This window comes from Bos indicus x Bos taurus, chromosome 26 (genome assembly GCF_003369695.1).
Source record: "Bos indicus x Bos taurus breed Angus x Brahman F1 hybrid chromosome 26, Bos_hybrid_MaternalHap_v2.0, whole genome shotgun sequence".
Lineage (NCBI taxonomy): Eukaryota > Metazoa > Chordata > Mammalia > Artiodactyla > Bovidae > Bos > Bos indicus x Bos taurus.
Genome location: NC_040101.1, coordinates 7419081 through 7563259, shown reverse-complemented (window position 1 = coordinate 7563259; position 144179 = coordinate 7419081). Strand labels below are relative to the sequence as shown.

The 144179-nt window shown below is 45.9% G+C and overlaps 2 protein-coding genes across 3 annotated transcripts; one reads left to right on the top strand and one right to left on the bottom strand.

The window, feature by feature from the left end:
• The first annotated feature begins 24727 nt into the window (after positions 1–24727).
• On the top strand, positions 24728–94190 carry ZRANB1 (zinc finger RANBP2-type containing 1). 2 transcript variants are annotated; one of them, XM_027528539.1, is made up of 11 exons: positions 24728–24809; positions 46883–47060; positions 48345–49195; positions 71465–71652; positions 76429–76582; positions 78925–78996; positions 82133–82331; positions 87476–87596; positions 89353–89482; positions 89588–89817; positions 90977–94190. In XM_027528539.1, exons 2-11 carry the CDS (start codon positions 47017–47019, stop codon positions 91193–91195), a joined length of 2208 nt encoding a protein of 735 aa, XP_027384340.1. In that variant the 5' UTR covers positions 24728–24809; positions 46883–47016; the 3' UTR covers positions 91196–94190. The 2 variants fall into 2 exon arrangements, with proteins under 2 accessions (XP_027384340.1, XP_027384341.1); XM_027528540.1 differs by lacking the exon at positions 46883–47060 and having other exon boundaries at positions 24731–24809.
• A 224-nt stretch (positions 94191–94414) lies between these two features.
• Positions 94415–129995, bottom strand: CTBP2 (C-terminal binding protein 2). The gene is given in 10 exon segments (XM_027528538.1): positions 94415–95817; positions 97222–97339; positions 97858–97985; positions 98518–98648; positions 98795–99009; positions 102345–102551; positions 106339–106483; positions 106814–106968; positions 128313–128468; positions 128471–129995. Coding segments are annotated over 10 exon segments (2946 nt in total). The 5' UTR covers positions 129981–129995; the 3' UTR covers positions 94415–95636.
• Positions 129996–144179: the final 14184 nt, after the last annotated feature.

Here is a 144179-nt window from a genome sequence, read left to right as displayed (position 1 = left end):
GACCCCATGAATTGCAGCACGCCAGGCCTCCCTGTCCATCACCAACTCCCGGAGTTCACTCAAACTCACATCCATCGAGTCGGCGATGCCATCCAGCCATCTCATCCTCTGTCGTCCCCTTCTCCTCCTGCCCCCAATCCCTCCCAGCATCAGAGTCTTTTCCAATGAGTCAACTCTTCCCATGAGGTGGCCAAAGTACTGGAGTTTCAGCTTTATATGTATACACATATATAATCATGTAGGGAAAAGATAAATGTGAGTAAATATATATGTACACTTAATACACTTAAACGTACACACACATACACAACTTCAATAATGGTAAATTCAAATTACATATTTCTGGAAATTCTTTAAAATGTTATCTGTGATTAGCTCTCTTGGCTGGGGGCATATGGGTAATTTTAATTTTCTTCTTTATTCCTTTCTGTACTTTCGAGGTCTTCTGTCAAAAATAAACATTAGCTTTGTTTGATTTTCTCCCCCTAGAGAAGCTGGGGTACTCCTGGAGAAACCAAGGTTGAGTGGGATGCTCACCTGGACCCTGGACGGTAATCTTTTTTTTTTTTAGTATTTATTTATTTATTTGGCTGTGCTAGATCTCAGCTAGGGTATGTGGAATCTAGTTCGCTGACTGGATAGGACCCAGGCCCCCTGCATTGGGAATGTAGAGTCTTAGCCATTGGAAGACCAGGGAAGTCCCCTGGGCAGCAATCTGAAAGGCAGGATGGTGGGGAAATGTCACAGCAGAAAGCCAATCTTCCCAACTTGTCATCAGCTGGAAGAGCTAGCAAGAGACAATCAGAGCAAATCCAGAGAACCGGATTAAGGCCAAAGGTTGGGGCCCTGGGCAGACAAGAGGGAAGCTTTTTCGAGAAAGCCAGAGCCTCGTGTATGGACAGGACTGGAGCGAAGAGTGTGCCAGTACCTTGGGGACAAACTGCACAGTCACAGACACTTCAGAAAACAGTCACAGCAGTGGGCCACCTTCGCGATATACACCTCTGTCAGTCTCTCTCTCGGCACGCCAGTCTCCTCTGCCTGCCATTGTATACGGGGCCAGGTGCAATAGTCTTGGCAAATCCTTCTATGACCTCTGGACCCGCAATGGTGATAACAGAGGAGCCAGAGCCTTAAAGAGCCAACAGCCACAGCCTGGAGGAATCCAGGAAGCATGAGTTGAAAGACACCCAGTCATGGCAGAGAGTGCGAAGGCAGCACCAGTGGCTGCAGGGGAAAGGCAGGAGCCAACCAGGGCAGAGGACGAGAGACGATGTAGAGAAACTTCCAGCTGGCAGCTCGGGGTCAGACTGCCGAGGTTTCCCTCTGCCCCGTGGAGGACGGAGGACTGCTGCGCCCAGCCACGTGGGGCCCCGTGACCACCCCTCTGACCTCCCCCGTCCCCCCCCTCCTGACATCTGCAAGTCACAGTGTGGCCTCGTTTCTGCTGGACCCCACCGTGCTTTAGGAGACTGATGTAGGAGCAGTCAGGGTTTTCCAGACCCTGGAAGACAAATGTACCTTTTCTCTACACCTTTTGAAATCTTCTGTCTTAAGGGTCCAGGACATACCTCTGGGTCCGGACTTTGGTTCGTTGTCCACCCTGCAGGGGACTCTTGTCATGATGCATCTTCTCTACCACTGGTTAGTCCCTCCTGTGGGTTGACGTGAAGACCAAAGGCAGAGTCAGTTCCCTTTGGTCTCCTTTTTTCTAGAATTTGTTGTTGTTGCTTAGTCGCTATGTCGTGTCTGACTCTTTTGCACCCTCATGGACTGTTGCCCACCAGGCTTGCCTGTTTTTCAGGCAAGAAAATTGCAGTGGGTTGCCATTTCCTGCTCCAGGGGATCTTCCTAACCCACAGATTAAACCCACGTCTCCTCCCTTAGCTGGTGGATTCTTTACCACTAGGCCACCATGGAAGAAAACTGTCAAGTCGGTAATTTATCAAGCCTTTGTGACTTAAATTCTTAATCTTCATTCCTTTAGTGAATGAGCCTGTCACTGAAATGTTGCCGCCACTTCTTTTTCTTTAGGCCTCAGGCTCAGGGTTTAGAATCTCCAGATGCTGTCCTGTGCTGTGTAATATGGGTTGCCATGGAGCCAGAACTAGCTTGTAGATGCTGAAAGCCTGCAATTTCGCCGAGAGACAGGATGATCTGTTATGTGTAGATTTGAGTCACGTGTAGATTAAGCTGCTCGGTGACAAGAGTTGTGATTTGGTGGTTTGCATCAGCTTCAGCAGATCACCCTCTTGACTTTGTCAACTGAGTGAGTTACAATAAATTTGTGTGTGTGTGTGTGTGTGTGTATTTGTTTTTTTGACCATGGCGTGCAGCATGAGGGATCTTAGTTCCCCTATTGGGGATCGAAGCCACACCACTTGCAGTGGAAGTGTGAAGTCTTAACCACCGGACCGCCAGGGAAGTCCACAATCATTGAAACAGCTAAATAACTCATTTGGTAACAGGATACTGAATTTTAAGTTGATGGATGATGCCCTTTTCTGGCCTGGTCTTTCACTGTATTTACAAAGTCTGCTGCCACTGAGGAGTCAGCTGAGAAGTCCCTCTAGATTTGGGGCTGGTGACTGTCAGTCTTCAAGGAAGCGTTCCCACTTCCTTCTCCTCCTCCAGCTGCAGCTTCTTGACCCTGCCATCACGCCTGCTCAGCACACTCCCCTTCAGTCAGGGGGCATCTGGGTGCCTCAAGAAAGAAGCACTCGAGGACCAAATCCTGCTGCTCTGACCTTTCACCTCTAAGCCAACTGGACAACCACTTCTCATTGACATACTTGTTATGGACACTCTATGGGCACCCTCATGGCCCCTCCTCTGGCTTCTCTGGCCCCTTGGTAGTTTATTTGTCCTTTAATTGATGGTTTTTTCCCCATACATTTAACATTTTTATTTTCTAAAACCACTCAATCTTCTTTATGGTTTTCTTGCTTTGAAATCATACATAGAAAGGTCTTCCCATATCCAAGAATACTTAACATATTCAACTATTTTTTCTAGTTTTTTGCCCTGGTCAAGGGGGTGGAGCTAGATAGCCATATATTGATAGACAGCTGGGGCAGGGAAGGCTAAGGTTTATCCGTTGATGACAAGTTCAGAGCAGATAACAAATTGAAGTTAAGAAAACTTCCTGGGACACCAACCATTTGTCTTATAGGTGAAGACTGATGTCGTGATTGACTAGTAGGTCCTTTCCTTCCGCGATAGGGGACTTTCTCTGTGCCAGCTTCGCAGAGTGGTCAGGCCAGGAGTCTCCCCCGTGCACATGCGTGCTGACAGCCAGGAGCTGCGGGGCTTCCAGGAGGTCGGCTCTCAACGCCGCCCGGCAGCCCAGAGGCTGTTGGTTCTTTTCCTCCTTCCCGTATAAATGAGGAAAGAGAAATGAAGAGCAAGCAAACCTATGCACGTGTCGAGTGTGCGCATGTTGTGCATGCGTACTTACACACATAAGTGTGCAGGCTTTGCAGGTATATTAGTTTCCTTAAGCGTCGGAAACAAATGGCCACACTCTGAGTGGCTGGGCACAGCAGGCATGTCTTCTCTCACAGTCCTGGAGGCTGATAGAAACTAAGGCGCTGGCAGGACCATGCTTCCTGCAAGGAACGCAATAGGCAGATCCCTTCTCGCCTCTTCCTAGCTTTCAGAGGTTGCCGGGAGTCCTCGGTGTTCCTTGGCATGTAGACGTATCACTGCAGCCTCTGCCTCTGTTGTCACGTGGCCTTCCCTGTGTCGCCCCTGTCTTTGATGTGTCCTCTCTTCTCCTTGTAAGGATGCCAGGCATGTGGGCTTTAAGGCCATACTGAAGCAGGATGACCTCATTATAACTGATTGCATCTACAAAGATTTTATTTCCAAACAAGGTCACATTCTGAGTTTCCGGATGGACATGAATTTGGGGGACTCTTACCTTGCCTAGTACACAGGGCTAAGACAGATGTATCCTGAATTCAAAGACATTAAATGTGAAAAAAATGTGCATCATTTTTTAAAAAAAATTATTTTTAATTGGAGGATAATTGCTTTATAATGTTGTGTTGGCATCTGCTATACATGAATGTGAATCAACCATAGGTATACATATGTCCCCTCCTTTTGAACCTCCCCCCCGACCCCATCCCACTCCTTTATGTTGTCACAGAGCACAGAGTGGAAAAGACCCTGATGCTGGGAGGGATTGGGGGCAGGAGGAGAAGGGGACAACAGAGGATGAGATGGCTGGATGGCATCACTGACTCGATGGAGGCCTGGCGTGCTGCGATTCATGGGGTCGCAAAGAGTCAGACACAACTGAGTGACCGAACTGAGCTGAAAAGCTAACCAGATCTCTTTGCTTTCCGAATGTCCTAATCAGACAAAAAAAAAAAAACAATTAATCACAATGTTCTTTTGCACTTTCTTTTCTCTGCTCTCCCCACCAGCTGCTTACTGCTTAAAATCTAAGGAGTCTTCAATCTAATGAGTAATGATTCTTACCGAGTGAATGTAAGTAAGGGAACAGTTTAGGGGAATTACCTGTAGTGTGGAGGAATTAGAAAGCCATGTTCTATGTGGAGAAAAAATTCTCTTTTGTATTCTGGAAATTTTCTAGCACTTAACTGAAACTAAATATAGAGCGTTTTACTAAGTTTCATGCAGTGTCTCTTAAAATGTGAGAGTGCTTCATATTTTTTCCTTTTCTAGTTTTCAATCTCTGGTCCATTTATTTTCAGATTAAAACAAAGTTCTGAAAAGCCTTCCACAAAACACAAACCAAAGCAGCAAAGTGGAAAGGGGAATTGTTTTGATTAATGTTTGTAAATAACCTGGAAAAATGGTTGCTACTAGCATGACGTTTTTTCAATATGAAATATTACATTGAGACAAAATTTTATAGCTAGGAGTGAATTTAGCAAGACCACTGTCATTTTAAAGATCTCCCAGGTGGTTAATTACACATTTGCTATTTTTATTTACTGGGTATCAGGCACACATTTTTTTTTTTTAGAAAAAAAGTAAATTTATTTTTTTTTAAACTTATTATTTTGTACTGAGTATAGCCGATTAACAATGCTGTGATAGTTTCAGGTGAACAGCGAAGGGACTCAGCCGTATACACATATCTATCCACTCTCCCTCAAACTCTTCTCTAGTCCAGGCTGCAGCATAACATTGAGCAGAGTTCCCTGTGCTATACAGTAGTCCATTGTTGTTTATCCATTTTAAATATAGCAGTGAGGCACATATTTTTAAATAATGATGATAAAATGAATGTTGGAGGGAACCACTGTAGTGATACGAACCACCCCCTCCCTGCATGAAAGTGAAGTCGCTCAGTGTCTGACTCTTTGCTACCCCATGGACTGTAGCCTAGCAGGCTCTTCTGTCCATGGGATTCTCCAGGCAATAGTACTGGAGTGGATTGCCATTTCCTTCTCCAGGGGAATCTTCCCGACCCAGGGATTGAACCCAGGTCTCCCACATCGTAGACAGACGCTTTACCGTCTGAGCCACCAGGGAAGTCCTAAGAGGTTTGTAAGGACGATGCAGATCTCAGTCCTTAGTTTTTTTTATCCAGTAAGCTGATTAGTTAGTACAGATTCCATCTGACCTCAAAAATCTGCCAAGCACCAGAAGGCTGCCCCTTCAGCCTGCTGTTTCTGGTAAGGAACAGGGACGATTTCCTCAGGGAATGCGCTTGAAACATTACGTTTAAACTAACCAGACTCCAGAGAGCTCATAAAAGTACGCTTGCCTTTTTATCTGCCCTTCCTTGGTGACTCTCCATACCCAACACAAGCCTACTTCAGGTTTCTTCTTTGTTTTGTTTTTTAAGTTTCAGAGATAAAATATTTATGAGTGAAATAATATGATGCCTGGGATTTACTTCTCTACTTGCCATAAATGAAGTAGAGAAGCAGGTAGGGATAAAATTGAAACAAGACTGGCCATGAGTTGCTAACTGTTGATGCTGGAGGACAGATCCTGGAGCTCATGATCAGAATCCTATAGGGGAACATCCTTGTACCGACGTGGGAACTGCCCTCAGCTACCCCCGAGAGGAACTGCTGTGCTTACATACATTTACAATTTTACTGAACACTATCCAAGTGCTCTCCAAAGTGTCTGAACAAAATGACATTTCCGCCAGTCTCACCAAAACTTAAGAATTAACATTTTTTTAAAAAAGAGGTTACATCCTCTCTCTTTTTTTTTTAGAAGCTTGTCTCTTTCTTTTTAAAAATTTATTTATTTTTGGCTCTACTGGGTCTTCATTTTCTCACCAAAGTTTAAGAATTAACATTTTAAAAAAGAGACTACGTCCTCTTTTTTTCTTTATTTTTTAGGAACTTGATATCTTTCTTTTTAAAATTTTTAAAATTTATTTATTTTTGGCTGTACTGGGTCTTCATTTTCTCACCAAAGCTTAAGAATTAACATTTTTTAAAAGCGATTACATCCTCTTTTTTCTTTTTTTTGAAACTTGATATCTTTATTTTAAAAATTTATTTATTTTTGGCTCTGCTGGGTCTTCATTGCTGCTCAAAATTTTTCTCTAGTTGTGGCGAGCAGGGGCCACTCCCCAGTTGCAGTGCACGGGCTTTTCACTGGGGTGGCTTCTCTTGTTTCAGAGCACGGGCCCTCGGGTAGGTGGGCTCAGCAGTTGGGGCCCCCAGGCTCTGGAGCCCAGGCTCAGTAGCTGTGGCTCACAGGCTTAGTTGCTCCATGACATGTGGGATCTTCCCAGACCAGGGACTGACCCGTGTCTCCTGTATTGGCAGGCAGATTCTATACCACTGAGCCCCCAGGAAAGCTCCAAGAATTAACATTTTTATCAGTCTGATTTTTAAAAAGTGGTGTATCTCCTCTTTGTTTTCATTTTTATTATTCTCATCACTTAGTGCATATTTTTCGCATTTTCAGGCTCTTGGGGGTTTTTCCAGTAAATGATGCCTTTCCTCTTTCCGCTTCCCTCCAAGCAGTAATGTGCGGCAGTCTGCTTATGTCTGCTTATGAGAGACAATTGTTTCATTTTCTAGAATTTTGCCCGCTAGTTATCAAATATTGGTAGCTCAGAATTGGCCCTGGAGGGAATATTTATAGCCTGACAATCAGCAAACACTACAAATCAGGGCACCCGTCCCCAGAGAGCTGGTTACACTTAGCTGCATACTCCTGCCTCCAAGCATTTATATCCATACATAGCCTCATCAATTCTAAAGGAAATCAACCCTGACTATTCGTTGGAAGGACTGCTGCTGAAGCTGAAGTTCCAATACTTTGGCCACCTGATATGAAGAGCTGACTCACTGGAAAACACCCTGAGGCTGGGAAAGACTGAGGGCAGGAGGAGAAGGGGGTGACAGAGGATGAGATGGTGGGATGGCATCATCGACTCAATGGACATGAGTTTGAGCAAGCTCCGGGAGTTGGTGATGGACAGGGAAGCCTGGCGTGCTGCAGTCCATGGGGTCGCAAAGAGTCGGACACGACTGAGCGACTGGACAACAGCAACATAGACCAGTTCAAAAAGCATCGAGGTAAGCCTGAGGCTTGGACGGGCCCCTTGACCTGACACTGGGATGGGAAAGGGCTTAGTGGCTCTGTTTCCAGTGCTCAGCATCCCCTGGTGGACATTGGCGGGGTGGGGTGGGCAGTGCCTCCAGGGCGTCTGGGAGAACTCGGCACTCCTGTGGCAAGGCTAGGTGGACTTGGACTCAGGACACATGGACTCTCCTGGAGTAGAGGCTTTTCCTTGGCCAGTCTCACATCTGTGCCCAGTGTGGCCTGCTGTATCATTTGTGGGGCCCAGTGTAATATGAAAATATGGGGATCCTTGTTCAAAAGCCAAAAAAAAAAAAGCCTTTCTTTCTTCACCTGAGATTTCTTCATCAGTCATGGTGTTCTTTGCCTGTTATTTAATGTCATGTTCTCTGGGTCATGGGCTTGCCTCACAGCTCAGTTGGTAAAGAATCTGCCTGCCAACACAGGAGACCCTGGTTCAATTCCTGGGTCGTGCAGATCCACTGGAGAAGGGATAGGCTACCCACTCTAGTATTCTCAGGCTTCTCTGTGGTTCAGCTGGTAAAGAATCCGCCTGCAATGTGGGAGACCTGGGTTTGATCCCTGCATTGGGAAGATGCCCTGGAAAAGGGAACAGCTACCCACTCCAATATTCTGGCCTGGAGAATTCCATGGATTGTATAGTCCTTGGGGTTGCAAAGAGTTGGACACGACTGAGCAACTTTCACTTTTTCTCTGGGTCATGGGGTTATTTGTGGGGCGAATGCAATATCCCAGTGTTGCCAGGGCTCTTGCCTGGTGACTTGGCACACAGGGTGTGTGTGACCCACCTGCATGCCCATGCCCGGGACCCCTCCTGGAGTGAAGGCAGGTGTGGTCACAGCATCACAGCAGGGGAGTGGGCAGCTGAATGAATCCAGGCTCTGATTCCCTGATGCATACTCCACTGACCCATGAAACGTCACTTACAAAACATAAATTCAAAGATAAAATTAATAAGAAATAATTCAAGACAGCAAGCAGCCGCGGAACACTGGAGCCCCATTATGGGGCCTCCTGAGTGCGTGGCCTGGGGGATTGCCTTCGCTACACACCCTGAAGCTTGCTCTGGGACAAGACGCACAGGGTCACAAGGTCTCTGCAGCCGAAGCCTCCCTGGGCTGGAGCCATATGAACCCAGATGTCCTACCCACCCCAGGGGTTACAGTCCATTTACAATCCAGTCAGAGAGAAGCTTCGTTCTCACAGTCTTCCTTTTACAGCACATTGTATATTTATTGAGTAAATGCTGTGGGCCAGGCACTCCATTACATGTAAGGGTTGCTGGTGGTTTAGAGTCATGTCTGACTCTGGTGAACCCATGGATTGTAGCCCGCCGGGCTCCTCTGTCCATGGGATTTCCCAGGCAAGAATACAGGAGTGGGTTGCCATTTTCTTCTCCAGGGAATCTAATCCTAACCCAGGGATCGAACCCTCATCTCCTACACGGCAAGCGGATTCTGTACCGCTGAGCCACCAGGGACACCCACATGTAAGGGTTACAAACACAGAAAAAGATCCCTGCCCTCATGGAGCTTATATTCCGGCACAGGAAATAGGCAACTAATAAGATACATAAATTAAAAAAATATATATATATATATACATATGTATGTGGCTTGTTAGATAGTAGTAGGTGGTAAGAAGAGAAATTAAAGAGAGAGAGAGTGTGCCAGTGGAGGTGGCACTGACAGGGGGTGGGTGAGTTAGAATTTTAGAAGTTGAGGTTTGGGAGAGCGACATTTGAGCAGGTCACCTCGCTTGAGTTGGGGGAGAGAGAGACGAGGGACACACTTGTCGTTTATCCTGTATTCTCCTTGTAAATACTGCCTAAGGGCTGATCAAGGTCCTCAGGATTTGTGAGTACTGCGCTAACCATCTTTTCGGTCAAAATTTGTTCTACATAACATTCAATTCTGGTAAAAGTCATTTTAAAGATTGGAAATGTCATATTAAAAATATGCTGGTTAGAAACTTTTTTTTACCCTGTAATGTTTATGAATTCAGTTTTCTTTGAAGCAGATACTTCATTGATTGTCATATTTTTAGAGACTCAGGAAAGTTATCTTTGGCATCTCCCAAGGATGAAACACTTTCTGCAATGATCCTTTCCCCCCTTCATCCTTTTGGTTCCTCAATAGGGTTTCTTCTCACAAAAGCAAGGCAGAATGTTAAGCAATAAAAACATAAAGAAAATCCCCAAATAACAGTGGCTTATATAAGACAGATATATCTTTCCCATGAATAAAATGTCTGGGGAAAGCCAGATCATGCATAGCCTGTGCAATGGCTCCAGGCTGTATCATTGGGCTTCAGGCTCCCAACCTTCTGCTCTACCATCCTCAAAATCACCTAATGGTTCAGGATGGCCACAGGAGCTCCAGCCATCACATCCATACCCTAGGAAGGAAGATAGGTAAGCAGAATGACCCATTCCCTGCCTTTTAAAAAAATTTCCATAAAATCCCTCACAACCCACACACACGTAATGTGAACTGAAAGGACTGATGCTGAAGCTGAAGCTTCAATACTCTGGCCACCTGACTCACTGGAAAAAGACCCAGATCCTGGTAAAGGTTGAGGGCAGGAGGAGAAGAGAGTGACAGAGGATGAGATGGTTGAATGGCATCATCGACTCAATGGACATGAATCTGAGCAAATTCCAAGAGATGGTGAAGGACAGAGAAGCCTGGCAAGCTGCAGTCCATGAGGCTGCAAGGAGTCAGACACGACTGGGTGACTGAACAACAACCAAATACATAAATAACATTATTAGATTATGGGCTGGAACTTAGTCACATGGCCACAGCCTCCTATCATGGAGACTTGGAAAATCAGTAAAGGCATTGACCTGGGTAACAGTTTCAGTAGAAACTGACATTTTGTTCCTTGGGAGGGACAGAGGAATAGATGTTGGGGAGAGTTTCTAGTATGTTCTGCCATACTCACCAGCTTCATTTTCTTTTGAAGTTAATGATAGCTGTGAATCTCAGGAAAATAAATCAATACCCTAGGGTCTTGAAAAGCTACATTTTGAGGTGTTCTCATCCTAACTTTTAAAAAATCAAATGGACAACTCCAATGGAGAATTAGATTCTGTCATCTTTATTATTTTGGTGCGTTTATTTCAGTAGTCTTCCATTTCAGCTGCTTTGGAATTGCACAGGTGAGGAGCCAAATGAAAGATTTCACTGTTGTGCTTTATAGCAGAAAATAATTTTTTAAAACTTTCATTTGAGAATGGAAATAATAGTACTGGGTTGATTGTCAAGGTATCAGTTTAAGTTCTACACTCTGAAGAAAACATTTCCAAATGGACATCTTAAATTTTCTTTTTCTGTTGAAAATAATTGCCAGGAAAGAAAGCATCTTTCTATTGTTGACCCATGCCACAATGCAATATCAACTCAGGCAGTTTTTATAGAGTATGAGTGGCTTTCTGATGGAAAGCTAATGTGTTTTTGTTTAAAAAAAAAAAAGGAGGTCTATTTTCTGAGCTCTTGAGTGAGAGTACACCTTCCTCTTGAAGATTCATTTTCTTTCTTTCTAATAGTGACAGACATTGTCTGCCAGCACAGCAACACAAGAAAAACGTTATGCTCCAGTTCCAGTGACTCCAGGCCGCTGCAATTGTCAGTTTTTCCTTTGTGCATGGTGACCTAGGGATTAAACTGCTAATGTTTTATTCGAGACGGGTTTTCCTTTATAATTAGAGAAGCTTTCAGGAATATTGTGTTAACACAAAGCTACATGCCATTTGTGAATCTCTCTGCTTTATTAAAATATATTTATCTCTGTATTAGAGCTAGCTTAACATAATTTTTTCCTACTTAATAATATAAAAGGTTCCTTGTCTCTAATCCTGGTCTCAGTGATGGAAATCCTGCAGGCTCAAAACTGTACCATATGACGAAGCCATAAAGGAAGTCTCTCATATCCTCCAGCTGGATATAAGTGGAAATATAGTTAATTGTTTGACATATGAGGATGACTGGCATTAAATCTAGTCTAGAAATCTTCCCTTTTGTAATAAATCATTTCATTCCAAAGATATACTGTGAAAGAGATAACCTATCCATTCATGGACTTAAACTTCTTTCCTCTCACTTTAGGGAGTCTTTTCTTGATGATGCTTCATTATTTCACTGGAATGTTTCTGTACCACCACTGACATCCATCTTTTCTGAGTTCTACAGAATGGATTAGTATAATTCTTTCTTCTTGGCATACAAACATGCTGTTGTAGAAAAAGGAAAATTCAAGTTTTCTCAAAATACATTGTTGTTGGGTGGAATAGTCTTTGCTTTCAAAGGGATTCAAAATGGCAAATTTGTTGCTTCCATTTTTTTAAGTCCATTCTTTTATTTTGGTTATGCTGGAGTTTCTGTTGGCTGGAGAGCCTCCATTTGTCCCTGCAGAACTGTTCTCCCTGGTGCTGTGCCCCTGGGGCAGACTAACCTGTAGGGACTACTTCCACGGCTCCCTCGCCTTATGGTCACCCATTTGGTTTGGCCAATGGGAGGTCCTGGCAGAGACTGCAGGGAGACAGAGGGGTCAGGATATTTCCTCTGGCTTGTTCCCCAGCTCCTGCCAGGTGGCCCTCCCTACAATAACTCCTCTGTCTCCAGGATTTGGTAATGACTCCCCATTATTGCCAGCTCAGGGTTGTTTCACCATCCTTGTTGGTTTTCTTCTGCCCACACCTGTGTAAAGAATTGCAGTATTCCCCTTTGTGTGTGCTGTGTATTTCTGCCTGGGACACCAACATGCGAGTCTTCTTATGACAGCCTCTATTGGGAGACTGATTATTTTCCCTCTGACTTCTTTTTGGAAACGTTTTCATCATGAATAGAATTTCATGATGAAAGAGTCAGGACCTGTTAAGCTCTCCTTGCTGTTTTTCACTCCTAGAGTTGTAAGTTGTTTACATTCTCGGACAGTGTAAAAGAGGAAGGATTTGCCATCTGCAAGGTAGTTGTACAATTCACCCAGTTCTCAAGCCAGGCTGCTGACATCTTGCTAGAGCTTCTGGAGGCGTGGCAAGTAGTGGTCTTAGCAGTGTAGCCCAGGGTCAGATGAATGTGGTACTGAGTGTGCCCTAACCCTGGCAGCACCTTCTTTCCTGTACCCACCAGTGCTGCAGGGGGCATGGACTCCTGCTAACTGCCTGACCTGCGTGCTTCCCCACGCCATCAGCCTCCAGCGTGCTGACCCTAACACTTCAAGAGAACTCAGGCAAAGCTCTTAAAGTGCTCGGAAGCTGATGCTAATCATCTGTCCTAAAAGGTTGGGTGAGAAATTCACTTGTTTTGAGCACGTTTTTTTTCAGGTTCATCACGGAAGCCAAAGCCATCAGCTTTGGCTTCAAGCTGGTTACTTATGCTATTTTCCTTTTCCCCCATAATTGGGATGTGAAGTGAAAGTTGCTCAGTTGTGTCCAGCTCTTTGCGCACTCCTTGGACTACAGTCCATGGAATTCTCCAGGCCAGAATACTGGAGTGGGTAGTCTTTCCCTTCTCCAGCGGATCTTCCCAATGCAGGAATTGAACCAGGGTCTCCTGCATTGCAGGAAGATTCTTTACCAGCTGAGCTACCAGGGAAGCCTATAATGGGGATGGATTATGTGTGGTGAGGCCAGTAAGTTGTGATCTTCCAATAAATTCTGTTATCAAGGACTACTTCTGAAAAAACAAGTCTTAAGAGTAGAGAAGGCCTTGGTATTTAGGCTTACTCCAGACATCTTTTATAGAAACATCTGAAAGTTGTGTCTTTTCTTGGTCCCAGCTAGATAGATGGAAAAGGCTAGGTCACTGGGTTACAATATTGACATTGAGAGCCTGTGCTTTAATTCCAGAAAACTGAGTCCTGTAACTTCTTGTCCCTTGGTCTTCTCTTCAATCATTGGAGATAATACTTACTTGACAGAACTGATAAGAATACAATGAGACAGTGGATAGTAAAATGCTTTGAAAATTAGTGAATTCTAAAATCTCAAATTATTGTTGCTGACTAAAAAGTATAGTCTAAAACAGTGGTCTTTAACCTTTTGTGGGTGAGGAATGCCTTTAGAGAATTGATGAAAACTGCAGACCATATCTCCAGAAAAGTACAAAACATCAGAGGATTTTCTCTTGTAATTTCAAGGTATCTGTGGTTCCAAAGTCTGTCAAATCTTGGAAAAATTTCAGAAGATACATCTTATTTTCTTTTTAAAGACTGCTAAATGCAAAAGTTAATGTAAGTGTTAGATATGATTTTCATCAGCATTCATTTATAACACTTGACATTTAAAATTCTTCACAAGATATATAAATTACAAACTAAAAGAAAAAGAAACGAAAGAAAGTATCAGACTATTCTAAGTTCCTGTACAAAATTTACATGTGTTAGGTTATTGACGTAGAATAATGATGGTTGAAAAGATCCTGAAGTATAAAAATCAAGAAAGCTAATACATTCAATACATAGTTCTTGAGCACCTGTATGTACCAAGGGCTATTGGAAGTGCTCAGGATTCATTAGTACATACATTAGAATCAAATAGTCAAAATATATAAAATACAGAGATGATACCTTCTGTTCAAGCTCCAGATAATGTATGAATCCTGGCAGTCAATGAGTTCATTAATTACATAATTCATGCTTTACTCCTTATGTGGAACAACCAAATAATTTGATGTTGGCCATAAAACAACGTTTCTGTCTGATCAGCCCCCTCTTCACATTTCACCTGCATATTTTAAATTTATAGCTACTATAAATCTTCCACATTGTAGGTAATAAAATATTGTGAACATAATGGTTTCATCTCAGGTCTGAAGCTGCCACGAGGATTACTCTCTTTGATCCACAGTTTGAATTTACATACTGTTTTTGAAGCAAATGAAATCATTTGAATGAATCATCCTAATTAACTTGTGAAATACTTGAATGACATCATGAGTGCTTTCAAATATTTTGAAATATTTTTAGACTATGTGGTCTCTGAAATGATTGGAAGGAAAGGAATGAAAAGTATTGTGGCATTCCTAACTTTGTAGGTTATTTATCATTTTAGCGTTTGGCAAAATGGCAGAATATTTTCAATTCCATGATCATGATATAAGACATGTAGTAAAGGATTAGATTCTAGATCAGAATGCTTTTTGGCCTGTGTGTGAGAGTTTGTGTGTGTGTGTGTGTGTGTGTGTGTGTGTGTGTGTGTGATGGGGGTGGTGGACGTGTCAGTTTGTCAGCACAAAAATGGGAAGAAATTTGTTTATAGAAACAATAAATGGAGTAAATATCCCCTTTGATGTTGTTCACATGGGATGAGGCTTAAAGCATCTTTGAGGGTGACTGGGTATCAGATCTGCTTTTCACTTTTCAAGGGTTTCCTAACTGAGACACATCCTATCCCTTGCAGAGTCTCCTATCTTTCCCACCTTCTCCTGCCACTTTTTCTCTTTTTTACTTGCTCAGCTAATCATATCTACTTGCAAACACACCCTGTACTTCTCAATCCTCCTTTCCAAGGGAGCTGCATTGCTTGCTACCCTGTGCTCTGTATTGCAACCTTAGTAATCGGATTATTTTACATGACGTTAGTCTTTTTGTCCTGAGAAATAAACCAAACGCAACTCTCCACTAGTTAGATTAGGGTCTCAATCTCGTGTGTGTGTGTCATGGTCGCTTTGGAATAATTTTTCAAGTGCATAAGATAAATGAGATTATAAGGAGACCAATTATATTGAAATACAGGCCTCAAATATTTTAAAATCTGTAAATCTGAGCACACAATATTCATTTAAGTACTTTCAAAATAACACATTAGACAAGTTAGTGGCAGGTCTAGCAGCCACCATGATTTTTGTAGTCATGATGAGGATAAGCCATGTTTTGAGATAGCTACTGTAAAGGTCTGTCTAGTCAAGGTGCATCTAGTCAAGGTCCGTCTAGTGAAAGCTATGGTTTTTCCAGGAGTCATGGATGGATGTGAGACTTGCACTATAAAGAAAGCTGAGCACAGGTGAAATGATGTTTTTGAGCTGTGGTGTTGGAGGACTCTTGAGAGTCCCTGGGACTGCAAGAAGATCAAACCAGTCAATCCTAAAGGAAATCAGTCCTGAATATTCATTTGAAGGGCTGAGGTTGAAGCTGAAGGTCCATTGCTCTGGCCATCTGATGCCAAGAACTGACTCATTGGAAAAGACCCTGATGCTGGAAAAGATTGAAGGCAGGAGGAAAAGGGGACGACAGAGGATGAGATGGCTGGATGGCATCACCAATTTGACGGACATGAGTTTGAGCAAGCTCTGGGAGTTGGTGATGGACAGGGAAGCCTGGCGTGCTGCAGTCCATGGGGTCACAAAAAGTTGGACATGACCGAGCGACTGAACTGTATTGAATTGAACTGAATGACTGTAATGTGTTGTGATCTCTATTATTGGCAAAGTCACCAGGTCTGTTAGTACTTCTGTGGTTTGTTGACTATGTTGATAACTGATGTAAATGCTACATTTCAATTAAAGGTTAGTAGAAACAAAGATGTATTTTCTAAAAAAAAATTTATGATTTTTTAATCATTTATGATTATGCCAGGACAAGTCCCCTCTTATCTCAGTGCATCTTCAGTTAACTGCCAGAGAAATTTTACCCTATGTTTCTCAGACGAGGAAACTGGCACTCAGAGGCTGGCTAAGTGTCAGCTGTGTTCAGTTGCTCAGTCGTGTCCCACTCTTTGCAACCCTATGGACTGCCACACGTCAGGCTTCCCTGTCCTTCACCATCTCCCAGAGTCTGCTCAAACTCATGTCCATTGAGTCGATGATGCCATCCAACTACCTCATCCTCAGTCGCCACCTCCTCCTCCTGCCTTCAATCTTTCCACTTCAGGGTCTTTTCCAATGAGTTGGCTCTTCATATCAGGTGGCCAAAGTACTGGAGTTTCAGCTTTAGCATCGGTCCTTCCAATGAATATTCAAGGTTGACTTCCTTTAGGATTGACTGGTTTGATCTCCTTGCTGTCCAAGGGACTCTCCAGGTTGAGCAGAATTTAAACTCAGGTCTGCATGGCTCCAAAGTCCACGTTCTTTCAACCTCATATTGTTGCCTCTTACAAACCTTGTCTGGGTCCAGAGAATAACAGACGAAGTTGTTTCAGGTAGTCAATGTCTCCAGACTTCCTAAACAGACTCCATACAATTTCAACAATTCTCTTATAATTCAGTGTCTACTTTATAGGGATGTGTGCATGCCTGCTGAGTTGCTCACTCGTGTCCCACTCTGAGACCCCAAGGACTGTAACCCGCCAAGTTCCTCTGTCCATGGGATTCTCCAGGCAAGAACACCAGAGTGAGTTGCCATGCCCTCCTTCAGGGGATCTTCCTAACCCAGGGATCAAACTCGCATCTCTTGCAGCTCCTGCATTGGCAGGTGGATCCTTTACCACTAGCGCCACCTGGGAAGCCCACTTTATAGGGATATCTAGTAGCTGAAGTTTTATGACAATGTCTTAATCTAGATGTAGGGTGAACTTGTTACTGTGAGCATAAATTCCTACAGATCTGACCAGACTCATCCTAGCACAGGCCAGGATCTGGAAGAGTCAAGCAGGCTGTGTGCTGTCTCATGCCTTAACACCCATACTCTGTGGTTTCATGAGAGATTTTTCCCAGGCAGGTTTGCAGTTGGGTTGGCATCTGGGGCGGGGGTCACAGGGGGAGCATATATTCCACAAAGCAGTGGCATTTATGGCATGAGAATGGATCGGGCAACGTTATGATCTTACGTTTTCTACTGCAAAAGGGATTTTCCACTGAGGGATCACGTATAACAGGTACAGTAAGTAGAAGACATTTTGCAGTTTATAGAACTGACATTTTCTGCAATACAGCTGAGATTTTGTTCTTGTAACGATTGAAGTTTCTAACACTTCATTGGAGGGAAGCTCACCAATTTTGGACCACTTGCTTCAAAAGAGCACAGCATCCCCCCACAATCCTTGAACAAGTTGATCCTCTTGTCATCTCCTTCAACAAAGTGCCTTTCATGTCCCACATTTGGAAAGGCCCACCTCTAGTTGTCTCTGCTGTATTCCCCCTCACCCCCACCCCTGTTCTAGGCCTGACTCTGGGCAGATGAACCGTTTTGGAAAACGTGATTCCTTTTGCTTTTCTATTTCTCTCTCCTTGGTTTGCTTCCCCACAACCATTGTCCCAAAGTCCCTCTGTTCTCCTCCAGCTCCCAGCCCAGCCCTCAGCTGGTGACCTTCCCCAGGAGGAGAAAGGGTATGAAGTATGGCCATCCCCAGTTCTCCCATCCGAATTTCTCTGCAACTGTATATCTCACATCTTCCTTTTATCTTGTCTGTGGGAAGGAAATTGCTCCCTCCCCATCCCCTAGCTAAGAAACATCAGTCTGCTCTGGGTTATCTTCCTCCTGGATTTTCATCCTTCCCCTGCTTCCCACCCCACAATTCTGTCTCCTCTGCTTAAAAAGTGCTCAGATTTGCTCATTAAAAAAAAAAAAAATGTGTGGGACTTCCCTGGTGGTCCCGTGGTTGAGAATCTGCCTTGCAATGCAGGGGACATGGGTTTGATCCCGGGCTGGGCGACTAAGACCCAACATACGGTGGGGCAACTAGGCTTGAGCATCACAACTGCTGAGCCTGAGGGCCACAAGTAAGACGACTTGAGGCGGCCAGGAAACCAACGAAAGCAAAAGGGGACTTCCCTGTGGTCCGGTGGTTAGGACTCTGTGCTTCTGCTTCAGCGGGTGCCAGTTCGATCCCCGGTTAGGGAACTAAGATCCCATGTGCCATGTGGCGTGGCCAAAACAACAACGAAACAAAAAAAAAATGTAAAAGTTAACAAAACCTTTCCATCATTCTTGTTCCTCCCTGTGTCTGTTCTTTTATCCCCTGCCTTCCCCTCATTGCCAAACATCTTAGACTGGTGTATACTCGCTGCTTCAAGGCCCACACATGTCTGTAGCTTTTGAAATCTGGCTTCTGTCCCCACCATCCTACTGAGTATTGTTCTCTGGAAGGTCACTGAGGCTCTTGTTTGTCAAATCCAGTGACCTTTCCTCTGTTCTAACTCCTAAGTCTGCGGAATCTGGCTGTTTGTCTTCGTGTTCTTGAGGCTTGCCACCCCCGAGCTTCCAGAACAACTCTTCATCGCCTGTCTTTCTGACCCATCTTTTTCTCTTCCTTTGGGAGTTTCTCTCTTTCTTCCCTGCTCCTTTCGGCTTCAGTGGTAACTTCTGCACAGATAACTGCCTAATGTCTATCTCCAGGTCCTGTCTATCATGTTTTCAACATTTCCCCTGCGTTGCACATTTCCTTCTGAGCCTAGCATCTCAACACACCCGGTCCAGCGGTCACTATCACCTCTTATCTAGTTCCTCTCCTGAGTTTTATCCCTGACTTTCGATTCTTTCGTCTACTCCAGATTCAAAGGCTGGCAAATCTGGAACATTCTACGGTCACCCTATTTCATGGCTGCCCCCTCCTTTCCATTCCCACAGGTTTTAGGTCTTTGACTCTTTATTGGTTTCTCTGTCCTTGTTTTTGGTTCTACATTGGTTGGTCTCACAGGTATTCCGGGTTCACTTCTAAAAACTGGCACCTGCCTGCTCCAAACCTTTCCATGGCTTTCTACTAGTAAAGGAATTGAGTACAGAGCTATGGTTTCACATTCAAGACCTTCACAGCAATTCCTTCACTGGAAATTAAACAGAATTTTATCTTCTGTGGTGGTGGTTTAGTCACTAATTCCTGTCTGACTCTTGTGACACCATGGACTGTAGCCCACCAGGCTCCTCTGTCCATGGGATTTCCCAGGCAAGAATACTGGAGTGGATGGCCATTTCCTTCTCTAGGGGATCTTCCCAACCCAGGGATGGAACCCCAGTCTCCTGCATTGCAGGCAGATTCTTTACTGACTGAGCCACCAGGGAAGCCATATCTTCTGTAGATAGTTTGAAAAACACCTGAAATAAAACTCCAAACAAGCTAGTTGTCAGCAAAACTATAATGTCCCTCCCTACACTTTACTAAAAAGGTTCTAAGATAAAGAACTTTTTTTTTTTAAAAAAAAAGGATTTTTAAAATTCCCCAATGAAATAGTTCTCAGAAATATATGTAAAGAGAATGATAATTCAGTCTCTGTGCCAAACACTGTCTTTGTGACAGTGCTGTCTGCTGCCTTTGCTGACATCCTTTTTACTCGCATGTGGTGCAACGGGAAGGAGATTTGACTGGGGAATCAAGAGCTTTACCTTCTAATTTTAGACTTAGATGGTCTGGCTTTTGGTAAGTCACTTAAAACCTCTAGGCATTAGCTTCCACATCTGCACACGGTGGGGCTGGTACAATAGCAATATTTGTCTGCACATGATATTCACCTGGGAAGTACGTTTGACACATAGCCAGGGCAAGCTCTCCAGCTGGGGATGGCATCAGTAGCTCTGGGTGGTCCCCAGATATGCGTGTTCTGAAAAGATCCTCATGTGTAACTGGGGCTGAGAACCCTTGGCTTGGTATCAGATGCCTTTTCTGCTTCAACATAGAGTCATTTTTGGAGTTGCTCTTCCTCTCAATTACAAGATGATTTTTATTTGAATTTACTTAGCACATCTACCGCCTATCATAATTATGGTTATTTTTGTCTTGTCCTCGTTCCTATGCTGTAGTTTCCTCAAACACAGACCGCGTCTTACTCATCTTGGTGTGCTTGTTATTCCTCGGCACATGGACTTTGTTTGCTAAACTGTATTAACAGTTAATAAGCTTACTCAAACAATAGCCTTTTTCCTTAATAAAATGAATTACAACTCAAACTAAACAAAAACACCTGATCCTGTGGTTCTCGGGAACTTGTAGTGGAGATTCAGGCAGGGCAAGCTGGAGGTTCTCAGAGGCTCTGAAATATTTTCAAAGTGCAATGTTGGTGGAACCATGTGATCTTTCATAATACCGTGGTTTAATTTTAACTTCAATTGTGCTCAATATATGTTGGAGAATGTGTGTTAAGTTTCGTAGGAAAATGACTTGGAGTTTAAGCTCAATTTATTGATGAGTACTTGAGCAAAAATGTTGCTTCGGGAAGATGGTGGTTATTGAAAATCTCGAAATTACAGGAATGGTTTATATAACATACCAATGATTAGGTAAGAGGCAGTTGATGAGAAGCAGTTATATAAGGTATTTCTCTTCAGTGGCCATAGTGAAGCTGCACATGCAACCTTTGCATATTTCTGCAAAGAGAGACTGAGAATATCAGGCATAGTTTTACTAAATGAGGTTTCCATCCAAGTTTTAAAAATCCGATCAAACTCTGACTAATAAATTCTTTCTATTGAAGCTGAGAACTCCAATAGAAATGCTATTATTAAACACTTTGACAGTGCTATATTTCCCCAACTGGTAACTTTTAAAGAGGTTTACAACTTTTAAAGACTTGCTGTGTTTTAATGGTCCATTCAAATTCTTGAAATAAAATTTGAAGTATGAAAGTATAAGGTGAAGTCTCATTGAGAAAAGCAAATGAGGGAGATCTGGCTTTGATCCCTGGGTTGGGCAGATCCCCTGGAGAAGGGAAAGGCTACCCACTCCAGTATTCTGGTCTGGAGAATTCCATGGACTGTATAGTCCATGGGATTGTAAAGAGGTGGACACGACTGAGAGACTTTCACTTTTCCAGCCAGAAAAATATGATATACTCATGGGGTTTTAGTAAATGACTAAATGACTTAGGCTATTTGACTACATTTACAGTAAAAGAGGAAAAGCTATGACAAATCTAGACAGTGTATTACAAAAGCAGAGACATCACTTTGCCAATAAAGACCCGTAGCGTCAAAGCTATGGTTTTTCCAGTAGTCGTGTACGGATGAGAGAGTTGGACCATAAAGAAGGCTGAGCACCAAAGAATTGATGCTTTAGAACTGTGGTGCTGGAAAACACTCTTGAGAGTCCCTTGTACATCAAGGAGATCAAGCCAGTCAATCCTAAAGGAAATCAACTGTGAACGTTCATTGGAAGGACTGATACTGAAGCTGAATCTCCAATACTCTGGCCACCTGACAAGAAGAGCCTCCTCACTGGAAAAGACCCTTATGCTGGGAAAGATTGAGGTCGGGGGAGAAAGGGGCGACAGAGGATGAGATGGTTGGATGGCATCACCGACTCAATGGACATGAGTTTGAGCCAACTCCAGGAGAGTGAACGACAGGAAAGCCTGGTGTGCTGCAGTGGGTGGGGCTGCAGAGCCGGACACAACTTAGTGACTGAACAACAAGAGTAAAAAAAAAGAGAAAGAAAGACAGAAATATACAAAACATCACCATATAACATATTCTCTTCAGAACGTGGGGTCCTTACCACTTATAGAAAAGGCAGGCATTAGAAAATCAGGTTTCCCCCAAACTAGAGCTAGGAAGTAGTAGAAGAGAGCAAAAAGCAAATTCTCTAGGACTTTTTTTAAATTTTGAGACGTAACTGGCATATAACTCCATGCCTTCTCATCATGTATATATGTATGTATCTGAGTAATATACACTATAAATTTACACATACACAAATATAAATGGATAGCTGCCTGGAAGGCAGTGTGAAAAGAAAATATCTCCTGCCATGTTAATCAACAAGAACTATCACAGCCATCAGCATTTTCTGGCCTCCAAACCTCAATGAGGGATCCCAAAACTGAGATCCAGCAGACACTGCCACCCCCACGGTGATTGCTGAGGAGCTGGGGGGATACAAGAAGCAGCCACCTGCCACTCCCTAAGATGAACAAGGAAACAGGATTGGCCCCCAACAGCTGAGGTACACAAGAAAGGAATGAAGTCAGGGAGCCCAGGGGCTGGCATCTTCCTGTACATAGAACGCTGAATTCCTTAACCTGGTACTTGATCTTTGATGTTCAGACTGCCTGCTCCCTTTGTTGCAAACTTGTATATAGCCTGACTTCCTCCCTGCCTCCTTGGAGCAGTTTTTTCAGAGTTACTGAGAAGAAAAGTTATGACCCACCTAGACAGCATATTAAAAAGCAGAGACATTACTTTGCCAACAAAGGTCCGTCTAGTCAAAGCTATGGTTTTTCCAATAGTCGTGTATGGATGTGAGAGTTGAACCATAAAGAAAACTGAGTGTTGAAAAATTGATGCTTTTCAACTGTGCTGTTAGAGAAGACTCTTGAGAGTCCCTTGGACTGCAAGAACATCCAACCAGTCCATCCTAAAGGAAATCAGTCCTGAATATTCATTGGAAGGACTGATGCTGAAGCTGAAACTCCCATCTGATTCGAAGAGTTGACTCATTAGAAAAGACCCTGATGCTGGGAAATATTGAAGGCAGGAGGAGAAGGGGACGACAGAGGATGAGCTGGTTGGATGGCATCACTGACTCAATGGACATGAGTTTGAGGAAGCTCCGGGAGTTGGTGATGGACAGGGAAGCCTGGCGTGCTGCAGTCCCTGCGGCCGCAAAGAGTCCGACACGACTGAGCGACTGAATTGAACTGACCGAACTAAGACGATCTCTCCCAGGCTCGGAGTCCTAAACATTCCCACTAAATAAAACAACTCTCTCCTTTCAGGCATGACTACTTTTTTTTAGTCAGCAGCAGGAATAAAAATGGACGTGGTAAAAAGTAGCTACATAAAAATTAAATTACCTCAACCTAAACATTTAAGCTGGAGAAGGCAATGGCACCCCACTCCCGGAAAATCCCATGGACAGAGGAACCTGGTAGGCTGCAGACCATGGGGTCCTGAAGAGTCGGACACGACTGAGCGACTTCACTTTCACTTTTCCCTTTCATGCATTGGAGAAGGAAATGGCAACCCATTCCAGTCTTCTTGCCTGGAGAATCCCAGGGACGGGGGAGCCTGGTGGGCCGCCGTCTATAGGGTCGCACAGAGTCGGACACGACTGAAGCGACTTAGCAGCAGCAGCAAATATTTAAGCAGAGACATTACTTTGCCAACAAAGGTTCGTCTAGTCAAGGCTATGGTTTTTCCAGTAGTCATGTATGGATATGAGAGTTGGACTATAAAGAAAGCCGAGCGCCGAAGAATTGATGCTTTTGAACTGTGGTGCAAGGAGATCCAACCAGTCCATTCTGAAGGAGATCAGCCCTGGGATTTCTTTGGAAGGAATGATGCTAAAACTGAAACTCCAGTACTTTGGCCACCTCATGCGAAGAGTTGACTCATTGGAAAAGACTCTGATGCTGGGAGGGATTGGGGGCAGGAGGAGAAGGGGACGACAGAGGATGAAATGGCTGGATGGCATCACTGACTCGATGGACAGTTTGAGTGAGCTCCGGGAGTTGGTGATGGACAGGGAGGCCTGGAGTGCTGCGATTCATGGAGTCGCATAGAGTGGGACACGACTGAGCGACTCAACTGAACTGAACTGAAACATTTATATTCTTTAGTGTCTTATCAAGAATCTGAAACTGTGTTGAGAAAAAGTGATGCATAATTGTCACTAAGCAGTTCACTTGGTGAGACGTGGGGGTTGACTTAAGACTTCTGACGAGTCAGTAGCACAGAGGAGACACGAGGAGTTAAGCAGCCAAGAGAACGCCTCCTGGTCGCCCCGTCTGCGTCTCCGGAGCCCACACGGTCGCCTCTCTGCGTCCCCCTCAAGTCGCCGAGATTCCGCAGCCCCGGCCGCCGCAAAGTGGGCGGGGCTTCGGGGGCTGGCGCGCGCTGCTGCCTCACAATCGTGGCCGGCGCCTGCGTGACGTCAGCCCTCTACCGCCCGCCTCCCGCGCCTGGAAAGAGGCGGCCGCCCATTGGCTGCGCCGCTGGCGGCCTCGGGGCCAATGACAGGGCGACGAGCTGCGGGGTCCGGACTTGACGTTGTGCGGCTACCCTCGGGGTTTATTTGGCTCCGGGGCCTCTCACCGCCGCCATTAGGAGCCCGCTGCGTCCGAGGCAGCCTCCCCTCCTCGCTCCCCCCTCCCCTCGGCGTCCCCCCGCCTCCGCGCCTGCTCTCCGCCCCTCTGCCCCCGCCTCCGGCAGCGGGAGCCGCGCGCGGGTCCGCGGAGACCATGTCCTGACTGTGGGGAGAGGGCGGAGGCGGCAGCAGCGGGGCGGGCGGAGGCGCGGAGGGAGGCGGAGAGGGGCCGGGCTCGGCTCGTCGCCGCGGGCTGCTCGGGGGGGAGTCGCCGCCGCCGCCGCCGCCGCCGCCGCGGCTGCCGGGCGCCGAGCGTCGGACGGGGAGGAGGAGCAGGAGCTGGAGGAGGAGCTGCCGCCAGGTAACCGGGGCCCCCGGGGAGGGCGCCCTGCCTCAGGCCCCTGGCGGCCCCGCCGCGCGGCCTGGCCGGCCCCTCGCTCCCTCACGGCACCCTGGCCGCCGGGTCTCCCGGGCCGCCCCCTCTGTGTCTTCCCCCACCCCAACCCCGGGGGCAGCGTCGCCGGCGAGGAGAGGGGAGGGGAGCACGGGCTGGCCTCGCCGCGCTTCCATCTTGGGCTTTCCTAGTGAGGGGACAGGCCCGGGGCTGTGGGAGGGTGTGGGTCCGCCCGGCTTGTTTACGGACCATCGGTCCGCCGCGGCTGGACGCGCTGCCTGCCCTGCCGCCTCTCTTCCGCCAGATTACGTCCCCCCCCCCCCCCCATTCCCCCCACCCCAACTTCTTTTCCTGCCACCTACGGGCTGGTCTGCAATAGGGCCCTCAATACTTGGGTCCGTCGCCACAAGTTGGTACCGGTCCCCCCAAACTTGTATTTCAGCCCACCCCCCGGCGGCTTCCTCTCCGCCTCTCGCGGTGGCCTCCCGTTGTTTCCCTTTTTCTCAGAAAATAAAGGTGGGGGCCGACAGGGGTGGGCTGAGGGGCGGTGGGGGGCTGGTGAAGGGGAGAAGCTGACTAGTGGAAAGATTGTCTGGCCCTCTCGCTCGCAATAAACGATGGTTCCGTGCACACTTACCTTGTTATTCCCTTGGCTGTGGCTTGGTGTGTGGGGTCATTCCACAGACAAAAGGACCATAATGAATACTTGCATGTTAAGCTCGAGGGGCCAGCAATTGAGGTTCAGCCTGGAAGTTTGAGCCGACCCCATTTATCTTTGAGATAACCCCGGTGTTTGGAAATTCTTCTGGCAGAGAATTTGGTATTTCAGTCAATTGATTCCGTAACTCCGTAGACTTGTATCAGGTTAAACGCCGTCCCCTTCCACCCAAGTATTGTGGTCTGTGTGTTCCCTCTATGATCTGTTATGTTGTTGTCAATAAATTTAATGTACAAAAATGTCTTAGGAATCCAGTTGAAGAGAAATGTTTCGCTCTTAGAAACGTTATATAATGAGTGGTTTTTTCCTGAGGTCTCTTTTTTTAGTTGACTTTATCACTTGTGCGACCTCAAGGGTACCCATGTTTTGATCAAGCACGGATGACTCAGTGTTCAAACCATAAGCCAGGGGAAACCATGAGGAATTTTGATCTTGGCTTGTGCTAGGGGCCTTAGGAAAATCATCTAATCTACGTTTGTGAAAAATTAAGCTGGACCTCTCCTCCTGGTTATTAGTATTATTAATTCAATGAGGCAATTATAAAGAAATTTAGAACTCTGCTTCCCTGTTTGATTTTTAGCTCTTGACAAGATATGCAGTCACCTTCTTATGCTAAAATTTCATAACATTGTTTTTGTAAGGCTGTTAGTGGCACTGAGAGGACAGTAATGGCATATTTAAATCTTTGGGGAGGATCCTGTTTGAATGTCATGAGGGATTTTTATTTCTGTTGTTGTTTCAAGCCCTTTTATTAATGCTTGGGAGCATTGAGACACCCATTTATTTACTTTTGGAATGTGCTTGGGTTGGTATGATGAACTCTTTCACGGTAGTGTATTTTAAAGCTTGTGGCCTTGATTCAGTTCTGTGCGCTGATAAAGGTTTTGGCATATTACATTTAAAATCTGAGGCTTAGCATAGGTTTGGAACTCATGACCCAGGTGTAGGATATTTGCTGTAAATTGCCTCCTGTGTGTAATTGATACAGTGAGAGCTGTTGAGTATGCTTTTGTGCTTAGCTTGCTTTTATAATAGGTGGAAACTTTAAACAAATGGGGATTGCAAAAGTAGACCTCTGTAGCTTTTTGTTTAACTTGGGTCAGTGTCAGTATTTGTGCACTGCTGCTCACTTCCCTCCTTCCCCCCAAAGAAGCTCTTGTACCTGGACTTTTGAATATGTTTTTCTCCTGGTGATGTGTTTCACCTGGAGTATTTGTGCTTTACTAATGCTTTGAGTAAATAATATCTTGCACATGTTAACATTCACCTTCTCACATCACAACATAAAAACTTCCAGACACTCCCTGTTACATGCAAAGTAAAGTTTTAACTCCTCGGCGTGGTTTTCAGGTTTCTCTATAATCTGGCCCTGATCCATTCTTCAGTCTTAACTCTCATTTCTTCCCTTTGTGAATCTTGTAGTTCCAGCCAAACTAACTTGTTTGTTGTTCCTTTGAAGTCCCTCTTGGCCTTTCTTTGTGCTTTTCTTTCTGTTTGAAACCCTCTTCTTCTTGTGTTCATAGATATTCCCTTTATTCTGGCCTTGAGAAGCCTTCTTGACTACTTCAACCCCAAGAGGTCTATTCTCACCTCTGCAGTGTGAGACTGTTTTCCTCATCTTTTTTTTTTTCCCTCCTCCTCACAATATGCTGGCCTGGATTTCGATTTATCTTTTTATTTTACTTCCCAACTAGATTTTTAAGATCTTTGAGGACTGGGTATGAACCCTAAGCCCTACATCTGTGCACCATATATTACGCTCTGAAAATATGGATACATGGTCTGACAAAGTGTTTTTGGTTTTAGAGATGTTCTAGAATATGAAGTTTGTACTTCTCTAAGTATTGGAGTTGCTGGAACTTTGATATATGAGGCAAAATACTGGAAACTGTTGGTTCAGTCGTATCTGACTCTTTGCGACCCCATGGACTGCAGCATGCCAGGGAAATCTGGCGTGCTGCAATCCATTGGAAACTATGACAATCTCTAAAAAATTTTTTTTGCCAGTATGTTTGTATCTAAGTGGCTCAGTGGTTTTTTTTTTTTTTTTTTTAAATCTGCCTGCCAAGCAGGAGATGCAGGTTCGATCCCTGAGTTGGGACAATCCCCTGGAGAAGGAAATGGCAGCCCATGTCAGTATTCTTGCTTGGAGAATCCCATGGACAGAGGAGCCTGGTGGCAGGCTACAATCCATGGGGTCACACAAAGTTGGACACGGTGTAGAGACTAAGCAACATTATCAGCATAATTCTTTCTATAGAGGATGCTTAACATTTTGATAATGATCATTGTGTTATTCAAATAAAAGTAAGTACTACAGGTCCGTGGTTTATTTCATCTTTGAGTCTGGGTCGGTTACTTGGGTTTGAATTTGGCACCAGTGACATTAAGGGTTGGTCGTTTCATATTTGTATTGTTGTTGATGTTTAGTTGTAAGTCGTGTCCGACTTTTTGTGACCCCAGGGACTGTGGCCTCCCAGGACCCTCTGTCCATGAGATTTCCCAGGCAAGAATACTGGAGTGGATTGCTGTTTCCTTCTCCAGAGGATCTTCCCGATCCAGGGATTGAACCTGTGTCAGCTGCACTGCAGGCAGATTCTTCACCACTGAGCCACCAGGGAAGTGTACAGGTAGCATTTAGCATCCTGGGAGGGGAAGTTCATCTGTCATCTGTTTGCATCTTTAACCTCAGTTGTTGGCTGCGTGTGTCACTGGTCATGAGGCAGGTGAGGCTCAGGAGAATGTGATTCACTGCTGCCTGTCAACTGTTGGAAGAAAAACACAAACAAACTGGTCCATAGTAGTTTTGTTTACCAAGGATAATACGTGTAATTATGCGGTACACGGGTGGTTGCTGATGCAGTTGGAAAATAGGTGTGTATGTTCCTGTTGTGTTGTATGTGTGAGTGGGAGGCCTGACGGTTTGTGGATACAGAGTCTCCTAGCAGTAAATCATCTTGATTTATCCATTGCATCTATATGGAAACTTGTGCTCTTCCTCCAGTTCATCAAAATACCTTTTTCCCCCTTAAAATTGATTGGTTTTTAGAAACTAGTTTACATAAAAACTTTTTTTAAGCTTCGGAAACCTTTTTAGCATAATTGAAGCTAACATTAGTCTGTTAACTTTGCAGAAACACTAAACATTTTTACTTAGGCTACTTGCATTTGTAAAAGGGACTTTCATAGAATTACATCAGTAATTTCACCACTTGAGAAATCAGGATCAGTAAGCATTTTTTGCTGTCTGGTATTTTGGTTTGACAGGAGTCATTAGTTTGGATTTTAAAATGGAGGTTGGTTAGGTAAATTGAACATAAAATTAATAATTTTTCAGGTGCCTAATGAACTTTTTAGTAATGAAAACAAACACTGATTTCCTTTATTTTTATAGTTAATTTATTGAGGGCAGACTGCCCCACTCCCTCTCAAGTAACACAACGCAATTTTGGTTTTTTATTTTGTATTGTTTGGCAAGTCAGATTTTTATGTGGATTGAATTTACATAAGTAAAAACTATTCAAATGGATAAAAGCATTGTTGAAAATCAGTTGCACATCTCCAGGTGTTTCTTAATTTTAAGGAATATCAGCTTAGGGTATTCCCTGGTGGGCCAGAGGTTAAGACTTAGCTTTCCAGTGCGTGGGGTCCAGGATCGATCCCTAGTCAGGGAGCTAAGATCCTACATGCCTAGTGGCAAAAAAACGAAAACATAAAACAGGCAGTGTTGTAACAAATTCAATAAAGATGTCAACAATGGTCCAAATTTAAAAATATTAAACAGCTTAAATAAACTTAGTTCATATAACTAAGTTTAGTTCATATAATGTAAAATTCACCCTTTTAAAGTATTCATTTCATTAGTTTTTAGTGTATTCACAAAGTTATATAACCATCACCACTATTCAGAACATTTCTCTCACCCTCCAAAGAGACCCTGTACTTATTTGCAGTCATCTCCCTTTGCCCCAGTTCCTGGCAACTGGAAATCTACTTTCTATGTGGATTTGCCTGTTCTATGTAAATTGGTTGTTGTTCAGTCACTCAGTCATGTCCGACTCTTTGGAACCCCATGGACTGCAGCATGCCAGGTTTCCTTGTCAAAGAGTTTGCTCAGACTCATGTGCATTGAGTCGATGATGCCATCTGACCATCTCATCCACTCTTGTCCCCTTCTCTTCTTACCCTCAGTCTTTCCCAGCATCAGTCTTTCGCAACCAGTCGGTTGTATCAGGTGGCCGAAGTATTGGAATATCAGCATGAGTCCTTCCTTCCAGTGAATATTCAGGGTTGATTTCCTTTAGGATTGACTGATTTGATCTCCTTGATGTCCTCTCAAGAGTCTTCTCCAGCAGCACAGTTTGAAAGCATCAATCTTTGGTGCTCAGCCGTTTTATGGGCCAACTTTCACATCATAAATGACTACTGGAAAAACCATAGCTTTGACTATACGGACCTTTGTCTGCAAAGTGATGTCTCTGATTTTTAATACGTTGTCTAGGTTTGTCATGGCTTTTCTTCCAAGGAGCAAGGGTCTTCTAATTTGGTGGCTGAAGTCACTATCTGCAGTGATTTTAGAGCCCGAGAAAATAAAGTCTGTTACTGTTTTCCATTTTCTGCCCATTTATTTGCCATGAAGGAATCATACAATATGGTCGTCCCTCAGTATCCATGGGGGATTTGTTCCAGGATCCCCCTCGGATTTCAAAATCCAGGGGTACCCAGTTCCTTTATATGAAATAACCAAGTATTTAAGGTTTGCTTAGATCCATAGGTTTATGCACATCCTTCTGTACACTTTAAGTCATCTCTAGATTACTTATAAAGCTTAATACAATGCTATGTAAGTAGTTGTCAGTGTGTGTAAATTTCAAGTTTTGCTTTTTGGAACTTTCTGGGTATGACTTTTTGTGTCTGGCTTTGTTCACTTAGCTTGATGTTTTAATGTTTATCCATGTTGTAGCATATATTAGTACTTCATTCTTTTTATGGCTGCATAATGAATATTCCGTATATGGGTGTATATCACATTTTGTTCATATTTTTCTGTTCTTCGAGGGACATTTAGTTTTTTTCTATGTTTTGGCTTTTATGAAATATGCTGCTATGAACATTGTGTACAAGCTTTTGTGGGGATGTAAGTTTTCATTTTTCTTGGGTATATACCTAGGATTGGAATTGCTGGGTTATATGGTGTCTCAGTGCTTAACCTTTGAGGGATTTTGTGACTGTTCTCTTCCAGCAGTGTATTATGAGGATTCCATTTCTCTACATGCTCATTAACACTTGTTGTCTTTTTTATTATAGCCATCTGAGTAAAGTGGTGTCTCCTAGTTTTTACTTGCATTTCTCTAATGGCTGATGGTATTGAGTATGTTTTCACGTGCTTATTGGTCATTCGTGTAGCTTTAGAGAAATGTTTATTACAGTCCTTTGCCCATTTTTCAATTGGATTATTTGTCTTTTTATTGTTGGATTGTGAGAGTTTTTTATATATTCTGGGTAGAAGTCAGATGATTTGCAAGTGGTTTGCAAATACTTTCTCGTATTCCATAGGTTATCTCTTTACTTTTCTCTGCGTTCTTTGAAGCACAAAGATTTTGATTTTGATGTCCAGTTTATCTATTTTCTTTTGTCATTTATGCTTTTGGTGTTATCTCTTATGCCATTGTCTAATCCAAGGTCAAGAAGATTTGCATTTCTTCTACAGATTTTACAGTTTTTGCTCTTACATTTAGCTCTTTGATAATTTTGAGTTTTGTATGTAGTATGAGATAGAGATCCAACTTTACTCCTTTTGCAGATGGCTGCCTAGTAGTCCCAGCATCATTTGCTGAAATTCAGTTAGCTTTAGTAACATAATTATTCTCAACTAAAATTGATTATTGCAAGACAGCATTCCCTGGGTGTCTGAAGAAATTATCCTGACGTTGCAGATGGAGAAACGGAGTTGTACTGGGTTGCAGCAGTATCCTTGTGATTGGAATTCTGAGGGCAAGACATTTCTGTAACTTTTAACAAGTCACTTCTAAATCCTTTTCTGATTGGGGTGGGTAATTAACTTCATTTTTTGGTATTTAATGACGCTAAAGTTTGTTTTTAAATGTGGGAATGATAACAATTTGCAGAACTTTTGACTAATCTTTGTTTGAAATACTATCCTTTGATATCAGTAGAATAGTGAATTGCTTTTTGTTGACTAAATGATCAGTGAGCGGCTGTTTTATAGCAAGCTCTGTTTATAGAGACATAAAAATGAGTTTTTTTTTTTTTTTTACAGTTGATCATTCGAAACAAACCTTAATCCACTAAACAAAGTACTGTGAAGTGGTAAAGAAATGACTAATTTAGCACAAAATTATGGTTGGATCAAGAAGGGTTGTACAGGAGTGGAAACAGTTAAGCTAGGCTTTGAAGAAGGTTTCTAGGTGTGTGTGTGTGTATGTATATATATATACACATCTGTACACACACACACAAGCGGGATGGGAGAACATTGTTTGCAGAAGCAACCATATATAGTGAAGGGGTGGAGACGTGACAATTACATGTCACATATAAGGGCCAGCAGAGGGTATAGTGTGGCTTAAGCATGTGGTTGAGGTTGGAGTGTCGATCCTAACACCTGGATGTGAGTGCCTTACTCTTCTCCAGTCCCTACTCCTCATTTTCCCTTAGAGCTAGTATTGTCGAGGAGCTAGAACAGAGAAAGGAGAAATGATCCTCTCCAGTGTGGATCGTCTTTACAGGTAGGAAGAAGGAAGGGTTGCTTCTGTGTGGGAAGGGGATATGATGAGGCTATTTGTTGTATTAAGTTTAAAATCTGTATTTGCATTCTAGTATATAGAGAGAGCAAACAAGGAAAAAACAGAAGCAAACAACCAAATACCCAAACGAAACCCAGGTGGTGATAAGCGCTCTGCCAGCAATGTAATGAAAGTAGGATAATGTGGTGGAGAATGACATCAATATGGTGAGGGAAGATTTTTGAGGAGGTAATATTTAAATCTAGTTTTTGATGACAAGAGCTGGCCGTGTGAAAATCTAGGGGGAGAGAATTCTAGGCAGAGGAGATTGCTCCTGGAAAACTCTCACGGCGAGCCTGAGCTTGCTTGTAAAAGGAACAGAATGAAATCCGCTTTTATGTAAAGATTTGCAAGAAAGACTGGGGAAATTTTAATTTTATTCTGAGTGAGTAGGGTTTAAGACCTGTGTGGTAGCTTGGTTTAGGCTTCTAAGAGATGCATCTGGCTTCTATGCAAGGATGGTGGCCAGACTAGAAGCAACGATTAGTGGGGAGGTTATGTAGTACTCCATGTGAGAGTTGGTGGTGGCTTGGAGGAGGGGCATGATAGGGTAATCTGGAGAAAAACTCAGATTTGGGGACTTGTTTTGGAGGTAGTGCCAATGCCTCGTGGTAGCCAGACACACTGACTATACAGTCAGTCCATCTTATAGTCTAATAGCCACATGTCATTCTGGGAAAATGTTTTTGTAACTCTGGAAGGCTGTGGTGTATTAGTTGGGAAAAATAGAAGTCAGAATTTGGGCTTTACTTCCTGAAGTTTGGGCAAGTTCCTGAACCGTAGGCAAGTTCATATTACCTTTCCTGAAGCCACAGATTTATTGTCATTAAAATGAAGATACTTGTACCTCAGAGGGATTCTGTACCCGAGGGTTTGGAAAGTACCCAAGGGTTCTGAAGATGAAGTGAAATAATACAAATGTTCTGTGATCTGAAGCTTCATATGAAATCGAAGGTGTGTTATTTCAAACTGACATTTGTTCATATTATTTATAGGATGTAGATCTTGAGATTATTGGTACTAGCCCCCAAGCAACAGTTAGAACTGGACATGGAACAACAGACTGGTTCCAAATAGGAAAAGGAGTACATCAAGGCTGTATATTGTCACCCTGCTTATTTAACTTATATGCTGAGTACATCATGAGAAACGCTGGGCTGGATGAAGCACAAGCTGGAATCAAGATTTCCGGGAGAAATATCAATAACCTCAGATATGCAGATGACACCACCCTTATGGCAGAAAGTGAAGAGGAACTAAAGAGCCTCTTGATGAAAGTGAAGGTGGAGAGTGAAAAAGTTGGCTTAAAGCACAACATTCAGAAAATGAAGATTATGGCATCTGGTCCCATCACTTCATGGGAAATAGATGGGGAAACAGTGGAAACAGTGTCAGACTTTATTTTTGGGGGCTCCAAAATCACTGCGGATGGTGACTGCAGCCATGAAATTAAAAGACGCTTACTCCTTGGAAGGAAAGTTATGACCAACCTAGATAACACATTCAAAAGCAGGGACATTACTTTGCCGACAAAGGTTTGTCTAGTCAAGGCTATGGTTTTTCCTGTGGTCATGTACGGATGTGAGAGTTGGACTGTGAAGAAGGCTGAGAGCCGAAGAATTGATGCTTTTGAACTGTGGTGTTGGAGAAGACTTTTGAGAGTCCCTTGGACTGCAAGGAGATCCAACCAGTCCATTCTAAAGGAGATCAGCCCTGGGTGTTCTTTGGAAGGAATGATGCTAAAGCTGAAACTCCAGTACTTTGGCCACCTCGTGTGAAGAGTTGACTCATTGGAAAAGACTCTGATGCTGGAAGGGATTGGGGGCAGGAGGAGAAGGGGACAACAGAGGATGAGATGGCTGGATGGCATCACTGACTCGATGGACGTGAGTCTGGATGAACTCCGGGAGTTGATGATGGACAGGGAGGCCTGGCGTGCTGCGATTCATGGGGTTGCAAAGAGTCGGACACGACTGAGCGACTGAACTGAACTGAACTGAAAGACAGATAAGACATCATAATTTTTTCAGGTGAAGAGCCTTGGATCTCAAGGATTTGGCAAAATCCCGAGTCAGTAACAGGTGGAGAGGGACATGAACTCACATCTAAGAAATGCAGTGCATTCTTCTCTATATGAAATATCGAGAGATGAAACTCATCTTCCCAAAGTAAAGTACAGTACATTTTCCCTTAATAATGCTTTGGTGAAAGGCAGTAAATCACCGAAGGAAAATACTGTAGAATATTCTTTACGCACACATGTGTTTGTGTTTGTAAGGATCTTTTATGTTCTTTTTAAGACTTTTAACTTTAGTGGGGTGTTGACATTTTTAAAGTTGCTGAATAACAACACCAGATTTTTCTTTTTTGAACCGATTACTTATGTGAAGTATTAAAGTAGGAAGACAAGTTAAAATAATAAAATATTTGAGAGAAGTAATGAACTAAGACTTGGTGGTAGCGGTAGAAAGAACCTACAGTTCTTGAGAAATATTTGGAATGTAGGAGGCCACATTTGCTCTCATACAGAAGGACTGTGGTGTGCCTGTTACGTGGACTCCCAGGTGGCACGGTGGTGAAGACCCCGCTTGCCAGTGCAGGAGACAAGAGATGCAGGTTTGCTCCTGGATCAGGAAGACCCCCTGGAGGAGAAAATGGTAACCCACTCCAGTATTCTTGCCTGGAAAATCCCATGGACAGAGGAGCCTGGTGGGCTACAGTCCACGGGGTCACAAAGAGTAGGACACGACTGAGCACGCATGCACATGGATATATATAAATACAAATATGTTTTCCCACCAGAACTGTCTGAAAGTAAATTGCAGTCTTGATATCCGTTAATCTCTAAATATTTCAGTGTATATTTTATTAATAAAAAAAGGCGGGGGGGGGGGGCTTTCTCCTATGTAACCACAATAGAGGTATCAAAGTCAGGAAATTAACAATGTGATTAATTCTTAAGAATAAGATTCTATAAATCTTACTTAAATTTTGCCAGTTCTTTTAATGTTCTTTATAAACACAAAAGAAAATCTGAGATCATGTGTTTGTTTTTTATAAGCTCCTTTAATTGGAACAATAAAGTCCTTGTTTTTCATGATAAGTTTTTGAAGAATATAGGATTAGTAATTTTGTAGTAGGGCTTCCCAAGTGGCACTAGTGGTAAAGAACCCACCTGCCAATGCAGGAGACATAAGAGCTGCGGATATTTGATCCCTGGGTCAGGAAGATACCCTGGAGAAGGGCACGGTAATCCACTCCAGTATCCTTGCCTGGAGAATCCTGTGGACAGAGGAGCTTGACGGACTATAGTCCATAGGGTCACAAAGAATTGGATATGACTGAAGTGACTTAGCACACTCATGCAATTTTGTAGAAAGTCGCTTAATACGGCATTTCTGATGTTTTCTCATGATTGTAGTCAGAGGATGTACTTTTTGGCAAGAATACCACACAGTTTTGTTCTTAGAACAATATAACAAAAGGCAAATGATATTTTTCCTGGTGTGGTTAACTTTGATTATTTAGTTAAGGTGTCTGCTGGCTTGGTGACATAACCAGTTATGATTTTGGGGAAATACTTAGAGACTATTTAAATATCCTGTTAATACTCAAATTTTCATCTACTAGTTTTAATGTTCACTCGTGACCCATTTTTTTTTATTCTAGTGGGAAGATTGCCAAATGGTGAATTTTTAATCCAGTTAGTTCTTTTGTATTTCTTTGATTTCTGTTGTAAGGAAGAACTTTTCTTCTCCATTATTTATTTGTTAGTTTGGAGACCTAACGGAGTTTTCTTTTAGTCCGTACTTCAAAAATCTTTTCCTATTTTTATGTGGGTGCTTGAGTTGATTCACATTTAGCTAGTGGGAGCCCTTCATGTTAATTTCAGTGTCTTTTTAAAATTTAAAATGTTGGGTGTGAACATATTTCAGATTTCATTTTTCATTTATTTTTTTGGCACTTCTGTTTATTCATTTATCTTTGGCTGCGCTGGGTCTTGGGTGCTCTGTGAGGGCTGCTTTTGGGTTGCGGTGTGCCGGCGTCTCATTGTGCTGCTTCCCTTGCTGTGGATGGGTCTCTAGGGCTAGTGGACTCAGAGTGGTGGCGCATGGGCTTAGTTGCTCTGAGGCATGTGCGCTCTTCCCAGACTCGGGATCGAACCTGTGTCTCCTGCATTGCAAGGTGGACTCTTTAACCACAGGACCACCAGGGGAACCCAGATTTTATTTTTTAGAGCAGTTTTACTAATAAGTTCACACCAAAAGTTACGTAGTTTTAAAGACTTCCTGTCGTTCTGAGGACTGTTTTTTTTTTTTTTTTTAAGAAAATATTTCCTGGATATTAGTGACTAAAAACATTGTTAAGTAGATTTTTAAAAGTGTTTATTTTTTAGAGCAGTTTAGGTTCACTACAGAATTTAGCAGAAAATAAAGTTTTTATACTCCTCACGCTACACATGCATAACCTCTTTTACTGTCAGCATCCTGCACCTGAGTGGTGCATTTGTTATGTTGATGAGTCTACTATGATGCATATTTACCAGAGTACATAGCTTACATTGAGGTTCATTTTTGGTGTGTACATTTTATGGGTTTTGACAAATGTGTAATGACATGTATCCACCATTATAATGTCATACAGAATAGTTTCATTGCCCTAAAAATCCTCTGTGTTCTGTCTGTTCATCCCTCCCTCTCACCAACCCCTGATCTTTTTTTGTAATCTCCATAGTTTTGCCTTTTTCAGAATGTTACGTACTTGGAATCAAACCATTATAGCCATTTCAGACTGGCTTCTTTCACTTAGTAATATGCCTTTACGGTTCCTCCGTGTCTTTTCATGGCTTGTTAGTTCATTTTTCTTTAGTACTGTTTTCTTGTCTGGATGTACTACAGTTTATCCATTCACCTTCTTTACTTTGGTTGATTGCAAGTTTTGGCAGTTATGAATAAAGCTGCTATAAACATCCATGTGCAGGGTTTTGTATGGACCTATAATTTCAACTCCTTGGAGTAAATTCCAAGATGCACAATTGCTTGGTCATATGGTAAGAGAGCCTGCTCAATGGAAAAAGACCCTGATGCTGGGAAAGACTGAGGGCAGAAGAAGAAGGGGGTGACAAAGGACGAGATGATAAGATGGCATCATCACCTCAGTGGACATGAGTTTGAGCAAACTCTGGGAGATAGTGAAGGACAGGGGAGCATGGCTTGCTGTAGTCCATGGGGTTGCAAAAAGTTGGACATGTGACTTAGCAACTGAATAACAACAACGTGGCAAGAATAGGGGTTTCCCTGGTGGCTCAGTGGTAAATAACCCGTGTGCCAATGCAGAAAATGTGGGTTCACTCCCTGAGTCGGGAAGGTCCTCTGGAGAAGGATATGGCAACCCACTCCAGTATTCTTCCCTGGGAAATCCCATAGACAGAGCAATCTATTGGGTCACAAAGAGTCAGACACAACTTAGTGACTAAACAACGAGGAAACACTGGTGGTGGTTCAGTCGCTAAGTTGTGTCTGACCCTTGGGGCCCCATGGACTGTAGCCCACCAGCCTCATCTGTCCATGGGGTTTTCCAGGCAAAAATACTGGAGTGGGTTGACATTTCCTTCTCCAGGGGATCTTCCCAACCCAGGGATTGAACCCCCATCTCCTGCAATGGAGGTGGATTCTTTACCGACTGAGTTACAAGGGAAGAAATTGCCAGACTCTTCGCACCTTGGTTGTATCACTTTGCATTCCAGTCAGCAATGGATGAGAGTTCTTGTTGATCTGTATCCTTTCTAGCATTTGTTATTAGTGTTCTGGATTTTGGTCATTCTAAGAGCTGTGTGGTCATATCTCATTGCAGTCTTAATTTGCAGTTCTCTGCTGCTGCTAAGTCGCTTGTTGTGTCTGACTCTGTGCGACCCCATACTGATGAGGTATAATGTTGAATATTTTTTCTTATGCTTGTTTGTCATCTGTATATCTTCTTTGATGAAGTGTCTGTTCAGGTCTTTTCCCTTGTTTTAATTAGAGTGTTTTATTATTATTGAGTTTCAAGAGCTCTTTATAGTTTAGATAACAGTCTTTATCAGATATTTTTTCCCTATTTTTTGGCTTATCTTGTCATTTTCTTGACCATGTCTTCTGTAGAACAGAAATTTTCAATTTTAATAAATCCAGTTTATCAAGTATATCTTTCATGAATTGTGTCTTTGGGTTTTATCTGAAAAGTCATTGGCATAGTCAAGTTTATCTAGATTTCCTTTCATATTATCTTCTGGGAATTTTATAGCTCTGCATTTAGTGAAGAGGATCTACAAGCCTCATGATGAAGGTGAAAGGAGAGTGAAAAAGCTGGCTTAAAACTCAACATTCAAAAAACTAAGATCATGGCATCTGGTCCTGTCACTTCATGGCAAATAGATGGGGATAATGTGGAAAGTGTCAGATTTCATTTTCTTGGGCTCCAAAATCACTGCAGATGGTGACTGCAGCCTTGAAATTAAAAGACCCTTGCTCCTTGAAAGAATAGCTATGACAAACCTAAGCGGTGTATTAAAAAGCAGAGACATCACTTTGCCGACAAAAGGTCTATATAGTCAAAGCTATGGTTTTTCCAGTAGTCATGTATGGTTGTGAGAGTTGGACTATAAAGAAGGCTTAGCCCCGAAGAATTGATGCTTTCTAACTGTGGTGTTGAAGAAGACCCTTCAAAGTCCCTTTTGTACATCAAGGAGATCAAACCAGTCCATCCTAAAGGAAGTCAACCCTGAATATTCATGGGATGCACTGGTGCTGAAGCACCAGTACTTTGGCCCTCTGATAGGAGGAGCTGACTCATTGGAAAAGACCCTGATGCTGGGAAAGATTGAAGGCAGGAGGAGAAGGGGACAACAGAGGATGAGATGGTGGAATGGCATCACTGTCTCAGAGGACATGAGTTTGAGCAAACTCCAGGAGATACTGAACGACAGGGAAGCCTGGCATGCTGCATGGTTCATGGGGTTGCAAAGAGTCAGACACGACCGAGCAACTGAACAACAACAACAATTTAATGTTTGGTCTGTGATCCATTTTGAGGAAATTTTTGTGAGGGGTGTAAGGTCTGTGAGCCATTTTTGTTTTTGCATGTGGTTGTCCAGTGGTTTCAGCACAATTTTTTGAAAGGATTTTTTCTCCATTGTATTGCCTTTCCTTATTCAAGTCAAATATCAGTTGATTCTGTATGTGTGGATCAATTTCTGGGCTCTGTTCCATTTCATTGACCTGTTCTTTCACCGGTACCAGTGTTTTGATTACTGTAACTGTATGAAAGTGAAAGTCGCTCGGTCCTGTCCGACTCTTTGTGACCCCATGGATTGCAGCCTGCCAGGCTCCTCTGTCCATGGAATTATCTAGGCAAGAATAATGGGGTGGGTTGCTATTCCCTTCTCCAGGGGATCTTCCCAACCCAGACATCAAACCCAGGTCTCTTGCATTGCAGACGGATTCTTTACCATCTGAAACACCAGGGAAGCCCACTGTAACTGTATAGTAAGTCAAGAAGTCAGAATACTAAGTTCTCTGACTTTAATCCGTTTTTGGGGGTGCTAATATAAATGGTGATGTGTTTTAAATTTCAAATTCCATTTGTTTATTGCTGGTATATAGGAAAGCAGTTGACTTACTTAACCTTTATCCTGCAATCCTGTTATAGTCCTGTAGTAGCTGTAGTTTTGTTGATTCTTTTTTGGATTTTCTTCGTAGACAATCCTGTCATCTGTGAATATGAACAGTTTTATTTCTTATTTCCGAATCTGTATCCTTTTTCTTTTCTTTTCTTATTTTACAGTACTCGCAGGAATTTCCAGTTTGACATTGAAACGGAGTGGTGAGAGGGGATGACCTTGCCCTAATAGGGTATTAGCTGAAAAGTGTCTAGTTTTTCACCATCAAGTGTAAAGTTGATGTGCAGATTTATTGTACATGCTCTTTATTGCATTGAGAAGGTTCCCCTGAAATCTGCTGTTTGTTTTTTTTTTAAATCATGTTGGATTTTGTCAAATACTTTTTCTTCATGTATGTATGTGGTCATGTGATTTTTTTTTTTTCCTTTAGCCTGTTGATAGAATGTGTTATGTGTATTGATTTTTGAACATTGAACTAAGCTTGCATATCTGGAATAAACCCCATTTAGTTCTGATGTAGAATTCTTTTTATACATTGTTGGATTTGATTTGTTTCTATTTTGTTGAGAGTTTTTGCCTGGGTTCCTAAGAAATGTTGAAAAGATGGATTTTTGTCACTCCAATTTAAGTCTGTCTTGGTTTTCTGAAGTGTGATACTCATCTGCAAGTTTAGTGTGAGAGAAGCTGGTTCATATTGTGATATGTTTTCTCTCTCTAATGAACCATACCTGTGAGTTGTAAAAAGAAGAGAAGTTTTTCAAATGTTTTAGCATTGCATCTCAAACACATGCTCAGATGTTTTACTACTATTTTCAGCAATCATAAAATTCTTTAAAATTGCTAGTAAAATTACTCATTTTCTCTGTAGACTAGTAAACAGTTTGTAGAATATCACAGGACCCTGGACCAAGTTTTGAGTAACAGTCTTAACAATACACAACATACTGCCTCTTGATCCTTTTCTCGTCTTAACAATCTAGTCTTAGAATTAAAGGCTTGATTCTTAGTCTGCAATAGCATTTGTTACCTTCTTGATAGATTTTAAAACTTTTCATTGTGAAAAATTTCAAACAGACATACAGAGAGACTGGGAGAATGAATTCTCATGTAAATCCATCACCCAGTTAGCAACACATGTCCAGTCTTGTTTCATTTATATTCTTCTTGCTTCTCCCCAGTGGATTTAAAGCAAATTCAAGACATAATACTGTAAATAACTCAGCATGTGTCTCTTAAGAGAGAAGTACTCTTTTAGAAACATAGATACCATACTGTTAATCACACCTTAAAATTTTAATAACTTCTTAATATCAGTTCCATGTTTAATTTTTAGCACATATTTAAGTTTTAATATGGGCTCCTTTGGTGGCGCAGATGGTAAAGAATTCGCCTGCAATGCGGGAGACTTGGGTTCAATCCCTGAGTTGGGAAGATCCCCTGGAGGAAGGCATGGCAACCCACTCCAGTATTCTTGCCTGGAGAATCCCTAGGACAGAGGAGCCTGGCATGCTGCAGTCCATGGGGTTGTGAAGAGTCAGACATGACTGAGCAACTAAGTACAAGTTTTAATATACACAAACCCATAGGAATTTACTGATTGGATCTCCATGGAATCAGTTTGAGTCTCTATCTCCTACGATCCTATAAACTGCTAGTTACATCTCAAAACTCAGTTGCATTCAGGTTTGATGCATTATTTGGCACAAATAATTCATTGGTGGTATTATATATGAAATTATTGATATAACTTTGTTTTAGAAATAGGATTTTGATACTGTTTAGGTATATTAAGTGATCATTAACTTAATATTAAGTGCATATTTTAAAATTTGGGCTTGACTGTTGGAGTTTGTCACAGATGGAGCAGGGAAAAGTTAAAAAGTGTTTATTTGCAAAATGAATAAAGTGAATCTTTTTAAAGACTTGATCCCTGGGTTGGGAAGATCTCCTGGAGAAGTAAATGGCAACCCACACCAGTATTCTTCCCTGGAGAATCCCATGGACAGAGCACCCTGGTGAGCTACAGCCCATGGAGTCACAGAGTTGTACACGACTGAGCACACAGTATACCATTAAAGAGCATTGAGTAGAGTTCCCTGTGCTGTACAGTAGTGGGTCCTTATTAGCTATCTATTTTATATATAGTAGTGTGCGTATGTCTATCCCAGGCTCCCAATTTATCTGCCCCCCCTAAAGTGAGTCTTTGGAAAAGGCAATGGCACCCCACTCCAGTACTCTTGCCTGGGAAATCCCATGGACGGAGGAGCCTGGTAGGCTGCAGTCCTTGGTGTCACTAAGAGTCGGGGACGACTGAGCGAGTTCATTTTCATTAGAATCTCTGAGCCAAAGTTCTTGACAGTTTGGCTCTGCTGTGCTCACTCAGTCCTGTCTGACTCTTGGCAACCCCGTGGACTGTACCCTGCCGGGCTCCTCTGTCTATGGGGTTTTCCAGGCAAGAGTACTGGAGCAGGTTGCCATTTCCTACTCCATGGGATCTTCCTGACCCAAGGATGGAACCGAAGTCCCAGGCGTCTCCTGCATTGGCAGGTGGATTCTTTACTACTGGTGCACCTGGGAAGCTCTGATTGAAAACCGAGTGTAGGAAATGATATGGCACAGTGTTCCACAAATCAGTGTTTCAGAAACTAGAGCCAAGAAGACATACAGTAGGTGCCAAATGTGGATGGAAGTGTTGTGGTTGCTTGGAGTGTATATACTTGAAATGATTTGAAAAACTTTATGAGAGAGATGAGATTTGAACTGAGCTTTAAAGGATGGGTAGGATTTGCCAGAACTGAGTGTGTGTGTCTGTCGTGCTTGTTTTCCTCAGGTAATGTCTTCATGTGTATATTGTGGAGGGCTGGTAGTACATAGTGGGTCTGGGGTGTGTGCTGTGTTTGTGTGTTGGGAAGGAGCTGAGAGTTTGTGCTGTTAAAGAAGAGTTTCAGAACGAGGGCCTTGTTATTAGGATTATTTTGCTAACGGTGAGCTGGATGGATTTAGAAAGGGAAGGCGCTTAGGAGGCTATTAGAGTAGTTCTGACCTGAACTGAAAAAGGGTTGATGGCTGCTGAAATGGAAAGAAAACTGATTGTACAGAAACCACTGGAAAAATCTATGGGGTGAAGGCAGAATTCAAGATGAGTCTGAGTTACTGTGCTGGGTCCAGTAGTATTAGTGGTGTCCTTAATGGAAACTGGGGAGAGAAGTCAGGCTGGGGTTTGTTGTAGGCGGACGATAAGAGGTTGAGTGTGGAATGCGACAAGCTGTTGGAGTCCGGCAATGAGGTGAGATTTGTGGACAGACGGTCCACCATATCATGAAGCTTTAGGATCTTGCTCAAGACCAGTTGTTTTTTCTGTTGACTGTTATGAGGAAGACAGTGATGTAGAAAGATGCTGAGGGGAAAAGAGGAAATGACTGTGTGGAATTTGGAGCTCAGAAGTTAAACATAGTACTTTTTTAAAATATAAATTTTGCCATTCAGAATTAACTTGTGCTAATACTTTAATAGAACCTGAAAATTCAACATGCTTGGAGTATCCTTCTAGTTTTAGCTTTCATCTTTATTCCCCTAAAATGCTTTCTGAGCATTTGTAAATCTGCACAGGTTTATGTTAATTAACACCTACATTAACAATTTACATTAAAAATTAATATTTGTATTACTAAATATAGGCTTACTAATAAAGCTAATATAAAACTTATATCTTAGACCTTCCTTTGGATAACTGGTTGTCATTTGACACTAACTGGCAGTTAAGTTTCTGTCAGTTTATTTCTCAAGGAGTTTGTATTTGGTGAGGACCATTTCACTTCTCTAGTTCTCCTTGAGAGAGTTTTAGTAGGTAGTTGGGGGAATTTGTAGTGTATTTACAATTTTGAGTAGTTGACCTCAAAATAGATATGTTTCTTCGTAGTGTTTAGTAATGCTTCACAAGTATGGTCTGCTGCTGCTAAGTCGCTTCAGTCGTGTCCGACTCTGTGCGACCCCATAGACGGCAGCCCACCAGGCTCTCCTATCCCTGGGATTCTCCAGGCAAGAACATTGGAGTGGGTTGCCATTTCCTTCTCCAATGCATGAAAGTGAAAAGTGAAAGTGAAGTTGCTCAGTTGTATCCGACTCTTAGCGACCCCATGGACTGCAGCGCACCAGGCTCCTCCATCCATGGGATTTTCCAGGCAAGAGTACTTGTCTAATTCACTGCTAAGCATGACAGTATAAAAAATGTTTAGTTAGGAGCCCCTCCCTTTTGCTAGCCACTGACTCATGCATGATAATACTGAGTTTTATTAGTGTTTGAACTTGGAAGTATATCAAAAACAGTTGTGAATTTAATACTAGAAAATGGTTAATGTACTTGGAGACATTATTCAGTCTGCAGGTAGGGTTTGATGTATAGATTTGTGGACTCTTTGGTCCACAAGATGGGAACTGCTGGTATTGCATTTCAACCAAGGAATATTTAAGAATAGTAGTTGTGTCTCATGCCCCTTGAAGGGGCACTTATTGTATAGATTTTATTGTTACTTTGTGTACCAGTTAGCTGAAGTATGATTCACTGGATAGAATTTGGAAAGCTGTGTTTTATGCAAAAGTAGGCTTGTAAATTGGGTATTTGAGTACATGTTTACTTGAAAGATATTTAATAATGGTTTTATTTCAGTGTGCAGTATTAACTCTTAGAGCTGGTTGCTGTTAAAAATAATACCATGTTCTTTTTGGGATGTTTTGATTTTGGTAGAAAAAGTGTACTCAGTATTAATGTCATCTCAGTAATGCAAAATCACGTAGTTGAACTGATGTTATTTTTAGTCTTCCATTCCATTTACTGTTACCACAGGTGCAGATGATGTTCTCAGATAATTCTCTCCAGGATTTTAACTTTGTAAAAAAGTTTTGTAGTATTAAATTCACAACCGCTTTTAATTATATACTTCCAAGTTCAAATACTAATAAAACTATGAGTATTATGATGCATGGGTCAGTGGTTACCGAAAGGGAGGGGCTTATAAGTAAACATTTTTTATACTGTCATGTTTAATAGTGAACTAGACCGTACTTGTGAAGCATTACTGAACACTACAGAAGAAATATATCTATTTTGAGGTCAGTTACTCAAAATTGTAAATACACTACAAATTCCCCTGTAGTTAAAACTGAATTTTAACTTTCAGTTATGAAGAAACTATTCCTACAACATCTCAATAGAGTGTATACATATGTATCATTGTCTAATATAATGCACTTACCTCAGAATTCTTTTTCTTTTTTTTAACTTGAGCTTGGTTTTGGTATTCCTTAGTTAGCTGAATTTTGGGGAGGGGTAGGCTATGTACCGGGCTTCCTTGGTGGCTCACAAGGTAAAGAATCTGCCTGTAGTGCGAGAGACCTGGGTTCGATCCCTGGGTTGGGAAGATCCCCTGGAGGAGGGCATGGCAACCCACTCCAGTGTTCTTGCATGGAGAGTCCCATGGACAGAGGAGCCTGGCGGGCTACAGTCCATGAGGTCACACAGAGTTGGACACAACTGAGTGACTAAGCACACAGCACACACAGGCTATTTACTAGGCTCACATGATGATTTTTTATTTTTTAATGGCAGGGTCTTTTGTTTTCTGTGAGACATGGACATTTAAGTTATGCTGGCACAGTATTAATTCCATGAAGATTAGCTAAGGTAATGTAAGCCACAGACTGTTTAGTTGACACTATATCACAGTAATACTTATCAAAGCAGGCGTGAATTTTTGAATGTGAATGTTTTAAATATTGAGATTACGTATCCTTGGATATGTACATTATGTCATTTGTTCTCGTCATGTTAAGTTTCTGTTTGCTCATTTTAGTTTCCAGTAGCATGAGCAAGTAATTTATATTTCATTCCTGAGAAACCAAAGGAAGAAACTGCGTAATGAATATGAAAGTTGCCATTAAATCTCAGTTGTCCATTTTATGGATGCTTTTATGATTTTAGCCTTTGCCCTTCAACACACTTTTGGATTGCTGTCAGATTGTGTATATAATCAGTAGGTGCAAACTAAATTTAAAAATCTAAGTAAATAAATATAAATTACCTGGATTTGAGGAAAATAAAGCTGCTGAATGAGAAAAGGATTTCAAAGTTAAATATAAGTGCTGTGTGTGTGTGTGTGTGTGTGTGTGTGTGTGTGTGTATACTTGCTTTTTTCTATTAACTTGGTTTATACCATCTTTCCCTCTGCAATAATAATAAGTGATACAGGTAGGAATTGACTTATTAGTACTACCAACTTAAATTGTAAGTCAGTCAGTTGTGTCTGACTCTTTGCAACCCCATGGACTATATATAGTCCATGGAATGCTCCAGGCCAGAATACTGGAGTGGGTAGCCTCTCCCTTCTCCAGGGGAATCTTCCCAACTCAGGGATCGAACCCAGTTCTCCTGCATTGCAGGCGGATTCTTTACCAGCTGAACCACAAGGAAAGCCCAAGAACACTAGATTGGGTAGCCTATCCCTTCTCCGGGGAATCTTCCCGACCCAGGAATCGAACTGGGGTCTCCTGTATTGCAGGCAGATTCTTTATCAACTGAGCTATGAGGGAAGCCCTACTACCAACTTAAGATTACTGATAATAGTGCATACACACATGTGTGTTTAAAGTTTTAGGGGAAAAATATCTTTCCTGTACCTAATTTGACTGACCAACCCAATCAGCTGACTCTTTGCTATATTAAAATTCTAAAGATCGGAGTCCATTATTAAATGAGTAGGATTAGAATAGAGAATTTATAAAAATAAAGCCTTTTTTAAAAAATAAATACTTTTGGATAAAGTAGTAGGCTTCAAGTGAAATTCAGTTTTGGTCTCCTTTACAGGAATAGCTATTCACAATCCTGCAGAACCACTTACTACATTTTGCAGTATCTCCTGAGGAAGTCAGAATCTGAGCCACCATGACGACTGAGTCTTGTCTTTGTTCTGATTTATAAACTGTGCTTTCATTCTGACCATGTACAACAAGGTGGAGGTTATAGCATGGAAACTAAAATCTTAGTAAGTGTGATTTTTATTTTAGCTATTAAATAGTAGGCTCTCTTATAGTGAAATTGTCCTCTTAACAAAGTTTACGCTATTAAAAGGAGTGAGGACTTGGCAAGCAGGGATGTAATAATACACCTCTAAATGAAAGATTTTGCTTTCCAGGTTCAAAAGGAAAAATCCTTGAGAAAGAGAAGGAAAAATTTCTATTACTTTCCCTAGATTTCTTTCACTTTTCTGGTTTCACATAGGTAGCAGGATGATACACATTTAGTTGAGAAAGGGATTTGAGAAAAGGGAAAGGCTGGCTTTTGTGGCCAATGTCTAAATTCAAGCCATTAAAAAAAATCATTACATTTGCTGTGCAAGTATTTATAAATTGGTTGTAATTAAATAATAAAGTTTTCATAGTTTGTAGTGTTAGTAAGTCCAGTGTAGAATCCTAGGAACCTTTTAAATAGTTAATGTAATTGAGTGCATTTTAAATACTGAATATTTTGAGTATAAATATTCAAAATTATATTGGCGTGATTATGCTAGTGGTTATTGCAGGGATGTTTCGTCGATTGGTTGTCCTGAGAGTAGGTAATGTGCAGTTTTTACTTTTTGCACTCTAGACAGAGCAAGATTTTGAGGATATAGGCTATGGAACATTATCTAGTTTCACATCGTTACTTTGTTAATTGTAAGCATTACTCCTCAACATCTTTTCTACCTGTGCTTATTAAGAGCAGTGGGTAATGAGCACATTTAGGCTGCTTTTCTCCCTTAGGAAGAACGATAGAGTTGACTGTTTGATCTTCTGAATTCTTTAGTGAATCAAACATCGTGGTACTATGCCTCAATAGCATAATAGTCTGTTGCTCATAATTTAAGAATGTTATGTGTTTAAGATACATGGTTTGTGTTCTATCCCTTACCTTTGAATCTTTTAATTACTGGTTATTTTTCTAAATTGATGGTGATGACCTGGCTGAGATGAAACATTTCTGTGAGAGGCTTCCTGCTTTAACCTCCTTCCCTCTTAGAACAAACTTCCTTTTGCCTGTCTCTCTTGCATTCCTAAGTACATTTTCATTAAATCCCCAGGTCTAAGATTTTTCTTTGGGATCTACCTCCAGTGTCTCTCTGGAAATTAAAAAAAAAAAAAAAAAAGAAGATTTCAGTAAGAAATGTTACATGCATATCTTGAGAAATTGATATTTTATAAGTTGAAGGTTACTTTTATATTTTGGGCGTGTTTTCAGGGGTGAAATTATGTAGCTATTGTTTTAATAACCATGTCCTAATTATTTATAGCTTCCTGCCTGACATAACTCACTTCAAGAAGTGCACAATGTCAGAACGTGGAATTAAGTGGGCTTGTGAATACTGTACGTATGAAAACTGGCCGTCTGCGATCAAGTGTACCATGTGTCGTGCCCAGAGACCTAGTGGGACAATTATTACGGAAGACCCATTTAAAAGTGGTTCAAGTGATGTTGGTAGAGATTGGGATCCTTCCAGCACCGAAGGAGGAAGTAGTCCTTTGATCTGTCCAGACTCTAGTGCAAGACCAAGGGTTAAATCTTCATATAGCATGGAAAATGCCAATAAATGGTCATGCCACATGTGCACATATTTGAACTGGCCAAGAGCAATCAGATGCACTCAGTGCTTATCCCAGCGTAGGACCAGGAGTCCCACAGAATCTCCTCAATCCTCAGGATCTGGCTCAAGACCAGTTGCTTTTTCTGTTGATCCTTGTGAGGAGTACAATGATAGAAATAAACTGAACACAAGGACCCAGCATTGGACTTGTTCTATTTGCACATATGAAAACTGGGCCAAGGCTAAAAAATGTGTTGTTTGCGATCATCCCAGACCTAATAATATTGAAGCAATCGAGTTCGCAGAGACTGAAGAGGCTTCTTCAATAATTAATGAGCAAGACAGAGCTCGATGGAGAGGAAGCTGTAGCAGTGGCAACAGCCAGAGAAGATCGCCGCCGACTATGAAACGGGACTCGGAGGTGAAAATGGATTTCCAGAGGATTGAGCTGGCTGGTGCTGTTGGCAGCAAGGAGGAACTTGAAGTGGACTTCAAAAAACTAAAGCAAATTAAAAACAGGATGAAAAAGACTGACTGGCTGTTCCTCAATGCTTGTGTGGGTAAGTTTTTGTGTTTTTTGAATGGATTGGGAAAAGATATTAATGACATGAAGGATATAAGGAAGGTAACATTATTTAGCATTTAGTTCATTCAGCATGATAGTTACACTCCCAGTGTGCATGCATAAGAACTGAATTTGTGATCTTGTCGTTTCAATGGGTTGGGAAAAGATATTAAAAGTAACATGAAAGATATAAGGAAGGTCAGCATTATTTAGCGTTTAGTTAATTCAGCATGATAGCTACTACTCTCAGTATGCATGCATGAGAACCTCTGAAATTTGTGATCTTGTCTTAACATTGTCCTGTATTGCCTCCCATTTCATTGTGCATGTGTCTTTCCATCTTTAGAGAGAAAAATGTCAAGTTATAGCAGAGTTTTTTACATATCTGTAGTAAAATATATACCTGCAGTTTAAAACTGCTACTCTGCTTATTGTAACGAGATGTGACTGAGGAGTCCCAGCTGCAGCTTCGGAGTGTCTGTAAACAGTGTGAGCGTCTTGTGATGGTAGAAGCTTCAGTCAGAAGTTAAAAATACCACAAAAATGTGTGACTCCAAGAAGTTGAACAGAGATAATACTGACCTTGAAAACGCTGATGTTAATTTTTTATGAATGTCTTGTAGTGAATATTTGCAAACTTTGTGAAACTGATTTCATGTGGCCAGCTGATTCCGTAGTTCGAATATGATTTGTGTGTTTTGGTACTTTCCTAAGGAAATGCTGGATATTAGTCTCAGTTACTGGCTCAGAGCTGTTAAGGGACAGAGACATGTTGTGAGAGTAAGATTTTCTCCAGTTACTGATCTTGTGAGTTAATTATTTATGATGTAATTCACGAAAGCAGTTATTTGTATGCCCCCCACCGCTTTTGAGTAGATTAGCTATTTGAATTATATAAATCTAAATAATTTGGATTGGGTGCTTACTTTTTTTAAAATATAAATTTATTTATTTTAATTGGAGGTTAATTACTTTACAATATTGTATTGGTTTTGCCATACATCAACATGCATCCGCCACGGGTGTACACGTGTTCCCCATCCTGAACGCCCCTCCCACCTCCCTCCCCGAACCATCCCTCTGGGTCATCCCAGTTGGGTGCTTACTTTGACATTCAGCTTTGTAAAGAAAAATTTGAGTGACTACTAAAGTTAAATCTTGTGTGGAATAATAACTATGCCTTAAACATGGCTGTGGGGGGGGGGTGTGTGTGTGTGTGTGGTATGTGTGTGTATTTCCCAGTACCAATTAATTTTGTTTATCTTCCTGAATATAGCCCCAAGAATATGGAGTACATAACTTAGGAACCTACAAGTCCAAAGAGTAGATTTCAAGAAATCTGTTTTTTTGTTTTAGCTTTGTCCTGGCCCCCAAGAAAGCCCCAGCAGATGCGCCCTTCTGAACAAGACACAGAAACAGCGCTTAGTAACCGTTAGCTCCCATTCTCTCCTGCCCCGAGGACTAGGACGAGGACTAGCTGTCTTCAACCGTCTGTGCTGTCCCACTACAGCCCAGCGATTCTTTTTCTCTCCTCAAATTGAGGTGCCACATATGGTGTGAATGTTTTTTCTTTTTTTTAAAACCCGGAGATACAGAAGGGTTTTGTTTATTATGAATGTTTAAAAATTGAGGTCAAATTCATATAACATAAAACTCATCATTTTGAAAGTGAACAATTCGGTGGTATTTAGCACATCCACAGTGTTGTGCAACCATTACCTCCATCTAGTTCTGAAACATTTTCATCATCCTGGAAGAAACCCATTACCCATTTAAGCAGTTGTTCCACACCTCCAAGACCCTGGTAATCAGCAGTCTGCTTTCTGTTTCAGTGACTATTATTGTGAATATTCCATATAAATGGAATCTTATGTGATCTTTTGTATCTAGGTTTGATTGTCCTTTAATTACCCATCTGTCTTTTGGAACACTTAAGATTATTTTTGCAGGCAATAGTATAATATGTTAATATTAACTGTAAGGTGGTGTTATAGTATAGAAGGTAAGAAACTAGATTGCAGTGATTTTTTTTAACCTCTTTGGGGTTACTGTTTCTTCAAGTTAGTGGATCTAATGATAAGAACTGCTTTGAAATATTTTTTCCCCTTGACATGCACAAGTTAGACCTGTCAGTATATCTTTGTCTTTATGGCTGTTATTTCTTGCATTTCTGACTACTGTGTCTTCTTGATGTTTGTCTTTCTTTCCATATATTGAGTTTTTTTGGATAACCATCTTTTTGCCTCTTTGAATTCTTACAACTGAGCAAAGTCAAGTCCCCATTCCCACATACTCCAGAGTTTCTAGGTTCTTAGGGCTAAGAATTGATTGGTTCTTGGTACTGTGGATTCTCTTTCCTACCAGCAAGTATTTTTGAGTTTTCACTGTATAATACGGTTCTAAACGGTTGTATAAAAGACTTTGGTCCTGTCTTTGTTGGATAGTCTTACCCTGATTTGTAAATATCATTGAAATATGTTAACTTTTAGTTGTTTACCTTGTGTTGGGTTAGCAGAAGTCCACATGTATTGAAAATTAATCTTCTCCCTTTCTGTCTGCCTTATGCTTTCCAGATTTCATTAGATACAGTATATTATGGCTTACCGATTTAGACATTTAATAACGCCATCTTAATACTCGCTTTGGCAGCATATATATTAAAAAAAACCATCTCCAAAATATGTACACTAAGTATAAAGTGTATACTATGCATAAAATTTATCCTAAGTATAAAATATGAGACTTTCCCATTTGAAATTGAAATAAAAAATCTCAACCTCAGGCCAGCATTTTAAAATGGGAATGAAGGTTCAGTATTGAGAAAGCTAAAGCTGAAGTTTCCACAGTATTAAGAAAGTGTCTTTTATGTGACTGTTGGGTGTAAGTTTCACCTCAGTCATATTCTCTTGTGTGGTGAGGGGACGTTGGGGACAGCAGTGCCAAAGCCAGAAGAAAAGACATCTGGGAATGGGTGCCCGAATGGTAGCGGCAGAGGTGTGGTTTAAATAGCGCCTGTCTCTGGAATGTCTGCGGTTCAGTGCCAGGTTATTTTCTGGGAGCTCTGTTGATTCTAATCATGGTCTGCCTTTCCCCCTGGATAGATGATGGTGTCCCTGGAATTAAGACAGCGCCACCTAACATGTTATTTTAGTGCTGCTCTTCTACCGAATCAGGTGCCCTTTAGAAGAACAACAAGGGACCCCCAAGTTGATCCCTTGAAAAGACACAGGGTCAGATAAGAATCTCAGGTTAAATCTGTACGATAACTTCTTGTATGCCTGAACCCTAGACTCTCATATCCAGCTGCTGCCTCTGCAGCATTTTCCCTTGAATATGTAGTTATTTCAAACTCAGGCTAAATCTGAGCAAGCCTCTCAAATCTGTTCTCTCTCTCTCCCTTGTTGGTTTAGGACTTTGGACCCAGCAAGTTCATTTATATTTGCTGTGTCCAAAGCTTTGGTCATCCTAGGTTTTCTCCTTTTTCTATTTCGTTCTCACTGGCTCTGTCTTCAAAATATATCCAGAATCTGGCCACCTGTCATCACCCTGGTCCAAGCTGTGGTCCTCTCTTTGTTTGTATCCTTGTTTACAAATTGTTCTTGGAATAGGAGCTACTCCACTCAGTAGTAGCTACTCACTCCTCCAGTGATGCCCTGTGTTGCTCAAAGTAAAAGCCAATTTTTAGGCTCTTTCTGCTCTCTATCCCACACCTACTTCCCCCATTTTTAAACACATTCTCTCTCTCTCTCTCTCTCTGATTCCAGCAACTCTTGCACCCTTTCTTATCTGCAAATAAGCCTCAAGCCCTTTGCACTATTTCCTCTTCCTGGATTACTTTCTCTAGATTTGCAGGATTAGCGAGTGTACCTCCTGCAGGTATTTTCTCACATGTTATCTTCTCTGGGAGGCCTCCCTGACTGCTGCATCTGAAATTTCAGTCCTGTTCTGTGTACTTTTCCCCCAACTTTCATTTTCTTCACAACACTTGTTAACCTCCTAGTATACTTATTAGAAATCACCTCATTTGTCTTTCGTAAAACTTAAAACTTTTTTAGCAAATTTATTTTTAATTGGAGGATAATTGCTCTATAATCTTCTATTGGTCTCTGCTGTACAACACTGTGAATCAGCTATAAGTATACAAGAACTTAAGCTTTATGACGACCAGGAATTTTGTTTGTTTAGTTCACAGTTGTTTCCTAGTACCTTAAACAGTGCCTGATACATAACAGACATTGACATTTTTGTTAATCAGTGAATAAACTTTTGTGGAAACTGGGATCTGGACAACTAGACCTTTCAGAGACAAACCTTTTTGCTTCTCTCTTAAATTTCTCCACGTGGCTTTCTCCCTACCATTCTGTACTTCTCACCTTACAGACTGCCCTCAGCCAACTTGGCTTCTTGTCAGGTTAAGACAGAGCGAGTAGGTCCCCTGGATCTTCTTACAAGAGGTCTCAGTTTATCACTAGGTGGTCTATGGATATGGAAAAGTCTGAAATCAGATTTCTTCACATTTAATTTCTCCATCTTCATGATGAATATTTAAAGTTTTTTTTCTTGAAAAGTTTTTATTCAGTTGCCATTGGACGTGTTGCTTCCTGTTTTGCATTTTGCCTTAGGCAGCTGCGTATTTCTTACATTTAACTTGTCTAGTGACCCTGCTAATGAAGATGGAAAGGATTTGATATTGGAGGACAGTGAGAAAGAGTGCTGTTGAAGGCATAGGAGGAAAAGAATTGTGCTTGGCAATGGCATTAGAGATAACATATGCATTAATAACACCTCTGTTGCCCCCAAGCTTTGGGGTGACCTACAGTGTGTACTGGTGTACCCCTGTTGAGAATCAGACTTATGAGCTAACCCAGAATCTCATTATCATGGAGCATGTTGAAATGGAGTCACGAGGATTGTAATCTTATTATTGAGCAAAATTCTGATGTGTCTAAACATTGATGATTCTTAAAACATAGGAGATATGTTAGATTTAATTTTTTCTTACAAAGTGTCTGCAAACATTTTGTTGTATTTGATGGAATGTTTTTCCCTTTCTCATAACTTCTGTTGAAAAGTAATATTTGTGGCAGTTATATTCTGTATTTATGCTGATTATATTTTGGCCCCCTTACTATATACAGTGTTACATGCATCTGCCCACTCCAGAGTGTCAGATATTAACTGTAGACTGTAGAAATGTCTAAAACTTGTGTGTTGTTAAACATGTCAGAATGTATTGCTTTCATTAACACTTTTTTCATTTTAACAATAATTAGTGTATAAGCTTTTTGCATTTTAAAATGGTCTTTTCAATTTATTTTGGTACTGGTATTAAAAATCATGTGTATGATGGTTTTTCTCAAGGAAGTGAATTACTAAGGTTTTGTTAATGGTGTTTTCTTCCTCTTGTGTAAAGGGTTTCAGTTCCAACATGTGTCTGTATTGGGGCGCTTCCTCATGTCTCAACAGGTAATTCTCAAAACACCAGCAGGGTGCCTGAGAGTTCAACTCAATTCTGATACTGTCTACCTTGTGGGTTGAATCAAATCCTGTAGGTGAAGGAGTCAGTCCCAGAAGACCTCCCTCCACTTCAGATGCCAGAAGCCAGCCCCAAGCCCAGGTTGTTAACCTGTACTTCTGACTGCCTATAAATCAGAGGTTCCCATGACACTCCCATCCTCACGCACCTTGGGTTTGATAAATTTGTTAGAAAACCTCACATAACTCAGAGAAGCAGTTTACTTACTGGATCACTGGTTTATTATAAAAGGATATGATTAAAGGATACAGATGAACATCTAGATGGAAGAGCTGTGTAGAGAGTAAGGTTTGGGGAAGGGGCGTGGAGCTTCCGTGATGCTCTTTCCAAGTGTGCCTCTGTCCTTAAATCTCTGTGTGGTCACCAGTCTGGAGGCTCTCGAAACTGTCCTTTTGGGGTTTTACGGAGGCCTTATTACATAGACATGGTTAATTAAATCATTGGTCACTGGGAGTCTCCCACTTCTCTTCCCTCTCCCCTCTCTGGAGCTCAGGGTGCTGTAGTGGGTAGAGCTGAACGTCACAGTCCTCTAATCACATGGCTAGTTCCCCTGGCAGCCAGCCCCTACCTTGAGGTGGGATCCGAAAGTCAACTACCCTGATGTGTTTTCAGGAGCTGAGGAAAAGAGACCAAATATTATCTCACTGGTTTTATCACTCAGGAAGTTTAAGGGTTTGGGGAAGTTGTGAGCCAGGAACAGTGGATGAAGGTCAAATATATATATATATATATATATACATATATTTATATTTATATATATTTCAATTCAGTTGCCCAGTTGTGCCCACGCTCTGCGACCCCATGGACTGCAGCACGCCAGAATTTGCTGTCCTTCACCAGCTCCTGGAGCTTGCTCAAACTTGTGTCCATTGAGTCGGTGATACCATCCAATTGTTTCATTCTCTGTTGTCCCCTTCTCCTCCCGCCTTCAGTCTTTCCCAGCATCAGGGTCTTTTCCAAGGAGTCAGTTCTTCACATCAGGTGGCCAAAGTATTGGAGCTTCAGTATCAGTCCTTCTAATGAATATTCGGGGATGATTTCCTTTAGGATTGACTGGTTGGATCTCCTTGCAGTCCAAGGGACTCTCAAGAGTCCCTACTCCAATACCACAGCTCAAAGCATCAGTTCTTTGGCACTCAGCTTTCTTTGTGGTCCACCTGTCACATCCATACACAACTACTGGAAAAACCATAGCTTTGACTAGCAAAGTAATTTGACCTTTGTTGGCAAAGTAATGTCTCTGCTTTTTGATATGCTGTCTAGCTTTGTCATAGTTTTTCTCCCAAGGAGCAAGTGTCTTTTCATTTCATGGCTGCAGTCACCATCTGCCATGATTTTGGAGCTCCAAAAATAAAGTCTCTCATTGTTTCCATTGTTTCCCCATCTGTTTGCCATGAAGTGCTGGGAACGGATGCCATGATCTTAATTTTTTGAAGGTTGAGTTTTAAGCCAACTTTTTCACTATATCCTCTTCACTTTCATCAAGAGGCTCTTTAGTTCTTCTTCGTTTTCTGCCCTAAAGGTGGTGTCATCTGCATATCTGAGATTATTGATACTTCTCCCGGCAATCTTGATTCCAGCTTCATCCAGCCGGACATTTTGCACGATGTACTCTGAATATAAGTTAAATAAGCAGGGCGACAGTAGACAGCTTTGACATACTCCTTGCCCAATTTGGAGCCAGTCCATTGTTCCACGTGTGGTTCTAACTGTTGCTTCTTGACCTGCATACAGTTTGCTCAGAAAGCAGGTCAGGTGGTCTGGTATTCCCATCTCTTGAAGGATTTTCCACTTTGTTGTGATCTACACAGTTAAATCTATGGCGTAGTTAATAAAGCAGAAGTAGATGTTTTTCTGGAACTCTCTTGCTTTTTCTGTGATCCAGTGAATGTTGGTAGTTTGATCTCTGGTTCCTATGCCTTTTCTAAATCCAACTTGAACATCTGGAAATTCACGGTTCACGTATTGTTGAATCTTGGCTTGGAGAATTTTGAGCATTACTTTGCTAACGTGTGAGATGAGTGCAATTGTGCAGTAGTTTGAACATTATTTGGCATTGCCTTTCTTTGGGATTGGAATGAAAACTGACCTTTTCCAGTCCTGTGGCCACTGTTGAGTTTTCCAGATTGGCTGGCATATTGAGTGTAGCACTTTCACAGCATCATCTTTCAGGATTTGAAATAGCTCAACTGGAATTCCATCACCTCCACTAGCTTTGTTCATAGTGATGCTTCCTAAGGCCCACTTGACTTAGCATTCTTGGATGTCTGGCTCTAGGTGAATGATCACACCATTGTGATTGTCTGGGTCGTGACAATCTTTTTTGTATAGTTCTTCTGTGTATTCTTGCCACCTCTTCTTAGTATCTTCTACTTCTGTTAGGTCCATACCAGCTCTGTCCTTTATTATGCCCATCTTTGCATGAAATGTTCCTTGGTATCTCTAATTTTCTTGAAGAGATCTCTAGTCTTTCCCATTCTATTGTTTTCCTCTCTTTCTTTGCATTGATCAGTTAGGAAGACTTTCTTATCTCTTTGCTGTTCTTTGGAACTCTGCATTCAGATGGGTATATTTTCCCCATTATCCTTTGCCTTTAGCTTCTCTTCTCTTCCCAGCTATTTGTAAGGCCTCCTCAGACAGCCGTTTTGCCATTTTGCATTTCTTTTTTCTTGGAAATGGTATTGGTCCCTGCCTCATTTACAGTATCACAAACCTCTGTTCATAGTTCTTCAGGCCCTCTATCAGATCTAATCCCTTGAATCTATTTGTCACTTCCACTGTATAATCGTAACGGATTTGATTTAGGTCATACCTAATGGTCTAGTGATTTTCCCTAATTTCTTCAATTTAAGTCTGAATTTTGCATATATGTATGTATGTATGTATGTGGTCATCTGAAGATTTTTTTCCCTATAAATCACAGTGTTGCATCCAGAAATACCCGTTGCAGTGTGTAATTTTCTATAATGACTTTTTCAATTCCGAATTTTGAGATACAGTGTCTGGTCACATGAAAGGAGTGTTGCACAATAACCCAAACAAAATTAACTTCAATGGAAGAAAAAGTCATGTATTAGTTTTTGAGGGATGGTAGTGTTGTGCACTGGAATGATAGTAAAGGTGATTTATACTAAGAAAATTACAACATCAAAACAAAACAGAAAAGGAAATTCTTGACATAACAGACAGTGATTTTATGCATTTATTCATATGTCTTAGTGACTGTGACTTTGTAACTTTAGAGGTAATTCAGGGCGTATAAGTTATTGTAAACAAAAAAAACCAGAAACGTATGTTTTCTAGTTCAGTAAGTACTCCTTTAGCCTTAAAAATTATTAATTTACTCTGCTGAGGTATTTTATTGAATTGTCTGAAAACACAGAACATTAGGTATCTTGGAAAAATACAATATTAGTGATGAGTTAGTGTCCAGATTTGTATTTTTTGCTTGCCTGATACTTGACTGACTTGTAGGCACTTATCACCAGCTCTTTGGGTTTTCTCTGATGTACATGACTGATCTAAAAAGTTGGCAGGCAGAACAATATCCTCCAGCCCCGCAAAAGGCCTAAATCCTAGTCCCCAGAACCTATGAATACGCTGCTTTACTTGGCAAAATATGTAATTCAAGGGCCTTGAGATGGAGAGATTATCCCAGATGATCCTGGCAAGCCCAGTGTAATGTGGGTCCTTAATCAGTGAAGGATAGAGATAGGAGAATGAGCTGAGGCAGTGGAGCAGCAGAGGTTCCAAGTGGTGCAGGGCTCTTGGCTCAGGAATGCTGGCAGCTCTAGAAGATGGAGAAGGCACAGCTACCCCAGACTCTCCCTGTGGAGTGCACCCCGATTTTAGCCCAGTGAGACCCCTATGGAACTTCTGACCTCGCCTAAATTTTAAGATAAAAAATTTGTATTAAGTCACTAGTGAAATTCCCTCAGTTGTGTCTGACTCTTTGTGACTGCATGGATAGTCCATGGAGTCCTCCAGGCCAGAATATTGGAGTGGGTAGCCTTTCCCTTCTCCAGGGGATCTTCCCAAACCCAGGGATTGAACCTAGGTCTCCTGCATTGCATGCGGATTCTTTACCAGCTGAGCCACCAAGGAAGCCCTAAGTCACTAGATTTGTAGTAATTTGTTAGAAGCAGCAATAGGAAATTAATACAAATGACATTTTAAAAAATTACAGAGCATCTTAATTTGACAGTTTCAGGAAAAATTAATCTTCACTAGTTCAGTGTCAAAACAAGAGTCATTATTTTGTTATATAATGGGAGAAGTTGAGGCACAAAGAGGCTTACTGACTCGCCAGATGTGATATCACTACGTTGTTATCCTTTTCTAGACAAAGGTAGCATATAGGTGTGTTTGTAAGAAAAAATTCATCTGTACCCTTATATTTGTAGCATTAATGGCTACTGGATGTGTATGTGGTGTGTGTGTGTTGTGTGTGTTCTGTGATGGTGGAGGAGGCAGGGGCAGATTTCCCAAGCCAGTCCATTGTTCCACATCTGGTTCTAACTGTTGCTTCTTGACCTGCATACAGTTTGCCACAGTTTGTTGTGATCCACTCAAAGTCTTTGGTGTAGTCAATAAAGCAGAAGTAGATGTTTTTCTGGAACTGTCTTGCTTTTTCTATGATCCAACAGATGTTAGCAATTTGATCTCTGGCTCCTGTGCCTTTTCTAAATCCAGCTTGAACATCTGGAAGTTCTTGGTTCATGTACTGTTGAAGCCTGTCTTGGGGAATTTGGAGCATTACTTTGCTAGTATGCGGAATGAGTGCAGTTGTGCGGTAGTTTGAGCGTTCTTTGGCATTGCCTTTCTTTGGGATTGGAATGAAAACTGATCTTTCGAGTCCTGTGGGCATTGCTGAGTTTTCCATATTTGCTGGCATATTGAGTGCAGCACTTTCACAGCATCATCTTTCAGGATATGAAATAGCTCAACTGGAATTCCATCACCTCCACTAGCTTTGTTCATAGTGATGCTTCCTAAGACCCACTTGACTTCGCATTCTTGGATGTCTGGCTCTAGGTGAATGATCACACCATTGTGATTGTCTGGGTCGTGACAATCTTTTTTGTATAGTTCTTCTGTGTATTCTTGCCACCTCTTAATGTCTTCTGCTTCTGTTAGATCCATACCAGCTCTGACCTTTATTGTGCCCATCTTTGCATGAAATATTCCCTTGGTATCTCTAATTTTCTTGAAGAGATCTCTAGTCTTTGCCAGTCTATTGTTTTCCTCTATTTCTTCGCATTGTTCACTGAGATGGGCTTTCTTACCTCTTTGCTATTATTTGGAACTCTGCATTCAGATGGGTATATCTTTCCTTTTGTCCTTTGCCTTTAGCTTCTCTTCTTTGCTCAGCTATTTGTAAGGCCTCCTCAGACAGCCATTTTGCTTTTTGGCATTTCTTTTTCTTGTGGATGTCTACCTGGAAATAGCCTCAGATCCCACAGTTTAAGGGCTCAGTCCCACTAGATTGTCTCTCTTCTTTCCTGTCCCCTTCAGATGCCAGTACTAATCCAGCTTGCCACCTGTGTTTCTGACTGTAGACTATAAATCCTAGGTTCTGACAGTCCCCTCCTTGGGTTCAATTTGTCAGAATGGCTTACAGAATTTAGGAAAATAGTTTACTTACTAGGTTGCTGGTTTACTATTAAAAATACACGATTCAGGAATAGCCAGGTGGAGGAGATGCATGTGGCACGGAATGGGAAGGGATTCTCGCGGCACCTTCACAGGTTCATCAGCCTAGAAAGCTCTCCAAACCCAGCACTGGGGATTTTTATGGAGGCACGATGGATTAAATCATTGGACACTGGTGATTGTTTCAACCTTTAGCCCATCTCCCCCCAAGGAAGTGGTAGTGGGGTGGGGCTGAACATTCCAACCTTGGAATCTCTGGGTTGGTTCCCCTGGCAACCAGCCTCCATCTTTAGAGGCTTTCCTAAAAGTCACCTTATTAACATAAGCTCAGAGGTGTTTGAAAGGGCTTGCTATATAAGTAACAAAAGACTCCTATTTATTTCATCTTTATCATTCTGGAACTATTTAGGAACTGAGAACAAAACTAAGTACTGTAACAAAAGATGCCTTTATGGCTCTTAATAGGAAATTACACGGCTTTTAGGAGTTATATGCCAGGAATAGTAGATGAAGACCATATATTTCTTATTCACAGTGTGGTGGTGGTTTTTTTTTTTTTTCCTTCTTGATTTGGTTGAAAGAAATGCTGTTACTGGGACTTTTGAACGATGTTTGATGCCAATGAATATTAATGTTTTCAGTCTTTTTCGAGTCAGCTAAGTAAGTATGCCTAAGTGAAGTTTATTGCCGTATCCTAAGGTAATCTTATCACTTGCTAGTATTTCTCAGCAGTCCATAGCTAGGGCACATTATTTGAGCTTGATTTTTAGTATGAAGTATTTGTTCTGTTTGCTTTGCTATGTTTGCTTATACCTGATAAACTGCAGCTGTTTCCGTCTTTAGAATTTTTCCTGCCTTGTGGAATTGCTTAGTTTTAAGCTATGGTTATTCTGTAACTGCTGGACCATTTTATTTGCTTGTTGGTTTTATATTGATACCAAGCTGTCCTCCTGAAAGATGCTCTTATTTAGTGTCCCTTTTTCCTTAATACATTGCTTTACGTTTGAATGAATGTGGAGCCTGCAAAAAAGGTCTTCTTAGTCTTTGACATTCAAAACCATCACACCTTTTAAAAACATTAAAAAAAAATGGTTTGAGTTGCAATATTCCATTAAAAGCTTTTAATAGAATCCAGCATATATGCAGACTCCTGCAGCAGATCTTGGGCACTGCGTCCTTAAAAGGAAAGCAAAAGGAAAGCAGGCTGCTGCGACGCTGGCAGTGCCTTGTGTGTCCTTGGTTAACTCTGTGTGGTACTCTTCGTGTGAGATGTGCGTGCAGCTGTAAGGACGCTGGTGTCTTCACTTCATACACATTTTTGGTAGTGGATCTCCTTCCTGCCCTAGGTAGTTGATATTACAGGTAATGGAATTCTTTTTGGCACTGTGAAAGCAGTATTATCTTCAGCTAGTCTGTCTTGTTTTTCTTCAAGTTTCAAAGGATTTCCTCTTGTGCTTTTGGAACTCTTGTTTTAAAATCACATTTTAAGTCATGGTTTTTAAGTGAATCTTGGTAATTCTCCAAAATGTAAGATTGTAGTCTGGAGGTAATACACACTCATTTTAAGTGTTTCCCCTGGCCAGTTCAGTAAGGCTTTTCATAGTGCTTCCTGACACCTGGGATAAGAAAGAAGCTTCCAGGAATGAGTGTGTCAAGGCAGATGGATGACAATGGCAGAAATAGAGCCCTGGCAGGATTCTTCTGGTTGCCTTTAGTCCCTGAGACATAGTTCCTGGCTTTTAGAAATGATTGATTACACAGGGCTGCCAACTAATAATATGTCTCCTAATGCTGAGAAAGGGAATATGTCTAATGATTCTTGGTTGTATGGTACTGACATTCGAATATGCCTCACTGATTTAGTGAAGGCTTGCTTTCTTTAAAAACATTATATTAAATGAACACATTGAATTATGAAATCCAAAAGTAGCATTTAAATATTAAGTATGAAAAGATATATTTAGACTCCAGGGAACTTTACTGTTTACCATAAAATGTCTTTAAACATTTAATAAACTATGCACACGGTTATAAAAATCAAGCAGTTATAGAAGGAATTTATAAAAAAATAAGTTTCCTTTTCTTTTCTCCACCTTCAGTTCTTTGTGGAGATAACTTTCCCCCATCAGCCTTTCATTCTGAGAAATTTCAAAACCAATAGATAAGTTACAAATATAATACATTGAACACCAAATGCTTTTGAAATAGGTTTTCCAGTTGTTAGTACTTTGCCACATTTTGAGCTTTCTTTTTTTTTTTTTTGTCTCCGTCTCTCTGTAATAATTTTTCCTGAACAACTTGAGAGTTAGCTCCAGATGTCATGACATTTACCCCTAAATATTTCAGCATTGTATGTTTTAAGAACACATTTCTCCTGTATATTCACACAGTGTAATTATCCAGAAACTCTAACATATGAAGTCCATTTCATCTTCACTCTTAGTTTCACTAATAACTTCTGTTCCAGCTCCATTCAGTCAAGGTTATTTAGTTGTTTTATCTCCTGTAATCTAAACAGTGTCTCAGGTGGTTTTTATTTTTGTTTACTCATGTCATTACCATTTTCAGAGGCCAGACTATTTGTTTTACAGAATGAGCCTCAGTTGGATGTGATCAGGTGAATATAAACATTTGTCTTTGAAGGAGGAGGGAGGAACACTGCACAGGTGATTTTTGAAGCAAGACCTCTACCATCTCTGAATATTGTCCTTTTGTCATTTTTTTCCTTTAAAAAAATTGAATTGTGATGAAATATACATGACAAAATTTGCCATCTTAACTGTTTCTAAGTGTACGGTTCAATGGCTTTGGTACATTTACATTATTCTGTAACATAAATAACCATTATCTGTGTCCAGAACTTTCTCCACCTTGCAGAACTGCAACTCTGTATACAGTAAGTCCCCACTCCCTCTTTCCCTGCTCCTGGCAGCTGCCACTCTGCTGTCGCTGTGAATTTGACGACCCTGGGTGCCTCCTAGAAGTGGAGTCTTATGCTGTTTGTCCATTTGTGACTGGCTTATTTCATTTAGTGTAATGTCTTCAAGATTTATCCATGTTGTAACATGTGTCAGAATTTCCTTCCTTTTTTTTAAGTTGGAATAATTCCATTTCATTTATATGCCTCACTTTGTCTATTCATTTGTTGATGGACATAGCGGTATTTTCTTGTTTTATCAATCTTGACATTATATACTGACTTCCTTTATGAGTTTAATTCATTTTTAAATAATAAAAGCAGAGCATCCTCATTGTAGAATATGTCAGAGGGGAGAGATGTTATGAAGAAAATACAGTTTATGCTGTCTCTGTATAGAAGAAATCTTTCGTGTGTGTATTTTGCGCATCTTGAGTAGTCAGTTTTTAATATTTTTATGCAAATTAAATACATTCTTTTGTTGTTGAAGTTTACGTTTTGAAGTAATTAAAATATTTTCATCTTTAAAAAAATGTATGCTATGACTTTGAGTTGCCGTACTTTGTTAACCTAGCTCTTACTACTGGCCTTTGATTTATTTGGAAATTTTTTTATTCTCATAATGTTTTGAGGAATAAAATTGTCAGCATTTCTGATGCTTTTCTTAGGTTCCCAGAAATGGGATAATAGGATCAAATGATATAAATGTGTCAAAGGTATTTTATGCATATTAGTAATAGTAAATTGCTTCCTGGAAGGACTGGACTGGTTATATTCTCATCACTGTAAGAGACTGCTTGTATAGCTGTACCTTTGCTGATGTTTGTTATTAGAAGGAGCGAGCTATCTCATTTAGTCATTTGTATTATTTTCTGTGAATTGATTTATGTCTTTTGTCTATTTTTCTTTTGTGATTTTATGAAGTTGTATGAAGTCTTTGTGAATATAAATAATGTTTATATTACAGATATGTACTATGTTTGTTGAACATTTTCTTTACCTTTTTTTTGTGGGGGGAGGTACAGCATTTTGTCTTTCACCATCTTTTTTTTTTTTAAACTGAGGATTAAAATGTTTTTTCCAAGTAATTTCCATTTTGACTTATTAAATTCTCCTTTGATTTGGGTGGTTCTATCTTACATAAAATAGTTCTGCTTCATTTGTTTTGAGGCTCTTTATTTTGATTTTTGTTTTTAATATCAGTATTGCACTTCTGCTTAAACAATTATGGCTTTATTAGGTATCTTAAAATCTCAAAGGCAAATGTCCAACCTGTTCCACCCTCCCATTGCTTTTCAGACTTGTCTTAATTTTCACCTTTTCTTTGTCCATTCATGTACACATTCAGACGATCATTGAGTGTACTCCCAAGCACTCAGAAGTCAGGGCTCTCAGTAAGTTTGTGGTCTGGTCAGTGCAGTGTGATAATTTCAGGAGAGGAAACAGAGGAGGCTAGAGCAGTGTGTACCCTAATCTCATTGGGAGATTTGGAGAGGACTTTCAGGAAGAGATGACGTCTAAGCCAGAACCTTAGAAGAGGGGAAAGAGTGTTTCTGTCAGAGGGAATTGCTTTCGTTGAGACCCCAGAGGCTAGAGAGCACGGCCCATGCATTCAGTTCTAGTCTGCAGGTTGGAGTGTAGAATGGGAGCCGTGAGAGAGAGGGCTGCGGGGTAATGCTGGACCTTTCAAGGCCTTTAGTCTGGTTAAAGACTTTAGCTCCTAGTGTAAGGGCAGTGGTAGACATTTGGAAGGAGCTGCCTTCATCTCATGTGTGGTCGGGAAGCTCATTCCAGTCAGTGTCTAGAGACTAGATTGGGAAGGGCAGCACTGGAGCAGGCAGATCATATAGAAGGAAATTAAGGCAGTACAGATAAGAAAGGGTGCAGCCTCGACCTGAGGTCGAGACAGTGGTGGATGGAATAAGGGGGATATATTTGAGAGAGACTTTACAAAGGTAGGATGGATAAAACTGGAAAGAATTGATACTGGAGTTGAGGTGAGAATTAAGAAAGATACTCGGGTTTTTGGCTTGGACAGTTGGGTTGGCTATCGGTATCATTTTTCCGAGACATCGAAGACACGAAGTTCTGTTTTAGGCATACTATAGTGAAGATGTCTAATGAGTTGTTGGACATACGGGCTTGAAACTTTGGGGGAAAATGTACCGCTCAGTTTTATGTGGATTTTTCTGTGGATTGTTGTGGGGCCCTGAGTGTTTACTGAAGCTGTGGAACCTTCTCTTGCAGTAGCAAATGATAGCAACTTCCTTGTTTTGTGCTTCTTTCTGAGGCACAATATCTTTTCCAATATCTTTTTAATCTTTTATCTTTAATATCTTTTCCAATCTGATGATTCTCTTAATTCTATGAATATTTTGGCTAGAAGAAGAGTTATGTGGACATAATCTAAAAAGTATAAAGTTATGCCGTGAGAGGTTTTCTTTTTATCTGTCTGCCCCTTTTAAAATGCTTATGTACCCTCTAATTTTCTCACTTGTAAAAGAGAGTAGCTAGACTTAAGTCTCTTCACTTTCATGCATCGGAGAAGGAAATGGCAGCCCACTCCAGTGTTGTTGCCTGGAGAATCCCAGGGACGGGGGAGCCTGGTGGGCTGCCGTCTGTGGGGTCGGACACGACTGAAGCGACTTGGCAGCAGCAGCAGCAGCAGACTTAGTCTAATTCAGTTCCTCTTAGAAGGCTGATCTAAAATGGTATAACTTTAAACATCTAATGATTAGTTTTAAATTTGTCCAGGATAGCTTGACAGTAGAGCAGATGAAATTTTTTCTTGAAAAACTTTAATATCCCGTCAGTTGACTTTTTGACAACATTTTAAGTAACCATTCTAATTTGAACTCACATTCATCTTTAACCCATTAAAGTTGGTCCTCATCTCTGATCGCCTTCCCAAAATAACTTTGTGACATGTTCCTTTCTACCCTTCCATTGTGCTTTTAGCAGTAATTCTTCTTGCATGGCAAGATCTTCTTTCTTATGTAGGTGTCTGTCAGTTCAGGTAATTTTTTGGTGACTGTGGCGATTTATATATTTCCATGGCAGTTAACAGTCATCAGAGATGTAAGAGGGTAAGAGCTCGGAAGTGTAAACTGCATTTATCACCACTTGACGCGATTAATAATAGAACACTTAAAGGTGTTCCTTAGATTCTTATTTTGACTTCCCTATCATTTGAATTCATTTTTCTAAAGAGGATGTTGCTGGGAGTTCCCTGGTTAGTGGTTAGGATTCTCAGCCTTCACTGCTGTGGCCTGGGTTCAGTCCTTGGTTGGGAAATGGAGCCCACAGGCCACACGACGCAGACAGAAATAAATAGAGAGGATCTTTTCATAATGAAGTAAGTTTATTGAATGGATTGAATAGAAGCTCATCTTGATAAAGTGTAGACTCAATTAAGAATTTGTTTCCAATATATAATTTTCACATCTTGGTTTTTTGAAAAGGTATTGTTTATTTGCACTATTCTATAAATAGAAACGATAGATTTTGACTTGTTGCCATTGATTATTATGTGAAAAATGCATCTTAGAAGGTGATTTGTTTGGTCTCCTCAAACTGTTTTTGGGATTGCCATGAGCTTGCATGTACTTAAGATACACCTAAAAATATTGAGGTCATTTTATTTAAAAAACAGCTTCTATTTGAGTTACTGAGAGCGATGGCTGTGTCTGTCTTAAGTTCATCTTTGAACTGTAGCCAAATGGTTAGGAGTCTGAAGAACTGGGTGATCAAGTTTCCTTTTTAGTATGCAAAGACAGTTAAGGGAATTAGGCTCCGAGTAGAGGAAAACTGTCCAGACATTGTAGCCACCGACATCTGCATCTTTCTACTGACCAGAGTAAAGGGCATTCTGAACATTACCACTTAAAACTAACTTTTCTCTTTAAGGGCTCCTGAAATTGTGCCAGCTGACTCCAAGTCCACCCTGACCCCACAGCATAAAGCATGCTGTGATGTCACAGCTACCATAGAACTCCAGGGTAGTGTTGAGCTGGCCCATGTGGGCTCAGGTAAGTCCTGGCTTTTTTTTTACCATTTGGCATTCTTTTCAAAGTTAGTTACCATTATGATTTTATGTCAAAAGAAACAAGGCAAAACTTTGAAAACTGTGCCATATATGGGGGAAAAAATAAGTCTGTTTTCTAAATATCTATGAGCCAGCTCCATATTCTAACCAACGGAGTTCCATAGTAGCTGTGAAGTCCTCTGTGAGTTGTGACCTGTGACTTCAGAATATGTTAAATTCTACTCCTGGCCCACCTTACGGAACAGTATGAGTTTTTTTTTCTTCTTCTTCTTCTTTTTCACTTCACTTATTCTAAGGTCCCTATGTTTTTAAAAGTATTTTAGCTTTATCAGTAACTATGTACCACCACTTAGCTAGTTGTGTGTTTCAGTCAATTTTGAATGCGTAATGATATGGCCTGTTAGTTTTATAAAGCTTATCTTCTCAGAGTGCCTTCGGCTGTCTTTTTAATTGGTTTTCATAACATGGGCTTCCCTGGTGGCTCAGAAGGTAAAGAATCTGCTTGCAGTGCAGGAGACCTGGGTTCAGTCCCTGGGTTGGAAAGATCTCCTGGAGGAGGGAATGACTACCCACTCCAGTATTCTTGCCTGGAGAATTTTATGGAGAGAGAAGCCTGGTGGGCTACAGTCCATGATGTCGCAGAGTCAGACACGACTGAGTGACTAAGGCTTTGACTTTCACTTGGAGTAGGAGGGGACAGAGCGTGTAATATATGTTAAATTTTCAGACCAACATATTACAGAGAAGCTTCCGTTGACTGTTGGAGTTATTCTGAGATGTCAGTAACCTAGAAAGCTTGTATACGTTACCTATTTCTATTCTGCTGGAACTTTCCAATTTTTTCATGGTCTTTGTTGCATTAAGTGAGGTTTTACCACTTAGATTTATTTACTGTATTTTCCTACTTACCACTTCTTTTACTTTGTTCCTGCTTTCCTTTTATCCCCTAATGTTAAAAGGTGGTAAAAATGTTATGTGAAGGACTCAAAGACATTTTCTTAGTTGCTTTGCATATAATCTGATGCTTTTTTCTCCTTAAGAAAACATGTGTAGCTAAAACTTAAATTATCTCAGTATAGGCCAGATCCTTTAGACACCATGTTTACAATGAAAACCCATCTATGAAGAAACTGTAATCACTAGCTCCTCTTGAGCAGTGTGTAAGTGATATACAACAAACATTTGGGCAGTTCATTGACATTCTCGTGAAATTTGATTTGTAATAAATTTACTGATCTTTTGTAGCCCAGAATTCACCCACCAGTAACTGAAACTATGAGCTCTTAATTGTGGTTAATGAAAAGAATGGAATTATGTATTCCTAAAATATTAGAGAATGAAGTATTTTTCTTTTAAATGTTATTTTGTAGTTGAATCTGTAGTTGAATTTGTGTTTTTCCTGTTCTGGAAGGTTTGGAGATTTATTTTATGCTGTGAAGAATAGAGAACAAGATCTCTGTTGACCTTCATTTTCTGCCCTCCTGTGTATATTCCAGGCTAAGGGCAGCAGCATTTCCCATTTGCAGTTTAATGCGGAGCTTGTGGTCAGGGGAAGTAATTGTTTTTGAGATCTTGGATTAGGCCAAATAGAAATCAGTTTCTATGTACATATGTCCGCTTTATTGAGATGTAATTCACATACCATGCAGTTCATCATTTGAAGTCCTGTTTTTGGTAAAATACACTAAGTTTGAAGGCAGACTGTAAGTCACAATTCCAAAGCACAGCTGCTGAGTTTGCTGTGGTGTTTGGTCTGTACTCCTCCCCACCTATGACTGGCTAATTAGTTTCTAGTTACAGAAATCCTTCAGAAACATTAGAGAGGAAATGAATTCTTGAGCATGTATTTCTGAGGTGAGATCCTTCCAGACATCAGCTGTGTGATGAATTAAAATAGCGAAGACAGCAGTTTAGAAGATCTCTTCTCCAACCAAAAAGCATAGTTGGTTGGCATTTACTTTTAGATTACCTCATCTTTGGGAAACAAAAAAATATGTGTGCATATGTATACACACACTGTCTCTCATGCATATACATGTACTGTGTAGGTATTTCTCTTTTTTCAGGTAAATTGATCAGAACTTTTTGGTCCCTTTGTTGCTTCTGAAAGTGCTTAGAACATTTTTTATATCACACAAAATTTTATAGATGCATATAATTTTAGGTTGAAGCAAAAAACTGTGAAAGGTACAGCGATACTGCACCTAGGAGTAGTGAACAGCTTTGCTAGAGGCGAAGTGAAAAGTTGTTGCCTTCGTAAGGAAGTAGTGTATACCTGAAAAGAAATGGAACAGGGCATGTTTAGTTTAAAAAAAAAAGCATTAAATTATTCAAAATGTTATGAACACTACTAGATTATTCTCACCTGTTCATTAAAACAGGTAGATTTTAGATTTCTGTGTCTGACCTCCAGGCTTGGTCTTTTGAGAAGTCCACCTCCTTTTATCTCATGCCAGCTATATTACCTTTCAGCCCTGATGACGTCTCCAAGGCGCTGTGCCTCATAAGGTTTTGTTGAAGTCCTTTATGTATTGGAGTGGGGGCTACAGCTGTCCTTAGGTGTTTATGTTGAGGAATGTATTAACCTGTATTGCTGTGAAATAAAAATTTACCTAGGAAGGTGTTATCATTTGAAACCATGGGTTCTTAACCTGAAAAATGTTGTGTTTCAGGGGTTCGGGGTCATCTTTCTGGGCAGAGGATCTATTTTTGCAGAACGGATCTTTGATCCCAGAGTTGGAAAACTTTGAAGCTGGCTTTTTATGACTCACAACTATGCTGAAGGGCTGTTTTGAGTATAGGAATCATGCTTTTACATTTCTCACATTGCCTGGCATATTGCTCTGTGTGTCGTGGGCATTCAGTGAATGTGGGAATTATCATTTTAAAGCTTTGTTATTTTTAATAATGGGGGAGATTGTTGCATTGAACCAGTCTATTACACTTTAAGGAACAAGTCTTATTTATCTAATTCCTAATTCAAGATAGCAGTTTAAAATGCAAGTATACTAAGAAATATTTTTAGCTAGTAGTAGCATTTTATGTAACAAATTTTTCTTGAAGTAATTTAGGAAACAGTTATTTAGTCCTGCAGTCTTGGGGTGTGTGTATGTGTGTACCACTATTTGTGGTAAATGTGAAGCTAACCTGCACCTTCATTTTTTTGCCAAGGTTATTTGCTTATTACTCATAGATATACTGTACTTACTAAATAAGATTTCTGTTATTACCTGACATTAATTTGTGTTAAGAATAATAACATAGTTTAATGGCAACAGAAAGTTCTTTATGGATTTGGGAAAATTGGAAACTTGTTTTGTACCTCTACCCCCAACTGGTTTATCGCATTTTGTTTTAGCATATTTCTATTCAAAATTATCTAGCTCAAGTTTTACTGTATTAATAATTTAATAATTCTTAATGGGTATAAGGAAGACTTGACTGTGAGAAATTCTGAAATCAAAGTATTGCTAACTTTTACTTACATTAAACATTTATTTTAACTGCTCTTAATTGTCTCCCAGTTAACAGCAATGTGGAAGGAAGGCTCAGCATTTACTTTGATTCAACTTTAAAAATGCAGCATAGGGATACCCCTAGTAGTCCAGTGGTTAGGATTTGGTGCTTTTACTGCCATGGACCAGGGTTTGATCCCTGGAGGGGAACTAAGGTCCTGCAAAGCCACTCAGCACAGCCATAAAAGGGGAGGGGGGCAGAATAAAGGGCAGAACTTGGCCAACAGCAGCAGCAAGCACATCCTTGTCTCCTTGGTTTCTGCAGAACCAGGACCAGAAAACAGGGGCTTTAATGTCTTCACACTAGATGGTTGATCTTTGATCCTCTTAATATATTCTAATAATTTCTCTAAACTTTACCAGAGCATGGAGCCAGCACTAATGGGATGGTAAGTGCCCAGCTAGGCAGTTCTAGTTCTGGAAGGAAATGAAAGGGAAAGGAATACACTGTCATTTCCTTTGTATTCTCTAGGACATTTGAATGATGCCCTGGGATCCAGGAAGCACAGAGAATCAGAGTTTTGAGTGACTGCTACAGGTTTGTGCTTTTTGAAGAAAAATAGAATTAAACTTATTTTCTGTCCTCATGCTTGTTTTAGGTGTTGTAGAAGGTGATTTAGCTGCTATTGAAGCTTACAAATCGTCGGGAGGGGACATTGCCCGCCAGCTCACTGCAGATGAAGTTCGCTTGCTGAATCGCCCTTCTGCTTTCGATGTTGGCTATACTCTGGTACATCTGGCTATCCGTTTTCAGAGGCAGGATATGCTAGCAATATTGCTTACAGAGGTGAGTGTGGCATTCTGATTAAATATTCTTTTATATGAAGGAAATGTGTTCTTTAGTTTTCATTTTTGATGTTTTAATATTTCTCAGTTCTTAAATGTTTTAGATTTGATCAGTCCTCTTTTAAAAATGACATTTAAAATTAAGACACTTCAACAGAAGGGATATGTGTTTTTTAAAATAGGACATTTTGCCACAATGATTGAGTCATATGTTTGATTTTTAAAAAACCGAAATGCATTAGTCATTCATTCAGCTAACAAATATTTACCAAGTACCCACCATGTTGAAGGCACTGGGCATAAAGGGGTGCAATGGTGAAGACATTGGCTCCTGCTTCAGTGAATCTCCAGTTACAGTGATTCTGTATAGCGTGCAGTTTCATAGATGTAAGTGCCAGGTGCTGTGGGGAGTACTTGAGAAAGTGTTTTGTGGTACCTTCCTTACCTTCTTACCCGCAGCAGGTCATGTTTTAGCTGAGATCTGAAGGAGTAGGATGAGTTAGCTTCAAAATAGGTGGAGATGAGAACGGCATTGAGGAAGCTGTTCAGAGGCAGGGGTGGTGGTGTTTGTGGTGAATTCGGAGCTGGTGGGTAGCTCAGCGTGGTTGTATGGCGGATGGGAAGTGAGAGAGACAAGTAGGGGATGCAGTGTGAAGGATCTTCTGGCCAAAGAACTGGAAGATGATTCTGAGGGCAGTTAAAGGCTCTGAAAAGGATTAGGTGGAGGGACAGGGGAGTGAGAAGATCAGCGTGTTGGCTGCTGGACTTAGGGGCGAGCCTGGTTAGGACACTGTAGTGACGCTGGCAGAAATCCCGCTGGGACAGCCGTGGCAGTGGCTGGTCTGAGAGAGATGCTGAAGACGCCAGCAGAGTTAAGTTGATGGACTGGCTGTGGGGAGAAGTGGTGGTGGGGTCACAGTGGTGTCCGGGTTTCTAGATTAGATAACATGGTAGATGCTACAAGTAACAGAGGTTGGAGTGAATTAATTAGGATATGACTGTATCATCCAGGTAATTTTTTTTTTTTTTTTTAAGAAATAGGGTAAAAGTGCAGTGTTTGATTAGTTGTGGATTCAAATCCATTATGGTCAGTATACTCCTTCTGTGTATGCTTGTTTGCATATTTGAACTCTCCAGTATCTGGAAACATTTATGCACAAGGCATAAAGTGGGAGGAGTGGTTAAGAAATATGAATGTTAGGTAGAAGCATGATTGAGATGGCTTGCCATTGTTTTTAGTTTGCTAAGAGTCCAGTTAAACCAGGGGCAAGGTAGGGCTTGAGAAACAGTCATGCTAAAAGCACAGGGAAGGCTTACTGAAGACAGGGCTTCCCTGGCGGCTCAGATGGTGAAGAATCTGCCTTTAATGCAGGAGACCTGAGTTCGACCCCCAGGTTGGGAAGACTCCCTGGAGAAGGGAATGGCAACCCACTCCAGTATTCTCGCCTGGAGAATCCCATGGACAGAGGAGCCTGGCAGGCTACAGTCCGTGGGGTCGCAAATGGTCGGACACGACTTAGTGACTGACACACTACAGAGGATAAGGGAGAAGGGGACTGTTTGGAAGGCGGCTCTGTGATTGGAGAGACTGGTGTTCTGCAGCGTGGGACGGGGCAGTTCGAGGTGGTCTCTGTAGTGTCGTGAGGTCTGGCTGCACTTGTGTTGTGACACCCAGTTGTGTATCAGACAGGACGGCATGTGGAGTCATAGTTGCTGGTGGTGGCTGGAGACAAGAAGGAGCAGGCAGCTGTGAACCAAGATGCAAGTCTTTAGTGGTGTGCTTCCCAGGTGGCTCATTGGTAAAGAGTCCGCCTGCCAATGCAGGAAACGTGGATTTGAGCCCTGGGTCGGGAAGATCCCCTGGAGAAGGGAATGGCAACCCACTCCAGTATTCTTGCCTGAGGAATCCCATGGACAGAGGAGCCTGGTGGGCTACAGTCTATGGGGTCGCAAAGAATTGGACACAACTTAGCAAATAAGCAGCAGCAGCAGCAGGTTCCCCTCCGGCTGGTAGAGGTCTCTGAGAAGATTCTGGAGGGACTGGTGTAAGCCATCAGCCTCCTAAGAGCATTCTGAGGACTAACAGTGTGGAAGACAGTAGAACCTCAGTGTATTTATTTACAGCTGGGTAACAAATCCCCTCAAAACTTAGCAGCTTACAACAACAAACACTTGTTATCACAGTTTCTGAGAGTAAGGAATCCAGGAGTAGCTTAGCTGAATGATTTTGGCTCAAGGTCTCCTCTGAGGTTCCAGATTGCCAGGGCTACTGTTGTCAAGAGGCTCAACTGGGGCTAGAGGCTGTGGTTCTAAGTACACTCAACGTGGTGTTGGCAGGAGGCTTCAGATTCTTGTCCTTTGGGCCTGTCCGTAGGGCTGCGTGTCATGTGCTGGCTGGTCTCTCCTTGAGCAAGTGAGCCGAGAGAGTGTGAGGAAGAGAGAGGGAGAGAGAGAGTGAGTGAGTGAGGTGGAAACCACAGTGTCTTTTCTGTGTAGCCTAATGTAGGAAGTGATACTCCATCATTTCCGCCGTGTTCTGTGGTACACATGGACCAGCCCTGGCACACACCGTGGGGGAGGTGGAGAGGACGCTTGTTCTAGGGAAAGAACAGAATCGGTGGTGGAATTTCGTCTCTGTGGTGTGGGTACTCCACAGGACAGAATCGAAGGGGCCAGTAGGGAGACTGGGATGGGGAGAGCATGAGTCTGGGCTGAGGGCTGTGTCTGCAGACAGGGCACGGAGCCAGCCAGGGCCTTTGGGGATGAGAACAGGAGAGCGTTACATTTTGGGAATGTGTGTCTGGGGCTGGGGGCTTACTTAATTGGATTTTAAACCATGAGCCCTGCTTGTAGTCTGGTGGAATAAACGGACTGCTTTTCAAACTGTTGTTTTTAAATATATAAAATAGAAAATAGGTTTGCAAAGGAAATCAGTTACATTGAAATATGTAGTTGTCAGAATATTAAATTTGTGATGTATAAGAACATGCATTTTAAATGTAGGCAGGTAAAATGAAGGATTTAAATTTAATTGAACTTCCTGTTCTAGTTCATGGACCCTTCCCAAGTTCACGGGCCCTAATTAGCTAGTAGGCTAAGGAGCTGATGGAGAGTCATGAGGCTGAAGAGGCTAGGAGATAAGGGGCAGGCTTCAGGGGCAAGTGCTTAAGGATGGTGGCAGGAGGAGAGGTTTAGCAGTCAGTCACTAGCTCTAAGGTTTCTTTTGAGGTGTTCAGTGTTCAAAATCTCCCCAGGATTTTGCAAAGGGGCTGAGGGTTAACAGTTTTGAAAAAGCTATTTTTGAGTTTACTTTTGAGATCCATTTTAATGCTGTTACTTGAGAAATAGTTAGATTCTGAAAATATTTACTATTTTTCCACAGTTTGTTGCTTAGGTTGGCTCGTGGAGTTCAGGTGTGGTGACAACTTCACCGTCAGTGTTAATCCTGGCCAGTAATGTTTAGAACTGAATTTCATGCAGGTGTTTTCAGAAGGGGATGTCTGATGGTCGTCATGGGTATACAGGGTGTTTGAAACTGTTCACTTGCTGCTGCTGCTGCTAAGTCGCTTCAGTCGTGTCTGAATCTGCGACCCCATAGACAGAAGCCCACCAGGCTCCCCCATCCCTGGGATTCTCCAGGCAAGAACACTGGAGTGGGTTGCCATTTCCTTCTCCAATGCATGAAGGTGAAAAGTGAAAGGGAAGTCGCTCAGTCGTGTCCGACTCTTAGCGACCCCATGGACTGCAGCCTACCAGGCTCCTCCATCCATGGGATTTTCCAGGCAAGAGTACTGGAGTGGGGCGCCATTGCCTTTTCCATCACTTACCTCAGTAGTAAGTACAATTAAGTGTGTCCACGTACGTTATGTAGATGACAGTATCATAAAACTTTGTGTGTGGCTTTATTGGAAGATCTGCTGCTCCAAGCCCTGCTTGTTACTAGAAGTCTGTTCATGAAGGTTGCCCAGGTTAGTGGCTGCAGCTGTAGTGACAGAGTGGAGGGTCACAGCAGACTCATTTCCTCTCAAGTAGATGGATACTCACCTTGGGTTTCCGGATTATCTGTGTGTAGATTTCTTGAGCTCCACGGAGGAATACAACTTAAATGTAAGATAATGCCTTTTCATCCTTTGTTGTTGTTCATCATTTTAAAAGGACAGGAAAGTTCTTGCTCAGGTTTCATTCCTGTTGAGTTGTACTACTTCAGAGCTTTGTTGTCTGCTCTACACTTGGGGAAATCAGATGCTTTTTAAAAAATACAAAATTATAGGGACTTCCCTGGTGGTCCAGTGGTTAAGATGCTTCCCCTGCAAGCAGTGTGGGTTTGATCCCTGGTTGGAGAACTAAGATCCTGCTTCTACTTTCCTCTTTCTCTGTGAGCTGGAATTCCCTGCTTAAGAATGTTTTTATTAGGGGCCTGATGGTTATTCTTACTTTGCTTTCTGTACTCATTCCCTCTCCTGTAATGAACTTTTGTGAATAGCTCTGTCTTACATACATTTTTATATGCTTGTTTGTATATTTCCTTGGGATAAATACCACTAAAAAGTAGAATTACTGAGTTGAGAGGGTAAAGCATTTTTATCACTGTTTCCCAAGAAAGTTGTACTGATATATACTCATATACTGTTGAGGACATAACACCAATATCTCATATATTTAAAATAAAAACACCTTAAGTTACTGGAAAGTTTTGGTAATTTCTTTTTAATGCTGTTGATTTCTGCTTCCAGTGATGATAAATGAGATGTAGAAGAAAGTTTCTTTTGTATTTAAGGTGTCTCAACAAGCTGCAAAGTGTATTCCTGCAATGGTGTGTCCTGAACTGACAGAGCAGATCCGTCGTGAGATCGCTGCCTCTCTTCACCAGAGAAAGGGGGACTTTGCTTGCTATTTCCTAACTGACCTTGTAACATTTACATTGCCAGCAGGTAACTCCAAATCTCTTTGTGAAAACAAATTTCCACTTTGTTATATTCTTCCAGTGTCTGAATGAAAATGATTCTGTTAGAAAACAGATAGCCACTATTAGTAGATGGTAGCTATCTTATAGATACAACTTGACTGTCCTGTTTTACGGAAAGTAATCAGTATATAGGCCATTTATAAACTAATGCTATAGAGCTGAGAGGAAGACAGCAGCTGGTAATAACTGACTTTGTGGGCCTCAGATATTTTTCAGAATCTGTTTTATCCATTTCCTTTTCTCTTTATTTTAGAGTGTTATGAATCAGCTTTTTTCTTTTTCTTTTCACATGTGTTTATTATTTCTAAATTAGATAACTATTGGTTACTTGATATTAGGAGATAAGGTCAGAACATGGGTTTTTGATGGGTAGATACAAATTATTTGCATCATAGATACTGGTATTCTTTTGAAAGTGTCATTACTTCACTCATTATGTTAATTTCTACTGTATTTGTGAAGCAACTTTTTATTTTCCAGTTCCGTGACAAGTGAAATGTTTTCCAGGTTGTTTTTCTCAATTGACACTGAGTAAATGCACTGAACACCTAGAGTTTCTAAGTAAAACTTAAATTTTGGTTTTGAGTGTTCTGAGCTTTCTGTTTTAAGCTTATATTAAGATGTGAGCAGAGATATTTACAAAATGATAGGAAATTACAACAAGCGTTTTAAAATTGGACAAATTTCATTTCAAATGCACTCTCTATATATTTAAACTTATTACACTGAGTGATTAGATTTTATTTTGAATTGAAAATAGTTCTGTAGTTTAAAAAAACGTAGGGTAATCATGCTTTTTATTCTAGAGTACTCAATTAGTGAACCGAATAGAGCATAGAGAATTTCAGGAAGGTGAGAAGAACAGAAATTTGTGTGCCAAAAGGAATGGTTCATTGACTTCTATAAGAAGATTCTAAAGTCTGTAAAAACAGTTCTGAGCAGAGATTGAGCGTGGCTGGGGTGGGGCGGCAGAAAACAGACAAAATTTGTCTGTTGTTATTTTAACCTGAGTATCAGAGACCTCTGATGCTCTTCTGTTCTCCCCCCTCCCCCTTTTTATTTCAGCTATATTAAGTTGTCATTAACATAGAAAATTGTAAGATTTTAAGATACACATTGTGGTGATTTGGGGCTTCCTTGATAGCTCAGTTGGTAAAGAATCCACCTGCAATGCGGTTCCTGGTTGGGAAGATCTGCTGGAGAAGGGATAGGCTACCCACTCCAGTATTCTTGGGCTTCCCTTGTGGCTTAGCTGGTAAAGAATCAGCCTGCAATGCTGGAGACCTGGGTTTGATCCCTGGGTTGGGAAGATCCCCTGGATAAGGGATGACCTGCCCACTCCAGTATTCTGCCTAGAGAATTCCATGGTGATTTGATTCACACATAAATTGTGAAAGGATCCCCCCACCCCCACCCAGTCTAGTTAGTTAACACACTTATTACCTCACCTTGTATTTATCTATTTATATTATGGGTGAAAACATTTATGTTTTGTTCTCTCAGAGAATTTCAAGTGTACAATACAGTGTTACTGATTATCGTCACTATGCTTTACATTAAGTCCTCTCCTTCTTTATCTTAAGGCTTATAGTTTGTACTTTTGCCAGTTTCTCCCCATCTTTTTTTTTTAAGATCCGTGTATAAGTGATGGCAAGCAGTATTTGTTGTCTTCTGTCGAACTTATTTCACTTAGCATAACATCTCCAAGGCCCTTCTATACGTTGCAGACGGCACAATTCTGTCTTTCTCATGGCTTAGTAACCCATCTACTTTATATTTATTCACCCATTGGTTGTTTTCGTATGTTGGCTATTTTGAGTGACAGGGCAGCTAGCATGGGGATACAGGTTTGTCATTTCTGTTGTCTGTATACCCAGAAGTGAGATTGCTGGATCATATATGATAGTTTTATGTTTTTGAGGATCCTCCATAACGTTTTCCATAGTGGCTTCTCCAGTTTACATTCCCACCAGTGGTGCACACGGGTTCCCCTTTCTCTGCGTTCTTGGCAGTATTTGTTATCTCTTGTCTTTTTGATAATAGCTGATTATTATTACTGGTTCAGATGCTTTTCTTCTTACTATTTGTAGATAGGTCACTGTTTTGATAATGAAGTACAGAAAGGAAGTATTCTGCACCTCATATACACAACTCATGAGATAACATGCATGTTTTTTAAAAGACAGTACTTGACAGTCTTCCGTGGAAAGGGAGTTATTTTAGAGGAAGTTACTGTTAGATATTGGCATCAAATTTTTTAAGTTATAGGCATTTAAAGATCTTTTTAAATAAGGTTTTTCTTTGTAGATATTGAAGACTTGCCTCCAACAGTCCAAGAAAAATTATTTGATGAGGTGCTTGATAGAGATGTTCAAAAAGGTAAGCATGAAACTAATGAGTATAATTTAATTTTTAGTGATTTCAATAAACGTTTTGCTCTGCTTTGTAAGCTTTGGAGTAGTTTGGTGTATAGTCATCATATTTTATTTGTACTTTAAACTGAAAATGTATAAAGTCCTTAAGAACAGTATTGTATTGTGCTGTTAAAACAGCTCATTTACAGCTCATAACTGTGGTAGAGTGAATAAAGGTATAAAAGTTTTAAAATCTTGGTTTTGTGTTTCCTATTCTAGGATGAGTATTTTTTCATAATAAACATTTTAAGAAAATAAATTATAAAGAATTTAAAAATTAAATAAATTATTCTAGGGCCTCAAGATGTTTCCATTACTTAAAATATTTTATATTTCAGTTGATATTCAAGTTTATATTTCAATTGATCAAAATTTGTAGCTGTTAGTAGTATATTACATGTACATTTTTTAACACTTTAGAGAATAATTTCTTTCTTCCAAGGGCTTCCCTGGTGGCGCAGATGGTAAAGTGTCTGCCTGAAATGTGGGAATTCAATACCTGGGTCGGGAAGATCCCCTGGAGAAGGAAATGGCAACCCAGTCCAGTATTCTTGCCTGGAAAATCCCATGGACTGAGGAGCCTGGTAGGCTACAGTCCATGGGGTTGGAAAGAGTTGGACATGACTGAGTGACTTCACTTTCTTTCTTTCTTTCTTCCAAATAGAATATTTCTAAATTGCAGAAGAATGAAACTGAACATGTTACATTTATTTACTTACGTGCGTCTTTATTTATATTGAAGTATAGTTGATTTACAATATTGTTAATTTCTTCTGCTATATAGCGAAGTGATTCTATTATACTTCAACATATGTTCTTTTTTATATTCTTTTCCATTATGGTTTGTCACAAGATAATTGAATATAGTTCCCTATGCTATATAGTAGGATCTTGTTTATCTGTTCCATATATACTAGTTTCCATCTGCTAACCCCAAACTTCCACTCCATCCCCCCAGTCTTGGCCACCACAAGTCTGTTCTCTGTGTCTGTGAATCTTGTTTCCTGGAGAATTTCATTTATGTCATATTTTAGCTTCCACATTCTGCTACTGCTAAGTCGCTTCAGTCGTGTCTGACTCTGTGCGACCCCATAGACGGCAGCCCACCAGGCTCCCCCATCCCTGGGACTCTCCAGGCAAGAACACTGGAGTGGGTTGCCATTTCCTTCTCCAATGCATGAAAGTGAAAAGTGAAAGTGAAGTCGCTCAGTCGTGTCCGACTCTTAGCGACCCCATGGACTGCAGCCCACCAGGCTCCTCCGTCCATAGGATTCTCCAGGCAAGAGTACTGGAGTGGGGTGCCATTGCCTTCTCCATTCCACATTCTAAGTGATATCAAATGGTATTTGTCTTTACGACTTCACTTAGTATGATAATCTCTAGGCCATCCCTGTTGCTGCGAATGGCATTATCTCATTCTTTTTTCTGCCTGAGTAGTATTCCATTGTGTATGTGCACCACATGTTTTCATCTATTCATCTGTCAAGGGACATTTAGGTTGTTTCCATGTCTTGGTTATTATGAATAGTGTTGCTGTGAACATAGGAGGAGTGCTTGTTTATTTGAATTACGGTTTTGTCCAGGTATATGCCCAGGAGTGGGATTGCTGAATCATATGGGCAGCTCTATATTTTTAAATTTTTTCAAGAACCTCCATACTGTTTTCCATATTGGCTGCACCAGTAGTGCACGAGGTTGTTCTCTTTTCTCTACACCCTCTCCAGCATTTGTATTTGTATACTTTTAAATGATTATCAGTCTGACCAATGTGAGGTGGTATCTCATTGGTTTTGATTTGCATAATTCTAATAATTAGTGTTGTTAAGCATCTTTTCATGTGCCTTTTGGACATCTGTATGTCTTTGGAGAAATGCCTGGTTAGGTCTTTTTGCCCATTTTTTGGTTGGGTGGTTTTTCTGTGGTTATGTTACCTGAGAGCTGTTTGTATATTTTAGAAGTTAAGCCCGTTTTTGGTTGCATTGTTTGCAGATATTTTCTCCCTTCTGAACTTTGTCGTCTCTTTTTGTTTATGGTGTCCTTTGCTGTGCAAAAGCTTTTAAGTTTGATTAGGTCCCATTTGTTTATTTTGCTTTTTTCTATTGCCTTGGAAGACTGACCTAAGAAAATATTAGTGCAGTTTATGCCAGAGAATGTTTGCCTTTGTTCTTCTCTAGGAGTTTCATGATGTCATGTCATGTATTTAAATCTTTAAGTCATTTTGAGCATATTTTTATATTTGGTGTGAAGATGTGTTTTAACTTTATTGATTTACATGAAGCTGTCCAACACTGCTTGTTGAAGAGGCTTTTTTCCCATTATATATTCTTACCTCCTTTGTTGAAGATTAATTGACCATAGGTGTGTGAGTTTATTTCTGGGCTGTTTTGTTCCACTGAGCTGTGTGTCTTTTTTTGTCTTTTTTTGAATACCATGCTGTTTTGATTACTGTAGCTTTATAGTCTTATCTGAAGTTTGGGAGGGTTGGACCTCCAACTTTGTTCTTTGTTCAAAATTTTGTTTATTTTTTGGCTGTGCTGGGTCTTTGTGGCTGTGCGGGCTTTTCTCTAGTGGAGAGCAGAGGCTACTCTGTAGTTGTGGTGTGTGGACTTGTGGTGGTGGCTCTCGTGTTGTGGAGCATGGGCTCTGGTTGTGGCACCTGGGCTCAGGAGTTGTAGCTCCTGGGCTTCAGAGCACAGACACACTCAGTAGTTGTGGTGCACGGACTTAGTTGCTCCATGGCATGTGGGATCTTCCCAGATCAGGGATCGAACCCCTGTCTGCTGCATTGACAGGCAGATTCTTTACCACTGAGACACCAAGGAAGCCCTTGCTTTGTTCTTTTTTCTCAGGAGTGCCTTGGCAATTCTGGATCTTTTATGGTTCCATACAAATTTTAGGATTATTTATTCTAGTTCTGTGAAAGATGTCTTGGGTAATTTCATAGGAATTGCCTTAAATCTGTAGGTTGCTTTAGGTAGTGTGGCCATTTTAAGAATATTAATTCTTCGAGTCTTAAGAGCATGGGTTATCTTTCCATTTATTTGAATCATCTTCAGTTTCCTTTATTGATGTTTTATATGAATATGTTAAATTTCTCATAGAGTTAGAAGAAGAATCTCCAATTATAAACTGGTCATTGGAATTGGCTACACGTTTGGACAGTCGACTGTATGCACTTTGGAACCGGACTGCAGGAGACTGCTTACTGGATTCAGTACTACAAGCTACCTGGGGCATTTACGACAAGGACTCGGTGCTTCGGAAAGCCCTGCATGACAGCCTGCACGACTGTTCACATTGGTGAGCTGGCATCCTTCCCTTTGGAAGTCCAGGAGAGCACTAGCTGAAACCTATCCTTACAGTGGTTGGATGCTTTTTGTCTGTTGTTTCTTTTTATGGAAGCTGGGGGAGGGGGAAGCTTTGGTTTTAGACCTTGAGACACTTTGAACATCACAGTGGTTTTTATATGTTTTGCTAAGCTTTAAAACAAACATTTGAATTTGTGGTAGTGGTCTTATTAAATATAGGAAGGTCTTTGCTCATATATTAAAGTAGCTATTATTTCGTATTTTGTTCAAGTTTAAGATATTAATTATGTATTACACATTTTTCTTTCTGAGACAGATACTCATAAGACTACATTTTTGTAATTTTGCAAATTTTCAAATCCACAGAAAAGTTAAAATCAGTCTGGTGGACCCCAGCCTCTCCTTCATTGGCTTGATCAGTTGTTGATGGTTAACATTTTTCTGTATGTGCTCCATCTCTGTATATTAATGCAGAAACAATTTGTTTTAGACACCGTGATGCTTTCTCCTTCAGTGTTTTATCCTGTATCTTTTAAGAACAAGGATATTCTACTACCCAATCACATCCTCATTACCACATCTAAGAAAGTCAACATGGACTCAGTTATCTCATGGTTTAGTCATTTAGCCTTTGTCCAGTGGAGAGGACTTTGTGCCCTTTAGAGGAGGGAGACTGCTGTGGATTGATTTGGTATTGTGGGGAATACCGTTCCTTTTGCGGTGTGGACTCATCAGGCCAGGTAAGCCTGATGCCATTAAGTGTCCGTCCTGTCTCACCTCTCTGGATTGGGTGGCGTGCTCATCAGACAGCATCCTTGTGCTCTGGTTGTTTATGTGGGCCTGCCCACACCAAGAGGATGATAGTCATTTGGGGTATTGTGGTTTTATAGGTCTGCCTTGTAGGTTTGATTAATGTGTGTCTGCCCTGGAAAGATGGATCTGTTTTTTGGGTGTGCTCAGCCTGAAAGCTAGATCTGGATTTTGGTAAATCTACCATTTTGCAAGTCCTTTAAAACAGGCAACCCTAGAGTCTTTCCTCTGGTGGTAATATCCTGCCTTTGTTGTAAGGTTGAAAGTGTACTGTAAATTTCAGCAGTGGTAACTAATGTTAGGACTGAAATTCCAGTTTTGAGTCACTTGAAGTCTCAAAGTTTAATGTGAAAGCAGATGAGTGCCATACTCTGAGGTTTGGGCTTGATGGCTGGTAGAGTGGGGAAGACCTGGGCCTTAAGAGTACAGCCACGGTAAGTGCTGTTGCAGCAGATCTTTCAGGAATGGAGGCCTTAATTCTAAAAGGATATTTCAGCCAGCATATCAGCAGGCTTCTGAAAATAATGTCTCTCTTGGTACCACCTCTTCCATCCCTGCCATACAGGGTCTTCACCTGATGGTCTACAGTTAAGGTGGAGGAAGCTGCAAGGGTTATAGTGACCACACAGAGGTCTTTTTCAGTATCTTGAGGTGGAGATAGGATGGAGAAGGCTGTCAGATGGGGAGGGAGGACGTGTTGCCATAGATTCAGAGCTTCGGTGACGTGGGTCAAATATATTAACCTTACGGAATAAGCATTAAAATGGTGACTGTTTTGAGTTGTGACCAGTTTGTTGACTGGGGTCTTACGTATGGCTATTACTATTAGAAGGTAGAATGAGAAGGCCAGCATGTCACTTGTGCAGTCTTCTTTTAAATCAGTTTTTTTTTGGCTAGGATTTCCTTTGCTTATAAATCCAAATCAAGTGGGATGAGACATTCTCTTACATTGTATAAAATATCTAAATGAGAATGGAGAAAGTAATTTTATTTAAACCCCTCCCCCATCACTTCAAGATAGGCCATTTTTTTTGTTGTAGTAGCTGTGCTTTTCTGTTGAGTGCCTATGATTTGAACTGACTCAGGTGCTCAAGATGGAACATTGTACTTGGCTTTGATCGACATGTCAATCCAAATAGAGAGCCAAGTGAGAGTAATATAAATGGGAAAAATCAGTTATTTTAGAAATATGATTTGTAGCTTAGTATTGTGCCTCTCTATGTATCAAGTTTTACACTTAATGTATTGTTGCTATTATTTTAATAGACTAATATCTGTTAGGTCAATTAAAAGTAAAAAAGAAAAGGTTTTATCTTCAATTTATTTTTTGATGCAGATCAAGACCTTTATGTAGTTCAAAATTTCTGATCTGTGTTATTTTCCTTCTTTCTAAAGAACTTCTTTGAATATTTATGAAGCAGGTCTCTGGCAACAAATTGCCTCCGTTTTTGTCTGAAAAAGGATGTATTTCTATCTTAGTTGAAAAAAAAAGATTTATTTTTGACTGTCCTGGGTCTTTGTTGCTACACGCGGGCTTTCTCTAGTTGTGGCGAGAGGGGCCTCCTCTCGGCTGCAGCACAGGCGCTTCTCGTGGTGGCGGCTTCTCTCATTGTGGAGCACGGGCTCTGGGAGCAGGGCCCTCGGGTTGTGGCACGCGGCTCTGGAGCGCAGGCTCAGTACTTGTGGTGCACAGGCTTAGTTGCCCTGTGGCATGTGGGATCTTCCCCGACCAGGGATCAAACCTGTGTCTCCTGCATTGGCAGGTGGATTCTTATCCACTGTGTCACCAGAGAAGTCCTCTCATTTACTTTTGAAGGATAATTTCACAGGGTATAGAATTCTAGGTTGGTGGGGTTTTTTCCTCTCAATTTTAAAAAATATTTCACTTTGTTCTCTTCTTGCTTCTATGGATAGTTTCTGAGAAGTTGGTTATAATTCTTTTAGTTTTCTATAGGTAGGTGTTTTTTATACTCTGGCTTCTTTCAGGACTTTTTTCTTTAATTTTCTGTTGTTTTAATATGATATGCCTACATGTGGTTTTTCTGGCGATTTTCCTTCGTGGTTTTCTCTGAGCTTCCTGAACCTGTGGTGTGGTGTCTGACAGTCATTTGGTGCAATTCTCAGTCCTTACTGTTTGGAGCATTTCTTCCTGTTACTTTTTCCCCCTCTTTCCTGTCTGTAACGCTACATGTTGTACCTTTGGTAGTTGTCCCACAGTTATTCTTCTGTTTTTTTTGTCCGTGTTATCTTTTCTTTTTAGATTTGAAGTTTTGTATTGATGTATCTTTAAGAGGTTCTTTCTTTAGCCAAGCCCAGTCTGCTAATAAAGCTGTCAAAAATACTTTCATTTCTGTTAGTGCTTTTGCTCTCTGAAATTTCATTTTGGTTCTGTCTTAGGATTTCCATCTCTCTGTCTAAATTGCCCATCTGCTCTTGCATGCTGTCTTTTTCCATTAGGGAGCGCTTAACATATTTATTATAGTTATTTACAGTTTTTAAATTTATTTTATTTTTTTCATTCAAATACTTAGTACTTTTGTTGAAAAATATTTTCATAAAATAAAGGTTTGTTTCTGGACTCTTGGTTTTTCCTGTTGATCTCTATGTCTGTCTTTATGCCAGTGTTAGATTATCTTGATGATTATAGCTTTGTGGTAGGTTTTGAAATCAGGAATATTAAGTCTTCCAACTTTATCCTTCTTTTTTTTTTTTCCAACTTTATCCTTCTTTTCACTATTCCCTTTGGACTTCTAGGCAAATTTTAGGTTCTAGCTTCTGCAGAAAAGCCCTCTAGGATTTTGATAGAAATTGCACTGAACATGGAGATTAATTTCGGGAGTATTATCAGATAGAGTGTTAAGTCTTATCATCCTGAAATTGATTTTTGAATGTTAAGCCAAATTGTATCGCTATCTCACTTAGTCTCATGTTTGGATTTGTGTCCTTGACTGAGTCAGGTAGATGGACAGTTTAGGTCTTTGTGGTGGGTGTGATTTTTAAATATATTTTTGAACCTCTTTATTCTGCAGTCTTCTTTAGTTTTGAGTGTAGTCATCATTTGATTTCTGGCAAATTTAGCTGTCTAAATATTAAAATGATTTTAGGCACTAACCAAGAAATTTCTTACCACATACATCTTTCAGTTTGTAATAACTTTCTGTTTCACAGTAATTCTCCCAAACTGATATCAAAACAATATATTTTGTCATTTGTACATTAAAATATATTTCTGTATATCTTAGGTATTTTAAGAGGGATATCCATATTTTATTTTTAAACATTTGGCATTGAAACTTACATTCCTGAATTATAAAGAAAAAACCTGTGGTTACTGTAAATAGAAAAAAAGTTTTTTTTCTAATCAAGAGTTAAGCCTCTGTAACATTCTATTTTAAATCTAAAATAACATTAGTTTACTTTTTACAAAACCCTACATTAAGTTAAAGAAACGCGTGACACTAAGACATTTAATACCTTAACTTTTCAACAATAGCGAGGGAATGTTTTCTGATCTTTTTATTCTTTCACCTAGAATTCAAGTACATAGAAGTATTGGGGATTGATAGTTCATTACATGTGAGAGGATTGTAATGTTACAAACTGGTTAACTGTTTGTAATATGTTACTGGTTAATCTGTCTTCAGAGGCCTTTGCTGGTTTGTAAGATCACAGTTTTCAATGTAATTATATCTGGCTTTATTTAATTGTATACTTGATGTTATAAAGAAAAAGAATGTTTTGTTTTAGTAATTCAGTCTACCAGTGGCCTAGTTTGAGTTTTAATCTTCATAATTTATTAGGCTGAAGTATTTAGAGAGGTATTAAGCATGAAGAGGGGATTATTTTTATAGTTGGATTTTATTATCATGTGATACTTAAATAATTTTATGTAATGAAATCTCAAGGAAGTGATTTTGATATTCTCGTAAACACATGGGCTATTTCTAAATCTGTGACCAAGTAGTGGAAACTGTTCATTAATGGAGTAAAGTGTCTTTGATTTTATCCAAACTCTCAGATGATTTTGAGTGTTTTTCATTTGTAAACCAATAGTAGACAGTTGAAATCAGCTGTTCTTGTCATTAGTGTTTGAAGTTCTGATGAAAGTTTGGTGGGTGGTGAATCAGATTATGTCTGAAGATATGTTAAAATGTATCTGCTAGCAGAGTGGAGGCATTTTTAATTTGAAAAATTTACTTCAAGCCAGGTAAAATGAATTATTAAATCTCTGCATATGATGTGCTTAAAGACTACATTAAATAAATGATTAGACCATTAAATGAACTGTTTATAGAAAGGCTTCTTTTTTACTGTGTTGTTTTTTAGGTTTTATACACGTTGGAAAGATTGGGAGTCCTGGTATTCTCAGAGCTTTGGTTTACATTTTTCCTTGAGAGAAGAACAGTGGCAAGAAGACTGGGCATTTATACTGTCTCTTGCTAGTCAGGTAAGAATGCTTCCAGGCATGTTGCTTCTCTGAAAAAGTGAGGCCGCTGCTCTGCATGCCTTGGTTTGCAGTGAGACCACGTTGGGGCAGAGTGGTACAGAGGAGAGTCGAGGACTTGGCATCAGGTGGCTCAGGTTCCATTGACTGCTGATTGGCTCTGTGACCATAGGCCTCACTGCCGAACAGGGAGGGCAGTATGTTTTTATGTTAAGTGACTAGAAAACTGTCAGAATGAACGTTTTACTTGGTGATTCTAACCTCGTAAATATTTCCCCAGATAGCTCTTCAGTTATGTTGTCTTCACGGAGAGGTAGCTCTGGGGGATTGACATACACGCACTGCTACATATAAAATTGATAACTGAAGACCTACTGCATAGCACAGGGAACTCTGTAATGATCTGTATAGGAAAAGAATCTAAGAAAGAGTGGGTGTATGTCTATGTATAAATGATTTCACTTTACTGCAGAAACTAGCACAGCATTGTAAATAAACTATATTCAAATAAAAATTTTAAAAAAAATGGCAGCTTTATGCCTGCTTTACCCATCTGTGGGTTAGCTCCCGTTCTGTGTCCAAGATCACTCACTGATAATGGGCACTCCTGTGCTGATGGTGCGCTGTGAGGCCCCTGAGGCTAAAGTTGTGGTCTTCGTAGGGCTGCCTGGTTGATGCTGTGTCCACGTGAGGTAGGCCATGGAGAAGGTTCCGTGGACAGAAGTGATTGGAATGAACTTGTATAGATGTGTTGAGTTGTCTCTCAGACGTGCGCTAGTTTTGTGAAGTGTTGTTAATATACTTCGCTCATAGCTCAGGGAAGTATGAATGAGAATGGTAAAGAATCTGCCTGCAGTGCCGGAGACCCCAGTTCAATTCCTGGGTCGGGAAGATCCGCTGCAGAAGGGATAGGCTACTCACTCCAGTATTCTTGGGCTTCCCTGGTGGCTCAGCTGGTAAAGAATCCACCTGCAATGCGGGAGACCTGGGTTTGATCCCTGGGTTGGGAAGATGACCTGGAGAAGGGAAAGGCCTTACTCCAGTATTCTGGCCTGGAGAATTCCATGGACTATACAGTCCGTGGGGTCACAAAGAGTCGGACACGACTGAGCAACTTTCACTTCATTAATCTACTGAACTGTAAAATTCATGTATATGCACAACAAATCACTTCTTTCCTTTGCAGAAAGCACCATAATTCCTTAGTACAACATGAGGGAAGTCCCTTCTGTCATTGGGCCATTTGGGCGGGGTTCACCCTTTGGGCAGGGTCATGCACCTGCTGTAAAGGTGCTGTCAGAGTCGTTGCTGAGGGAAGGAGGCCAGTCGAGTGTTTCTGTGTTAGGTGATGTGGCCATTTGCAAGCTGTTGTATCCCTGTGGGACAGTCGGGCTCCTCTCTCCACTTCGGGGGGACCCTGTTGTAGTTCACGAGGAACCTGACCAGAAGGCAGTTATGTGAATAAGACTCCTTTGTTGTCTGAATCTCTTATTCCTCAGATCAGTATTTAACCAGATCTGTTTAGTTCTTGAGTTTGGATAGCGAAGGATATCTGTGTATAAGCTTTGCAGATGTCTTTTATTGGACTTTGCTACTTGAGGAATCATTCTTAGCTTGACAGTAGTAGTGCCATACTTTTTTTTTAATGAATGGAGATAGTGTGCTGAAGGAGGGCAGCATTTTGTTATACATGTCAGTTTTCCAGGGTGGTAGTGGATGTTTTAAAGAGAAATTCTTTCTTTTGTTTTGTTCTGTACAGCCTGGAGCAAGTTTGGAGCAGACTCACATTTTTGTACTTGCACATATTCTTAGACGACCAATTATAGTTTATGGAGTAAAATATTATAAAAGTTTTCGGGGAGAAACTTTAGGATATACTCGGTTTCAAGGTAAACCATTATCATTAGTATTTTGGAACTTTCTTGTTTATTATTTTAAGGCACATTGCAGTCACATCCTGAAAATCCCATTGTGATTTTCTTCCCTCTTTCCAGGTGTGTATTTGCCTTTGTTGTGGGAACAGAGTTTTTGTTGGAAAAGTCCGATTGCTCTGGGCTATACAAGGGGCCACTTCTCTGCTTTGGTTGCCATGGAAAATGATGGCTATGGTAACCGAGGTGCTGGTGCTAACCTGAACACTGATGACGATGTCACCATCACGTTTCTGCCTCTGGTTGACAGTGAGAGGAAGTTACTCCACGTGCACTTTCTTTCTGCTCAGGAGGTAAGACGCCTGTTTCTCACTTTAACTCCTCAAAGTAGCAGCGCTGTGCCAGAACCTGGCCTTGGGTGTCTCTCGGGTGTGCTGTTATCTGCACTACCACTTACAGTTTTGAGTTTAGTCATAGTAATTGTCACTTTCTATAAATCCTAGTCAGACAGACTGAAGTTTACCTTTTCAGAACAGCTGTGTAGGAGGTGTTGTGTGGAGATAAAGCAGTGAAGATGGAAGTCCATGCCCTCAGGTAGTGATGAGTGCTGAGGAGAAGTAAAAAGATGGGGTGAGGGGGAAAGGGAGGGATGGGGTGCAGGGTGTCGGTGGCTGAACTGGGGGCGGTAAGGTAAGGTGTCACTGAGGAGGTGGCGCTTGAATTGAGACTTCAAGAGGAAGGAGTCTTGCAGGAACTGGGGGAGGAGAGTTGTAGCAGAGGGAATTGGAAGGCTGGTGTGGCTTGTGGGGACTGGGCAAGGGGGAGAGGAGGCTGAGGCTGCGGGGTGGCCATCAGCAGTCTTTTAAATTTTTCTGACTTTTACTGTGGGTGAGCTAGGGAGCCAGCAGCCAGTTTGCATAGAAGAGGCGCACTGGCCGCTCAGGTGAGACTAGGTACCTGGGCAGTGGTGGGAGCAGCAGGTAGGAGCTCCCTGTAGCTGCAGGGAAGTGATGAGAAGGTGTGAAAGAATACTCACAGAAAACCCATATTCTTATAAAAAGTATTGGTCTTTTATTTAATATAGTAATTATTATAAAACTTTTATAAGCATAACATTAAGAAAAAAATTCATAGATAATTTTTGTAACTTCACCCTGTACATAGCTTTCTGAGCAAACTTACCTTGTTCTTTTTGAAGCTGCAACTTTTCTTTCTAGTCTTTTCTTTGCCAGAATCAATGTATTGGAGAACACTTCCTTTTTGCCATTATATCAAACAAATGAACTTATCATTAGGCCGTTCTTCCCTCTAGGTTTGTCTGTGAATTTTCAAGTTGACATTTTACCCATAGGGTTTTAAACATAAAATTGATGAGAGTAGAACCTAGGTTGAAACACTTCGTTGCTCTGGCCCTTTCGTTAATCATACCAGCTGTAGGTCTCTATGAAATTTTTCCTGTCAGATCTCTGATCTGTCATATTATTTTTCCTTTTCTTCACATTCCTCTAAAAGCTAGGTAATGAGGAACAGCAAGAAAAACTGCTCAGGGAGTGGCTGGACTGCTGCGTGACTGAGGGAGGCGTTCTCGTGGCCATGCAGAAGAGCTCTCGGCGGCGAAATCACCCCCTGGTCACGCAAATGGTAGAAAAATGGCTTGACCGCTACCGACAGATCCGGCCTTGTACATCCCTATCTGATGGAGAGGAAGACGAAGATGATGAAGATGAATGAAAAAAAAAATCCAAGAACAGAAGACCAAGGTATCAGCTCTGTGCGGGACCCCACATGAGTGTGTTGCTCCAAGCAGAGCACACGGCATGGAATGAAGCGAACCTGGCAGGTTCTGCTTGGAAGGGTTTTTTCTGATCCATACCCAACAGAGACGATGTGTCTGCTGCATGAGGAGACAGAACTTTGGACTACAGTTTGTAAAAAAGAAACAAAAAACTAATTTTATTAAGACAGAACTTTTTTCCTTTCAGATTGTAAATCTGTCTATAAATGTAACGCATGTGGTTGTGTAAGAAGTTGTGTAATAGGAAAAGTTGTACCAGCATCTTCATATTATTGAGAAGTTTTTCCAGCATGGGCACCTCCAAAAGCACATGGCAGGTCACTCTTTGTTCCTTTGAGATAATTCTTTTTAAAGTAGAACCTGGCATTCTACTTCCATCTGAAAAGATCCATTTTACATTCTGTCTCACTAGAGCTCGGTAGAGATTTGGAAACTTTTTGTACAAATTATCCATAGCAAAACATAAAAATAAAAACAAGCTTTTATTTTTTATTAGTAATTTAGTTCCTGTTGTGCCCAATAAAATCAAATCTTTAAGGAACAAACTGTAAGAAAAGTCAGAATTTTTTATTGAGTGAACTTCATGTAGACATCATTCCCTTGTTTTGAAAAGGGTTTTGGTTTCTCTTATTTTGTCTTTTTCAGTTTCTGATAAGCCGCCTTTTGGTATTTAGGTATTTATTTGTTTGGAAGAGTGCTCTTAAACTGAGGCTTCCTCCACCAGACTCTGGGCAGCAGTCTCCTTGTGAGTAGTTACCCCATGGATATACATTAGGGCAGTGGTTGGGGAGCCAGCCCACTTGAACTGAATGAATTATGTGAAGTCTGCTCACTTGCCTCTGTGGACATTAGACTCCCAGGTTGTCGTGCAGAGGGTCTTTGGATTCTTTATCATCAACTCTGCTTTAAGCAAATTGTGTTAGAAAGGCATGCCTTTGCTTGGGCTAATTGCGAATTTCCGTTCAGAATAGAATAAAGATTTTAAGAATGCAGTAAGGTGGTTTAAATGCATTGTATAATGAATTTCTCAGTGAGTAGTCTGAGAATTTTTGCATGTTGGTTAATTGTGGCCATTCTTATTTAAAGTTATAACTATAATCTTAGGTAGAAAAACTTTCTGTAAAAGTATTATTTGACCACTTCAGGTATACATTCAATACTGGGTAAAAATTTCAGACCTATCTCAGGAACACAAAAAGACTTAGTGTCCTGATAAGCACTTTGTAGACTATTGATGTGGCAAGGAATTTCAAACACACATACACACTCTTTCCCTTTGATAAAAAGGCTGTGAAAACCTTTTAATATTTGCTTCTTGTTTTCTTCTAAGTTCTATTTAGATGGTATTGAAATGTGCACAACCTCAGATTTGATGCTGAAATACTAAAAATAGTAAAATACCTGTGAGATGTCATCTCTTTAGTTCTTTCTTCCCTCCCTGAAAGGTGTTTCCAGGATGAAAGATTGCTGCTGCTGCATGCTAAAACTTGCAGGAAGAATATTTGCAATTGGATCCCATATAAATGAATTTTGATATAATATTGGTATGCTACTGTTTCAAGGGGCTGATGTTTTCTTACAAAATTGATCCTCTGGTTTGCTTTCGTTTTGGACAGTAATTAAGGATTTAGAAGGCTGCCATTCTGACTACTTAGCATAGCATCCCTATGAACTTTTCTTCATATATAGGAAGAATTCTTTAGTGGCCAGACAACCCATTCTAGTTGCGGTTAAGCCAGTTGAAGAAGACAGAGGAAAGGTTTGAGGGAGAAGCATCTGGTGGCTAGGGTCTCCAGGATAGTCAGTGCTGTTTGGGAAGCCGCAGCTCGGTCTTCGGCCTCCACGTGCTGTGTCTGCTGAGTGATGTGTCCCCTGAGGTGCCTCTACTTATAGATCAGTGACCCTGGCCACATCTAGCTTAACAGGTACAGCATTCTTCCCTGTGGGAAAGAACTATATATGTGTGTGTGTATGTGTGTGTGTGTATATATATATATATATATATATACGCTCCAGTTCTTAGGCTTCAGACTTGGCGGAGCTTTAAATGGTTTTCACAGCAGATTGGCTGGTAAAGGCTAACATTTTGGTGAGTCAATGCTATGTTAAGCTCTTGAACTATCAAACAGCCATAACTATCATCCCAAGACAGAATTTGCAGTCCTTTCTCAGATTCCATGTGGCGGGGTGACAGATAACTCAGTGTCTTTTGGTTGACTCTGGACGGTAATACCTGAACTGTATGGACTTGACTTTACGGTTCCTCTTGGGAGAATACAGCGTGGTGGTTTCTGTTCAAATTAAAAGACAGGATGTGGGCCTGCCTGCCTTTTCATGTCTTTGGCTCTTAGGCTCATCCTGTGACAGACGAGTCTGTGTTAAGGGGATACTGCTGCGCATGGGCGGGTGGGGCCTCCTTGGTGTGCAGATGTCATCCCTGCACTGATTACGCTTGACAAGTGGTTATGAAGATGACAGCGAACCGCCGCTCCGCTCCCCGGAGTGGTGATACAGGTCAGTAACCATGCGCTCCACCTCGATCCACGTCAGGTGGCTTTAATGTAATTTTTCACGGGAAAGTTGGGATAGGACCACCACCTTAAAATGAGTGAGGAGGTTGATGTTTTCAGTTGCCATGACTTTTTTTTAAATGGAAAGAGGCGGGGCAGTTGTAAAGGTGTTTGATATCTGGACTTGATGGACTTAACCAGCATTTACAGAAGGGATTTAATGCTATTTAAGAAAGGAAGACTTATTAAATCAACTGAAAGTTCTTCACACATGGAAATGACTGATGTTAATTATTTTGCAACATTTCTTTGTAAATATCATTTACAAACAATTTTTTGAGATTCACCTCCCTTTCCTGCATTAATGCTTGGGTCAGGTAATTTTACTTTTGGGTAAATTAAAATCAAAACTAAAACTTGACCAATTTTGTTTCTTGAATTAGTTCTAATCCACCCATTTCATCTTAAGAATGGACATATGTGAAGTTTTGGTTTATCACATGAAGTAATTATCAGCATTCTTGAGTCTGGTTATGAAATAGGAAAGTATTGTTAATCTTTGAACCTGGGAATAACAAGAGTTGGGAAAGAAATGGGCTAATTGAGTTAACATCTCGAGAGAACTTTTACATTAGTGAGATGTACTTGAATTTCAAAGCTTAACAGAAATTTTTATTACTTTTTATTGAAAACTGCACTGAACGCTAAATGTCCACCTTTACAATAAACAAATACAGTAACGGTAACTCACACTAAAACAAAACATATTTCTGATAGCCATTATTTTTCTGTTTGGGACAGTTTTAAAGGTTTTTTTTTTTCTTTTTGTCACAAAAACAGGAATGTACCTATACAAAGGCTCAAAATAGGCCATCTTTTAAACAAAAAGGCGATGATTCACAAAAGACTATGAATATAACATGTAACTAGTTGATACAAATCTAATAGGATTTGTTAAAATCAGTCACATCTAATAACACACCTGAAGTGTTCTTGTATAAAATATCACGTGAAGAAAAGAAGACTTTATCAATGTCTAAAAAAGTGGGTTTGTTCATAGACAATCTGACAAGTTACCATAAAAAGTGTTTCCTGAGACATAAGGAAATGCAACATTATTCTTCTTGAACCCTTTCAGTTCAAGACTTTCCACTCAATAAAATAGCTGAGGATCTGAAACTGAGAAAATATATTTGAGTACAAACAGCTTGTGAAACTTAATACTTTTTTCTTTTTTTGCATCATCAGAGGGTTTTACTGAACTCACAACCAACTTGCCCGCTCAGTACGCAGTTCAGATGGGAGAGAATTCTCTGTACAGGAGCCTGTACTGTCTTCAATCCCGTGCTCGCGGTGTCTAACACAGGCAGACAGCTTTCTCCCCATTTTGTAGTAATTTAATCTTCCTATTAGCAAAAGAGGTAACCAGCCCCGTGGACCGAAGGGACTAGAGTCATAGGGTGGGGATTTCCTCTTAATATTTTATTTTGATGTTTGGAACTCCTGATGCAACATTCTAGAGCAAGGTGTTCAGGACCTCCTGTGCCCAAGGGACTGATAAAGGAAAAAGATCTATTTATTCTTTGTGATTTGATGCACAGATGAAAAACTTAACACACAATAACAGAAGTTGGTCGTTAATAAATCACGTCCTAGTCTCTTTCAGCGCTTCCGCAAGCAGACGACGACATCTTCAGTTTTCCCACGTCTCGGCTTCTAGCTCTTCTGTAGCTGTAACACTGCAACGTCAATGATGCATATGTCCAGAATCAGTTAAAAAGACTGTCAAATTCCTTTTCTCTTAGTTCATTTTTCACTGTCTCTTGGTCCCAGGTGTATCTGAATGATTACCTTTCATCACTCGCTGCTATTGCTCGTTGGGGTGCTCTCGATTGTCCCCGTGTTTCGTGGGCTGGTTGGGAGAGGGAGCTTGGGAGGGATGTGCCACCGTGGGGAGGTTGTGGGTCACCGGGATGCCTCCGGGGATGATCCCTTCCATGGCAGCAGGAAGTCCTCCCGGAGCCACGCCCACGATGCCTGGCGGGTATCTGAGGCGCACACAAGAGAAAGGGCTGGTTAAGTTCAGGGTCAGGAAGTTGCCAACCTCTTGGCTCTGCCTTTTTTATGGAATGTATATAATAATAATTTCCTACCTGCAAAGCAAGGAGGAATACACACAGGAAATTTAAACACTGACATCTAATTCATAAACAATAAAGCACTAATTTTGTAGCTTTTAGACGACGGTGAATAACCCATACTAACTGTGTTTGGGGAAACTGTGTTGCACTGGGTAAACATTTCTGTACGAAACAGACTCAAGTTCTCCGGGTCTTCTATTGTCAATGGATTTAATGATTTCCTAACAGCATAGGCTTCCCTTGTGGCTCAGCTGGTAGAGGATCTGCCTGCAGTGCAAGAGACCTGGGTTCGATCCCTGAGTTGGGAAGATCCCCCAGAGAAGGGAAAGGCCACTCACTCCAGTATTCTGGCCTGGGTCGCAAAGAGTCAGACACGACTGAGTGACTTGCACTTCACTAATAGCCTGAAGTGCGCTTACTAAGTGTGACGTCCTACACTGGTTGGTTATGTGCTCCTGTAACAGATGCGGAAGGGCAGCAGGGCCGATGGTGAGCTGGCGATGGGCTGGAGGCCTGGCCCCCTGAAGATACCTGGAGGGCAGCTGCACACGGGTTCGTCTTACACTGCAGGCACAGGGATGGCTGTGTGTGTACGCAGTGCACAAACGTGACTCGGTACATGCACATTTTTTGAGGACAGAACGTACTTATGAGGCAGGGGCTTTAGAATTCATCTGAGTTACCCAGCCCTTCACAGTTGCGGTAAAGGGGATGGTGTTCCCCTCTGGAAGCTATGCTACTCCGCATCCTGGAGCCTGTGACAGTGAGTCTGGTCAGGGACCACGCAAGGGGACTCTTGCCAGACAGGATCCCTGTGAGCTGCAAGCCCTTCCAGCACAAGCAATTTTCCTAGGGGCCAAGGAGCCTTGCTGTGTCTAGACGAATAATTAGGATGTGACTCTTAAAGGGTACAGGGGAATCCAACCTGGGGCTGGGCTCAAGTGTGGCTTGAAAATGCTTATGGGGATAAAACACAAGCGGAACTTTAATAGAACCTGTGAAATGTAAATAAAGCCATGGGACCTGGGAAGAAATAACTTAGCTCTGCTTGCCCAGAGCAGGAGCTTTCATGTACAGGTCCTGTTACACACACTAAATATTTAATCACATCCTGGCACAGTGGTTCAAAGTCTGTATCCTTTAAAATAGAAATTTCAATTCTCAGCCCTGCCCCAAAACTTAAAATTTGCTCCACCGAAGCCAGGGATGAGGGGACGGGACTGGATTTCCCGCCAGTGCTCCCGTTGGCTTTATGCCCCCCACCCCCACCCCACCCCTGGGGAGCAGGGCCCTGGCCATTCCTCTCCTCACCTGTATGTGGCACCATTGAGCTCTGGATGAATTGCTTGCTGATCTATTACTGACCAGGGAGCTGTTGTGACAAAGAATTCCTTGTTCACACAGTTTCTTAAGCTCTCTGGGATGCGACCTGGAATAAGACGATTGAAATTAATCATACAATGAAGTTAAACATTATACTTAGCTGTTTTGGGGGAACAGCTACCACGCTAGTCTCTTTACTTCTGCACCATTTTAAAAGTCTTGTTTATAATACTGTGTATGTTTTGGTATTTTAGCCACAAGGCATGTGGGAATCTTCGCTCCCAACCAGGGATCAAACCCGCACACCCTGCGCTGGAAGGGAGAGTTCCAACCACTAAGCCTCCAGGGAAGCTTCCCCAAGTCTCCTACTGGTTAACAGGAAGGGCTGGCTCATAATTTCCCAGCATACGACCTGTTACAGGTCTGAGCCACATGGGTCCCTCAGCCTAACAGAAGGGCGGCTCCCCCTCCAGGTCCGCAAAACTTCACGTTGGGTAATACAAAAGGGGATTGGTTTCCTCTGAAAGAAGCACGGCCTAATTAACACATTTCTTCGACTTGACCCCTAAAAGCAATTCCTGCCCACGGCAAGCCCTCTCACCCTGACGTCTGCGGCCTGCTCACCTGTGATGGCCCGGCGGATCTCGGTGGCGGCCGCCTCCCGCATCTCCAGTGAGGCTTGCTCACTATACCAGGCTGTGTGGGGAGTACAGATGAGATTCGGTGCATCTTTCAAGGGACCCTGAGCAAAGCTGGGTGAATGTACAAAAACATAGGAAATGAGACGAGTGCACATCACTCCCTGTCCGACTGGTCAAACAGGAGCTCTTGGCCATGTGGGATGTTAGCTGACGCAGATAAAACAGGGATTCTGCAGGGTGTGTTCTATGGGGTTGGGACTTTCAGAACCCACTCATACAACTGCTCTGTAATGACAATGTCAGGAGTACTCAGGAAGAGGAAACAGTTCTCTGGAGGACTGACTGGCCTGCCTCTCACTGGGATGGTCGGGCTGTGGACACAGCCTGCTCTCCCTATTTTTCTGCCGGCCCCCTTTCTGGTGATCTTTGGGGGAACTTCTAGCCCTTTTACCCTTTGTGAGAATACAGTACAGCCCTTAGAATGGAGTCCTTTAGCCTCTGGTTAAAGCCTCCTCCCCAGGACCTGTCTGGGCAGCTGCCCCAAGTTCACAGCGAGGAGTTGGGTGAGGACCTGGGTCCTACAAGTCCCTGTGTGAGTCCTGAGCTCCAGCTGCAAACATCTCCACAGTCTCCCCAAACCAACCTGAAAGGCTCCGACTCGTGCACGTCGAGGGCCGCCCCTCGTATCCTGCCTTCTTTGAGGGCTTGGGCTAAGGCTTTCTCATCCACCAGTCCACCGCGGGCTGCGTTCACTAGGAAGGCGCCTTGCCTCATCTAGGGGGGTGAGGGGGGCAGGGTGGGAGAGAAGCTGGTGAGCAGATGCTGCCCCCTCGGGAGGTTTCAGGAGGGAGGTGGGGCTGCAGGAGTTTCCCATTTCCCCTTCATTTGGAGAGAAGTTCTCCAGTGTCGTTTCCATTTACCTGCTTTATAGTGAAGTCATTGATGAGGTGGTGGTTATGCTCGTTGAGATTGCAGTGCAGGGAGACGCAGTCGCTCTGGTACAGTAAGTCCTGCAGGGTATAGACCCTCTGCACGCCCAGGGACCGCTCCGTCCCATCCTGCAAGTAGGGGTCATAAAATAGGACGCTGAATCCAAAGGCCTTGGCTCGAACGGCAACCGCCTGCCCCGTGCGACCTGTGCGGAAAGAGAGCGTCCCGGTGAGTGAGGCCGGCCCCTCCTGCCGCTCCTCGTCACCAGGCTGGGGGGCCTTGCGGGGTGTGCCCCACCTCTGCTGCCTGCATTTCTGGGACTGGGAAGCTGGGCTGGCCGTGCCTGCTGGCAGTTGGAGCCAAGCAGTGGTGGCTGCTGAAGGACCTGAACACCCAAGGTTTGGCAATGCCACGCCAGCACTTCTTCCTTCCAGGGTCACTTGGGCAGAAGCCAGGCCAGCTCCCTGGGTGAGCAATGCAATGCTGATCAAGTGTACTTACTATCAGATGTTGCTTTTTTTCAAACAGTCATTGTTATGCACATTTTCAAACATAACCAGAGAGAACAATCCAGTGGCCTCCACGTGTCTGTCTCCTGCCTCCCAACCACCAGCATTCTCTCCCTCCGTATTTATCTTTCCCCTCCTTGTTTGCTTACACAGCAGCCTTCTTAAGCTGAGCTTCATCTCGTTATTGCTCTCACTGTTGAACCAGGACTGTTCTCTTATGTAATTACCACCAGGTTTGTTTGCTCATGAAGGGGGTAAACTGATCACTGCACTCTGGCCTGAGCGCTCATTGCCATGGGGAACCGGTCTGGTGGGGCTCTGAGCTTGTGTGGAGTGTGGACTGGGCCCACAAGTCACCTAACAGGACGCAAAGGCTTCCCTGACTCCCACTGACCCCCAGGGGTGGAGCACTTTACTTTCCAAAGCAGTTTTCAGCTGGAACACAAAATGGTGTGAATGATGTTTGAAGGGGCCAATTCGGGGACAGCACAGAATAAATCCTGGTGGGAAGACCACTGCTCCACTGTGCAGGAGGGGAAAGGGACAGGAAGCCCACCGGAGGGCAGGGGGTGGCGGACCGGCTCCCCCTCCAGCGGAACCGGCATCTCAACAGGCAGCACTGGTAACAGCGGCTGTGCTTTGGAGGCGAAGGTTTCAGAAGGCCCTTCGGAAGGGACAGCTGCAGGGGTCACCAGGATACTCCTCATGCCAGCCGTCCCCAGGGTCACCACTCACACACAGTGAAGCAGGAACTACAGCCACACGCGGCAGAAGAGCTGCCATGACAGATGGGCCGGAACAAGGGCGACCGAAAGACCCTCCTCTAATGAACCTGAGATGTGGGACACGGCCCCGCCACGCGGCTGCTGGGAGCTCACAGCCAATACCAGAACACCCCCAACTCTGCTTCGTGGGTCCTCAGCACCACCCCCACTGCCCCGTGTCCTGACGCTTTAAGGGGAGACGGGGTCTGGGTGGCGGTTCCAGGGGCTGAGGGTCACGGCCAGTTTCAACGTCACGTCTCACGGCTCTGCGGCTCGCAAATTCACAGACGCTCATCTTTCCACCATGGGGCTTTCCTGACTAAACTGTACAATACCTGATGCTGAATTCTCTTACTGACTTGGTCAAAACCCAGTCTGGCCTTGGTGTGTGTACACACTGTCCCCGATGGCAGGCTTTCCCTTCATATTTTCAAGCTTGTTCGCAACTTGGAGGTCAAACCCAGTGTCGGAGATCCCAACTGTCCTGGCGCGTGCGTGTGGTGTGGTGTGGTGTGTGAGTTGTGTTGTGTACACACGCTGTCACTGACGGCAGGCCTTCCCTCCAGACTTGCATGCTCGTCCCCAACCTGGAGGCTGGCCTTGATCACTGCCTTTGGGCCAGTGCGGGCCGGGGTCAAGCTCGGGATGGCCCGTCCAGGGCCCCACGTGATGGCATGAACTGGGTTTGGCGGCACCTGCTCCACACTCGGGGGCCCGCTGCTGCAGCTGGGCAGAGTCTTAGGCAAGTGGGTGCTTCCAGCCCTGGATGGCGGGCAGCAGGGGGCGAGGCTGCCCACGACCAAGCCCCCTCCTGTCTCGGATCCGCCTGCAGTTCTGGGAAGCTAGAGAGAGACCAGCAGAGGCAGCAGGGAGAAACGGTGTATGGGGCGCTGTGACCGGGGTGGGGGTGGGGGGCTTGGATTACAGCCTGCAGCAGGTGGGCTGGCATCACGGGACTGGCTTTCAGAAGGCGGATGGGGAAGGATACAGTGCGAGAAATGACCCCTCTAAGAACCTGCTGTGATGCCTGGTCAGAAGCCATGGAAACGAGTGTTCTTCCATGTGGCCAGGCCACTCGCATGGCAAGGGTCTTAATGGTGGCCAGAGCCCACCGGGGGCAAGAACACATGATGGTCTAAGAACCAGTTCCAAGGCCCACCTCCTAGAGCAGCAGGAAGCCCTTCGGCACCAGCAGAGGGTGCTACGGCTCGGCACCAGCGTTTCTTAGTCCTTTTCCACCTTCCACTCAAGAAAAAACAAAGCTGGACTCTTGTAACAAGTTTACCTCCGCGAGTGTGATCACCCGACACCTGGGCTCTTAGACTCAAGACTCAGGTGCGGGAAAGATGTGCGTTCCTGGAAGACGCTCCCTCTACCTGTTGAAGGTGGCACCATGGCCATCCCAGGGGTCCTGTTATTCAGAGACAGAGCTCCAAGCTCAGGGCTGAGGAACAGCTTGGGGGAACCTTCTGGAAGCCAAGCCCTGCAGACAGCACCGACCCCATGAGATTCTCATGCCTTCTTTGAGTTCTAAGGGGCAGCTGCTGTGTATCACTCATCCCCAATGTACAGACGGGGGAGACTGAGGCAGAGAGAGGTCCAGTCCTGGAAGGTCCTTGAGGTAGAGTTCTTGACCTTTCCTCAAGGTCACAGAACTGGAAGGAGCAGGACTGACATGCAGCAGCCAGCAAGAGCCCCCTCCTGTTTGACTCGGGCCCCTGTGTTGCCTACAGCCTGGCAGTCCGGCTGCTCTCCACCCAGTGTGGCCCCCCACCAGCTCCCCACAGGGCTAACCCGCCCCAGGCCCGCCCAGAGCGGCCAGCTGGGTCTCATGTTTCCCCTGGTGAGTTTTCCAAGCTGATGATCTGACCGTCTGGCTTGAAATCCTTCAGAAACACCCACCCCTGCCTGGCACCTTCGGGTGCTCAGCCCGGCCTGCTGCCCAGGTTTCCACCCAGGCACCAGCTGCCAAGCACGCCACTGCCCTTCACCCTCTGCCCCTGGGGGTGGTCAGGGAGCACAGTCCCTCCCTGGGGATGCTCTCCTGCCGCCTCCTCCCTTCCCCACACCCATCAGGCAGTGTATTCCAAAAGCAGTCCCCATCTTCCCTGGGGGTCAGCTCCCTAGCCAGCTTTGACCTCTGACCTCCCAAGCCACGCAACCATAGCCCTCCTCTGGGCCCAAGAGGGCCTCCTACAGCTGCAGTGAAGCCTTCCCGAGGGTCCCTGCGGCAGCCCCTCCCCGGGCGGTGGGCGGGGCGCACTTACCGAAGCCAATGAGGCCCAGTGTCTCCCCGCGGATGCGGGCGGCCCCCGAGGCGACCTCCCGGATCTGCTCAACGCTCTGCACCCTTGTGCCTTCCCGCAGCGCCTGGTACAGCCAGGTGTTCCGCCGGTACAGGTTAAGGATGTGGCAGATGGTTGAGTCCGCCGTCTCCTCCACTGCCGCGGACGGGATGTTGCACACGGCGATCCCTGGGAAAGACAGGCCAGGCGCGGGGATCAGGCCAGGCGCGTTCCGTGGGGAAGCGCCAGGGCTTCCAGGCCACCCAGGGCGGCAGCGTTGGCCGGTGCAAGCCACTCGGTGCGCGTGTCGTCCTTGTGGGTCAGGGTCTCTGTGGCCTGGGGGCCTCCAGCCCCACGGCCATCCCAGGAGGATTGCTGTCCAGGGCTTGGCTCACCACCCCTCAGCCCCTCACTGACCCCACGTCCCCCCCACCCAGTGCTTCTAGACCTACGTCTCTGCGAAGTGAGCAGCGAGCCAGCTCTGACCACCACCTTCCTCCAGTGGCAGGAAGGCAGCGAGCAGGCCCCGCCCCTGACGGGCCTAGGGGCCTGGAGACCCAGAGGTTCCTTGCCACGCATGAACTCCTGGATCCTGCTCTCGAGGTGGGGCTGGGGTATGGAGACTGGCCTTTTGTTGAAAATTGTATTCTAAGAGTCTAAAGTCATGAATGTGTTATTGCTTTTTTTTAAAAAAAGGCAAGACAGAATTAGAAACAAACACCTTCAAGGCTCGCGGGCTGGGACAGGATGCATCTGTCGTCCAGTCTCACCTTTGTCCCGCGGACCCCAACCCCTCTCCCGCTCGGGTGGAAAGAAGATCGAGCGACAGGTGCCCACCCAGCTTTTGCAAAGCATTGCAGGGCTGACAGCAGCTGCAGAAGACTGAGCCCTCGGGGTCTGCATGAGGAGCAGAGATGAAGGCCAGTCTGCCAGCACCGGGAAGCCTTTGGGGAGTCCTGCCCCAGGTCTCACGTGGGAAGGGCCTGGGCACTGACTCTCCTCACTGGCCGGGGGAGGAGTATTTCTCAGACCGGGGAGGGACAGCTCCTCCAGCTGCCCAGCAGGCCTGCAATGACCCCCCCTGCCCTGCCCCAACAAAGGCCTGAGGCGGCCTCTCAAGCAGCTTTCCAGGAGGGACGCAGGTGTCCGGATGGCCCAGTGTGGCGGCCTGGCTGCAAAGGTCTGCCCTGAACCCCAGGCGCAGGAACCCAGCAAACCCAGCAGGGCTGCAGCTTCGGGCCCCTGCCTTCCTCTGTCTCCCGGTCAGGGGTGGGGGCACAGGGTACCTGCAGCTGTCCTGCAGGGACAGGACACAGGACCCACTCCGTGGAGCACCCCCTTCTATGTCATCACCCCAAGAGAGCGGCCCTGAGCTTGGCAAACCCCCAGGAGGAGCTGCTTTTGCTCTCTGCTCTCATCTGCTGACCTGGGCCAGACTGGACACCAGATCAGCAAGCTTGCCAGAAAAGCTCAGAGGGATGGTGCTCGGTCTGGGCCCGGGCTCTCGCCAGCCACTGTCCGCCTCATCCTGCTCCTTCCTGGACCCTGGGGCAACACATCCTCTACCTGCCCAGGCCCTAGGGCGCGCTGGAGGAGAGCTGCTTTCCTGGGAACACACGCCAGGAACCCGGGGCATCGTCCAGAGGGGCAGACATGGGCCACCTGTTCTTCCATCCTCATTACAGGTCAACTGACCGAACAAGTGGCGAAGGGCACGTGCAGACAAAGGACGGCTGGATGGAGGCCCGGGCTCCTTCCGCAGATTCCACATTTGAAAACACCCCTTTTCCGACAGCCCAGCAGATGTCCCTGAAGCCGCGCTCTTATCAGATCGGAGCAGGGTCAGTGAAAAGGCCTCCGTGGACACGCAGTTTACATCCTCCAACCCGACATTGCAGGCCCCTGGCTGGCCTCTGCGGTGGGGGTGGGGGTAAGGGCCTCGGGGCCCCACTCGGGTGCAGCCCCCGAGACTGCAGAGATGGCAGGCGCCTCCCCCATCCAGCCCGCCCCCGCCCCAGAGGAATAGCTGGGTCTGGGCAAGGAAGCCCGATGGCATACACGTGTGGGTGGCCACGCCACGAGGGGCCACACCGTGGAGACGGGAAGGGGGGGCGGGGCGGAGGGAAGGGTGCAGAGCCCTCGGGGAGCCAGGCCCCACTTTCTCAGTCGCTGCTTGAACTTGGGACCTCAGCTCCATCCAGAGCACAAAGAACATTTGTTTTCAAACAAAAACATTCTTCTGGCGCCAGGGGAAAATGGAAAATTTTAGTTTACATTAGACATGCTTCTGGAGGCTCACATCTTCCCCAAGCTTCTCTGTGGCGACAAAGAGGGGCTGAGAGTGACTCAGGGTGGACGTGGGAGCCCCCCTCGGCCAGACCCCTGTCGTGACCCTTCTCTTGGACAGGGTCAAGTGAGCCCTGGGGAAGGGGTTGAGATGCTGGAGACTGGCCAGGGGGCACCCAGAAAAAACCAAGATTGATCTTCTGAGCCACCTGCCACAAGGCACCCCACTCGGGATGGGTGAGGGGAAGAGAAGAACCCGAGGGGCAGGGACCACCTCCTGCTTTTTCCTCGGGGGTCACCTGGGCGGCAAGCCCCACCTGCTGGGGCCCAAACTCCCAGAGCACCTGCCAGATCGCACAACAGGCCGGTGCCCTCATGGAGAATCAAACCAGACTCAGCACCACTCAGAACAGGCCCCACTGGGGTCAGGGTTCCCCCTGCTTCCTGCTGGTGCCCATAAAACTCCTCCTGCGGCTCAGGAACTGGGTGTGGCCCTGAGGCACGCAGGGGACCTCAGCAGGGAGCTGCAGCCCACCGGGCGCACCCAGCTGGAGAGGCAGCAGGTGGCTGTCAGTGGGCTGCGGCCAGAACCATCAGGTCCCACGTGCGTAGGTGGTCACACGCAGGTGTGACACTGAGCTGACTGAGCCAGGCACCACGTGTACCCTCCTGCCTGTTGCTGGAGCAGGCAGGGGCTCAGAGGCCTGGGTTCCTGGGCACTGGGAGGTGCCTGCCTCAGCCTCATGGTTGCAGAGCACCAGGCAGATCATAACCTGCGTACTAGGTGCTGGGTCGACATGCTTCAAGACAGCAAGGAAGCTGACTTCAGAAGGGCTTGTCCAGCAGGACCTCCCTGGCCCCTCCAAAGACAGCAGGGCAGCCTGGGAACCCCTGTGGTCAAAGCTTGGGCCCCTTGGTGGTGGGGTGACGGCAGTGGAGGTGATGGAATTCCAGCTGAGCTATTTCAAATCCTAAAAGATGAGGCTGTTCAGAGTGCTGCACTCAACACGCCAGCAAATCTGGAGACCTCAGCAGTGGCCACAGGACCTGAAAAGGTCAGTTTTCATTCCAATCCCAAAGAAGGGCAATGCCAAAGAATGTTCAAATTGGGCCCTTGAATCTCTGCCAACGTTCCAACATGCTTAGTGCCCACGTCAGGTGCCAGGCCGCCATGCCAATGCCCTCCCTCGGGGCGTGGAGCCCCGCCTTCGGGTGCCCATCTGCTGGGTGGGCGGGGGGACGCTGGGCAGTGGCCCCCCTGCACTGCCCTGACCTGGGAAGGTTCCCGTGTGGACGGCGGCCCTGGGGAGATGGTGCCACCCCAGGACCTGAGGAGACTCAGAAAAGGGCGCCCCCCACCCCAGGAACACCACGCTGTGCACTCAGCGAGAGCAACCTCAGGTTGGTGGGTCCTGGCTGGCTGGCACAGGGCTGCAGCCGCTCACGCAGTCCCCTCTGCAGGGGAGGGCTTGTGGCTTCATCTGGCTCACGTCCTTCCCAAGTGAGAGAGCCCAGAACAGCCCCCAGGCCCCTCGATGGGGCCTCTGCCTCCAGCAGGGAAGTGTGTCTGGCTGGCTAGGTTCCCTCTGAAACCAGCTACCACCCTCCTGCCCGGAGCCAGCAGGGCGCTGTCTCAGTTCCGGCCTCATCTGCTCCATCGGGCACTCAGCAGGCACCGCCGGACACTTACCGAGTTCGCCTGCAGCCTTGATGTCGACGTTGTCATAGCCGCTGCCTATCCGCACGATCACTCTCAGGGCCTTGAACTTCTCCAGGTCCTCCCTGGTGAGCGTGATGGTGTGATACATCATGGCACCGACTGCCTCGTTTAAAACCTGTGAAGGGGCGAGCAGAGCACAGTTGGAGGCCCCCATCGCCCTTGAGTTCTGGCAGGAAGATGACCGGTGAGGGCGCGGCCTGGGTGTCCACGGCATCCCCCTAGGGGAGAGGGCCCTGGTGGGGCTCTGGGGGCCTGCTGGTGACTCTGGGTGATGCCAGGGAACGGGGGCAGGGGGCAGCCTCAGGGACGAGGGGCAAGGCACTGGCCAGCCGAGACCAGGGTAGAAAGAAGTGGGGCCTGGCAGGGGCGCTCGCTGAGTGCCAGCTGCTGCCACCTGACCTAAGGGGCGACCCCAGCCGGGCGGGCAGGATGGGGCGGGGCCCACCTTCTCGTGGATCTCCTGGGTGGACTGTGCGTCGCAGAAGGCCACGGTGGCCAGGTCCTTCAGGATGGGCATCTCTACGGTGCAGTCTCTGCCGTCGAGCAGCGCCACCAGGGGGCGGGGGTGCAGGGGGCCGTTCATGATCTGGGGGCGGATACCTAGGAGGAGGGAGGGGACAGGGTGCGTGTGCCAAGTGGCCGGGGATCCCCCAGGGAGGTGCCCCAACTCCAGCATCCACATGCGTCCCTCCTGGGAGGATTCTGGGACCAGCCCAGGAGACAGAGAAGGAACATCTGAGCAGCTTATTTTGACAGAGGAGCTAAGATGCCCCCCTACGGGGCCACATGCGGCCAGCTCTATCGCCATGTGGGATCGGGTCAAGCCCACACCCGCTGCTGCCACCAGGGACAGCCTTGGGGCTGCCCGGCTGCCCCTAAACCTCCAAGACCCAGAGACCTCAGGACATCCGAGGGGGTCTAGCCCACGGCTCCTGGAGGTAGAGCAGACTTCACTTGGCCCCTATGCTGTGCCTTGTTGTCCCCGCCAGGCCCCGCTGCCCTTCTAAACACGCGTGACATGTGCCGAAGTGAAACAAGAGGGACACGCTAGGGCGCCAGCATACTGCGGGAGGAAGCCGAAGGTCCAATCCTTCGGCCACCTGATGCGAAGAGCCGACTCATTAGAAAAGACCCTGATGCTGGGAAAGATTGAAGGGGGCGACAGAGGATGGGATGGTTAGATAGCATCATCGACTCAAGGGACGTGGACCTGAACACACTCTGGGAGACAGTGGAGCACAGAGGAGCCTGGCGTGCTGTGGTCCACGGGGTCACAAAGACGTGGACACGACCGAGCGACTAAACGACACCCTGTAAGAGCTTCCTGGAGGAAACCCTGGGCAACGGGCGCCCTCCCACTGCGCTCGGTGAGGAGAAGCAGTCAGGCTGAGGTGGTGGAGGAGGGGCATGTGTGTATGAGAGTGTGAGTGTGTGTGTGGGGTGTGCATGTGGTGTGGTGGTGGTGATGGGGGGTGCAGGAGGCCTGCTGGGGACTTGACAAAAGGAATCTTCTCAAAGGACCACAGTGCAAGTCAGCTACCTAGACCAGCCAGAGCTGTTTTCATGTGCTGATGGTTCCAGTGGAGACAAAGGATGCTGGCCCCACAGCTGGCGAGGGGGCGGGCCTGCCCGCACGCTGCCTAAGGCCACATTCTCCAGTGGCGCCGTGCCTCCAACCCAAATGACGGAGGGCTGGTCTGCCCTCCGCTGTGGGGACCCATCATCGGGGCACACACGTCAGCCCAGGGCCACTCATCCTCTATGACCAAACCATTCCCTTCACGTTCACACTGGAAGGTCTTGGATTTTTGGCCCCCATGTTCAATCACCTTCCTGGGCTTCCCTGATAGCTCAGTTGGTAAAGAATCTGCCTGCAATGCAAAAGGCCCTGGTTTGATTCCTGGGTCGGGAAGATCCTCTGGAGAAGGGATAGGCTACCCACTCCTGTTTTCTCAGGCTTCCCTGGTGGCTCAGCTGGTAAAGGATCTGCTTGCAATGTGGGAGACCTGGGTTCGATCCCTGGGTTGGGAAGATCCCCTGGAGAAGGGAAAGGCTACCTGCTCCTGTGTTCTGGCCTGGAGAATTCGATGGACTGTATAGTCCATGGGGTCCCAGAGAGTTGGACACGGCCGAGCGACTTTCACTATGTTAAATCACCACGACCCATCCCTGGGCTTCAGGAGGAACTACAGCACCAGGTGGCCAGGACAGGGCCACTCCTGTTTTCTTATCAAATCACAAGGGGCAGGGGGGGTGGTGTGTGTGTGTGTGTGCGTGCGTGCGCACGCGCGCACGCTGGGGTGTGCTGGGTGGTGGGGGCAGGTGTGTGTGTGTGTGTGTGCGTGTGCGCTGGGGTGTGCTGGGGTGTGCTGGGTGGTGGGGGCAGGTGTGTGTGTGTGCGTGTGTGTGTGCGCTGGGGTGTGCTGGGTGGTGGGGGCAGGTGTGTGTGTGTGTGCGTGCGTGTGTGCGTGCTGGGGTGTGCTGGGTGGTGGGGGCAGGTGGCCTGCCGGGGACTTGACAAATGAATCTTCTCAAAGGACCATAGTGCAAGTCAGCTGGTATCACAGATCACAGGTCCCAAGACAGCCTTCCACACATCTGAGGTTCTCAGATGTTCAGATAAACTCTGACGATGGCCACTGCACCAGGGCCAGGCCGAGCACAGAATCTCTTTATTCTCTTCAGCACCGGGCTCACTCAGGCTCCCGAAGGCCAAAGCAGGAGCCGCTGACGTGCTCACCCATGGGACCTCAGTCTCCCAGCCCAGAACTGCTGGAAAGGGCTCCCCTCGCGGCTGCCATGAGATGGCCATGGGTGAGGCCCCTCCTCAGTCGGCCACCAGGGCTCAGGACCCGGCCCCCCAGCGCCCGCACGACCTGGATGTGTCCTGGATGGTGCTCCCACGCCACAGCTGCAGCTTCAGGAGACAATCGTCTCTTTGAACTCTAGCAGAGAAAAGCCTTTTGTTCTGGCCTGGGAAGAACCAGCCGGGGTGGCTGGGGGCAGCAGGCTACCTCTGGGCAGCGCCTGGCTGGGGATCACGAGTGATCAAGGTCCCTCCCAGCCCTCAAGTGGCAGCCAGACCTTTACTGCCTCCTCGGGACCTGGTTCCCCCAAGGGGGGCGGTGGCCAAGTAAAGCTGCGTTCCCGAGTGGGGACAGGGTCCCCAGCCCACATCCCACAGCACTGAGGCCAGCTGCTTGTTGGGGGGGCTGGTGCGCACCCCACGAGCATCCTGCTTTGCCCCCAACGGAAAGGTCCATGAGAGCCGAGGTGCTGTGTGCAGATGGGGATAACATACCCCAAAGACCAAGAACGATATCTGCAGACAGGATCCCTGGACACCCCGCAGAGGGAGAAGTGGGGAGCAGGGATGTCACCTGGCACCCACACCCTCCCCTCACCCCTGAGACGGCACCGCTGTCCTGTTAGCAGACAAGGAAGAAGCACAAGGTGGAAAGTACTTCACCGGAGGAGACAGTTGGGGGTGGGGGTGGGGGGCGGGGGCAGCCGGTGCCAACTTGGGGTCCACACCCACCCTGAGAGTGAGATGGCGAGACAAGCCCGAAAGGACCCATTCTCTTCCTCCAGCTTCTCCTCGCCCCCAACACCTCCTACAAAGCCCAAGGCTGGGCTCCTGGAGGACCTCGTGGGCAAACGTGCTCACTTGGCCCAGGCTATTCCTCCCACTGGGTGAAGAACACCCCAACTTCACTCCAGGGTTGGGGGGCGGTGTGTGCTGTCAGGAGGGTTAACCAGACAACATTTGTAAAGTTCATGGTCAGGACTAGAGATCCAAGCAGTTAATTAAAAAGTCATCACAAGGGAAAACAACAGTGGGTACCAGGCAGGCATCTGGAGAGGCTGAGGGGCCACTGCTGCAACGCGTCCATCCACAGCATCAGTCCATGCATCCCGTTACCTGGGAAACAAACTCTGGGTTGCCTAGCGATTGCCTCCCTCCCTGACTTGGGTTGTCTTTCTCTTTGGCGTAACCCACCCTTTGCCCTCGTTCAGGCTGGGCATGCAGAACGCACAAGACCCATGGGCTTCCTGAAGCCTGAGGTTCAGATATCCGCCTCAAGCTCTCTATGGTAAGGCAGGAGTCAGAGATGCAAAGGGGACCATGAGGCTCAGGTGCCAAGGCTGGGGAAGGATGCTGAGGGCGGATGGCTGGCTGGCACGTGGGAATGGGCGAGATTCACAGGTATTCTGGATGAAGTGCAGGGACCAGTGTAGAGCCAGGCTTTAAGGGGGCCACATGAGGCCCCCAGCACTGAAGACAAGATGGCTTAGCCAGGTCACTGTCAAGGTCGGCTTCTACAAAGGGGCCATGCTGGATAGACAATGCTCCTTCAGTTCCAGATGGGACTCATCAACCGCATGCTTCAGAATCCAGTTAATTTCAAGCCACTGTGCCCAGAACCCACTGTGCCTACAGTCTTGCTGGAGGAACCCAGTAAGAGCCCAGGAAATGCCAGGAAGATGAAGTAGCAATTAGACTTTACATCTCACCTCACATTAACTGAGACATTCTCCAGTGCTTCTGGCAACTTGAAACATTTTTAACTGTATGAAATTAAAAGACGCTTGCTCCTTGGAAGAAAAGTTATGACCAACCTAGACAGCATATTAAAAAGCAGAGATGTTACTTTGGCAACAAAGGTCCGTATAGTCAAGGCTATGGTTCTTTCCAGTGGTCATGTATGGATGTGAGAGTTGGACTATAAAGAAAGCTGAGCACCGAAGAATTGATGCTTCTGAACTGTGTTGTTGGAGAAGACCCTTGAGAGTCCTTGGACTGCAAGGAAATCCAACCAGTTCGTCCTAAAGGAGATCAGTCCTGAATATTCATTGGAAGGACTGATGCTGAAGCTGAAACTCAGGGACCAAGGACCCAGCAGAGGCCAAGAAAGCACCTGATGAGGAGGATCAGAGGGTCCTGGCGGCCCTCAAGTCAGGCTGACCATTGCCCTTCTCCAGTCTCCCTTCCCGTTGATGAACTCACTCCACCCATTTCAGAATAATTCCAACTGCACCTGGACACACCTCGGAAGGCGTATCAGTGCACTTTCAACAGCTCATCCAGCATTAGGTCTGCAGGGCAGAGAAAGCTCAGCCGACTCCCCTGGTGTCAATTACTTGCTGGTTTCAGGCTTGCTTCCTCACAAGCAGGGACGCAGCGCCCCAGCTCAAGGCTACCTCTGATGTCTGCCCCAGGCCTGGCGTTGCTTCGAGCTGCAGCTGCACACAAATAATTGTGCAATTAGACACACTTAGTGGAAAACAAAGACCACACCAGGCTGAGTTGCTGGAGGTTTGTTAAGAGTGACCAGCAGTCCAGTGAATGCCAAGTTCAAAGGACTCTATGAATTCCAAGGTGGAAAGGGGAGGGCCCCCGGGAGACGTCGGTAAACTTCGGGCCCCCAGCCTTGATGCCACCTTATCTGGAAAACAGCACCAGCTCCTTCCCCCAGGCTGACGGGGCTGCAGTCGAAAAAATGGGAAGACGTGCTCATGCCATGCAGAGTGGCCCTGTGGCGTATTTCCTGGCCTTTCTGGACACTGAGTGAGTTCAGCGGACATCCTTCCACAGAACCATGCATCATTTTCTAAAGGTTGGCTTCTGTCACTTGCAACTTAAGAACCAAACTGTCTGAGACGTGATTTTGCAGCTTTCGGATTTTAGTCGTTGAACAATTTTACCCTGAAGATAGTGGCTGTGATAATCATGTTTGACCCAGCAGGCAGAGAGGCCTCTTTTAACAATGGACCAGATTTTAGGAAGTGTCTCCACACTGCAGCAACCTCAGAGTCCCCAAAGCCAGGCTGGCCAGGATAATGGATGACAGTCACGTGTGTGGACGGCCACACCTGTGCAGGGTCACCTCTCTGCTCACAGACGGGGTTGGGCAGGTACAGCGAGGCTGCCGTTTGAGGCCTCACAGGACGCACAGATGGGGCTGGGACCCCTGAGGGAAGAGGATCTGCCATGCATCCCAAGTCCATCCTAAGGTCTTCCCTGCTGCCCGGGATTCTCTGTGCGGTACCACTGGTCTTGACAGCTGACACCCTGAGCAAGCACCCGGAAAGGCCAGCACATGGAGACCTGCGTGGGGCCACAGAAAGACCGAGACAAGACACACTGCTCTGCCCAACTCAGCAAGAGGATGGGGAGACGATCAACCAGCTGGTCATTGGCTCCCAGGACCTGCACGGGGGCCTGGAAGGTAGAAGGTGGCTCCCATCCTCACATGCAGGTGGCCCTGGGGAGAATGGGGAGATGTGGCCATGCAGATCCCAGAGGCTTGGAGTGAGTGGGGAGGGACATGTCAGGCCTGCACCTGTCGCCCTCTAGCCCAGATCACTTCGCAAGGATCTGATCATGTCTCCCCTCCATCCCTTAAATGCAGCTGGTCCCCAATTAAAAGGCCATTTCCTGCAACCCAGCATGGCCCCACCCTTCTTGGCTGGGTTCGTCAGTTCTGATCCCCAGAAGGTCAGACGCAGAATCAGATCCCATGTCTGATGAGCAGCATGTTTCATGGGCTGGCGTTTCCATGACCTGGAGCTGCAGCTCGTGACTCGTGCGGCCAAGTGGGAACCAGATGCTGACCCTGGGACAGAAATGAGCCCTTATCCGAGACTCGGCTTTCAACTCGCAAACATGGCTGTGTTGAAGGGTCTACTCGTCCACCCGCGGCCTGGGACAGCAGACTCCTGCCTGGGGAAGGAGGTTGTGGAGCCTCATCGGGTGCGGGCTTCCCTTGCTTTGTAAACATGTTTATCCATGTTACGAAAACTGTTCTACACTGTTAACAACAAACGTTCTGTAGTTGGCTGGAGCTTACTCAGAAAGCAGTTCTGGAAAGTGAGAGAAGGCAGCGACTGTCCCCAACACCCCAAGAAGGTGCCTGACCTGCAGAAGTGCCCCTCGCCTTTCATGGCAGGGACCACGGCAGCAGCAGAAGGTGAAGGGGAGGTTCAGAGAGCAGCTGCAAGGCAGGGATTTGCAGAATGATGTGTGTTCCTAAGTGTGGTGCTAAAGAGTGCAGTTACTTTTGGAAGCCTCATCTTTGTTCCCACACTGCTATCTGCCTTTTCATTTGGCAAAAGTGCTTTTCTCTGCGGTGTCCCTGGGCAGCTGTCCCAGGCTCAGGAAGCCGCGTCCGCTTTCTCCAGGCCAGTCTGGGATGTGGCCAGGCTGCAGTTTGATTTTGAAAACTTGGTCAAGTGCAGACATGCTCTCCCGGCACGCCGGAGAACCCAATTTTTCTTTGGCGGGCTCGCTTTTCACACCTAGTTTTGCATCGCAACACGACCTGCTCCAGCACTCAGCCTCCATCCTGCGCCCTACCTGGCCCGAGTGGCAGTGAGCCCTCTCTCACTGGCTTGGAATCCCGAGCAGGAATGTCCCAGGATCCTAGGCAGGAATGTCCTGGGACGGAGGCGATGAGCAAGGAACGGTGCACCTACAGCCTGAGGGCAGTTTTGGGACCTGCTGGAACCACAGTGGCGGAAGCAAAAGGCAGTTACTGGAGTGGACACTGGTTCACAGGCTTCCGGCTGCCCTCAAAGTGGACCTTCAGATCCAATCCATCCCCGCTCCTTCCCGATTTCTCACCTCCAAGCTCTGCCATGTGAGAGCCTGGCCTGGTTCTAGGCCCCAGTGAGGATACAGGCATGGATGCCTTCCTCAGGGAACTCTACGTGCACAGAGAATCTGGCTTATAGAAAAAACAGCTTTCCCCAAGATACTTCAAAATCCAGAACAGGAGGGAATTTCCTGGCAGTCCAGTGGCCAGGACTCTGCAATTCCACTGCCGGGAGACGCCGGGGTTCAACCCCAGGTTGGGGAACCAAGATCCCACAAGCCATGCGGCACAGCCAAAAAATAAGAATGAAAACAAAATCAGAAACACGAAATCAGTTTCTATCTGAGCCTAGATGTGGAAGTCCACTCGTCTAATACAGGCCAAGCGAGATCGGAACATCCTGCAATTCGATGCAGGCTGGAGCTGAATGGCCATGTGCTCAGGGCTGGAGAGGAAAGCAGACCTGGATGACAAATGCAGATACACAACCACGGCGCTCATGGCAGGCATGACTAATCAACCCCAGCGGTCTTGGTCTCAGACTCCCTGCTGACCCCCGTGGGGCGCCCTGCAAGGCTAGCTGACATCTGCCGGCCATGCTAAGTGGACCCAGTCTGCCTCTTGATTGGGTAAAGGAAGTGAAGGTCAGTGTTCCACACGTGACACCACCACTGTGAGCGTGGAAAGAAGCAGGGAGATGTAGGTAGGGAGGCCCCAGGGGAAGGACGCAAAGGCCCCCCCAGCCAGGCACAGCCCTCCGCAGTCACTCTGGGACGGCCTCTGTTCTGCTGGGGACGGGGGGTGGGGGGGCTTCTGGAGAGGAAGGGGAGAGAGCCCCCCACCCAGGGTGGGGCTGGGCTCTGCGGCAGGTGCCTGGGTTTGCACCCAACTCCTCGCAGCAGGACCTCAGCTGTGCCTGGTACTGTTCCTGGTGGCCTCGGACACCCGCCCTGTCCCAGGGTAACTCTGTCGCTCCCCCCAACTACCAATCCCAAGACAGGGAATCCACTTCCCCACTCCCGGGAAATGGGCTGGCCTTGAACTTCAGTCTGAACCCCCTAGAGTGACAGAGAGGCTGCTCTACCGCTTCCACGGCTGGGCCCCTGGGGTGGGCACCATGCCTTCCAAATTCACAGTGAAACTGAGACCAGCTGTGAGCTGGGCCACACTGGGAGGCAGGACCACAGGTCCAGGGTCCAGCCATCCAGGCCGAGGAGGGGAGGGCTGCCACAGGCCGTCCAGTCCCGGCAGAGCCCTGCTGCCTGCAAGCCAGAAGTTCTGGGGTCATCGGCCGCCCAGCGACAGCACTGATGTGTTCAGCAAGGCAAGGCCAAGGCGGAGAGAGCCCACGTCTCCTCTGACCGGCAGGGACCCATTGCCAGTGCAGCAAGAACCCCCAGAGGCCAGTCCCCAGGCATCCCCAGGACAGATCAAGGCAAGAGATCCTGTGGAGGATGGACTTCCCCAGGTGAGGCGCCTCAGGCAGGGATCAAGCTGGGGGTGGTTCAGTGATGGGACTGGTTCACCAACACGAGCATCCCTGTCAGGGAGTGGCTCCCCCAGTGATGGGCGAGGCTGTCTGCACAGCTCTCACCAGGGCTCGTCTCCAAGGCCTGGCAACAGCAGGATTCTGGGATGGCCTTTTGAAAACAGTGGGGGCTTCCCTGGCGGCTCAGAGGGTAAAGCGTCAACCTGTAATGCGGGAGACCTGTTTTTGATTCCTGGGTCGGGAAGATCCCCTGGAGAAGGCAATGGCAACCCACTCCAGTACTCTTGCCAGAAAATCCCATGGACGGAGGAGACTGGCAGGCTACAGCCTCTGGGATCGCAGAATTAGACATGACAGAGCGACTTCACTTTCTTCTTTCTTTTGAAAACAGAGTGGGTTGCCATTTCCTTCTCTAGGGTATCTTGCCTACCCGAGGACTGAACCCCTGTCTCCTGCATTGCAGCTGGATTCTTCACTGACTGAGCCACCAGGGAACACTCTGGGAAACCAGAAAATCTGTGTAGATTGGGAGTTTGTGATGGACAAGCACACACAGTTATGTTTTAGGATAACCAACAAAGACCTACTGAAAGGCACAGGGAACTCTGCTCAGTATTGTGTAATAACCTAAATGGGAAATAAATTTGGAAAAGAACAGGTACATGGATATGAATAACTGAATCGCTTTGCTGTACACCTGAAACTAATACAACATTGTTAACCAACTGTATTCCAATATGAAACCACTAAGAAAAAAAGGTTAGTGCAACTTGCTTTATTTATGATACTTGACTGGGGTGGTCAGGCACAGAACCCAAGTCATCTCTAAAGTATGGCTGTGCGGGCACTGCTCACAGGTTGCCCAGGGATGAGCAGTACCATCAGGCAGGAAGGAAGCCCAGTGGTCACTGTACACACAGCCCTTTCCCGAAAGACCATCAGCAACTTGAATGCCCCTCAGTCTTCCAAAGCCAGATTCCTCTCCTCAGCTGTGAATACGCTAGTAAGCACCGCCCTGGCGTGAAAAACCGCAAGTATGGGGAGCTCTGGCCCTCTGCGTCCTCAGGCAGGGGCGGCGCTGCTGGGGGGTGAACCACACTAGGGGGCTCCCCAGAAGGCTGAGCGTGCCCCATGGTGGGGGTGCTGGTTTGCAGCCACTCCTCAGTCCTGATTTTAGTGACCTCTATAAAGGTAGCTGTAGGCTCGGTCCAGATGGCTACAGAGCGGCCCAATAAGTAGCTTAGCTTCTTAAATAAAACATGGATCTTAATGAGTCATGGCCTCCGAGTGAGATGCTCTCAGGCCATCTCGCCTTAGCTCAGGTTAACAGCTGGACAGAAAGCTGGTGAGCTGGAGGCTCACAGGCTCTCCAGGGCCCTGGCCACTGCCCACACCCCACCCCAGGCTCACTGGGCAGACACGTGAACCCAGGGTGCACACGACGGCAGCTTCTGGAAGCAGAGGTCTAGACTTGTGGGAAGCACGCCATCTAGTTTAAAAAACAGTACAATCTGGGACTTCCCTGGTGGTGCAGTGGTTAAGAACCCACCTTGCAGGGGATGTGGGTTCGATCCCTGGTCAGGGATCTAAGATCCCACTTGCCACAGAGCAGCTAAGCCCGTGCGCCATGACTACCGAAGCCCACACACTCGGGAGTCTGTGTGCCACAATCAAAGTTCCCACAGGACGCAGCGAGGTCCTAAGTGCCATGACTGAGACCCGCTCTGCATCTCCAGAAAGACCAGCGCCACCGTCACTTTAACTGACCCCTCAGAGCCACCCAGGTGAACTGTCCTGGCAGCCTGAGCTGTGTAGGGTCCACACCACGCTGGGGAACTGGAACTGAGAAAAAGAAGCGACTGACACTTTTCCTTTGCCCAATAGAGCTGAAGAACAAAACCAGGCCCATTTTGCACTTTCTCAGACACTCACACACAGGCAGGCTGTCTGGCATCTAGACGCCCCGACTCTGCTGCACTGGACACGCTACTTGCAGGGTGGCCCCGGGTCTTCAGTGCTCCCCCCAGTCTCCAGGGAGCCTCCTGTGCGCCCGCTGAACCCCTCTGCCCAGAAGAAGCACCTGACGTTCTGCCTGGAAACCTACTGCTTTCGGCAGGGGGCGGGGCAAACATCACCCACATCAGCGCGCAAGAGACCCTCCCAGCTGACCGGTCCAGAGGAAACCACACTGAGCGCCACGGAGAAGCAAACCCGCCACCAAGAAACACATTTGAAGCAGCCAAGGACGCGTGGCTCTGCTTCTGACTTTTCGGTCAAATGACCTAATGGTCCTTATGTCCCCCAAAGGCTCAGTCTCATGTGGGTGGTCCCACAGCTTCCGGGATGCGGTGTGGGGGCAGGGCTGCAGGCTCTGGGCTTGGGGAACAGCAGGTCTCTGGGTGCGAGGACCACTGGTTCCCAGTCCAGGTGAGGCTGCACCTTTGCCCCCCTCAACATGGGGGAAGAGTCTCTGGAGGGGCAAGTGACCAGGCAGCTTATGCCTGGAGCGGCTGGGAACATATGCACGCCTCCTTTCCAATCAACGGCGTCCGTGGGAGCCTCTGGAGCCTCTGCTCTTAGTGTGGGGGTTGCCAGGAGTCACAAGCCCCTCCATGGCCCCCGCCACCAGTGACTCGAGCCTCTCACCCATCCTTCCTGGTGGCAGCTCCTCCAAGGCCCTGCCAAGGAGATGAGCCCACAGCAGGAACTTCTCAAGGACAAAGGAGGCTCCCAGGCCACGTGTGACAGTGACCCTGGTGAACTCAACGCCGTGTCTCAGCGGTCGAGCTCACCCACCACTCCTTGGTCAGGGCCCGGCTAACCTTCCCCGGGACCAGGGCTCCCGCAGCAGGAGGTGGGCACTGGCTGAGAGGTGGGCGTCCAGGGCCTGCTCCCTGGCGTGTGGGCAGCTGCCACACTCTGGTCCCAGATCACAAGCCGGGGTGTTCAGAAACCCGTCGCCCACCCCCACCCCAGCCTCAACACTGGGCGGGGGAAGCTGAGCAGCCCAGGTTGGTGGTCTCCGCTTGGCTGGGGGCTGAGCCCCTGAGCCTTGGAGACTTCTAGGAAGGCCCTGCCCACGGCATGGGGGTGGGGGGGACGCCAGTGGAAGCCACTCACTGTATATTTCGCTTGAGTATTTCTCAAGTTCTAAAAACGTGCCCGTAGCAACGACACAAGGTGATGTTTGAGAGAAACACAGTGAAGTAAAGATGAGAAAAGAACCGACAGATGCCAGGAGTCTGGCAGAGGCAGGCGCTATACACCCACAGCCCAGCCCGAGTGCCGCCCGCCTGTGACGGGCTCGCGCGGGGCTGGCGGGACCCCAGGGGCAGGAAGACCCACAGAGGGGTCCTCACCAAGCCAAGGACACCCCAGTCTTCTCGATTCCTGAAGGGCCACTCCTTCCAAAGCACAGGAAACAGCAGTGGAACAAGCCTGGCTCTGCGAGCCCCCCAGTCAAGGTCGGGGGTCACAGCGGACACACCACGAGGAGGGCAGGGCTGCTCACGGGTGCTGCCCGCCCGGGGTGCTGCCTCTGCGGTTGACTCGTCCCCTCTGATCAGAAGGACTGGCTCCACCAGGGCCCCTGAGGAACAGACAACGTGCCCTTCTCCCTAAAGGCCCCTGGAAGAGCCTGGCAGACTCAGGCTTATGTTTCTAACTGCACTGCCTGAGCCGAGGGCCCATAAAAACAAAACACTGCCCTGCTGCTTAGCCGCGGCAGCCACTAAGGCCAGGAAGTAGACAGAACAGGGACAAGGCTTTCGGTTTATTGCAGTTTTACAGGGGGCTCTAAAACCGAAAGGAAAGTGAGTCTTAAGCACCCTTTCACAGGCTTGCTGTCCGGCGGGCCGGAGGCCAAGCGTGCTGCCCTCGGGCCCCAAAGCAGCCAGGAAGTTCATTCTCCCGAGTGCGACAGCTGGTCGGACGTCCCCACCCTGCTCTTTTCCGCTATAACTTTTTCTTAAAACTTAATGATGTCTTAAGCAATCCAGGCTCAAAGCCCAGTTCACAGGAAAACACTAGAACCCATCACAAAGCCATATTTATCCCTTCAAATAAAAAGCTTCTCACAGAAAGCTCTCCAGCAGGGAAGCTGGTGGGGTGAAGAGGGGAAGTTGTAAGGACCGCGGCTGGAGGGGAAGGGACAGGCCTGGGCCGGGGTGCTGATGACAACATTCACCCCACCCCACCCCCAGGCAGAGAGCCCCCTCAACTGAGCAGAACCGCCCCTTCCCCATGGACTTGGCAATGCCAACCAAGGGCTGGATGATGGAAGCGGCAGATACCCTGGGGAGGAAGCCAGCCGCCAGCTGCCGAAGTAGCCCAGCCAGGCCCCAAGCCTGTGCCTGTGAGCTCAGCAGCTTCAACTGGGCAAGGCCATGGGACAAATTTGTCTGAAATTTCAGATGAGAGGCAGGAAGCGGTCACAGGGTAGCAGCCTGTCAGTGGGAGGGGGCAGGCTGGGGCGGCGGGGGAGAGGACATTACACTGCACACCTCGGGCCAGTGCTGGCTTCTCTGGACATGTGGTTGAGGGCAGCAAAAATTCGGCTCTTGATTGCTCAGAAAAAGGGTCTTTGGAGCGATGGACTCCGTGGTCCCGTCTTAGGCACAATGTGAACCTTACAACAATCTCATTCCCCTCTTTACCGTGGTGGCTAGGAAGCTCAGCATGAAATCCTTTCCTGTCTTTTGTGCACAGGACAATGGGGAGTCCTCTCTGAGCTCTGGCTGCATCCCCCAGCTTCATCTTTTCCTGCCCTTATTATTTCTCCATCTACTCAATTTTACCCTTGTGTGTGTGTTAGAGCCCTTCTGAGAGCCAAGCTTAAATCCTCTTAGGATCAAGGAACATTTGACATTCCATTTAATCACACAGAATTAATTTTGGTGACTTCCCCAGGAGGGAGCACAGTACGGAGAACAAGGGCTTGGCTCAACAGCAGAGCCATGCGTGTCCCAGGGCAGCTTGTGGGGCACCAGCTGGGGACAGGCAAGTGCCTGCAGGTGCCCTGGGAGCCACCAGCGCTGAGCTTCTGCTGTGCAAAGCCTGGGCCCATCCACATGATGGGGTCCTCAGAAGGCTGGGGAGGGGGCCCCAACTTGCCCTCAATGTTGCACCTGGGGAGGTGAAGCTCACTGCACCTTGGGGCTCATGCTCCAGAATCACCCTCTTGACTGCCTCTTGCAGGCGTGGACCAGCGCTCCCAGCTCCCAGCTCCCAGCGCTACTGAATTTCCTGAGCTGTGCTTGGTGCTTCCTCCTGACACAGCGACCAAGAACAGTTTGGAGTCAGACAGGCTGGCCCAAAGTCCTTGCCCTGCTGTGTGACCTGGGGAAGAATCGAACCCCTCTGAGCCTCAGAGTTTTCATTTTAAAAAGGGAAATTGTCGAGAGTCTTCCTGGGAATCAGATGCGATCACTGCGCCCAGATGCTGCAGGGCAGTGACACTGATTGGGCTGGGTAGGTCCGGAGGCACTCAGGGGTGGCTTCGCTGACCCCAGTCTTGGAGAGGGCAAGAGGCCTATCAGGGGAACTTGGGACCAGGAGGGCCCCCTGAGCCCTGCGGGGGCTCTGAGTTCCGATCAAGTCAGTATTGGGAGGACCCGCTCCCCAGTGGCCTCGCCAGCACTTCACAGGAGTCAGATACAGAGCCCTGACTCCCCTCCTGGCCCGTCCAGAGAGCTCGCTCAGGACAAACTCGGCACCAGGGCTTCCTCACCCAGCCCTCCCACAGTTAAACAAGGAGTTGTTCCGCTCACATCTGCAAACCCTTCCTGGGATCAATTCTCAACCGAGCTTGGGAAAACACATCCCCAAGAGTCGCCCACCCCTTGGTGGAGACAAGTGTTTACAGGTTTGATTTTATGCTCTCCGAACGATTTGGCAAAGGGTGCTTTATTCATACGCCAAGCACCACTGCTGGGCTACATTTAACTGCCTGTTAAATTGTCCTGTTAAAGCTGTCCCTTCCTGTTCCTTGAGCAGGAGGGAGCACGTAGAAGTCAATAGTCTTGTTTTTTCCCCATTACATGAAAAACAACTAAAAACGTGCTTTGTGCATCAGCCAGCCCGGAGGAGGGTAAAACACACCTAGCAGCGGTACATTAGGTACACGTAGGCTCTACGTTGCTAACGCGGGCTATGTGACGGATGAAAGCGCTATTTCCCTTTCATAAACTTAAAGAAAAATAACTCCATGTACCAGCAAAGAACCTAAGAAATGGCTTCAGAATTCTTGCCTTGAATAATCTTGGGGACAAAAAATAGGTTCCAAACACCTGCAAATCTTCCACATTAATATATGTTGATTTTTCTCTTTTAAAAATGGTGCTTGGGGCTCCCTTGGTAGCACGCTGGTAAAGACTCCACCTGCCAACGCAGGAGACGTGGGTGCGATTCCCGATCCGCGAAGATCCCACGTGCTGTGCAGCAGCTAAGCCTGTGTGTCACAACTCTCGAGCCTGGGAGCCACAACTACGGAGGCCCACGCTCAGAACAAGAGAAGCTGCCGCCACGAGAAGCTCGCACCCCCGACTAGAGAGCAGCCCCGTCACCGCGCCAGGGAAAAGCCCGCAGACAGCCATGAAGACCCAGCACAGCCAAAGGCAAGCGGTAAGATGAATAAGCAAAAATGGCGCTTGGACAGCTGGGCATCCACCGGCAAAATAATGCGGAGGAAGCCTCCCCACCCGCCAACTCTATATTCAAGTCAACTCAGGATGCTAACACTCCAGACTTTTTAGGAAGAAAACACAGGCATAAAGCTTCATGACCTTGGAGGAGGACAGCAAAACCACAAGCAACCAGAGGGAAAAGAAAGAAACTGGACTTTATCAAAAGGAAACCTTCTGTGCTTCCAGGCACCACGGGAGAAAATGTTTGCCGGTCAGGTGTCTGGTACCAAAAGCCAGTGAGGACTCTGGGTTTTGCTTCCTGGCCTACCCAGGTCCCACCCAGAAGAATGTGAACTGGAGAAGCCCTGTGTGGACAATGGACACTCAAGGGCAAAGGTCACGTGAGGAAGTAACGTGGCGAGGGGGTGTGCTGGCTTGGCCTCTTCTCGGGTAGATAAACGCACCACAGCTCGCCCCGTCTTGGGGCTCATGTCCCTGGGAAAGTCTAGCTGCTGCTCTGGACGAGACTGCCAATTCTCAAAATGCAGAGAGGAGTTGGGGGCTGGAAAGAGATGCTAATCCACAAAACTGTTATCCGCAGACAGAGCCACATGGGACAGGCTGCTTCTGAAGGCAGAGGCCCTGCTGCACGGGCCCTACTCTTTTTACTCAGACCTGCTTTCCAGAACTAGAAGACAAAATGCCTGAGAGATGAGAAGGCTTGGCCACCCTGTGCTGGGCAGCCTGGCCACACAGAGGGTCTGGCGGCGGGAACGCGGCAGAGCTGGCTGGTGTCCAGCCATAGTCCTGGCCCCACGTTCCCTCGTGAGCACACGGATCGATTCCTTTAAACTGAATGGCAGGAAAGTGCAGCAAGAATAACTTCATTAATCACGTTCTCCGTGTCCCTTACCATGCCAGGTTGAAAACCTGTTAAACAAGGACCTCGGAGCCCCCCAAGCAGCCAGGAGCCCACTCCCCCCACCCCTTATTGGGTGGAGTTTATTAGACAGTCCACACCTACATCCCCACATGGGATTTCCCCGGGGGTCCAGTGCTCCCAGTGCATGGGGCATGGGTTTGATCCCTGGTGAGGGAACTAAGATCCCACATGCCACAGTCAAAGAAAATAAATAATAGTAATAATAGTAAGAAGAAAACCCAAAGCCCAAGTCCCCACAGACCACACTCCTTGTACGACCATGGATACACACGCCTGGCAGCGGGGATCAGGGCAGACAGAGCTGGGAGTGGAATGCCGCAGAGATGAATTGACAGAAGTGTCCAGAGACCCGGTTCTGTGAAAGGCCTGTTTGGCTCAGCCTCACCCAGGCCTGGCAGCACTGCCCTCTGCCCGCTGCGTGGACAGCAGCTGGAACACCACCAGGCCACAGCTCACCCGGATGCCGGCCTCCGTGGACAGAAGGACCCAGTCCACACCTGAGAGGTCAGAGTGGGCCTTTCTGAGGGACAGAGAGCTTGGGATAGGGCCAGTCTGTGAGCTGAATGCCCCACGGCCAGACAGACTCCCACCTCCGGGCCTGGGAAGTGACCCAGGACAATGACAATGACCAGGGCAGGCCTGGCTGATGGGCACCCTGGGTGAGGAGGGAGAGTGAACCAAAGGGGGAGCTGGGACTCTCAACCCAGGTGCAAGCGGCCAGCCCCCCAAAATGTCTCAAAGCAAAGCCGCTCAGTCGTGTCCGACTCTTTGTGACCCCGCAGACTGTAACCTACCAGGCCCCTCCGTCCATGGGATTTTCCAGCCAAGAGTACTGGAGTGGGTTGCCCTTTCCTTCTCCGTTTTCCTTCTGCCAGCCCCAAACACCTCCCAGATACAAAAGCAAAACCAAGCCTGTTGATTCCACTGACCTGGGACTCGCGTCAGGTGTTGGAATGGCCTGCCAGCACCTTGAAAGTGCACAGCTCCTTCCTGAGAGCTTGATTTGGAAGTGACTGCTGGGGAGAAGAAGAGCTGTGGACAAACCCCCTTCCAGCTGAACTGAGGCTAGGATTTCCTGATCATGGAGGTAGAGGTCGACCAGCAAGGGAAGCCTGGAGATGCCCCAGGGAGCCCCAGGCAGCAGCCAGGACCTCAACAGCCTTCCCGGGAACAAACACTGACACACACACACAGCCACCCTCTCGCCGGTTTGCACAGTGACCTCTCCCTCGGCCTGACCACCACGGCTGCAGTTTGACGCTCATTCTGGAGTCAGAGCCCTGCGCTCAGTGCCCCCTGCCAGGGCGCAGGCTCTGGATGCATTTCAAGTGCTGCAGGCTCCCCACGTGTGTCCTTATCGCATTATGGTGACTGTCTTTTTATTTACTAACTGGGTGGCCAGTGGTGGGAATGCCCAGAAGCCCGGGCTGGGCTGCACCCACGTGTGAGTGCCCAACACGTGACCCCAGGCCTGGAACACAGCGGGGGCTGGAGCAGTGCTGAGGGATCCAGCCCCAAGCTCTGGCCCTGCCCTGCTCAGCCAGGGCTCTGGGCTAAGGAACGCTCCCTGGACCACAGCCCAGAGTCCTGCTCCCTTCACACATCTCCTGGGGTTAGGATGTAGGGTCTTAACAATGGAACACCTAGGGTCAGCATCCCAGTGCTTGCTCTCTGCAGGGCCAGCTAGCTCCCAGGCTCAGTCCCCACACCCAGTTCCCGAATGTAGACATGCAGGGGGCTGGCTGAGCCCACCCTTCTTGGTCCAGCTCTGCTTTGAGGTTGGGGAGTGGGTGTGATCAGCTGCCTTGGTGGGAGGGTGTCTTTGGGGGTCTCATGGCACCCATCTCCAGGCTGATGGTTTCTGGGTCATCATTCTCAGAACCAGTGAATCATTTGGACCCCACTCTCTAGCACAGATCTTCCTGTGCAGAGGGACCTTCAAACAAAGGCAGGGACATGGGAGGAGTCCCCAGGTGTGAGAGGGCCAGAGAAGAACAAACCTCCATTCAGATCCAATGGGACTTCTGACCCAGGGGACCCAGCATGCACACCTACGGTGCTGGAAACCACTGCTACGACATTAGCAGGAGTGAAGCAAAAGTGACCGGTTCCTGTTGACCTAACACTGTGACACCACCAGCCTCTCCCATAGCCCCCATGTAAACGGGCCCCAGACATCCCGTCTCCTGTCCTGAGGGGTCTCTGGGCAGTGTCCCCAGGAACTAGATGGGGATTACAGATGCACTTCATCAATCGAGCTGTATCTAGAAAAATGCCTGGACAGAAACCAAAAGGGGCCAGAAAAAGATTGGGCTGGGGCTGTGCTTCTCACACTGGAAGCTCTGCGGCCCCTGCAGCCCACGTGTGTGGCTGTGTTCAGGGGGACAAACCCGTGAAGATGGCCGCGGAGCTGCTGTTTACGCGATGCGTCCGGCTGCACCAGCTCAGGGAGGGCTCGGGCAACAGCAAATCCTTGGCTGCGGTCAATGCCACGTGACACAGGGGAGGGGGCATTGCTGGGTGACAGCCACTGCCAGAAGGTTCCGCAGCCTGTGCCCCAGTCGAGCAGGTCAGCGTGTAAACAGCAGCAGATCCAGCAGGTACCGCCGCTCACATGGGTCTGACAGGTAGCCCCAGTAATCCCGCATCACAGGAGCTGCGGGCTGCTCCAGGGGCCTGTCCTCACCTGGCTACCCTCAACTGCCCAGTCCACAGGAGCCAGTTATTTATACCAACAAAGCCAACCAAAATGAAGCAGGTAGGTCACGGACAGAGAAAAGCAAATACAAATTAAAATATGTACTCAAGGATGTGCCGTACAACGCGGGGAATATAGCCACTACTTTGTAATAACTGCAAATGGAAAGTCACTTGGAAAAACACACAAAAGATGAAAAAGATTAAAATATCCAAAGCACATAAAACCAAGCGCTCAGAAACAAACAAGCCACCCACTGCAAGCGTTCGGATCACCAGTCTGGACAGAGAGAGGAGAGAGGCCTCCTCCCGGCACCCCTGCCCTGCCAGATCAGGAGCAAACATGCGAATTAGGTGAAGACCAGAATGAAGATTTATTCAAGCTGGTTGTGCCGCAAATGACTGAGGCGGTGGGATCTGGATTGAAAGATCACCGTCTCCCGTTTCAGCTCGGGGAGGTGGGGCTGTCCCCATGAGCTTCAGGTTTCCGGACCCGAGGTCTACAGTGCATCCCTGAGACCTCAGTCTCCCCGGGGGCAGAGTGACCGCCCGGAGTAGGAGTGTAGGCTCCAACAGATCCCAATCGGCTATTGCCTTTAGGAATCCTGCCTCACAAAATGTCTCGTATCCAGGCTCAACACTCCCGGGGCAAGCCGAGCACCTACCCCCACCCCACTCCCTGCTTTTGGGGGAGGGCTATGATGACACACTCAACATTCAAGAAGGAATGAGAGGAAACACTGCTACGGGACAGATCATCTGACAGAGAGATTTATTTGCTGGCAGACTTCCGACTGCAGGCTTCTTGGCACTGGCTTGCTGCCATGCAAATGAAACAAAAATCAATATCCCTAGGTCTGCAGAAACGTGTGTTAACAATCACACTCCAAACAACTTAAATAAGATCCCTCGCCCCGTCCCCAAATAACAGCAACTGTTTTTGTTAGAAGGCAGTGCAAAATAAACAGAAATGAAAAGAAGAAGAAAAGAAGGCAATTTAACAGGTCCTCCTTCAGCAAAACCTTTCCAGGACTTGAGCACGCAGATAATCTTTCTGTGATTATGACCAAACCCTCCCGTTGCTTAGCAACACATAATTAAGGAATATGTTTTCAGATCCGCTTTGCAAGCCCAGCCATTATCAGATGAAATTACTGAAGCAACAAATGTCATCGCCATGCAAATTAGTTGGTTGCAAAGAAAGAATGTTTGACGGTGAGGGGGAAGATACAGGCCCTGGGAAACATTATCTGACTTTTCTTCTGCCACATACTGATTTTAAAAAGTCAAATACATTTTATATAAGACTGAAAAAGAAAATCTATACATGAGACAAAACTAGAATATATAGAGAGACAACAGAGAAATTCAACCAATGCTTCTCTGGAAATAAGAAAGAAACGTGTGAAGGTCAACTTGTAAAGCAACAGCCCCACTTCAGCCTGCGAGTAGCTTAACCATCACCAGCTTCACCAACATAACAGATAAACCTAATGCTTATCTCAGGGCTACCACATCAGGCTACCAGGTCCCATCCACAGCTATTTAAGAGGTATTTTCAAAAAGGTCCCTCTTATTTTTACCACAATTCTCATCCCACTATATCCACCCTATAATGCTAGTAATTCATTAAAATAAAAAAAGTCATTGAAAAAAGGTGCAGTTTTCTAAACTGTTGACGGGAACAGGGAAAGAAAGGAAGAAAGATTTACAGCTTAAATGGTCAGTAAGGATTCTAGGGTTGAAATGACAATTCTGAAGCATGGCTCCGAGGGTGTCCACCTGGAATTCTATCCAGGTGCCTGGGACACACACGCACTCAATTCCACTTGGCTCATGGTTTGAAGAGAACAAGCTAGGATCATTCTCTCTTTCCTCCGCATGGAAATACACTCTTCCCTACAAGCAAGCAGAATCCCCAACTGTGTTTTCCAACATGTGAGACTGAGTTTGTTTTTGAAACAGGGAGTTCTAAGGGATTTCAACATCTTTGTTTAACACACAAGTCTGGAAGCACACCCATCTTTAGCTCGGCAGTGATTAACCCTACCTCTGATACTGTGTAGACCCTTCAGAGGGGCGTTTCCACACGAGAAAGCACTTCTGATGGCAAGAATGCTGCCCACTGTACAGGGAGGCGCTGGACAAATACCCAGCATTCTCCAGAGCCACTGAATATGAGCTGGAGAAAACGCCACTGCCAGTGAGCTGAGGGCTTCATCCTGTTCTGAATGATTTCTCCCCTCCCCCATAAAGAGTTGTGCTTCCTCCCATAAAGGGAAATCCACAAATCAGCTTGAGCTCAACTGGAGAAAAAGGAAGGTAATGCCATTCTTAGCGGGTCAGCCTGAAGCACACACACCAGTTTCACCCAGGAGAACCCTCCTGTGTGTTGGCCAGCAGGCTGGGGTGCCCTGTTTGGAGGAGGGGGTGTATAGGTGGGTCTGAGTCGGGGGTGGGTTGGTCTCTCCAGGTTTGGCTGGAGAGCGACAGCAACAGGAACCTGAGGGGCCCACTGTCCATTGCTCAGATCTCGGCCCCCACTGTCCGTCCCCTCAATGTCTCCCCCGAGGAAAAGGCAGGGAGGGGCGCATTACTTGGTTCCGCGGCCAGCATGGTGGAGACGATGATGGGGGCCCCCGTCCGCCGGGCCACCTTCTGGTAGGGCGAGTGAGGCGTGTGGAGGCTCTGGCTGGCTGGCGGCAGGGCGGGGGGCTCCAGGGGCGCGCCGGGCTTCCGCAGGAGCTGGGGCTGCCGTGGGGGCTGGGCACAGGGGAGACCGCTGCGCCACGCTCCCGCTTCAGCAGTTCCATGGGCACCGTGTACGCCGTCGAGTAGGCAGTCCTGGGGCCCGGGTGAGTCAAGGGCACACCGGGCTGCAGCGGGTATGCGGGGCTCGGGCGTGCGGTCAGGGCACAAGGGGTCGGGGAGCTGTACCCGGAGTTGGACGGGAAGTGGGCGGCTTGGGCGCCCACCCTGGGGCCTGAGTAGGTGGCGGCGGTCTCCAGGAGGTGCTGGGAAGGCGCGCTGGAGGGGCGGCGGTGAGCGGGGTCTACAGCCCGAGGGGATGCCGCCTGCAGGGGCCCCGCCTGGGGCTGGGGCTGGGGCTGCAGGGCTGCAGCGCCCAGGCCGACCTGGTCGCCTTGGAGCTCGCTGCGGTGGCTGAAGCTGCTGGAGCGCGTGCGGGGCAAGGGCGGCCCCCTGCCCTGCCTGCGCAGCTGCATCTCCGTCCGGCACCCGCTAGCCAGGCGGCTCAGCACCCGGGCCTGGCCTAGGTTGGGCGCCACGCACTTGATGTCCGCGTCCTCCATGGTGGCCAGGACGGCTGGGGAGTCGAAGCCTTGCTGAAGCAGGGCCACCAGCGTGGCCTCTGACACGCCTTCCGCCCGCAGGAGGGCCAGGAACTCCGGCATCACGCTCCTCTTGCTGCCCCCGGGCCCCTGGAAGGCGGACGGATCGGATTCGCACCTCTCATAAGCCATCCTGGGGTGGACGCCTTCCCGGGCTGGCCCGTAGCCTCGGGGTGGGGCGCTGGGGGCGGTCCCCACGCCGATCCCGGAGGCAGCTGCCGCTCCCGGGTCCACAACCAGGCATGTGGGGGCTGCCTGCCTGGAGGCGGCGGAATCCACCGGCCTCTCGCTTGCATTGTTGTAGACCTGGCCGGTGGGGTAGGCGGGCGCCTCTGCCCCGTACCTGCTGTCCGCTGGCTCCCCGATGTACTGCGCGGGCGAAGGGGCCCTGCTGTGTGATCGCTGCCCCTGGGGGATCATTTTACCTCCAGGGTCCCGGTACAGGTGACCGGTGTCCTGCAGGGCAGGGGCCCGGGCTGCCACTGGCTCCCACGTCATCCTGCCGCCCGGCGCTCCATAACCGGGCAGCGGCTGGCCAGCTCCGGGGTGGCGATGGTGCAGAGGCTCCCCGGGTGCCCGGGCGGCTCCGGCCGGGTCACTGTAGTAATCCCCTGGCAGCAGGGCCCCGCGGGCCGACATCACTGCCTGTCTGCTGTCGTAAAAGGCGAAGTCGGGGACGGAGCTCTTCCTCCCAGCCGCTGTGCTGTAGAAGGCCTCCTGGTAGAGGCAGGGCTCAGCCGCCCCAGGCATGGCGACATCCCGCAGCCCAGGGTACCAAAGGCCCTCTCCGCCTCCATCCGTCAGAGAGCTTCTCCTCCCAGGAGCCTCGGCGACCTCCCAGGGGCCCTCGTACCACCCGGCTGCATCCCAGCTCTGAGATCGACCAATATTTATATGCCTGCTGGGAACCGGCATTGAAAAAGGAAAAAAAAAAAAAAGACTGCGGCCAGAGGCAGAAGAGGAAGGCTTTCTTTATAAATCTTCAATTACATGCATCCGAACCAGACCTGGCTGTATTCTAACCCTTCCGAGACGGCAGGAAGGACCAACTGGGGGTTTTCGATTTCAAAGTATGGCCTGAATTATTAATTCTCCGAAACCTTAGTAGACAAAACACTCACGGTAACTTTGCCTCACTCTCCAACGGTAGCACCAGAGGTTCTTTTCTTTACGGCTCAGTCCCAGAAAGGAGGCTGCAGCCAGCCGGCCCGGCACCCCCGCCTCCCCGCGGCTGGAGCACTCACATGGACCTCTGCTCTCTCAGCGAGCGGATTAGGAGCTAAATAAAACCCCTAAAGCTTTTGTTCCATGTGACATCTCGTTAGACCGATGAAACCGGCTGCGGGCTCCATCCAGGCCTCCCGACCTGCGACTGGGAATTCTTCTCACACTGAAGCCCTGGCTTATTTCCCTCGTCCTCACCAGGGCACTTTTTGGATGAGCCCACCTCCCCATCCTGAAGGTGCCCCCCCCACCCCCGGATCAGGATTGCCTAAAAGTGACAGGAGGAAAACAGAAAAAGGTTGCTTTAATGTCGATGCAATCTTAATCCACCCTGATGAAATGTTAATCCATTGCACACGGCTAAGAACAAATTAAACGTGAACAGGCAGGCGGGATAAGAAAGAAAAAGCCTCACGCATAGTTCTAGAGCAGGAGGTGCCCGAGAGATGGGCCAGGTCTGCCTCCTGATGCTTTGCCAATATTGAAATCTGGCTCCGAGATGACTCTGGTTACAAATCAAACGAGTTATTAACATTGCTCAAGCCCAAACGGATTCTTTCCCGTATTATCACACAACACAGACCCTTTCATACCGCCTGGAAAAACCACGGCAACAGAAATACAGCCCATGTGTGTAGCCTAGAATTGAGCATTTTAAGAGGGCGACAGAGGTCAGCGACTAAACCCCAATGTTATGAAGCACAGCCGGGAGGGAGGAGGCTGCATCTGAGGCATGTTTGCTTTTAAATCTGTTTGCAAGGGACGCATTAATTTTAGCAGGCTTGGCCTGGCTCAGATCTCGTGGATCATCTCCCATATTCCCATGGATTAAGATTTTACAGAGCCCACCAGGGACATTAGGTGCAGTAACGCAGAGGACGGCAGTTATCTGCATGCAGGAAAGCCCCACAGAGGAGCATTAAAACATTTCCTCAAACGTACAAACAGGGCCCTGGGAAGCGCCACCAGACGGGACTGGGGTCCTCCAACTGTAGCTTCCAAGACACAGAATTCGCAGCGAAACCGAAAGCTGGGAATCCCACGCTTACAAGGGCTGTGTATAGTCAGAACATTTAAAAACGAGACAATATACATATTTGCAGCCATTAAACTTCAGAATGTTTCGTCTTCACCCACATGTCCCTTAACCAAAAATTCCATTAGAATCTCTAAAGAGAATTACCAGTTAAAAAAAAATTTTTTTTTTTTTAATGAGAAATACTGAAAACTTAAGAGCGAGAAGGAAAGCGAGTGCAAATCCCTGTGGAGAACCTGGAGGCACAGGGAAACACAGGGCAGCGCCCCCTCGGCCTGGTCAGTACGTATTAAACTTTGGGACAAGCTCTGTTGAAACCAACATGACTCTCCAAAGAGGGCTTGGTCCCCCAAAGCCAAAGCTCTGGGAAAAGCCTGACTGACTACAGAGGAACTGAGCCAAAAGCACTGCCTGGGGGCACAGCCCCGGGATCCCAGGCTGTGACTTAAACACCACTTCTGACCCCAAAATGCCAATAAGGCCTCAAGTTAACTGGGAAAAAGCCCTGGCAGATGGCAAAGCGACTCTGATCCTCCCCCAATCCCCTCCACCTCCTAGGATGCATGACAGTGAGGGAAAAAAAAAGAAAAAGCCACACTGCAAAACGCTGGGTTTCCATCTATGAAAGCAGCCTGCTGGCGCCAATTTCTCTAATTTCTCTTCTGGCACACTCACCGTCATGGGCTCAAAGGCCTGGGCAGGGGACACAGAGACAACGGGCCTGGCCACACACAAGACAATATTTACACATCTCGCCAACAGCCCGAGGATGTGTTCACTACGAAGATACATCAAAAAGGACAGGAAAACGCTGGAGCCCCAAACTGAACGGAAACAGCACTATCTGGTTGCAGCAGGTCGTTTCCCAGCTCTGCTGGGCAGGCGAGCCCGATTTCCGCAGGTCTCTTCTTCGGAACTCCCTCCCCTCCGGAAAGGAGAGGGCAGGGAAAGATGGGGCGGTCTCATGGTGAGAAGGACCGCAAGGAGACGGGACTGTGCGAAAACCGTCCTGCTGTATCGAACAGGACACGTCCTCACCCCGGAAAGGACGCTAACCTGATGACCCTGGGCAGCCCCAGCCCACCCAAACCTGTCACCCCCTTCTCCCAATCTTGGCTCTTTTGGCCAAGAGGGGCCTTTGTGGCCTCCCGGCGGGGGTTCCGCTCCATTGCCACTGCCGCCCCTGCCACCTCCACCCTTCCATCACTGGTCAGAGAACACTGGCTGGCTGGGTGGGAAGGGCTGCAATGGCCCTGCCTGACCCTTCAGGGTAACCATAAACAGGGCATCTTTGACATCCTGTTTTCCTTCCAGGTTCCTCATTACAGGGGCCTCAACATGTGTTCAATGTCCGTACCAGGCCTTGCTCTGGCTGTCTCGCCCATCCCCAAGATGTGGGGATGGAGAAGTTGGGTACCCAGATGCACAGGAGCCAGGTCCAACTCCAAAAGCCAACGCTCTGCTTTCTGGAATTCCCTGTGTCGACCTGGGGAAACTAACAGCCCTGTGAAAACGGCAAAAGGGGAACCTCTTTAACAAACTAATCCTGTTGTTTTCTTAAGGTTTCCCCAAACCCCCAATATAACATATGTTACTTATAAAAGTCAGCCACTTGAGTATCCGACAGTAATTCCTAAACAGATGACTGCTCCAGCTCCTTGAAACAGGTGCAGTGGGCCCCTGTCAGAGCCAGGGCCCCCAGCCTAGCTAACGGACCGCACCCATCAGTATTATGCCATCTCAGTGTTTGCTTTCCCTTCCTTCCTGTCATAAAGAAAAACTTAACACGAATGTGGTGTTGATGCTGCAAAACTCCACTTGTGGTGCAGACGCTCCCTTCAGAGACATAGATGAGCTGTGGAAGTAGTGCCAAATCTTCTTGCAGTGGGGTAGCTGGCGGTAACTCACCCAACTTACAAATAACTAACTGGTCTTCGGCTGAGTCCTCTACTTCAGCAGGACGACCCAGGACCACACGTGCCCCACAGCCCTGGTTTATCAGGTGCAAAGGAGTAATGCCAGGAGCAGGTCAGCAGTGGGCAGGAGAGCTTCAGGGAGGCTTCACGCTAGGCCCCAGAATGAGGAAGCCCATTTGTTTCCATCAATTTCTGACCCATTCTGCTTGGAAGCCACCCAAACTCACGCAGCCTCAGCTCTGCAACCTGCCAAATATTATGACAGATGTTTTCCTGTGTTAGGTAAAAACACCTGTAACTGAATTTGGACTTTTCTGAACACCCTGGCAGATTAATAAAAAACAAAACTCACTGCAGTCTTTAGAAAAGGGAGGGTTTTCCTGGAAAAAAAAAATAAAAAAAAATCTCATGTTAACTAAATAAAGTGAGATGGGACCAATTTCTGAAAGATTACTGAGTCTTGCAGACTTCATTTGTAATCCTGCAAGAGTCTCTCACTACAGAAAACTGCATAAAGGGAAAAGCCATCTTCGGAGAAGTGAGAAGAAACAGGCAAGCCAAATCCTCTCGCAGACAAAACAAACCCAAGATAAAGCTGACCCTGTAGCATCATCTGAATGGGGACCTCAGCGTTACACGCGACATCCCAAAGCCAAGTCTTCAATTCCCTGTGCAACATAAGGCATCAGCTGAAAACTGTAGAGACCTGAAAACTGGGGTGATTTAGACAGTGCCAGAAGAGCAGGGAAAAAACTGAGGCAGACAAGCAGAGGGACGGCCAGCGATGCCCTCCACGGAGCAGTCCTCGGATATATCTCCTACAAGCGTTTTATGCTGTCATCAACAGTGACTTGGGAAACTGCTTGAAAAGAATGGGAAGTAGAAGTACTGCTCTGGGTCTAGTCCTCACTTTTTTTAAAAAATTTGCTTATCTATTGGCTGTGTCAGTCTCAGCTGCATCCTGCAGGATCTTTCACTGCGGCATGCCCGCTTCTCTAGTTGTGGTGCCGGGACTAAGTTAGGTGTCCCTCGACACGTGGGATCTTACTTGGTTCCCTGACCAGGGATCGAACCGCATGCCGTACATTGCAAGGTGGATTCTTAACTACTGGGCCACCAGTGGAGTCCCTTCATGCCTTTAAAAAATAAAAAATCAGGTATATGGTGGACTTTGTGAATCTAAAGACTGGATTTGCATGAAGGTCGCTGGGTTGAGCAGCCCCCCCGACAGCTGTGCTGTTTGTGCCAAACTGGCGTCAAGGGATGCCCACTCCTTTCTCAGGAGGAGACTCTGAAGCATCGGTCACTTTGGCTGGCCTTCCTCCCTGTGCTGGGGCTTTCCATCTCCGGGGACTTCCCTGGTGGCTCAGATGGTCAATGGCAATGCCAGAGACCCAGGTTTCCATTCCTGGGTAGGGAGGATTTCCCTGGAGGAGGAAATGGCAACCCATTCCCATATTCTTGTCTGGGAAATCCCATGGACAGAGGAGCCTGGCGGGCTACAGTCCATGGGGTTGCAAAGAGTTGGACACAACTGAGTGACTTTTTCCCCCCATCTCCTGGTTCTCCAGTCCTTGGGGCCAGGAGCCCAAGGCAGCTCTGAAAGCCAAGGTGGAAATCAGAAATCCCTGGAGATGCTTCCCTGCGCCTGCTGCTGGCCAGAAAGAGGCCACAGCATTGCCCTTGCCCCTTGCCTCCCACGGGCTCTGCAGGGGTTAGTGGGTCACACTCATTTCCGGCAGTGATGGCCAAAAATAGGCCCGTGACATCCCACTTCCTACTTTTAAATGTGTACAGGCTGTGTTGGGTTGTTGCTTGTTTAACATGTTTAAAAACAGCTTTCTGTCTTTAAAAAAGTTTTTCTTTTTTTTTCTTTCTGTCTCCATAGTATCCCCTACCAAAGCAACTTACTTGGCTAATCTAAATCAGAGAGGGGGAAATAAACCCCACTTACACTAGAAAAACAGCAAACAGGGTCTGGCAGGGCTTTATGACCGTCTTCATCAAAGTGACAAAGTACAGAGTCAAAATGAGCAGAACCGACCAGACATCTCGGTCTTCCCACGATGGACACACATCCCATGATGGACGCAGCCCCAGAGGCCCCTGGATGCAGGCTCTAGGCTCCTGCCTCCCAACCCGAGCAGGAGGCTTTCAGTCATCAGCACAACTCTCCAGAGAAAACCCAGGACCCGAGGTGGAGCCTTGCAACCAAATCAGCTGCCTGCTGAACAGCCCCAGGTCGCCTGGAACTTACAATTTAGCCATTTAAATGAAAACGGAGGCTTGGGCATGGCTCCTGACTTGATTTCTAGACTGATTTCTAGACTAGATGATCGTACAGCTTAATGAGAGCTGTGTTACAAAAGTTACACTTGACTCCCACAGGTTATGGGATTTAAAAGTCTGTTTTATGGCATGTTTTGGCTGTGCTGGTGAAGCAGGAAATATGAGCTGGGACCACACCTCGGATGCAGGGCCTGCGAAAAGCACAGGACAGAATCTACTCAGAAAGACCTGGCTGGATCCCCGACATAAGGTCGGTAGGTGCTCGGAGAACTCAGCCTCCTTCCTCTCCATAAAATCCTGCAGGAACAGCTCTTCCTGCAAAATCGCAGTGTCTCAGGACACTGAATCCCCCATGCATCTTGACACGGCGACCCTCACCCCGACACACTCCCGTGTTACGTCTCCTCATTGGTTTTTATCAGGAATAGGTTCACACCACCTTAGTTGATCATCCCCAAATCCTCTCCACCTGCCTGGCTCCAGCTCAAATAACCCACCTCCAACAAGCGTCCTCAATTCCCCCAATGTCACATGTCCCCAGTCCAAAGCAACTTGCCAGCTCTCGAGGTGAAAACACCTCACCCACGATTGCATCCATCTGCAATCCCCTAGAAACCGGAGACATCTCCTGGTTTCCTCATGAAGGTGACGGTGCCCTCTCCCTCCTGACATGCCCTTCCTTCCCTTCATCACATGCTCGCTGGCTGGACACACACGTAAAAACGAACCCGAAGAACAGGACTCTGCACGAGAAACAAGACTTTGTGGCAACAGTCTTTGCTCTCCGAGCCCAGGTCCAGGCTAAAGCAAGCACAGTCCCTCACTTGCAAGGACCCAGGCACAGTGGGCACTGAGTGAAGATGGCAGAGGAAGACAGCCGCTTGTAGTATCTGAGCCTGCCGGCAGGGACCCAGCTGTCCCAGCTGTGCTCACACGGGCCCTGGCTGTAAGGTAAGAGCCATAAAGAACCATAAAGAACCTTCTGCAGACAAGAAAGGACCGACTGCCAACATACATGTTTCACTCGTTCCAGGGTACGAACAGGAAGGGGCACCCTCTAGGCACACTGCTGTCATTTAATCGCTAACTCATATCCGACTCTTTTGCGACCCCAGCCCGTCAGGCTCCTCTGTCCATGGATGCTCCAGGCAACAATACCCGAGTGGGTTGCCATCTCCTCCTCCAGGGAATCTTCCTGACCCAGGGATTGAACCTGCCTCTCCTGTTTCCAGGCGGATTCTTTACCATCGAGTCTCCAGGGAAGCCCCCTCCAGACACATACATCTCTCCAACCAGAACGCAGGAGGCAGGCTGGTGGATGTTCCAGCCCTTCTGATGTCCGTACAAGGAGCACAGGCAGCATGGAGCCGGTGGTGAGCAGGCGCATGGCCACATCCAGAAGGCTCTCCAGGCCACTGCACAGCCCCACTGCCGCCACCCCCGAGCCAGGTTCCAGCCCAGACCTGAAGGAGCACCAGCATCTCAGAAAGCCTCTAGGGAGACCGAGAGCCCGCTTGCGCTCTAGAGCCAGGGAGTCAACCAAGGTCCAGGACGCTCATCAAATAAGTCATGGTTCGATGCAATGAGTGTAAGTCAGTTGGGACTTACTCCCAAGTATCTCTTGGGAGGAAGTCTTACTCCACCCACACGTGTCATTTGTAAAAGGAATCAGAGGGTGGGAGGCAGGCAGCAAAGCCCTGTATCTTGGGGTGCTGGCAGCAGGGTCGCCCCAGACACTGGTGATCAGGTTGAGCTGTGTGGGACATGATGCCCCCCAATCTGCGGGCCTCCAGCTCTGCAAAGCCAGGAGACCCTACTGTCCTCAGGCCTGCTCTGAACAAGGAGGCCTGGCCCAGCGTGTCGGAGCCCTGGTTCCTGCGAGGAGTTCACTGGGCCTGGAGCAGACACTCTTCCCTCAAAGGTGCCACTGACCAAGATGAAACACACCCAGGGCGAAGCAGGCTGGGAAGGCGAGGCAGGCGGCTCATGCCTAGGAGGTGTGACCCCAAATACCAGAGACAGGTGCTGCCCACCTCGGGGCGGAGCATGACCCATTGTGGTAGGGGTGAGAGGCAGAGCAGCGGCCACAAGACAATACCCAGATGCTGATAAAAAGCCACACCTGGCCATGGACTAAAGTCCCCACACCCCAAACCCCAAAATGGAAGCAGCCTTAACACGCTGCTTTTAGAAATGTGGGAAGTTTAAAAAAAATGTCTGCCAAGCCCGATGAGAGTCCACCGGCAAATCAACCAACGCAGAGAGTAGCTTGAGTCTGTATTTCATAGATGAGCGACATCTGAGAAATGATTACAATGCTGAACCCGGCTTTCATCTGCAGTAAGTGGGGGCCTGAGTGTGGGCAGCTCTACAAACCCAATCCCTAAGTGACAGCGGGCATCCCAGGGCAGGGGCCGCTGTTCCAAACTTCTCTTTGAACCATTTATCTTGTGGACATTTATCCTTCGCAAACTAAGTCTATGAAGCTGCAACTTGACCATTCTCCCCCTTCCTTTTCTGATCTTTTACCTCAATACCATGTTGCTTCATCCTATTCATGTATACTAGAGTTTTAAGTCATGTCTGGTTGACTATTGTATATTTACATACCTAATGTAATTATCACTAATCACATAATTACTGGAAATGTACATAATTGCCTGATCCAAACATATAATTATAATGTATAGCAACATTATGAATACCATTTAAGGTCTACATTTTGGGGCTATTTAAAGGTATTTATTAGAAATGATTGTAGACCAACATATGTGGCCAGTGTTGACGTGGCTTCTTGATAAGGTACCTCCAAGTGCTTCATAAAACGAAACAATGATTCTACTATGCCTTAAGACAGGTCAAACAAAAAGCATACAAATGGAAGATAAAGTGACTCTGGTCCGAGTCTACAGATGAGGCTTTTCCTGTGGGGAAATACAGGTCACTCCTTCTGGTCTGTGGGCCCCAAAGGGCATGAGCCAGGCAACGAGATGCTCCCAGTCCTCCCTGCTGGAGGCTCTCACCCGGCCCAGACGCCCTCACTGCTCCTGCCACCTCGAAGACCGAGCAGCTCTTAGACAGTATTTTTGCTCCTTGAACACTCTGGGACCATGAATGAGCGTCCCTGGGGGAACGGTCCACGGAGACGCGCTTTCCGAACAGCAAGCTCGTCCAATTAAGAAGAGAATGACACAGGTGAGACAGTTTCCCCCACTTCATCCCTATAGTATTCTCTGACTTTTCTTGTGCTCCTCAGGGACAAGACTGATCTAGATAAAGATTTCCAAGATGTATAACTATGTGTTCAGCAGACACCCGATGACCTTTGTCTCCTTCTCCACATCCACCCAACCAACCCGTCCATCTTCCTCACTGCCTTTTATTCCCTGTTTTCATCCCAGAGGTGAAGCAGAAGAGTTAGTAAGTCATGTCTGACTTTTGTGACCCTGTGGACTGTAGCCCACCAGGCTCCTCTGTTGATGGAGTTCTCCAGGCAAGAATACTGGAGTGGGTTGCCATTCCCTTCTCCAGGGGATCTTCCCGACCCAGGGATCGATCCTGGGTCTCCTGCATTGCAGGCAGATTCTTTACCAATTGAGCCACCAGGGAAGCTAACTCAGAGGTAAGGAATGTTGAATTTGATTGTTTATTTAATAGGAGGTCTCTAACATTTCTTTTTGTCCTGTAGAGGAAAGGAGAAGTCTTCTCCTGAATTATGTAATGAAGGGGACTTAGCTCAGCTGATATAATCCTCAGGACATTTTTCCACATGTATAAGACATTCGAACAAAATGAAGTAAAATGAAATATCTACTTTTCTCCAAATTACATTTTCAACAGCCACAGGAAAGGATGGTGTTTAGTGATTTATTGTACCATAACCCACAATAAGATGTTCTAACAAAAAGTCATCAGCAAGGCCATTGTGGTATATTACAGTTCTATAAACCCAGGGCCCCAGAAAGTGCTCTTCTGGGTTACTTCCGCCATAGTAAGGAATGGCAAGCTCTCTTCTCTGGCCAACAAATACTTGGGGCAAATCACACTAGCTCTGCCATGATGCCATTAGGTCCTAAAACACTCTGAATGGTGCAATTCACAAACACTATGTGTCAATTAAGCCAGCAAACTAAACAGAAAGGAAAATCCAGACCTATACACACACCAGAAAGAGAGCACCACAGTCTGGTCAAGTCTGTTCACAGACCCTGCTCCATGCAATCGTTATACAACAGCACAGAGTGGGCATCGAGAAAGAGCAGAGAATAAATGACAAGCATCAAAACAGAAGAATAGCTTTTTGGAAAAAAAAAAAAGAAAACCTGGCTTTTAAGTCAGCTTGAAAGACTATTATTCTCTAATGGATTTTGATGGAGCCCCCAAGACGGGAGAAGGGGATGACAGAGGATGAGATGGTTGGATGGCATCACCGACTCAATGGACATGCGTCTGAGTTGGTGATGGACAGGAAGGCCTGGCGTGCTGCAGTCTGTGGGGTCGCAAAGAGTTGGACACGACTGAGAGACTGAACTGACATGAACCCAAGACTTTGGGTGGTGAGACGCAAAGCTGTACTCTGTACTTTGCTTAATCTCGAGCAGGAACATCCTCTTAGAGGTGCAAAGGTGCGGATTCTGGGTGCCTGAAGATGGACAGACTAGGTCTCAAAGGGACTGTGGCTCAGGAGGAAGAGACCCCAAGGTTCGGTGCGAAAGGTTTCAGGGAGAAATGGACTGGGCTCTGGGAGGAAGAGAGAGATGTGGGAGAAGTATGTTTGCAGGGGTGATTTCCTGCACCAGTTGGGCTCGGCTGGAGAAAAGGGGTTCACTGCGGAAGGTGGAGGGCTGGGAGGGACCCTTGAGGCCATCTGAAGGCTTGTCTGGCTTGGGATTGGCAGCAGGTTGGAGGGAAGAATCGGAAGGAATGTGTGTTCCCAGAGACGAAGTAAGAAAACAACGTTCCTACAAGCCCAGAGCAGAGGAGGGCAGCTTCACGCTTTAAATCATAAAACAATGAGAGATACTGGAAGTCCTCGGTGGTAGGTTGGGGGCAGTGGGAAGGAGAGAATCATCTGCTGGGGTTGCTGGACTTCCAAGGAGAACATTCTTGAATGGTTAGTTCGGGTTTCCAGAACGGAGCCTGGTGAGAATCCAAAGCCAGGGAGGGAGATATGTGAGGCTGTCAGGAGGAAGAAATGACAGAATCCCTGGGGCTGATCAGAGGCCAAGGCCAAATGCAGAACAGCAGACGGCCTGGGTGCCCGAGCTGCTCACCGACTTGCCCTGTACCTCGCCGGCAGCACCTGGGAAATGGGGACCCCCAGTCCCTGACCTTTAAAGGCGCTGCAACAGCTTATAAATGCAAGGAGCACCAAGGAAGCATCTTGAAACAGCTCTTATACTTCATGAGACACCAAATGAATGCGTGGGATCATGGATTATAAATTACACCTGGGTCACTTCACATCAAGCATCTACCTTGACAGAGGACAGTGAAAAATTAAAACAAACCATGGCAACTGTCTCCTCGCGTGCTGCAGTCCAGGGGGTCGCAAAGAGTCACACGGAAAGACCTCACTGTCTCAGGAACACTGCTCACGAATAAAGGAGATGCTGGAATTTGTTATAAAAAAAGGGAAGGCTGGGGACTGGTGAACTATGACTGAGAAACAGGGTTTGAAGGAAACTTCAGTGGTTTTTTTGCTGCCACCGGCTGCCCTGAGCACAGAAAGGAAAGGCCACTGGCGGAGACCACATTCTGGTCTCCGATGCGGCATCCCGAGATAAGCACTGGGCTTGGTGCAATCAGCCAGTAGACATTCCTGATAACCAACCTTAGAAAGCCGGTCCACCAGGGCTTTCTGGAATGGGGACTAGGTACCAAAAACGAAGGACCGAAGTAAAACTTTAAACCCCCCGAACAATCAGGTGAACCGAGATGGTGAGACATTGCACAAACCTACTGGCTTGGGTTCTGCAATGATGTCAATGTTTCTGAAAGTCAAAGGCCAGGGAATTATTTTTGACTAAGGAGACCAAAGAGATATGACAACTAAATGCCACATTTATGCTCCTTGACTGATTTCTGCAGAGGCAAACGAGCCAGCGAAAACAGATGCGTGCGGGAGACACGACCATGCCAGCTAGGTCAGATAAGCGTGCAATGAGCCCCAGCTCCCTGGGGGTGATGGTGGTGGTGTGTTTATGTAGGAAAGGAGACTATCGTACCTGCCGCCAAAGGTACTTAAGAATAAACGGGTGCATCTGCAGCTGTCTTTCAGATAGTTCTGGAAAAGTCCATCCATCCATCCTCCATTCATTCATACTCTCTCTCACACACACACACACGCATCTCTATCTACGTACCTCGGCATATAAGGAAGCAAGCAATAACGAATGTTACCGGCTGGTGAATATAGCTGAAGGGAGTTATTAATGTCCATTGCACTGGATCCTTCTTTCTGTAGGTTTGAAAAATTATATCTAAAAATATCCCTAATTCTCCACACCTCCTTATACCCAGGGATGTGGGGGACAGTGGGTGCTCTTCAGTTCTTTTAGGTGGGAGCCATCGCAGGGCAGAGTCCCAGAGCAGAACACACCACCAGCTTGAGCCACATCTAGAAGCGATTCCACGCGGACAGCTTGTGGGAGGCACATTCCCAGGCCCGAGTCAGCCGGCCAACTAGTGAGCTGGCACGTGGCTGCTGAGCCCACCCTGCCCAGGGGCTCCACGGCCCCTGAGAGAAACACTGCAGCGAAGTCACCAGTGCCCACGCCATGCCAAACCACACAGCCCGGCAGCGTGGATGCGGGCCGGCAAGGGACACTTCACGCGTAGCCCAGGCCTACTCCCTAGACTTCTCACCACTCCCTCGAGGAGAGGATGGTCCTTAACCCACATTTTAGAGTTCTGTCCCTTGTTTCCGTAAGATTTGAATTCTGTTTAATTTCCTTTCATGACCAGAACAACTCCCAGAACATTTTCAAAGATAACCAGGGACATGAACGTATCACGAGGGGCTATGCCGGGCTCCAGCTATTTGTGGTGGCAACTGTTTCCGTTTGAAGCGGAGAAAGTCCAGAAACTTCAGAAAGTAGGTTTCCTTTCACTTGCAAAATGATCCTGGGAGCACAGACCCCCCAGCTGCCCTCCTAGCACCACCTCTGCCCTGGGGCCCACTTCAGCCTACCTGAAGGGCAGGCCAGTCACCACCAAGGACACCACAGACAGGCGCCTGGGACTGCGGTGGGGGTGGGACAGCAGCCTGGCTAGGAGACCAGGTCCAGGAGCCCAGGGCCGGTCTGCACGTTCTCTGTTTAAAAACCGCCAACCACGCTGGCTCTTACCTTCGCAAATTCTGTCCAATCGTTGTCGCTTGACTTTGTGCTTATCCACAAGGGCCATTCTTTATCGAACTTTGCACCTCTCTGATTCAAAAGGCAAAGCGGTCCTCTAAGAACTTAGGGGCCCTCGCAGGAGTCTGCGGGCATTACGCCACTACACGCCCTGAAACGAGGAGAAAAGAAGCCTTACTCTCTGGACACCCTGGGGGCAAGGACAACCGGTCATTCAGGCTTGGCTGCCACTTGCGACAAGGGGACCTGCCCTGGGGGACTTGTTCTCCTCCAAGGCTGGAGACAGGGTTTGCTCCCTGTCCCTGGGACAGTCTCCTGCCTCCGAGGGAAGCGGGCGAACAAGACAAAAGGTCATCAGTTCCTGAAAGCGGTCAGCAGCACCATCTGCAGCTCTTGCTGTTGACGGCCAACGCCAATCACTGACCAGCCTGGGTCAGGATACTTCGGCCTCCAGTGCCAGAAACCAAGTGACAGCCAGTGGCGTCGCTCTGTAACCTCTGGAAGCTGCAACGGGACAGAGGCAGGGACCAGCCCGGACTGCCTGGGAGCCCACCCCAGTGTCTGGAGGGACGCAGGCACCAGCTGGGGCTGCTCTCCCACTGCCATCCCCCAGGCGGTTTCCAAAACTGCCCTTTGGCCACCGCTCAGCACATTTCAAACCCTTCCCCCACCGCCCAAGGAGGGGGCAGGAATGGATGCCCCACCTAACCAAGGCTTGCCCAATTCCACCTTCCAAAGCCTTGCTGGCTTCCAGGGGGGCCACTGCTGGGGTCTGCGGCCTGTGCCTGTCCCACTCCCGTGGTGTTTCAAGCAGGTGAGGCACAGGAGGAGGGGTCTCCCATTTGGGTTGGGGTATTTGGGCCACTCCCGAGGCATTCCACTGCCCATTTTGTGGAGAAAAGTCAGGGTTGCCTGTTTGGGGAGGCCCTGACCTTCATCCCCTGCTCAGCCAACGTGCCAGTTGAGGCCATAAATCATCATCTGCAACCTCCAAAGCCTTAGAGCTTCTGATTCATTGCTGTGGTTATCCTAACACCACCACCAACTGCCACACACACACACACACACACACACACACACACACACCCCACCCCACCCCACCCCCAGTTATCCAACATATGAGGAGGGGGCAGGAGACAAACAGGAGGCTCCAGGGTTAATAATGAGAATTGTTATGGGTGGTCATCAATTATGCAGAATGCTGGGAGTTACTTTATCAAAGGTCAGAAAATGCAGGTCTGACTATGAAAAGGTAGGTGACTTCCTGGAAGTTAATGGCTAATTTCTCAGC

What these genes read in the sequence shown, in the direction of transcription:
- ZRANB1 (XM_027528539.1), top strand. Translation starts at nt 47,017, where the DNA reads ATGTACAACAAGGTGGAGGTTATAGCATGGAAACTAAAATCTTA. An exon ending in TGATAGAGATGTTCAAAAAG is followed by an intron (nt 78,997 to 82,132) that starts GTAAGCATGAAA and finishes AATTTCTCATAG; the next exon opens with AGTTAGAAGAAGAATCTCCA. An exon ending in TACTGTCTCTTGCTAGTCAG is followed by an intron (nt 87,597 to 89,352) that starts GTAAGAATGCTT and finishes TGTTCTGTACAG; the next exon opens with CCTGGAGCAAGTTTGGAGCA.